Source organism: Ursus americanus, chromosome 37 (genome assembly GCF_024610735.1).
Source record: "Ursus americanus isolate L20-20 chromosome 37, mUrsAme1.1.p, whole genome shotgun sequence".
Taxonomy (NCBI): domain Eukaryota; kingdom Metazoa; phylum Chordata; class Mammalia; order Carnivora; family Ursidae; genus Ursus; species Ursus americanus.
This window is the reverse complement of record NC_142163.1, coordinates 10,681,670-10,825,848: the sequence shown is the minus strand read 5'-3', so window position 1 is coordinate 10,825,848 and position 144,179 is coordinate 10,681,670. Positions and strand designations below refer to the sequence as shown.

General features: G+C 37.7%; 3 protein-coding genes across 6 annotated transcripts; 1 reads left to right on the top strand and 2 right to left on the bottom strand.

Annotated features, from left to right (window-relative positions):
- Positions 1-8,407: 8,407 nt before the first annotated feature.
- LOC123788659 (thymosin beta-4) lies at positions 8,408-10,386 on the bottom strand. Its single transcript, XM_045792160.2, has 3 exons — positions 10,324-10,386; positions 9,041-9,154; positions 8,408-8,595 (listed from the first exon to the last, which is right to left on the bottom strand). The coding sequence occupies exons 2-3, from the start codon at positions 9,138-9,140 to the stop codon at positions 8,561-8,563; spliced, it is 135 nt and encodes a 44-aa protein (XP_045648116.1). The 5' UTR covers positions 9,141-9,154; positions 10,324-10,386; the 3' UTR covers positions 8,408-8,560.
- Positions 10,387-36,606: 26,220 nt separating this feature from the next.
- On the bottom strand, positions 36,607-130,480 carry LOC123788661 (eukaryotic translation initiation factor 1A, X-chromosomal). Of its 4 annotated transcripts, XM_087859332.1 has the most exons (8): positions 130,303-130,480; positions 128,463-128,546; positions 126,092-126,195; positions 124,995-125,045; positions 110,698-110,779; positions 109,409-109,500; positions 38,906-38,982; positions 36,607-37,324 (listed from the first exon to the last, which is right to left on the bottom strand). In XM_087859332.1, the coding sequence occupies exons 1-8, from the start codon at positions 130,316-130,318 to the stop codon at positions 37,225-37,227; spliced, it is 606 nt and encodes a 201-aa protein (XP_087715458.1). In that variant the 5' UTR covers positions 130,319-130,480; the 3' UTR covers positions 36,607-37,224. The 4 variants fall into 4 exon arrangements, with proteins under 4 accessions (XP_087715458.1, XP_087715460.1, XP_087715459.1 ...); XM_087859334.1 differs by lacking the exons at positions 36,607-37,324; positions 38,906-38,982 and adding an exon at positions 76,955-77,093 and having other exon boundaries at positions 130,303-130,476; XM_087859333.1 differs by lacking the exons at positions 36,607-37,324; positions 38,906-38,982 and adding an exon at positions 104,728-104,784 and having other exon boundaries at positions 130,303-130,476.
- Positions 76,795-77,640, top strand: LOC123788660 (ras-related protein Rab-9A-like). Its single transcript, XM_045792161.2, has one exon. The coding sequence runs from the start codon at positions 76,795-76,797 to the stop codon at positions 77,398-77,400; it is 606 nt and encodes a 201-aa protein (XP_045648117.2). The 3' UTR covers positions 77,401-77,640.
- Positions 130,481-144,179: the final 13,699 nt, after the last annotated feature.

Below are 144,179 nucleotides of genomic sequence, written 5' to 3'. Positions count from 1 at the left end.
ATGCTTTGTTCTTGTAAACTGCGAAGACATTTGCAAACTGAGGGAGACTTAAGTCTTGCAAGACTGTGGTATCTATAGGTCAACTGTTTCTTTGTCCTTTAGGGCAGCCAGGAGTGCCTGAGGAATGTTGCATACATCCCATGGGGGAGGGGGTTGCAGGGTGTCAGCCTCAGCTTGCCTTCCATTCCCTCTTCAGGCTGGCTGAAGACAAAGCATAAACTGACACCCTGCAACCTTCCCACCCCTCTCCACCTCTGGGTGGGACATGCTTCCAGGGATCTCCCAACTATCTGCATGTTAATGCCTTACTAGAGGGGGAAACAACCTTAACTTGACAATGGCAAGGCCTCTGGTGTCCTGTGAGTCTTCTTTAACAAATGAACGTACTCTCTTGAAACCTCCCTTTTTCTTTACTTCCCCCAACACCATAGTATATAATCAGCCACCCCTCACAACCTGGGGCAGCAGCTCTTTCTGCCCACGGGTCCTGTCCCCTGCTTTAATAAGCCATTTTGCACCAAGGCGTCTTAAGAATTCTTTCTTGGTCGTGGGCTCTGGACTCCACCCCACGGAACCTCACCTTTATTTCCAAACCACATCAGTATGATAGTTGTGACAACTTTGTCTGGATGTAGGGTGTTATAGTGTCCTCTCTTGTGACAAGAGTCAGTCTTCCCTGGTTGATGAAACTCCCAGCCTTCAGCTGAAAAGTGCTACATTTTGACATGTTCTGCTACTCTTATTACTGAACAATGTACTGACGAGGTTGGGGAATATCGGTGAGGTTCAGTGGGATTCAGTCCAGAGCCGATGACCAAGAAAGAATTCTTGAGGCATCTTTGGTGCAAAATGGTGGTTTATTAAAGCACGGAGACAGGACCCATGGGCAGAAAGAGCTACTGCCTCAGGGTTGTGAGGAATGGTCCATTATATACCTTCAAGTTGGGAGGGGGTTAGGGATAGCATAAGTCTCTAAGGAATTTTGTAAGCAAGGTTTCCAGGACCTTTATGGTGGGGGCACGGAATACACAGAGGTTCAGTGGGGTGGAGTCCGCAGCCGATGACCTAGAAAGAATTCTTAAGGCGTCTTTGGTGCAAAATTGATGGTTATTAAAGCATGGGGACAGGACCCATGGGCAGAAAGAGATGCTGCACCAGGGTTGGGAGGGATGGCTGATTAGATACCATGAGGTTGGGGGAGGAAAGGAAAAAGGGAGATTGAGGAAATACTTTCATATGTTAAAGAAGACTCACAAGATACCAGAGGCCTTGCCATTGTCAAGTTAAGGTTGTTTACCCCTCTAGTAAGGTATTAACATGAAGATAGTTGGGAACTTCCTGGAGGCTGCAGATTATAAGGGCATTTAATTGTATCTACATTCCCTTCTGGAAGCTAGGTTATTGCTAGAAATGCTTCGTTCTTGTAAACTGCTAAAGACATTTGTAAAACTGAGGGAGACTTAAGTCTTGCAAGATTGTGGTATATAGGTTAACTATTTCTTTGTCCTTTAGGGCAGCCAGGAGTGCCTGAGGAATGTCACATACATCCCTTGGGGGGGGGGGCAGGATTGTGAGGTGTCAGTTTCTGCTCTGTCCTCAGCCAGCCTTCTGTTCCCTCATCATTTCCCCCCTGAACAATTTTGACCCTTAAATCTTTAAGGTTGTTAAAGGTGGAAGGTCTCATCTTCTGTAATGTCTTCCTGCTGGATAGGGGCGTAGAGATATCCCTACCTATGGGTCAGTATTGTTCCGTTGGAAATTTATAGGGGAGCCATCAAGGGGGAGGCAGCTGAATCCAATGAGGACAACATAGATGAACCTCCTTGAGTAGAAGGGATCATCTGTTAGCCGGAAGTTATGGCAGTGAAGGAGTCTTGGCACTAGGAAGGGAGACACTGGATATGACAAAACAAGGTTAACATTGAAGGAGAAAGAGAGATCTGAATAAAAGATCTTTAATAGTTGACCTCAATAATTTTCCTCCAGTTCAGGAGTTTAAAACAATCACTAAAGGAAAGAGATCATTTAAAGCACCAATTCAAGTACTGATTTGTCAGGTAGAAACCCAGAAGTATCTTGGTGGTAATCTGGACTGTATACACAGCATTGCTTTTATGCTAGCACAGTTTCACCTTGTGTAATTTAATGCCATTCCATTTTGTAAAACTGCTTCACGTATTTGTATTACTTCAGAATTTAATAGAGAAATGCTATTTTGAGTGTCATTTAGGGCTTTGACCATGTACTTAAGAGTTTCCATGTGCCAAACAATAATCTCCAGTCTCAAAGAGGTAACAAAGATAAATGTTAGGTGGTCATAGCAATGTAACACAGAACATGTCCACTATGGTTTTATATTTGGAAAGTTGGTAATGGTTTTAATAATGCATCCATGCATCCAGGCAAAACCCAAGAGTGCAGTGGCCTATCCAGCCTGGGGGAAGCAATGGCCACAGGTTAGAGCTGCATAGTCATTGGGTCCCAGCCAGGAGCCAGTCATATAATACTGGGTCTCCTTGGAACTGCAGTCAGGATTTCAAGGGCTACTTGGTTTTGGAGGGCCATACATACAATAATTTCAGGCCCATATTTGATTGCGGAGTTATGGCTTGATGATAATCTTCTTTTCTTCCAAATTGCACCATGAGCATGGAGGACCAGGAAAATATATTTCAGGTCAATATAAACATTTTTAAGGATTTTGCCAATTGCAAAGCACGGCTGGGCACTATTAATTCTGCTTCGGGAGCAGTCATGTTTGCTGACAGGGCTTTGACCTCAACAGTCTTGAGCTAGACTTGACTATACATACCCAGTTTTTCTTACCCCTCTTTTCCATGAAACTGTTACCATTGGCTAAGCAATTGTCCTCTGTGTTTTCATTAGGGACATCTTAAATCTGGCCAACTAAAATAGACAAGATCAATAACCTCCGAAAAGTTATGCTCTGTAGAAGTACAATGGTCAGGTACAGGCTTAAGTGTAGCTGCGTTTAAAGTCTGATAGGTTTCAAGTATTACTTCAGACATACCTATAAGCATAGCCTGGTATTTAATAAGCCAGCTTCCCATTATCCATTGGTTGCTTTTGGTCTTGGACCTGATGTGAAGTCACTACAGTCAGATACTGTCCCATAGTGAGGTTTGAGGCTCCTTTTTACCAGGAGGGCTGCTGTATGCTTGGCTAAAGCCTCTCCTTGTAATTGTACATCCATAGAAGTGGCTTCTAGAATTAAATGTAACTATGTGGGATGAAAGCATTAAGAAGCCTTCTTTGTTTGAGATCTAGCCTTAATATCTTAACAAGGAATCACTGGCTGGTGGGGGGAAGACTTGTCAAGAGATAAAGGCATCCCCAAGTCACATCCAATCCAATCACAAGGAAAGTGGGGTCATCCATTATCTCCACAAGCCCATAGTTAACCCTATGGAGTGGGGTATGCCCTGGCTTTTAAGGAATGATTTCATCATCCCAGCCCCAGAGAATTGGTCAAGGTGATATTTATACAATTGTTGGGGAATCTATCCCATTTCCCAGTTGTTCAAATAATTAAATATATGCCCATGGGGTCCTGTTATTAGCCCCATAGAATAAAAAGCATGAAGATTATCTATACATGAGCTATTGTATAGAAATAGAAAAAAAGCTATTTCTCAAGCTTATCTCAAGTTGTCTAGCTTAGGCAAACATTTAAGGACAATCAGATCTAGAATTTAATATCCACAAAGGTGGGTTATTTAAACATAATTTTTCTCTCTAAAATAACCCTCATTTCCAGAGATAGCCAAATCAGGACTAATTTGTTTGCAAAGCAAGTCCAGTTTTAACAAACTTGGCCTAATTATTTACGTAAGCTCAGCAAGAATAGTGACTGATTGCATAGATCTTTTAGAATCTGCTTTGCTGGAACTTTTATAAGGAATCTCCAGGTTGAACCTTTAGTAGCCTCTCCAGGCCAGAAGCCAAGCCAAGTACTTGCCATCAGACATGCCTGCGATACCTGTAGATTTGGGCAAATTCCTCTTCATGAGGTCCCCAATATATCCTGAGGTTCCTGCACCTGCCAGGAAGTGACATTCTTTACTCACCTGGTGAGACTGCTGGGAACTCTGTAGGCAAGGTATCAGGACATTTCCAGGGGGCTTTATGGCTCCAGGTTTCATAAAGTCAACCTTAGTTCCTGAAAGCTGTTTGGCTATATCTGAGTCAATGTATGTCTCTCAAATATGACATTCCAGTCAAAGCCTTGGTAAAATAACCAATGTTTCCAATGGTGTCCTGTTACAAGGAGAACAATACTTATTGAACTTATGCAAATGATTATGATTGCCATGGTAGAAAGAATACTTACTGAGACCTTTTTAATTTCAGAGGGTTCAGGTCGAGAGAAAAGTTAAATGCTTTAATTTGCTTTATTATTGTTTCTGTACATCACTGATGTCGTAAGAGAAAGTTTCCTCAATCTGGAAAAGCAAACATTAGAGAAACAGTAATGTTTTAAACAAGAGTCACAACACTATAATCTTTTAGTTAATTTAGTCCCATGTTACTAGTTCTTGTTTAGTTTGAACACAGCTTTAGTTAATTCTGGAAATTCTTACCCATTTCAGATTTAGGATTCTATAAAGATATCGAATACCTGTATCTGTCCTAAAGTGCTTCACATGAATTTCCTTGAAGATTAAACTCATTTTACAAGAGAGTAAGAACAATTGTAAATAACAAAAACACAGAATGGACATGGTTAGTAACTGATGAGTTTACAGTATAGCTGGCAAGGAAGTCAGGTTACTTCTGTGACACACAACACTTTGATAGCCAGAAAAGAGCGATGACGACCTTATATTAAAACATTAAAACTTTAGGAATTGCATATTATCTCTAGAATAGTTACACAATTTACCCAGATGCAACCTAAGGCTTATCATTTGTTTAAAAGTGCTTCCAGAGTAACTCAGCACACCAAAGAAAAAGGCCTAACGAGTTAAGAGACTTCATTTAAATTTAAATCTTGGTAAAGTTTGTTAAAACCTTAAAATTATACCACAAGCCTGAATAGCATTACAGATCATTACAAAACTACTTTTATTTAACCAAGGCGACAATAAGAGATTTGAAAGGCAAATATGTAGTGTTCTATAGTTGTTAGCAAAACTTAGCTCCTTTAATACTGAGAAGTTTTAGCTAAGTGATCAAAGACCTGTTAATGACAAACATAGAAACTTTGTTTTCTGGGCAAAGAGAAAACTGTTTACATTTTCTTATCCAGAGCCGATGAACAATTCGAGAAACCTTTAAACTTTTGAACAGAGATAAAGCAGACTTATGTATCATACCACTGTACTTTAAAAATCCATTCATTTCACTCTTAGTCTGTCTTGACCACACATAAAATTCTGTTCCAAAGTTATCCCATCATAAACCTTCTAAAACTTTCTTTTGCATTCAGATTTTATCCCATGCTATCTTTCCAAACAACCATCTTATTTAGGACAAAATTACCTTCTTTTACCTTCAACAAAAATGCATTCCGTATTCTCCTTAAATATCTCTTACTTTTCTACATACAGAGTTGCTTCCCTTATTTCCATCAGCCTTTATTACATTTAGTAGAATTTTGCATTCTTTAGAAACCTTAGTCTCCAGTTAAAACTAAATAGTAACCAATTGCACTGTTACGCCAGAATTCTTTAGATGGTAAATTTATGAATCAATTAAGCACAAAACATGTTTACTAACAGATGTAAATATCCTTAGCTTTTTGCAAGAAGTAGTCAAAAGCACAAACCTACATCCAGTAATCAATGCTTCAGCACTGTAGCCTATTTGGAAAAAGAGCTATATCCAACGAATTCAATCCCATTTACCAACCAAGCGATAAAGATTCAGGTTACTGAAGACTTTGAAAACTATTACAATTACCCATGAAAACTTTGAGACAACTAACCATCATTTTAGTCTTTTTACTAACAACTCACAACAGAGCTAACACAAGTTTGTTTGACCTTTAGTAAACCTCGATAGAATAAATTTCACATTTAGTGCTGATAACTTGATGACATGTCTATCTTAATTAAACCAACAAGCTTAACTCAAATACTGAATTATGTTCCACCTGGATCCTCCCCATTGTCAATTTTTACCTGAGACACTGGTGGGGAAACCTGGAGTGCATGGTATTAAGTCCAGGGGGTGCTCTTCTTTCTCCTTGATGGTGTGGGTAGGAGGAGCCAGGGTGCCTGAGGCACCGAGGGTGGTACAGAAGCCAGTCATGGAGGCTGCAACCCAGGTGGTGCAGAGAAGGGGGGGTAGGGGAACAGAGGAGACAAAGTTCTGCCAGAAGGCAGAGAAAGGGTTCCTGGTTTTCAACCTTATTGGCTCCAACAGGAGCAGACGCCATGTTTTCCTGCCAACAAGGGGGAAGAGGCAGTCTATGCTGGGCCAGAGAAGACAGGGAATTTCCCCGAAACAAAGGGAGTTTCGTCAGCTGCTTGGGAATATTCCTTGAAGTCCCCATCCCGAGGTTGATTAACCACAGTTAAGTTGTAAATGTTTCTTCCATCCACTCCCATCCATGGTGTTTAAAGTGAATCTAATTCATCCACTCAGGAAAAAAAAAGTGCAGGATTGGAGGCCCTGTCTTCATCATGAGAAGTCTCAGAATTTTGTGCTTATCAATTGCCTATTCTCTATCAAGCAAGCTTAGGAACTTCCTGTTTTACAGCCACAGGCACATATCCCCTTGCAGTGCAGATAGGAGGTTTGATGGTCTGGTTGGTTGTCTAAACCACAGGCAAATCATTTCCTGTGTATTTCTCAGAATAAGTGTTCAGAAAAGGAAATGAAATAAACTGGTTAAGAGTCATGAACAATTTGCACCTTCCTTTGCTCCCATCACCATTCCCCACCTGTACATTAAAAAAGTATTTTCAAGAGTCTTTATCTGTGGAAAATTTTCTTAGACATGTACACTGCACAGATGAGATAGTAAACTACCATCTTTAAATTCTTTTTTTTTTTTTTTAAGATTTTATTTATTTGACATAGATAGAGACAGCCAGTGAGAGAGGGAACACAAGCAGGGGGAGTGGGAGAGGAAGAAGCAGGCTCATAGCAGAGGAGCCTGATGTGGGGCTCGATCCCATAACGCCGGGATCACGCCCTGAGCCGAAGGCAGACGCTTAACCGCTGTGCCACCCAGGCGCCCCTAAATTCTATCCCTTTTGTTAATATGTACACTCTTTCCTCAGAAAACCTAGGAATCTAGGACATCTGGTGGCTCAGCTGGTTAAGCATCTGCCTTCAGCTCAGGTCATGAGGTCCTGGAATGGAGTGCTGCTTCAGCTCCTTGCTCAGGGGGGAGCCTGCTTCTCCCTCTGCCTGTCACTCCCCTGCCTGTCCTGACAAATAATCTTAAAAAAGATTCAAGATCTCTTCAGGATTGTGTTGACAATTATTTAATTTATATTTATTTATAAATTGCATATTAACTATCTTCCCACTTTTTCTTAAAATGACCAAAAACAAAGGCTTTCCTTTTACCTACCACTAAAAGCATTTGAAATTGAGATGTATTAAAATCCGGATATTAGCCAAGTAACTCATATTGACTTAAACGTAGCCAAAATGTAGTATATACCAAATTGCTATTCAAAATCCAAGGATTTTTAATTACTCAAATTAATGAACTCAATTGCACCAAAATATTCATTCATGCAATGTGTATTTACCATTTTATAAAAACTGAAATCAAACTGTTGCTGAATCACAAATGCCAAATTCCTTCATAAAGCAATTGTTTATGCAATTTTCACTGATTTTTCGTTTGACAAGATTGCTTGAATTCTATTTTTGCCAATGCCAGTAACTGATAAAGTAACCAAGTTCCATTTGGTACCAGAAATATGCTATAAAAGTTGCCACTTTTTCTTGATTACACAGCAGGTGTATTCTTGATGAAACTTTTGATACTGCTCATGGGAATTCAATCAGCCTAAGAAAACGATCTATTAACTAGTCTGTAAGATGTATTTTGTGTAACTGAGTGAAACCCATTTTTCTCCTGTAACAGGATGTACCCAAATCACCAGATGTTTGTCACCTATTTTTCCACAATGAGACCAAGAGGTAGGCTCTCTTGCATGGATTTCAGTGAGAACAAACCAGTCTTTCCAAACACACCACATTTTAAACTTTTTATTTGCATATTAAAAATTGTGCATTCCAATAATTAAAATCATACCAAGAAAAAACAATGGCACTGTCATTAAACTGCATTTTACGGCCTGCAAGACACCCTGCACCAACTTAAGTTTTTACTGCTCTTCCCACCCAGTTTCTTCCTTCACCAGCACACAAGTTCTTTTCCCTCCCTGCCAGCCTGGCAGGAGGATTGACTTCCTAGTCAGTAGTTCAGATTCTTTGATAAGAACAGGCACAGCACAGTCATTTAAACTTGATCCAACCTCTTTGCATCTGACGAAGTTAAACAGCTAAAAGAAGTAAAATAAGAAGGCAATGCTTGTGGAATGTACAGTGCATATTGGCGGCGCACGCCTCATTACGATTCGCCTGCTTGCTTCTCCTGTTCAATCGCTGTGACAGGAAAGAGAAAACAGAAAAAAGATGGAGGGAGCTCATTAGGCAGACTCAGTGCAGCCTAGTGTAAGATTATCGTACTTTTCGTTTACAGTATCTTCCCATATCATAGAAATCCACTAAGTATCAAGTCGGCCCATCGTGAAAATATGAACACTAAAAAACATTTTAACAGAAAAGATGGTATAATACTGCATATTAATATGTATACCAAACATCTCATCATCGTTAAATTGTTAAAGCTCTGTTTGTTAGCTGCAAAAACAACTTTTAATTAACCTTTCCAGGACACATTCATCATAAAAATTGTCAGCTCCTCCCCCGCACTCCCTCGCCCCCCCCCGACCCCCCGACCCCTCCCCCTCCCCAGTCCCGGTACTTCTCCTAGCCCCTCCCATCCTCCCTCCCGCCCAGCCTTTTTTCAAGGGCGGGGGGGGCTTACTTTCTTTCGAAGGCAGCGGATTTTTCTCTTGCGTTTCTGTCTTCTTCAATTTCGATTTATCGAATTTCTCAATCTCAGCCATATCGGGCTTGTCAGACATGGTTGCAGAGGAAGCTGCACACACAAAGCCAAGGAGGAGGGTGAGATCGAGCGAGCGACCCACCCTTGCCTCTCCCCGCTCAGAAATGCGCTTCTGCCCTCGCATCTCCAGCCTGAAACCCCACCTCTGCCTCCTTCCGCTTTCATTCAAGGCTAAAGCTCTTCCTCTTTCTACACACAAAAAAGAACCCCCCCTTCATTATTTCCAAATGCGGGGGGCCGAACTGGGAAAATCGCCCTCCCATTAGGGGGCGAATCTTTCAGAATAATGAAACTAACCACTCTGGGTTATCAGTTCACAATCTTTGAAAATTAAAATCTGGCTACAAGTAAATAGTGAAGCCATTTCAACTCTGGGGGAGGGCGGGTGGTGGGTATGAGTAAAAATTCTTAAAACGAAGCGGAGGCTGCACAGTGCTGGCATTTTACATGAGTCTCCCCCCAAAGATGCGGGCCCGTGCTGCTTTTCTTCCCTGCTCACAAAGGCGGCAGCTGCAGCCGGCGTCCCCGACCACCGCCCTACTGCTTCTTCGCTCGCGCTCAACAATGCAGCCGGCCGCGCATAAAGCTGCCCCACACCCCATAAACCAGTCCTGATCTGCATTTAGGGGCAATTCGGCAACCCCCGCACACATTCCCCTGCAAGAAAGTTGCTATATTTCATTATAGCCCAGCCACCTTAAATATAGACAAACCTCAAGAAGCATCAGAGAATACAGGAAAAAATATAACTGTTCAAGCCCCGGGATTGGGTGGGTGTAAATTGGAACAAAGGCTCTTTCTGTTCCAGATTAATCACCGCCTAAAAGGCAGTGCAGAATGCCCGGGGAGAGGGAGTGAGAAGGGGTGTAGGGGGGGAGGGCGGAGTGTGTAAGGGAGGAGGGAGGAATGGTGTGGGGGAGAGGGAGGAGGCGTGGGGGGGTGGGGCAGGGGAATGTTCCCTCGGAACTGCATGGCCAAAAGCCCGGCTTGGGGGGTTTGTCTTTAAACCACCAATTTCCCGACCCTGTTCCCCAGCGTCTGGAAGGGTTTGGCATCCCCAGGACCCCAAGAAAGGCTTCCGGAGGAGGACCCCTTGGGCTAGGCTATAGGGATGCCTCTATAGGGAGAAGGGCGCCGAAGCGCGAGCGCGGGCGCCGGGCGGAAAGGGACCGAGGGCAGGAAGCAGGGGCCCCGGGGCTCACCGGAGCGAGGCGCGCGTGGGAGCTAAGCCGGACGTGCTCAGTGACCGCCTCCGAATGCCGGGCGGGGCGCGCCGCGCGCCGTTATATGCGCGCTCATATGTAAATGAGGTGACGTCACCCGCGGGCCCGCTTAACTCCTTCGCGCCCCGTCTCCGCCCCGGCGTCCGGGGGCCTGCCTGGCGTTTGGGGGACCCCCGCCTCGCATGCACCACTGCACCCTTACTGCAACGAGCGCGGAAAATTAAAGGGAGCCAAAGCCCCCTCCCCCCGGCACTTCCTGCATCATGCGTTTCCCCTCCTTATGTCTATTTTACCATAATGGATTTTTGCAACAGCCGCGCAAACCCGCTCTTGGGGACCGGGGGGCATGATAACGAAGGGTCTGGGTGGTACCTAGGGGGACAGGCATTCCTTTACTGCGAAGCTGTCCTTGTCTGGTGCGGACATCCGCGAGCGAGGGTGCGGTGGCCGCGCTGGAGGGCCTCGCCCGCTGCAGGGGTGCGATTCCTGTAACTCAGCTTTAGGGCCAACCGAGGCCCTTCGCCCCACCCCGGCCCTCTTTGTCTCTCACCCGGCTTCTCGTGAAATTGGGTGGGAGGTAAAGCACCCTTAAGTGATTCTTTTCAAAAAAGTTTCCTCACCGTAACATGCATATTTTTTTCATCGCTATGATTTTTGTGAGCACCCGAATCAAATGTCAAGTTGTTGTATTGACTTGACTCTGACAACGAGGAAGTTCTTTTTCTGTCCAGGTCCTTATTTTCGTAAATATGAAAGTGATTACTAACAAGCCACTGTTGAATGCCATCTTTAAAAGATGACAGTTTAATTTAAAAATCAAACTCTACGTTTTAAAGGGAGCATTTTCTGCACGATGTTTTTGAATTTTGCTTCAAATTACATCTTTCAGATGGAGATGAGCAGTTTTCAAAATGGCACTTGACTGAATACTACTGACTCCTTTGCTCTTTGAACTGTTGTAAATACCAGACTTTGCACAAATAAATGGCAAGAAAGGAAAAACAAAGATAGAAAATCTCCTACTTGAGATTATTTTGAGACACAAAGTAGTATACATAACACTCTTTATCCCTTTCTGCATCATGAGGAAATGTTTCCAGAAACCCTTTCCCTAATCATGTTATGGGAGAAGAGTTGTCTCACTGGGAACCAAAGTCAAGTGTTAGATAGAACCTTAAAAGGCACTGCAGAAGCAGCTCCAACTTCCCTATTTATTTATCCACTTGACTTCCTTCTGAGGGCAGGGGGGTTTGGTAACTGTCTGGCTCCCCAGTTCATGCTCTGATGGGAGGCTGTAGTTCTACTCTCTGAATGGGGGCACTGGACCTTTCTTTTTTTTCAGACACAGAACGTCAATGGTTAAAGGTTCCCATAACCCTATGCTACTTGACTGGCTTGAAAGTCCATTTCAATAATGGACACTCAGGAAAGATCAAGCAAGATGAATTTTTGGCCCATTTCATCTGGCAGCTACATCATAGCATTTCTGTAGGCTCTGTGATTCCACTTTGCCTCATTCAGCTACTGTCAAAACTCACTTCTTCCCTCCCTGGTGTCTCTGGCTACAAATGAGTATCACCCAAGGCATTTTTCTTAGAAAGGGTTAGACCTTGCAGAGAAGTATCTACAAAAAAACAGAGGAGTTGAAACTTGTAAACACCTGGAGAATTGGTAACAGGCATCTTTCTGAGATATATAGATATAGACAGAGTGGAAGAGAAAGAGGAGGCAATTCTCTGAAAGGAAGAAAGTCTAACATACTGGGCTTGCCTTCCCACCTTGTCAGGGATTTAGAGAGAGTAGAAAGAGAGGAAGACAGATACAGTGAAACACAAACTAAAGGAATATTCTTAACAGTTGTGTGACCCTGGCCATGTGAATTACTTTTTGTGTGCTTGAGTTTTCTCCTCCGTAAAATGGCATAATTGCAATACCTACTTCACAGAGTTATAGGGAGGTCTAAATGCTTAGGACAGTGCATGATGGTAAGCACTTTGTCTTATTACAATGATGATGATGACAAAAACATGAGAAAAATAAATACTGTACTGTTTCATATTAACAAAAATTTTAAGATATTTTATATTATTTATCATAAAGTCCTTGTGAAAATGCCATAGATCTTTTGTATTTTTCAGCAAATATAAAACTGATTCCCATTGGTTGATGCATTGTAATAGGGGTTTTACATTTGTTTCCCCCTTTCCTGGCTGCTGCCCTTCCATGACAATAGGTTTAGAGATAGGGATACTGGCACTCAGAGATCTATCATTGTAAAATTCAGCCAGTAGCCACTGTCTGTTATTTGCGCTAAGGAGTACATAAGTCCTCACCGCAGTCCCCAAGTCTGTGCCTGAGAATCATCAGAAAGCGTGTGAGGGGGCAGGGTGCTTTGTCTCCCATAGCACCTTGGAGAGAGTAGTTGCTTAACAAACAATTACAGACTTGCATTGAACTGACTTGCTGGCTCTAAGCATCTTTCTTTTTTCCCCAGATAATTCCAACTTTTCAATATTAATGTTTCAGATGTCAGAGATAATTCCTTTTCACTAAAGCTACCATTGTAAGTGGGTTAGTATGCTCTGGGCACAGTTACCATAGAGGTGAGGTTTTCAATCCCAATTGAAAAGACAGAGGCTGAGAACAGCAACAGCACTGCAGGGTGCACTCCCAGCTAGGGGCTTTCTGGGATAAGATGGGTGAAGCACCCACCTGCTGCTGGCCCGGCCTTCCTGAGCTCATGTGCCCTGGCACCCAGTCATGGCAATGGACAGTCGTCTCCTCCGAACCAAGCCCATGCCCAGTGGAACCAGGAAGAAGTGTCAGTATACATTGCATTTTATTTTCCTTTCTAGGGTAGGCCTGGGACAGATTTGCAGCTATTTTCAAAGCTGGAGAAGCAGTCATGGAAGTCTGGGTTCTTAAAATTTGTCCATTATTTTTAACCCTTCAAACTTTGTACAGAGCGCTGGCCATTAGAAGAGAAGAAACAGAAGAAAGTGACCACAGCAAAACTGCTAACCCTTTGCTTTCTCAAGCCCAGGCCCCTTTGTCTCAGTTTCAGGGCCTCCTACCATCTGCCCTACCTGCCTGCACCCCACTATGCCCGTGACCCCTCAAACTCTATGCATTCATGTAAATCCCCTTAGAGAAACAGCCCAAGTCCCCCTCCCCCCCCCAACGACAGGGAAGGGATATTGAGTGGGCTGTCTGTATACAATATCTAATTCAATTTTCACCCTCTGCAGTGGGCACTAATACCCACATTTTACTGCTGAAAACCCTGACACTCAGAGAATCTAAGCAAGCTTGCTTGAGAACAAACACACAGTTCTGTCTCCCGAGCCTATGCGGGCCCATCGGGGCCAGCTCTCCCCGACCTGAGTGTGTCTCCAGGACTCCCACCTGCGGCAGCTCCACCTCGCGCTCAGTGGGATGGAACAGAAGGCTCCCTCGGCTAGTGTGCTAAGAATGAGTGCCGGAGACGGTGAAGCAGAGAGGAGTCCACGAACGCTCTCGAGAATGTGAAACGTGTCGCTAACTTTCCTGTTCACTTTGTCGGTCTGATGGAATCTTAGAGCCAAGAGCAACTTTGAGGGGGATCTCATTCAACCCAGTTCCCTCCTGTGGCTTGAATTCTGCTCTACAACATCCCCTCCAAGTGGTTGCTCAGTCTATGCACAGCAAGGGCAACAAGAAGACTATCTTCAAGTATATGCAGGAGGCCAAGAGTTTGGCTGGAGCTTGCCTAGGGTGAGAGGTGATAGGAAATAATGTTGAGAGGCAGGCACATGTGACACTGTTTAATAATAATAACACAATAACAGCAAGCATGACCATAATAATGGTCATATAATTACTGTTATAGCACACATCTTTTTTTAAAAGATTTTATTCATTTGTTTGACAGAGAGAGACAGCCAGTGAGAGAGGGAACACAAGCAGGGGGAGAAGGAGAGGAAGAAGTAGGCTCGTAGTGGAGAAGCCTGATGTGGGGCTCAATCCCAGAATGCTGGGATCACGCCCTGAGCCGAAGTCAGACGCTTAACAATGCTGTGCCACCCAGGCGCCCCTGTAGCAAACATTTTTTGAATGCATGTTATAGTCCAAGGAATTTCACATGTAGTTGTCTCCTTAAATCTTCACAGAATACTACGAGACAGGTACTGTTATTTTTCTGCATTACAGATGTGGGAATCCTAGAGATATTAAATAAATTGTTCAAGATCACACATACCTGCCCACACAGTTATAACCAGAGGCAATTTGAACTCTAACTAGTTGGCTCACAAGCCACATCATTTAAGCACTGCACACCTCTCTAATCCCAAACTAAGGTCTTTAAATTTTTTCTGTGGGCCAGTATAAGAGTAAAATTACAATCTGTCTCATTAAACCACTCATATTTTTCATCATTACAACTGTAATATATAGACATTATGATAATATTCATGTAAATTAAAAATTTGCTTGTCCCAATTTTCAAATTATTATAGAAACTCAGTCTATTCTTTTTTTTTTTTTTTTGCCTGATTCTACAAGTACCAATGCATTTGCAATAAAAGGAATTTTTTTATCTTGAAAATTGGTAGTTTTGCAAGCTTTTCACATCTTTAATATTTTCCCAGGAGTCTTTCATATTACAACTGTTAAAAAAATAGAAGGTCCCATAACATATTGAAAGAGGAAGCATTACTAGTACCCAACAGCCTTTATGTTAAAAATGATAAACTTATTCCAATGTGAAGCAAAATTATCATTTGCAAGTTGTACATGCTTACATATTTTAATGTGCTGCTTTTGTGGACATCAAAGCTGTTTCATAGAATATAGCTCCCATGTTACCAGGAGGTAGTAACTGACTTTATAAGAAGAGTATCTATTATATTAGCATAGTTACCTGACCAAAATTAAATCCAAAGGATTCCAAGAACAACCAAGGCTCTGTGTGTGGCTTAATACTCTGCTTCCACTGTCTTAAAATTCTTAATAATTTTGAACAAAGACTCCTGTCCTTTCATTTCACAGCGTGTCCCCATGTTATGAAGTCAGTCCTGCCCCTCTCACTTTCATTCGCTGTATATCTCCAATGCCCCCTGGTTTTCCCTAGGATCTAGGAATGGGACTGTCTTCTCACATGCACCTTCCTCTGCCTACAATGCCTCTCTGATCATTCTCATCTATGCTGCCCAAGTGTGGAAATATTCTGTCCTTGGTTCAGTCGAGAAGGTGGTAGCAATCTGCAAAGGGACTTTTTTTTATCAAGAAACAGAGGGAAAACAATGTTAAAGAATTTAAAAAATAGAAAAAGCAACAACATAGAAACAAACAAATGGTGGGCTTAATTGCAGTAGAGTGTAAACATAGATTGAGTTGACTGGCATAGCTTAGAGGCTACAGGGTTCTGGTTCCTTTAATCACTGTCAGGGCACATGGGAGGAGGTGCTGATACTAGATGAATGTTCTCAGATGGCTGGCTCCAGTACAGCATTAGTGGAATTCTTCATTCCTCCCTTGATTTTCTCTCTACTTGAGGATCATTCTCTTTGACCAGGACTGAGCTATGCTTGTGGACAGAAGTCACCTCAAGGCAATCATGGTCTTCGTCCTGTGTGAGAAAGAAACTTCCTATTATGACCTCCAATTGTTTCTTTACACAATTGTTGGACTGCTTGTTTTGATCTTGCAAGTAAGATTATCAACTGTCTTAGAAGTTTTCCAGGTTCCCCAAATTCAACCCATTTCTTGTGCTGGTACATTAATCTGAGTGTACATAGGGATGGTTTGCCCTCTTCCCCCTCAGCTAAGCTTCAATCTGAGCCTGGTTGCTCTTGGAACTGGTGACCTGTGATAATCACCATGTTTTTCTAGGGCCTGTGCCAGGTGCATTCTTCCTCTCCTTTCTGCCTCTAGATGGTAAATCTTCAGCTCCCAGCTTACTTATGAATGAAAATTGACTGGCCTCTACCACAGCTAATGAAGAAGATCCTTTACGATAATCTCCTCTCACTTCTCCAGTTGTCTCTGATGCCTGCAATCACAGGAGCTCTCTCTGAGAAAGAATTCCATAGACATAATTTTCACCAAAGTAAGAAGAGGAAGATTCAAGCCTCTCACACATAAGTAAAATATGAGGTCAATGAAAGCATGAGGAGAAGGATACCTCAGTTTCAAGTTTATGCTGTGCAACTCGACAAGGTCACCAATACATATTCTTTTCTTTTCTGTGTGTTTTTTTTTTTAAGATTTTATTTATTTATTTGACAGACAGAGAGACAGTGAGAGAGAGGGAACACAAGCAGGGGGAGTGGGAGAGGGAGAAGCAGGCTTCCCACTGAGCAGGGAGCCCTACATCGGACTTGATTCCAGGACCCTTGGATCATGACCTGACAGATGCTTAACAACTGAGCCACCCAGGTGCCCCTATCAATACATTTTCTGACAGATAATTGAAGAGATGGTATGGCTATGAATGAATGGGATAAACCACTGAATAATTTAAATTTTGCAGTTTTTTTACCATTTACTTCTGCATGTTCTCTCTGTGGCCTTAATTCTGCAGTGTGTAATAGCAAGTTACCTAAATGCTCATAGGAACCAACAAATTGGATGTCAGTTGGAGGAAACAAAATACTAGCTTACAGGTGTCAGCTTACATGTTAGGATTTAATAATTTCTTATATGATTCATACTTATCTGGTGTTTATAAATTATTCAGTGTATTTTCTCATCTTTGGTGGCATTTTATCCTTGAAGTACCCTTATGTAGATAAAGGGGATAGGTATTGGTATGACTATTTCATATAGGACAAAGCAGCACAATGAACTTATATAACAGAGTGAAGGCCACAAAAGAAGACTTGTTTTCAGATATGGGCCCCAGGTGCTAGAGCTCAGATAATCCATACTTTAAGAGGAAAACTATATATGTAGGAAAAGAAGGAGCCAAATCCAGTCTTAATGAAATTCAGTCATCTAAGAGCCATATTTTCTTAGTTTTAAGACTTTGTGTTGATACTTGAATTGTTCCCAATGCTAACAAATAATAGCAAACCTGGTTTTGTTGTAATAGTGGTAGTGGTGATGGTGCATTTTATTTGTTAGTCATTGTCTCCTACACATCCATTTCTTACATTTGAAACTGCTTGGCTTCCAAAGACCTAATTTTACTCTTTTCTTTTTTATTTGTTTGACAGAGAGAGAGAGGACACAAGCAGGGGGAGCAGCAGGCAGAGTGAGAGAGAGAAGCAGACTCCCCACTGAGCAGGAAGCCTGATGCAGGACTTGATCCCAGGACCCCGAGATCATGACCTGATCCTAAGGAGGATGCTTAACTGACTGAACCACCCAGGTGCTCCCAAATTTACTCATTTCTGAAAATGGATTCCCCAAGATATTTCTATTTCCTTAATAGTTGTAGTCCTGGACACAGAGAGTGAGCATACTTTTGGATTTAAACATGTATGTCTATTTTTCTATGTACATATATATAGGAAGATAGGTTAATAATTTCAGTTTGGGTAAACAGAAGGTATTTTAATGTCTAAATTTTATATTTTGGACTTTATGTCTAAGTTTGAATAAATGTCTTACTTTTTGTTAGAATATTATATTTAATTTACTCAATTTTTTTAAAAGTAGAAGAAGATGCCTACCTATTAAGCCAGTATTTTATTATATTAAACCAATATGAGATACATTATCTCATTTAATCCTTCATCAAAATACTTAAAAGTAAATACTATATTCCTCAGGTTCACCTGGAAGAAAAGTAGGGCTCAGGATACAAAGTTAAGCTGGTATTTGAATACAGACTCCCAAACCCAGAGAAGCACTTTTATTGAAAGATCTATATAGTCAAAACTTTTTGTTAAATTTCAGTCCTTTCAATCCTAGTTATGTTTTAGAGCATGACTCCTTAAAAAAAAAAAATCAATATGATTACCTACACTTAATTTAAAAAATAATTTTCCCCATTCAACAAATATTTATTGATTTACTACCTTATAACGTAGTGTTCTGGTAACCAAGGATATATCAGTAAACAAAATGTCTACTCTTGAGGAATTTGCTTTATAGTGGGAGAAGTATATAAAATTAATAAATATAAAATATGACTAATATTTAGTATACTAGAAGTTGTACAAGAAAAACAGTAAAGGAATGAGTTGAGAGTCTACACAGAAATAGTAGCTTCAGGGGCGCCTGGGTGGCACAGCAGTTAAGCATCTGCCTTCGGCTCAGGGCGTAATCCCGGTGTTATGGGATCGAGCCTCACATCGGGCTCCTCCGCTATGAGCCTGCTTCTTCCTCTCCCATTCCCCCTGCTTGTGTTCCCTCTCTCGCTGGCTGTCTCTATCTCTGTCAAATAAATAAATAAAATCTTAAAAAAAAAAAAAAAAGAAATAGTAGCTTCATTAGATAAGTGTCATCCAAAGCAACACTTCAAGAGAACAAAGTGAGTCTTGCAAATGTCTGAAGGAGGGTGTTTAGGGAAAAGTCACAGCCAGTTTCAAGGCCTTAGAAGGACTCATGTCTACACATGAAGGTCAACATGGCAAAAGCAGACAGTGATCCAGAGATGTGTAAGGTGTGAAATCAGGCAGGGAAGTTTATGGGATCATGAGTTTATGGGAAGTGATGCAAATCATGAAGGATTTTCTAGGTCACTTTAAGAATTTCAATCTTCTCTATTTGAATAAGTTACAAAGTCCCTGGTCATTTATAAGACATAAACGCCATGATTTGCTTTAGGTTGAAAAGGGATAATACTGGTTGCAGATTTGAGAATAGAGTAGAAGCAGGCAGACCACGTCAGAGGTCATTGAAATGATTCAACTGTTGGTGATGAGTACTTGCATATTGGATGCAGTTTGAAAGCAGAGTCAGTAGAATTTGATAATTGATAGGATCTAGGTTCAGAGAATATGAGATGTCAAGTAACACCGAGGATTTTGTTCTTGACAATTGGAAAGATGGAGTTGCAATTCACTACCCTTGGGAAAGCTGTGAAGCCATTTTAATGAAGATTTTTCTCTGTGTTCTTTTATTCTGCATATTTCCCCACAGAGAGGATATCCTGGCTATCATTTCCAGTAGGAATGCAAGACACTGGAATTGAATTGACACTGTGTGATTCGTTGGCGGCTACTGGGTACTTTGTACATGTCAGTTAGTCAAGAGAGACTTAAAAATTTGTACTACTTTTTGTGCTAAGAAGAGTTTGGGAAAAAAGAATATACATTATTATTATGTTATGTACAAGAATATTAAATATCCAGAAGAGGGAGATAGGCATGAAAGTGGATAAGAAGGAGTGGAAGAAAGGAAGCTCTCTGCACTGCAGTCTAAAGACAGAATGCAGGCAGAGTTCCCCCTTCCTCAAAGGACCTCATTCTTTTAATTTTTTTTTCTTAAACTTTCTCCAGCTGATTGAATGAGAATTGTGTCCCTAGTTAAAAAAAAAGTAACCTTCTTTATTCAAAGTCTACTGATTAAATGTTAATTATATCTTAAAAATACCTTTATAGTAACATCTAGACTACTATTTGAACAAACGAATGGGCACAATACACATACAACACATACATAAAATTATTTACCAAACCATAGGGGAGGAAACACAGTTTTTCTTCTAATTTTTTGTTCTGCCTGAGACTCCTGAAATAAAAACAGATTAATAAGAGAAAAACACGGGGCACCTGGGTGGCTCAGTCATTAAGCGTCTGCCTTTGGCTCAGGGCGTGATCCCGGTGTTCTGGGATCAAGCCCTACATCAGGCTCCTCCGCTGGGAGCCTGCTTCTTCCTCTCCCACTCCCCCTGCTTGTGTTCCCTCTCTCACTGGCTGTCTCTCTCTCTGTTGAATAAATAAATAAAATCTTTAACAAAAAGAAGAGAGAAAAACACACAGAAATTTATTTACAAGATAACTCCTGTGTACATGGGGGATACCCAGGAAAAATGAGTAAACCAAAGAAGTGGTTTAAAATATAGGATTACAGGGGTGCCTGGGTGGCACAGCGGTTAAGCATCTGCCTTCAGCTCAGGGCGTGATCCTGGTGATCTGGGATCGAGCCCCACATCAGGCTCCTCCGCTGTGAGCCTGCTTCTTCCTCTCGCACTCCCCCTGCTTGTGTTCCCTCTCTCGCTGGCTGTCTCTCTCTCTCTGTCAAATAAATAAATAAATAAATAAATAAATAAATAAATAAATAAATAAATAAATAAATAAAAAATATTTAAAATATATATGTATAGGATTATATACTTACTTAACAGGGAAAGAGTAAAGACTTTTAGGAAGGGTGACTGGTCCTTCAAAAAATAGAAGATGAGTATGACAGTATGATAGTTTGTGACAACTTTGGATGTGGTGTCTTGTAGTATCCTCCCTTGTGACAAGAGTCAGTCCTCCCTGGTTGATAAAACTCCCAGAAAGGGGATTATTGACAGTTGAATCCTTTTTAGAGGATCTGCATTTAGTCAGAATGGGGACTTTAGAGAAAGCCTCTCTCTGTACTTGCTGTTTTTCAAATGCCTTCAACTCAAAATAGTCTATATAGCAAAGTGGTACATTTTGGGGTGGCATAGTGTGCTATTTTTGAAAAACTGTTTTTTGAAACTAATCAAGAATAAGTTGTAAACATGACACCCCTTTACACCTAACATTTTAATGTTCATACATCAAGAAAATCATAGTCTGTAACACAGCTACAGCACAATTATGAGTACTAGGAAAATTCCTATTACAATACTGTTTTGTAATCCACAGACCTTATAGAAAATTTGACTGTTAGCCTAATATCAACCTTATAACATTTTCTTTTCCTTATCCAGATCACAAATCACATTTAATTGTCATATTCCATCATATTTCATAATAATCACATCCATTATTGGCATGTTTACTTTGATCACTTGAATAGGTGTTATTTGCCTGGTTTATGCACTGTAAAATTTTTTTTGAGCTATTCTCTTTAAAGTACCTGTATTCTCTACATTGTGTGAGTTTTTTGGGTGTCTTCAGGGAAAGCTACTGGCTCCATTATGATAGACTTAATTGCTGCCTCAGTGGAGTTGAATTACTTTCCTCACCATGCAAAAATCCAAGCGAGATTCTGTGTAGGATTGAAGGATACAAAAAGACCATATAAGTGCCATATCCCATTTGGATGTAAGTTAGCTGTCTTTTGAGCAACACTATAGTATTCAGTGCATTTGCTGCTTCCAAAGAGAAAATTTAAAAGGGGAAAATATGCCAAAAATCATTCACAGAATGGTGTATTTCAAAAAATATATATAACCGTGACAAAACCCTCCAAATGACTTTACTCTTGTTATGTGCCTCTGAGTAGACAAAGTGAGTCTTGAGCCTAAGAACATGAAAGATTTCCAGACAGTTTTTTCTTATGTTCCACCAGTAACCTATTGCAGTAGTTATATATCTAGAAGGTTTTAATAAACATTCATTAGTTGAAGAGCCTCTACTGTTCATGAATTCTGCTGGAGGATGTTGATGGGCAGTTTGGGGAAATCCATGGCTAAAAATAACATCATCTATATAGTACTTGTCATAGTCAGGCACTGTTCTATGTGTTTTATATTTACCCCAACATCCCTCTTGTGAAGATAAACATCTTTATTTTTAATGTTTTTTATTATATTATGTTAGTCACCATACAGTACAACCCTGGTTTCTGATGTAAAGTTTGATGATTCATTAGTTGCGTATAACTCCCAGTGGACCATGCAGTATGTGCCCTCCTTACTACCCATCAGCAATCTATCCCATTCCCCCACCCTCCTCCCCTCTGAAGCCCTCAGTTTGTTTCTCATAGTCCATAGTCTCTCCTGGTTCACTCCCCCTTCTATTACCCCCGTTTCTTTATCCCTTTCTTCCCCTAGTGATCATCCTACTTCTTATGTTCCATAGATGAGAGACCATATGATAATTGTCTTTCTCTGCTTGACTTATTTCACTTAGCATTATCTCCTCCAGTGCCGTCCACGTTGCAGCAAATGTTGAGAAATTGTTCTTTTTGATAGCTGAGTAATATTTCATTGTATATATGGACCACAACTTCTTATTCCAGTCATCTGTTGAAGGGCATCTCGGTTCCTTCCACAATTTGACTATTGTGGACAATTCTGCTATGAACATTGGGGTGCATATGGCCCTTCTCTGCACTATGTCTGTATCTTTGGGGTAAACACCCAGTAGTGCAATGGCTGGGTCATAGGGTAGCTCAATTTTTAACTTTTTAAGGGACCTCCACACTGTTTTCCAGAGTGGCTATACCAACTTGCACTCCCACCAACAATGTAGGAGGGATCTCCTTTCTCCACATCCTCTCCAGCAATTGTTGTTTCCTGCCTTGTCCATTTTTGCCATTCTAACTGGTGTAAGGTGGTATCTTAGTGTGGTTTTGATTTGAATGTCCCTGATGGCTAATGATTTTGAACATTTTTTCATGTGTCTGTTAGCCATTTGTATGTCATCGTTGGAAAAGTGTCTGTTCATATCTTCTGCCCATTTTATGATTTATTTGTTTCTCGCGTATTGAGTTTGAGAAGTTCTTTGTAGATCTTGGATACCAGTCTGTTACCTGTAGCATCATTTGCAAATATATTCTCCCATTCGGTGGGCTGCCTCTTAGTTTTTTTGACTGTTTCCTTGGCTGTGAAGAAGCTTTTTATCTTGATGAAGTCCCACAAGTTCATTTTACCTTTTGTTTCTCTTGCCTTTGGGGATGTGTCATGAAAAAGGTTACTTTGGCCGATGTCGTAGAGGTTGCTGCCTATGTTCTCCTCTAGGATTTTGATGGATTCCTGTCTCACATCAAGGTCATTCATTCACTTGGAGTTTATCTTTGTGTATGGTGTGAGAGAGTGGTCAAGTTTCATTCTTTTGCATGTAGCTGTCCAATTTTCCCAGCACCATTTATTGAAGAGACTATCTTTTTTCCACCAGATGTTTTTTCCTGCTTTATCAAAGATTAGTTGCCCAAAGAGCCAAGGGTCCATTTCTGGGCTCTCTATTCTGTTCCATTGGTCTATGTGTCTGTTTTTGTGCCAGTACCATGCTGTCTTTGTGATCACAGCTTTGTAGTACAGCTCGAAATCTGGCATTGTGATGCTCCCAGCTTTGTTTTTCCTTTTCAACAGTTCCTTGGCGATTCAGGAACTTTTCTGGTTCCATACAAATTTAAGGACTATTTGTTCCAGTTCTTTGAAAAATGTCATCGGTATTTTGATTGGGATAGCATTGAAAGTGTAGATTGGTCTGGGTAGCATGGACATTTTAACTATGTTAATTCTTCCAATCCATGAGCATGGAATATTTTTCCATCTTTTTGTGTCTTCCTCAATGTCTTTCAAGAGTGATTTGTAGTTTCTAGAATATAGATCCTTTACGACTCTGGTTAAGTTAATTCCAAGGTAACGTATGGTTTTTGGTGCTATTGTAAATGGGATCGATTCCCTAATTTCTCTTTCTTCAGTCTCATTATTCATGTATAGAAATGTAACTGATTTCTGAGCATTGATTTTGTATCCCGCCACATTACTGAGTTGCTCTATAACTTCTAATAGTTTGGACGTCGATTCTTTTGGGTTTTCCATATACAGTATCATGTCATCTGCGAAGAGAGACATTTTGACTTCTTCTTTGCTGATTTGGATACCTTTTATCCCTTTTTGTTGTCTGATAGCTGTTGCAAGGACTTCTAGTTCTATGTTGAATAATATTGGCGAGAGTGGGCATTCTTGTCGTGTTCCTGATCTTAAGGGAAAGGCTTCCAGCTTTTCCCCATTGAGAATGATATTTGCTGTAGGCTTTTCAGAGATGGTTTTTATGAGATTGAGGAATATACCCTCTTTCCCTACACTCTGAAGGGTTTTAATCAGGAAAGGATGCTGTATTTTGTCAAATGCTTTTTCTGCATCTATTGAGAGAATCATATGATTTTTCACTTTTTCCTTCTGGATAAAATCTAAGACACTGATTGATTTGCGAATGTTGAACCACCCTTGCATCCCAGGTATGAATCCCACTTGGTCATGACGGATAATCCTTTTAATGTCCTGTTGGATTCTATTAGCCAGGATCTTGTTGAGGATTTTGGCGTCCATATTCATTAGGGAAATCGGTCTGTAATTCTCCTTTTTGATGGGGTCTTTGCCTGGTTTGGGGATCAAGGTAATATTGGCCTCATAGAATGAGTTTGGTAGCTTTCCTTCTGTTTCTATTCTGAAATAGGTATAAGAGAAGAGGTTTTATTTCTTCTTTGAATGTTTGGTAGAATTCCCCAGGAAAACCGTCCGGGCCTGGAGTTTTGTTATTTGGAAGGTTGTTTATCACTGACTCAATCTCTTCATAATTAATTGGCCTGTTTAAAAAATCAATTTCTTCCTGTTTCAGTCTTGGTAGTTTATAGGTTTCCAGGAAGGCCTCCATCTCTTCCAGATTGCTTAGTTTATTGGCATATAGCTGTTGATAAAAGTTTCTAATAATCCTTCCAATTTCATTTTTGTTGGTCATGACCTCTCCTTTTCATTCATAATTTGTTTAATTTGGGTCCTTTCTATATTCTTTTGGATAAGTCTTGCCAGCGGTTTGTCAATTTTATTGATTCTCGGAAAGAACCAACTCTAGTCATGTTGATCTGCTCTACTGTACTTCTGGTTTCTAATTCATTGATTTCTGCTCTAATCTTGGTCAATTGCTTCCTCGTGCGTGGATTAGGCCGGTCCCTCTTCCAGCTTCTTGAGGTGAGAATATAAAAACTGCATTTTAGATTTTTCTATTCTTTTGAGTGAGGCTTGGATGGCTATGTATTTTCTCCTTAGGACTGCCTTTGTAGTATCCCATAGGTTTTGGACCGTTGTGTTATCATTCTCGTTGGTCTCCATAAATTGTTTAAATTGATTTTTTATTTCCTGGTTTATCGAGTCATTCCTGAGCAGGATGGTTCTTAGTCTACAAGTGTTTGAGTTTCTTCCAAATTATTCCTTGTGGTTGAGTTCCAATTTCAGAGCATTGTGGTCTGAGAATATGCAGGGAATAATTTCAATCTTTTGGTATCAGTTGAGACCTGTTTTGTGACCCAGAACATGGTATATTCTTGAGAATGTTCCATGGGCATTAGAATAGAATGAGTATTCTTTCGTTCTGGGGTATAGTGTTCTATATATATCTATGAGGTCCAACTCGTCGAGTATGGCATTCAAAGCGCTTGTTTCTTTGTTGATTTCTTGCCTCATATATTCTAGCAGTTTGAGTCTCCATTTTTTATTGCATCTCATTAATAAACTTTTCGATTTCTAATTGATTAGATTTTAGTTCTTTTATTTCTCCAGAAAGGGATTCCCTAGTGTCTTTTATACTCTTTTCTAGCCCGGCTAGTATGTTTATAATCATTATTCTAAGCTCTAGTTTTGACATCTTGCGTATAACCATACTGCTTCAGTCCCTGGCAGTCAGTATTGCCTTTTGTTCTCTTCTTTGAGGTGAGTTTTTCTGTCTTGTCGTTCTGTCTGGAGAATAGATGAAGAAGAGAACAAAAATACTAAATAACAACAAGACTCAGAAAAATATACACTAAACAAATCAGAAGAGACCTGAATCCTAAGAAAAAATAATTAAAAAACAAAGAGAATGTAATCAGGCAGGTGAATAGAACAGAGCAATACACTGGTTCCTGTGTGTATTTTGGTCTGTTTGTTAGAAAAGTAGATCCCAAAATTGTAAATAAATAAAAACTTATATATTACAAAATAAAATTAAATATAATGAATGCATAGAATGTAACTCTGAAAATGAAAATTAAAAGACCAAAAAAAAAAAATTAAGACTCTAAATAGACATGTGAACAAAACAGAGCAATATACTAGATTCTGAGTGTAATTTGGTTGTTTTTTTTTTTAGAAAAAACTACATCCCAAAATTGTAAAGAAAGGAAAACTGTATATAAAAATAAAATTTGAAGGATAGCATCTAAGTGTAATGATGAAAATTTAAAATGGCTTTAACAACAAAAAAAAAGAGAATATGATCAGACAGTTGAAGAAAATAGCCATACACTGCATTCTCGCTGTATTTTGGTCTCCTTTTTTAGAAGAAACTTGATCTCGAAATTGTAAAAAAGAAGGAAAACCTTATGCATATATACATATGTGTGTATACACACACACAATGAAAGGATACAATGTAAGTGTAAAAATGAAAATTTAAAAAAGAGTTGATAAAGGAGAAGATTGGTTGAGACAGGAAAGAGGATAAAAAATTGAAATTGAAAGACTGAAGCATTTTGAGGAAAAAAAACATGAATTCTATATAGCATTTTCCCCTAGCACTGGAGCTTTGCAGTTCTGTGTGATCAGCAGCCAACTTGGTCTTTGCTGGATGTTCTTGCAGCTCTTCTGCGGGAGGGGCCTGTTGCTTTGATTCTCAAGTGTCCTTGCCCCAGGGTGGAATTGCACCCCCCTTGCCAGGTAGCCAGGCTAAGTGTAAGCAGCTCCAGATCGCTCTATGTGGCTTTTGTTCCTTAGGGCTTTCAGTGCCCTTTAGAGGATGAGAATGAAAATGGCATCTTCCTCCAGCCCTAGAGCTGAAAGCTCAGGCCCCACTCCTCAGTGCGCCCTCCAAGAGAAGGAGTCAGTCTCTCCTGTCTGCCTGGTCTCTGTCTGCACTCCATGCTCACCCAGCCTGCGACCGAGCGTTTCTCTCTCGGGCACACGACCCCGTTTCAAGTCTCCAAACCCTGCAGACTCCTGCAGCATACACTCAGGCACGCTCATTGTTCCTGAGACCCCAGGGATCCCGAGACGACACTGCCCCACCAGGAATGATGCCCTGTTTGGCCGCCTGAGCACCTTTCAGGCAGGGACATCCCTCACCGGACAGCCTCTAAAGGTTTAAATTTTGGGCTCAGATGCTTCATCACTTTCCCGTAGCCAGCTGGTGGAGCCTCACTGGCTGCCGCGGTCTGTCTTTCCTTATATGACTTTGGATTCAGTTCTCTCCACCTCCTGCCTTGCAGAAAGTGATCGAGTTGCAGCTATTCTTTTCTTTGATCTCTGGTTGAGTTCATGCATGTTCAGAATGACTTGATAGCTATCCAGCTGAATTCCTGGGACCAGACGAAATGAGGTTTTCTACTCCTCTGCCATATTGGGCTCCTTCCTTGCATATAAATTTTGAAATCAGAAACTGGAGCTCTCCAGCTGTGTTCTTTTTCAAGATTGCTGTGACTACTTAGGGTGCCTTGAGTTTATTTTATGATTTCATTTTCTACTTCTGCAAAAAATGCCACTGCGATTTTGACAAGTGTATTGAATCTGTAGATTGCTTTGTGTAGTATACACATTTTAATAATATTGTCTTCTAGTCCATGAACATAAGCATCATGTCATCCTGTTGATTGTGTCATCTTTAATTTGTTAATGTTTTACATTTTTCAGTAAATGTCTTTAATCTACCTAGTTGATTCCTAAGTATTTTATTGTTTTTGATATTATTATAAATGGAATTGTTTTCATACTTTACTTCTTAGATTGTTCAACTTTAGATATGTAGTAAGGTATACATTATAGTACAGTTCCGCACAAGTGCAACTGGTTTTCATGTTTTGATTTTGTTTCCTACAACTTGCTAAATTTGTTTGTCAGTTCCAACAATTTTTCGTTGAATCTATAGGTTTTCTACATGGAATCATATCATCTGCAAACAGAGATAATTTTACTTCTTCCTTTCTATTTTGGATAACTTTTATTTCTTTTGTTCTTGCCTAATTACTGAATATCAGTGACAAAAGTAAGAATACTTGTCATGTATCACATCGTAGAAAAATTTCAGTCTTTCTTCTTCATGTATGACGTTACTTGTGGGTTTTTTGTAGTTGGCATTTATTATATTGAGGTAGTTTCTTTCCAGTTCTTGCTTATTGAATGTTTTTATAATGAAAGAATGTTGAATTTTGTCAAATACTTTTACTGCATCATTTAAAATGATTTTCTTTTCCCAGTTCATTCCCTAAAAAGGCTGTATGATGTGAATTTATTTTTCTATGTTGCATTCTAGAAATAAATCTCACTTGTTTATTAATGTCTCTGAAAACTCGAAGAGAATTTGGTAAATGAAAACTGAAGCTGAGTGATGAGTGAAATTACAGCCAATAGTAAAACTATGTTTTTTATAGAAACAAGACAATTTTTCCCCAAAGAGTTTCTGCTTTCTGAAGAAAGGCATTCTCTTTACTATTTACTCAAAGACAAAATTTGTGATGCAATGACACCACATGAAAGGTCTCCTGTCCCTCAAAACCAAAGGGCAGGCAATCAAGCATCAGAAACTTTTCCTTCCCCATGACATCCCCTATATCCAGCTTGTAACCCCAACTTATAATTTCCACTTACCCCTAAGTTGTCTGCTTCTCCCCATTTCCCCTGCCTATTCTCCAGGAGCCCCTCCTCATGGTACCCTGGGAGTGTTGCTGTAAGAGCCTCGTCTAGGGGTTTGCTCTCGTCACCCTGCCCCCTAGGCTAAGGCCCCTGACCTGTGTCCACATGGCCTCCAGCTTCTAAACCTTCCGGCACTCCCCACCACCAGAGCTTCAAGTGCAAGGGCCTTCAGAGTGCCACAGCTTGGAAGCAGTACTATCCGCCAGCACATTTCTCTTTCCTCCAAGTAACCACAGCGGCAGCCACAAGGGCTTATCATTCTTTATGCATATTCCTCTCCTTGCATCCACTTCTGGACCATTATTCATGCTGTTCCCTCTGCCAGGAATGCATTAGTCTCACCTCCAACCTCACAACCACCTTGGGAGATGGACCATTATAGCATAGATACTACGATAGAAGGCTCTGGAGTCAGACTGCCCAGGGCCGGCTTCTTGGCTGTGCAACTTGCAGAGTCACCTTGTGTGAGCCCCAGGCTTGGTCTACTGTTCTGCTGCTGCCATCAGGAGGTTCAGTCAGGCTGGAAGAGGGTTGCTGGGCTCGCAAATTATGTAGCCAGTCTGGGTTCTAACACTGATAAGCTGTATGACTGGATAATAAGGATAATGGCAAAGGGCTTGAATGGGAATGGGTGGATGAATGGGAAGTGTTCAATAAATGGGACCTATCATGACCCATCTCACCCCTGAGGAAACAGGGGCTCAGTGACTTGATCAGCAGCACACAGCTGTCACATGACAGAAAGTGACGCAATTAACTTTCACTTCCCGTGTGAATGTGAACTTTCCTACGTAGCCCTGACTCTTCTTAGCACGTGGTCACACGGGCTCCTAGGGTACTAACTATGTGACAGACTCAAGGCCTGCCCAGACTTCTTTTATTCCTTTTTTCATAAGCCTTGGAAGCAAGCAGAGCACAAAGCTGGTCTTTTTCACATTTCATAAATGAGGACAGAGTAAACAAGCGACTAGCCCAAAGGCCCGAATCCAGTCCGAGCTTTGCTGAGACAAAGATGGCAGCAGCAAGTCTGGGGCTCCATGAACCCATTCATCACGCCTTCAGTTGGGAGCCAGAACCCTCCTTCCGATGCAAAAGGCGCTGACAAACACTGGGCTGGGGGAAAGGCTTTTTCTGCGGGCCAATGGGGACTCAGTTAGTCTTGATCTTTGCTGCAGCTTGCAGATTGCACTGCAAGGAGTGGAGGAGATAGCTCCTAATGCTACCAAGACCTGCTTTTAATTATCCTGTAGTATTGACAGCTCAGCACCATGATTTCTAGTAGTGATGAGGGACAGTAATATTACTAACATCAAAGTCAAGAATTCATTTAGTCACGCATTCACACATGCTGAACCTAGTATTATGTTCTTCCTGGGGAAGAAACTATGTTGGTGGAAAGTTCTGTAAAAGTGAAAGAGTGCTATCACTCCTATCCTTAAGGATTAGGCTGACAGCGATACCAAGCATTACCACCACATGGTAAGTACTAAAAGCCAGATAATATGGCAGTTTAAGGGAGAAAGCCCAGGCCTACAAAGGGGTAGAAAAAGAAGGGTTCACAGGAGCTGGAATATGCACTTTGTTTTGAAGGAGGAGGAAGCCAAATTGCCATCTTCACTGTGTCACTTTCCTATGCTACATATTTAGCAGGTTAAGCAACACAAATGTATTCTTATGGTTCTTGAAGTTAGAGGTCCCACACATTGTCTCATGGGGACAAAAATCAATTGGCTTCCATTTCAAAGCTAGTAACATTGTAACTTGGCCACCATTTTCCCATAATCGTATTTCCCTTTGTCTCTTCTTTTCTGCCCCTTTTCTGCTTTTAAGGACCTCATTATTATATTGGGCCTATTCCAATAAGACCAGCTGATTGATAACTTAATACAACCTAAATTCCCTTTTGCTATGTAACATAACATAGCCATAGGTTCTGAAGATTAGGATGCAGAAATCTTTGGGGGGGGGGTGTCATTCTGTAAGGCACACCCATTTATAGATTACCGACTTTGTGGGCAATTTGTTCAAACCTCTCTAAGCCTAACTATTCTTATCTGCAAAATAGAGAAATAATAGCTACGCTATTCATTTCACAATGTTTTTCCAAGAATTTAATGAGACAGTGCATTTGAAAATGGCAAACATCGTATATCAATGTAAATATTCTTATTAGGAGTACGGGAAGGGATGTAAGTTTTTGAATGTTTGCTATATTTTAGGCATGTTTGGATTAGATATCTTAACCTAACCTGATATGGTTTATCTCAGAGCTTCTCAACTTCATATTCAATGATATCACATAGGTATGTTGAAATCAGCTACAGTAAGAGTATTTGCAATATGGAAATTAGTAAATTCTCCAAAAATTTTCCCCTTAGGAATCAGTTCTTGAATTTATCAGAGAAGCATAGTTTTATTCCATTTACTTAAGAATATCTCCTATCATGTTTATTATTGGTTCATATTAGAAAGAAACAAAGTAAAGCTTAAAGACAGTGATGAAACTTCCTAAATTCACATACCTGGTGAATAAGGAGTTGGATCAGTTTGTATCATTCCAAAGCGTTGGTCCTTTCCATTACACCTTTCCAACTGCTTAACCTTACGAGGTATAGATACTTGAAATGTCCAGGAGCATTAGGTTAAAAAAAAAAATTGCAAAAATGTAATCATCATGCCTAAATTGGTGGGGTTTCATATTCTGGCTGTGGAAATGAGGTTTCATGAAGTTCACCCAGGTCCCTGATTACATTGATGGCCCCTACATTAAACTTTAAAAAGACTTTATCTAAACTGTTTTTAAAGCCATGTGCTTTCATGTTTAGTCAGCATGTAAAAACACTGAGTAGCTCTAATCCACTGTAGAGATTGAAAGAGATTTGATGCAAACAAATTGCCAGGTCAGTCAGAAATTGAAATGCCATATGTCTTCATTTAAGCAAACTGCACGTGTTTGCAGGTCACCAGTCTGCTTCATTTAGCAACAGATACAGTATATAACAGGTTGGTATTATAAACCTTTGTGAAGCTTGGTAATGGTGGCAGAAAGAAACAATTGAGTTGCTTCATGCTTGATTTTAATTAGGTTTCTATTAAGTTTGAAAGTTATTTTAAATATGTAAGTTATTTTAAAGATGTATTCACTAGTTGGTAGGTGTGAGGATTTCCTTAACACATGTAACAATGATTAAACTCCCAGGTGGTTTCCAGGTGCAGCCAAGGTGTGAGCCACCAGGACAGCTTATTTTCCTTCGTCCCACTTTGCACTGCTGTTTCTTGGGTTTTCTGCTGTTTATAAAGATTGGTGGATGTATAAAGATGTGATATATACAATGGAATATTAGTCATCCATCAATAAAAATGAAATATTTCCATTTGCAATGACACATATGGACCTAGAAAGTATTATAATTAAGTGAAGTAAGTCAGTCAGAAAAAAGACGATATCATATGGTTTCCTGTGTGGAATTTAAGAAACACAACAAACAGACGTGAATGGAACTATGCTATGCGAAATAAGTTAGAGAAAGACAAATGCCATACAATCTCATTCATATGTGGAATCTAAGACACAAAACAAAAGAGAAAAAAGAGAGAGAGACAAACCAAGAAAGAGACTGCTAACTTCAGGAGACACAGTAATGGTCACCACAGGGGAGGGGGTGGGAGGAAGGGTTAAACAGGTGATGGGGATTAAGTAGTGCACTTGTGATGAGCACTGGATGTTCTACAGAAGTGTTGAATCACTATATTATACACCTGAGACTAATGTAGCACTGTATGTTAACTAACTGGAATTGAAAATTTTTTAAAAAGCACTTGGGGAAAGCTTAATATCTACTTTAAATGGAAGCCCTGCAGTTGAAAGAGCTCAAGAGATTTTTTTTCTAGATATTTCAGGGGATAAAAAGCCCACACCTAAAAAGACAGTTCTCCCAGCCTCGTGTGACATCACCAAGAGCCAATTAGAAACTTCCACTTGAGTTTACCAGTTGATGTTTAAATTGATTAAGCCAAGACATTGCTGGACAAATATTGTAGGATTAGGGCCCCCCAAAACGTGTTTTTGTTTGTTTTTAATGAGAGCGAGCCCATTCTCCGATTTGCAGTAGAACCAGCCTTTCCTGAGCTCTCTTAATTCCAACACGTTTGCTTCCAGCTGTCGTAGCGCTGCTTGGAGGAAAATGTGAGTCCACAAGGAGGTGAGAAGCCCTGTTTGAGAGTCAACAATGAGCCTTCCACGCCCTGAACGCTCCGAGAAGCGAATCCCAAAGCTGTAGGCAGAGTGTTGCTGCCACCTATTGGCTGCAGCGAGTGATTGACGTGGACACCCCCCCCCCCCCGCCCCCCGCCCCGGGAAAGAGGCGCAAGCCCCTTGGCGGCGGTGAATCCCAGCCAGACCGTCCCCGGCGGTGGCGGCGACCTCCTGCCAGCAGGGCCAGGGGCAGAAAGGGCTCGGCCCTCAGATGTAGCAGGTGGGGGTGATGAGCGCGGGAGACGCGCTCACCTAGTAGCGTACGGGATCCTTGGGGCCGTGTGCATGTGAGTCTTGAAAGAACCTTCTTTTTGTAATGTTTCCTATTCTGTGATGAGAAAATGATGATTGTGTGCTCGTGGCAGGCTGGGAAGGTATGCAAAGCCGTTCTGAGGAGTTGGAGGAGCGGGGAAACCAGAAGAAGCCTACTGGTTGCAGTTTAAGAGTTCTTCAGCAGATGTTTGCACAAACTATAGCTCCCTTCTTCGGTTGTGTAATAGACCACATAAAACCTCCGACGTGGATTACCGCAAATGATACTGGTAAAAATTTAGTTATTTGCCATCCCTAAAGAAACCATGGAAATTTATGAAAACTTTTCTATAGATTTAATTTATGTAATAAACATAATAAGATCATTCTCCACAATTTTATTCCACATTTTGAAGGAACTGCAAGCTAAGATTTACTGTGCTTTGCACTGTGGGGGATACGATTGTGATTAAATTGTGATTCCTGCCCTCAAAAAAATTTACGATTTTTTGGGGGGGAATGAGATGAAGTTATTAACTGCAACAAACAGAAAAGAACTGCCATGAAAAAAGAACGAACTACTCTGAAATAGGGACGTGAAAATAATTGATTGTAAGTGTGGTACTTGAGTGATGCCTATGAATGGTTCTCAAAGTGTGGTCCCCAACCAGCAGCAGCTGCAACACCTGGGAACTTGTTACAGATGTAGATTCTCAGGCTTGCTGCAGAGCTGCTTGTTTAAAAAGTCCACCAGCTCGTGGTGTCTGGGTGGCGCAGTCATTAAGCGTCTGCCTTTGGCTCAGGGCGTGATCCCAGCGTTGTGGGATCGAGCCCCACATCAGACTCCTTCACTGGGAGCCTGCTTCTTCCTCTCCCACTCCCCCTGCTTGTGTTCCCTTTCTCGCTGACTGTCTCTCTCTGTCAAATAAATAAATAAAATCTTAAAAAAAAAAAAAAAAGTCCACCCTCTGATACATGCTGAAGTTGAATTGTGATTTACAACCCATTATCTGATTTGACCTTTACAATAACAGGACAAGAGACGGAGAAGGAAGCAGGAAAATTTAGTTTTCAAGGCAAAAAAAAGTTGGGTACAAATCATCACAGTGTGTGATTCGGAAACAATTCCTTACTGTTTTAGAAACTTTCCCATCTACAAATACAAAGAGTGATATTCAACATGATGGTTTTGGGTGAGGATTAGAGTAATAAATATAATATAAAGAGTTATTGGTAACTAAATGGCTATTATTTGTATGCATTATTTTTATAATCCCCTATGGCCCGTGAGAAAATAACCTTAATTGTGGATGTTAGGGTACCAATTGGGTTCTTGGGGACTCTCAGTCCTGGGCTGCTTTCCTTACCCCACAGTTTTCACTACAGATGGGTCCTCTACACATGCCTTCTTTCTGTTCATAGATTTGTCAAGTATTTTGAAGTTTAGTATATGTAGAGCAATACAGAGCTCCACTGGTTTGTTATGAAAATGGCACCACCTGTAGCGGTGGAACAAAAGTAATTGAATTTTGAGAAGTATTGATAAGGCTGAGTTGTATACAACATGTCACTTTCTCCTCCAGTCAAAGTAGCCATGTTGGAGAAACAGATATACATAGCCCTCTGTTGTGTCTTCCAAATTTAAGGACGAAAACAGGCAGCATTTTACTGTCTGGATAGAGATTTGTACTCCAAGAATTCCATAACTTTTTTTTTATATGTATACAGCATATAAAGTTGGTGGGGGGGTGCATTGTATGGTTGTAGGCTTCTGTGATTTGTCTTGCATAACCAATCCCCGTGACATGCATGTATGCAGGTAGGTCAAGAAACATTGTTTGCGAGACTCGTGCTAGATGAGTGATCTCGGGAGCCTGGTTAGTTGACATTAGCTGGCCTCCAGGTTAGAACTGGCCCTTCTGGTCTGGATGCCAAAACCTGTAAATCTTGCCTTATATCCCCTCCTGCTCCAGGCTGGGCTAGTGCCCTGTAATGGACCCAGGAGGGGAGGTAAGCACACTTAGCCAAAGCTCCTTGAATATGTAAAGATACGATAACATAGGAATGCAGCTGGCTCCAAACTGCACATAGGCAAACAAATGTTTAACTTCAGACCTCGTCATTTGCCCTATAACTATGGCCCTTAGAGGGATGGTCAATTAGAACTCTGAGGAGAGTTCTAATTAACAGTAAAGTATCTCACTATCACTTCGAAATCAACATGTCAAAATCAACATGTCAAATTTCCCCAAATTCCAATTATTGGGCCAGTTTAGGCCCAGTTTTGGAAAGGGAAGGAAAGACAGGTCACCATTGGTCCACTGACTGCCTGTGAGTGCACTTTGATGTATCACATTATATACACAACTGGTGTATATAGTAAGTGCTCATTCAATTTTTGTAGCATGAACAGTGCAGAATATCTAAGTAGGAATGACATGAATCACAATAATCTAATGTTCCTCTGATAATGTGTACTAAGTAGGACAATATTCTGGGTGTGTGCAGAAGGGTCAGTCTGGTTCTGACCCCATACCCTTGTCCCATTGCTGATAAAACTCTATCCTGACGGAGTCCTCCCCCATGAGCAATATCGTTGTCCTTTTCCTCTAATTTTCCTTCTATCCTAACTTTCTTCTACTTTTCTTCTAACGTATATGTTCTTTGCTGAGGACAGTGGGGTATGCTTGCTTCTGCTAGAAGTTCTAAAATTGAGATAAATTAAGACGCAAAGAAAGTCTACCATTTTCCTGAGAAGATGTTAGATTTCTGACAGCATCACGGTGGCCTATTTCTTGAGTTTTATGGAACAAGGTATTGAATCCATTCTTATTCCAGTCCAGAGATCATAAGGTAAAAAGCAAATCCATGAATAAAGAATGAAGTGAATATTGTGTTGGGTCACATGTCAGATCTTTGTTTCCTTAGGCTCCTCCACTCCTGCCACCATGTAATACTTCCTGTTCCTGTCATTACTCAGTTGAATAGTCACATCAAGCTGAGTAAAGTTATCTCTGTGATCCTCAACCAATGCTCTCCCACAGGATTCCTCACTATTTATACCATGGATTACCATTAGTCAATAACATTGTATGAAATTTTGCACACTGCAGTTTGTATTATAAAAGGAGAACACATCCTAAATACGCTTTCCTCACAGCCCCTCCTCTAGCCAACCCCACACTGCCAGGAGGGCTCTACACTTTTACATCACACCTGTGTTTATAGCATGTTTCATTGGTGGGCAAAATCCTCTCCAAAATAATCACTTCTACTCATTTCTCAGGATGGAAGCTCAACATGGGCACTGAGCACAGCTTTTTATTTTGAGAAATGTCAACCATCAACTTTTCTTTCAGTCTGTAATTCTACAACTCTTTTTGTCAAGACTTTTGGTGGAAGTGCACATCTGAGCAAATGCTTTGCAGAATTAGGTAGTATCTATAAACATTTAAGATTCATAAGCCCATTGACTCAGTAATTCCACTCCTAGACCAGTAGTCTTCAAACCATTTGTGGCAAAAGAACATGTTGTTTTAACATTTCCAATGTGTATTAATCTCTAAACATGTATGTCATTCATTTTAAATTGATACAAAATTCTCAATTTCTGTCATCAAGAACTAGTAACTAGTTCAGAAGCCAGCATCAGTCTGCAGACTACTCTTTTAGTACCATTGTTCTAAAGGAACTAATTTTATAAATACATTTTCATGTGAGTTATAGACAAGCATTATAGAATTGTTTATAGTACCAAATAATTGGAAACAATCTACCTGTTCACCAATATAGGATTGGGAAAGTACCTTATGGTACATTCATATAAAGCAGTATAATGCAGTCACTGAAAAGGAAAATATACCAGTGTGCCTGGGTGACTCAGTTGGTTGGGCATCAGATTCCATTTTGGCTCAGGTCATAATCTCAGGGTCATGTGATAGAGGCTCACATCAGGCTCCTCACCCAGCAGGAAGTCGAATTGAAAGATTCTGTTTCTCTGCCCCTTCTCCCTTACCCTGTTAAATAAATAAATATATTAAAAAGAAAAAAGAAAAATATACCTTCTAGGAAATATTGAGTGCTAACAGTAAAATGGACAAACCATTATAAAGTCTGTTCCTTTGTAGTAAGAGAGTAATTACAGACTTAGATGTACAAACTGAAAACTAGAAGTTATGGCAGAGACCGCAAGCTGTCCATCAAATCTCTTCTCCCTTTCTCCCCCAGTTATAGACTTTCTGCTGAGCATGTTGCCCAGCATACCTTGCAGTTAGGACAGACCAGAGAGGTCCTCACTAATGGAAGGTAAGCAGATGATGAATGCCACTGTTGAGTCTAGGCCTTAAGACACGGGTCTGAGTATTCTTCCTTGTTATTTTTCCCCTTGCCTTAGTTGGAATCCAGCTGCAATGGTGCCCCAGCCTGGCCCATGCTGGTGATGCCAATTCCCTATAGGACAGCAGAGCAACAAGAGAAAGGAGTGTGGGATCTTCAATGGCCATGTTGAACACAGCTACCTTGCCAACCTCAGCTATTATCATTGGAATTGCTATGGGTGTCTTAGTCCATGCAGGCTTCTATCACAAAATACCAGAGACTGGGTGGCTTATAAACAGCAAACATCCATTTCTCACAGTTCTGGAGGTGGCAAGTCCAAAATCATGGCTCTGGCGGGTTCAGGATCTTGTGAGAGTCCATTTTCTAAACAGTTCTTTTTGCTGTAATATCACATGGTAGAAAAGGCAAGGGACATTTCTTGGGCTGTGTTTATAAGGACAACAGTCCCATTCACAAGGTCTCTGCTCTCATGGCCAAATCACCTCCCAAAGGCCCTACCACCTAATACCATCACAGTGGGGTTAGATTTCAACATATGGATTTTGAAAGGACACAAACATTCAGGCTATATCGCACATGGGATAGAGAAAAAACTTCTGTATTGTTGGGTCTTTTGGTTATAGTAGCTGAGACTTTACAGTTACAATACAAAAGAATACACAAGAATATTTAAGAATGATTGTCTCTAGGAAGTGAACTTGTGCTAGGAGGAAGATATGTTCCACTGTTTATTTTTTAATAAGACTTGAATAATTTAAAAAATTGTCTGTAGGCATTGGCATTAATTCATTATTTAAATAATAATAAAAAATAGAACAATGATGTTTTCCTTGACAATTCACAGTTCAAAGGATAGAAGACCTAGAAGAAATGGATAAATTCCTGAAAACATACAACCTACCAAGTTGAATTAATAAGAAATAGAAAATCTGAACAGACCAATATTAAGTAAAGAGATTAAAACAGTAATCAAAAACCTTCTAATGCAGAAAACTTTGGACTAGATGGCTTCACTGAACACTTTACAACGTATTTAAAGAAGAATTAATGACAAGTCTCAAACTTTCCAAGATATTTCAGAAGAGAAAATACTTCCAAATTCATTTTATAAGGCCAGTGTTACATATATACTAAAACCAGACAAAGATACCACAGGAAAACAAAATTACAGGCCAATATTTCTAATGAATACAGATGAAAAAATTCTCAACAGAGTACTAGCAAACTGAATTCAGCAGTACATCAAGCATTTCACTTACCATGAGAAAGTGGGATTCAGCCCTGTGAAGCAAAAATGATTCAACATATGGAACCGTAAATGTGATACATCACATAACTAGAATGAAACAAAAATATCACATTATCAGCTCAGTAGAAAGAAAAAGCATTTGACAGAATTCAACACTCATTCATGATAAAACTCCCAATAAATATAGAAGAAATGTACCTCAACAATAAAGGCCAAATATGATAAGCCGACAACTGAAATCACAATGGTGAAATGTTGAAAGCTTTTTGTCTAAGATCAGGAAGAAGACAAAGATCCCGTTCTCATACTCCTATTTAACATAGTACTGAAAGTCGTAAGCAGAGTAATTAGGCAAGAAAAGGAAGTAAAAGGAAAGGAAGAAGTACAATTGTAAATATTTGCATATGAAATGATTTATATATAGAAAATCTCAAGACTCCTCCAAAATATGGTTAGATCTAATAAAGACATTCAGCAAAGTTGCAGGATATTATATCAACTTGCCAGTGTTTTTATATACTAAGAACAAATTATCTGAGGGGCTTCTAGTGGCTCAGTTGATTAAGTGACTAATCTTGATTTCAGCTCAGGTCATGATCTCAGGGTCATGAGATCAAGCCCATGTCAGGCTCTGTGCAGGGTGTGGAGCCTGCTTAATATTCTCTCTTTCCAGCTTGCCTCTGTGGCTCAGTCAATTAGGGGTCTGCCTTCCACTCAGATCCTGATCTTGGGTCCAGGGATCTAGCCTCGTGTTGGGCTGCCTGTTTTGTGGGGAGTCCATTTCTCCCTCTGCCTTCCACTCCCCCTGCTTTTGCATGCTCTCTCTCTGTCAAAGAAATAAATTTTAAAAAATCTTAAAAAAAAATTCTCTCTCTTCCTCTCTCTCTATCCTTCCCTCTCTAAAAAAAGAACAAATTACCTGAAAAAGGAATTTTGGAAATTCCATTTATAATAATATCAAAGATAATAAGATATTTATGAACAAATTTAACCAAAGAGATGAAAGATCTCTACATTAAAAGCTATAAGATGTTAATGAAAGAAATCAAAGATATAAAAAACTGGAAAGATATCTCATGTTAATGGATTCAAAGAATTAATATTGTTACAATGTCCACAATACCCAAAGCCATTTGTAGATTTAATACAATCCTTATGAAGATTCCAACAGCATTTTTTTTTTCAGAACTAGAGAAAATAATTGGAAAATATGAATGGAGGTCAATGTCAAGGAGACATAAAATTTCAGGTGCAAGATGATGGTAGTTTGAGTTAGGTTGTGGCAATGGAGACATCAAGGAGGTAAAATTGAGAGTCATAGTAATGGATAGATCACAGGACTAGGAGGTGTTCATAGTCACTTTCAATTTTCTTGGCTGTGCAACAGAGATGAACATGAATGGATGAAAATTCCATTCACTATGAAAACATTTGTTTGTTGGTTCATGTATCTGTTTTCATGGGAAGGAGGTAGTGGATATTATAAATTAAATTTTATTTGTTGAACTTGATGAGTTTGTAATATTCAAGTGGAGAGTTCCAGTAGTCAGTGGCTTATGTGCATCTAAAGTTCAGAAGAGACTTCTGATGAAGACAAATGATTGGGGGAATTATAGTAGTTAAAGCCAAAGGTATGAATGAAATCATTTTGGGGGGGGGAGTAAAAGATTGATGACCCACTGTTGATAATATCTAAATGTAATAGCTAGGATGATGAAAGACTGAAATAGAGGCAGAGATTGGCCAGACAGATAGATTAGAAATGAAGAGTACTGCTTAAAAAGCATTAAAAGCACTTTTTTCCCCAAGGACTGTGAAGCTGAGATTCTTGGGGCTGAAGACATCAGATCTCATTGTCCCCCTATCCCTATCCTTTGACCTTTCTCTGAATGTCCTCAATAAGTGGTTTGCTCTTCCCGACCCCAAAAGCATTAAAAACAGAAAGCATAGCATAATATATAATGAGAAATGAGACATAATATATTTGGAATATTTTTAAAGATAAATTATTAACTTATATTAGAAAAACAATTTTATAACAGTAGCAAAACCAAAATATATGCTCTACATATTGAAGAAAGGCTGTCTTAGAAATGTTATAAATAAAGGAAATGTAAGGACCAGAAAAATATAAGCAAAAAGAAAGAAGTATTAAAATCTATATATCATAAAAGGTTACGTTTAGGACAAAAGATCATTAATTGATATAAAGAACATATTATAATCATAAAGGGCACAATCTGCACAACTAAATAGCAGTTATAAATATTTATGCACCAAGAAAATATAATATAGACATTCCAAAAACAAACAAGCAAAATGATAAAATATAAAACATAAAAAAGTATCCAGAAACATGAGATGTAGGGGATTTTAATTCCACAAGCCAAATGAGATATTTTTATAATAATATAAAATACTGAAATATAAAATGTGCATTATAAAGAGAGAGGATGCATGTACACAGAGAAATTCTTTTCATATGCACAGAAAAATTTAGCAACATTATGTATCAGTGCATGAAAGAAACAACAACATATTCTAAAAAGTAAAAAGTACAAACAATGTTTTCTGAGAACAATTCTAAAAACTTACATACAAAAATACCTCACCTTATAGAATCGGCTATTTGTTTGCTAAGCACCGTTTTGGATAAAAGGGAAACAGAAAGCATAATTGTAGCATATGAAGAAAACAATAATAAAGAACATATATATACATATTATTTGTATGCTGTTCTCAGAAGAACACTCTTGGATTTAAATAAGTACAATAATAAGGAATTAAGAATTAATAACAAAACTAATTTAAGTACATGTTAAGCATGTACTTTGAACATCCCAATAAAATAAACCTTACCTAAGGATATAAAGAAAAAGGGAAAGACAGAGAGGCAAATATCCCTAATTAGAAATGATAAGTAGGAATATTCATACAGAGAAGTTTGAAGAATTATGAGATCTCTTTTTCTATTATATGCAAATAAATTTGAGAAAGTCAATGAGATCAAAAACTAGATAAGAATTCATTGTGGAAAACATAGAAAATTTAAACAGTCCAATTATCAGAGAAACAAAAAAGAGAAAATCATCAAAAGCACTAGATCCAGATGATTCAGAGGCAAATTCTACCAACTGCAATTCTTGTTGCTATTTAAGCTGTTGATAACATAAGAAAAGAAACTAGCAAAATGGCATTGCTACCAGGAAAAAAAAAGAGCGCAAGATAATTATAAATTAGACTTATAAATACAATTGCAAAAATATCTATACAAATATCCAGAAACATAATAACAATAAACATGACCAAGAAGGAGGTATGAATATGATGGGAGAAAGGCACAAAATTAATGCAAGTTTAATATCAACGGATCTATTAATATAATTTTAAAATTCTGCAAAAAGGAGAAATCATATAATCATCTCCATATATGCTAAACCAGTATCTGATAATACCAAACACAGTTCTTGACAAAAATACATACTAATATGGGAATATATGGGTATTTCCTTGACACGTAAAAGAAGACATTTTAGTACTTTGATTGAAAGGAAACCTCTAAAAGCACTCCTGGAAGATGAAAAGCAAACTCTTACTACTTTACTTACTTTTTCCCTGTTCTGGACAAACTAGGCAATGCAATTAGGTAATAAAAATAAATTAGACCGCATAAAGATAATATAAAATGCAGTGGGTTGAATTCATGTACCTACAACCACAAGATGTGGCCTTATCTGCAAATAGAGTCTTAGCAGATGTAATTACTAAATTAATAAGAAGTCAGTATGAATTAAAGTGGGCCCTAAATTCAATATTTGCTATCTTTAAGAAAGAGGAGGGGACACACAGGGAGAAGACCTTGTGAAGAGACAGAAACAGCTTTGAAAGATGTAACTCTAACTGAGAGAAGACTAAGAATTACAAGCGCCCATCAGAGGGATTATGTCTCTACTCACACCTTGATTTGTGACTTCTAATCTCCACAGAGGTAAGAGAATACATTTGTTGTTTAAAGCAAATTTGTGGTAATTTGATATGGTATCCCTAAGAAAGTGAAAAATAAAGATCATTATTTACAAATAGTTTAATTCCTAACCCATGAAAATAATGTGGAAAAACAACTATTGTAAATAATCAAAGAATGTAGCATAGCATGCTGATTATATATAAAATTAATAAATAAAAATCAGTCAATCTTCTTATGGGAACTTGGTTGGCTCAGTTAGATGAGCATCTCACTCTTAATTTTGGCTCAAGTCATGATCTCAGGGTGATAGGACTGAGCCCCACATCAGGCTCCACACTCTTCTGTTCCTCTTTCTCTACCTCTGCCCCTGCCCCCACATGCATGCATGCCTGTGTGATCTCTCTCTCTCTAAAATAAATAAATCTTAAAAAAAAAAAAAAAGAATCCTCTTAGTGTACACCAGCAAGGACCTGGTAGAATAGAAGATGTAAGTAACCCATTCACAAAAGAATAATGAGCAGGGGGGCACCTGGGTGGCTCAGTTGGTTGAATATCCAAGTATTGATTTCCACTCAGGTCATGGTATCGGGGTCATGAAATGGAGACCTTCTTGGTGCTCCTGACTCAGCATGGAGTCTTCTTCAGATTTTTTCTCTCTCCCTCTTCTTCTCACCTGCCCACTAACTGGTGCTCTCTCTCTCTCACTCTCTCTCTCTCTCTCTCAGAATAAATAAAATCTCTCAGAAGAAAAGAAAATGAGCTGGATTTCCCTTTCAGATAACAGCTCACCCAAAAGTGTGATTTTTAAAACATGAGGTTCCAGCATATGAATGATGAATAAATTGATGAAGCAGAACAGAGAGTATAGATATACAAGCAAAGAGTTAAGATGGCGGAGGAGTAGGGGACCCCTTTTTTAGCCGGTCTCCTGAGTCGGGTTGGATAGGTACCAGACCATCCTGAACATCCACAGAATCAGCATGAGATGCAGGAAAATACACCTGGATCTCTACAAATGAACATCTCCAGCATTGAGTATTGAGGTACGAAGCGGGGAGCCGTGAAGCCGTGAACGGATATCAGAAGATAAATGGAAGGGGGAGGGAGCCGCAGCGTTTGGACACCGGGAAGCAGTAGCCACCTGCACGGGGGACTGGGAGGAATCACAGACCAGCACTCCTGAGAGAGCAGACTGAGACCGTGAGCCAGAACATATGCGAACAGACTGAAACAGAGCTCCGGAGCTCCAGTGCACTCACTGGAACCAGACTGAGACTGGGAGCTCCGGAACACATGGGGGTGGCTGGTGGCTGGTGGCGTTAGAAACACAAAGGACAGAGACGCGACGGCCCTAGAAGTGAGGCCTGGGAAGCAGGGTGTGGGGTGCACATCCCAGGAAGCTGCAAGGTTGAGCAGCACCAACAGAAACAGAGTTAAAGTGGCCACATCATCAGTGGAGAACGGTCCGCGATCCCTCTGTTCTGAGACAGACACTGAGATTCGGCCACTGCTGCCCTGACTCTCAGAAGAGGCACAGCAAACTGCCAGGGAACGCCACCAGAGAACAAAGGCCTCTTTGTTTGAAATACCGGCTCACAGCATGCCCTTCCCATCCCCTCTCGCAGGGGACACGGAGAATCTACCCAAACAGGGTTGCCTGAGTATCGGTGCGGCAGGCCCGTACCCCAGAAGGCAGGCTGAAAAATCAAGAAGCCCATATCCCTAAGATCCCTATAAAACAGTGTGCACTGCCTGGGTCCCAGTCAAGAATTTGGGCTCTGGACAGCTCCTGAAACTCTCCTCATCAGAATGATGACAAGGAGAAATCCCCCCCAACAAAGAAAAGACAATGAGTCTGTGGCCTCTGCCACAGAACTAATGGATACAGAAATGGAATTATCAGAAATGGAATTCAGAGTAACAATGGTCAAGATGATGTGTAGACTTGGAAAAAGTATTAACGAAAATGTTAATGAGAATATAGAATCTCTAAGGGCGGAAATGAGAGCAAATCTGGCAGAAATTAAAAATTCTATGAGCCAAATGCAGTCAAAACTAGAGGCTATCATGGCCAGGGTGAATGAGCAGAAGAACATATTGGCAAATTGGAGGATGGGTTAGTGGAAGAGAAAGCTAAAATAAAATCTGGGTTCAAAAAAATCCATTCTCAAGACTGTAGGTTACGGGAGATTACTGACTCAATGAAACATTCCAATGTCAGAATCATCCACATCCCCGAGAGGGTGGAGAAAAACAGAGCTCTAGAAGAGATATTTGAACAAATTGTAGCTGAAAACTCCCCTAATCTAGCAAGGGAAACAAACATTCGTGTCCAAGAGGCAGAAAGGACCCCTCCCAAGCTCAACCGTGACAAACCTACGCCACGTCACGTCATAGTGCAATTCGCAAATATTAGATCCAAGGATACAGTATTGAAAGCGGCCAGGGCAAAGAAATTTCTCACGTACCAAGGCAAAGGTATCAGAATTACGTCAGACCTGTCCACACAGACCTGGAATGAGAGAAATGGCTGGGGGAGGGGGGGCATTTTCAAAGCTCTTTCAGAGAAAAACATGCAGCCAAAAACATGAATCCTCTATCCAGCAAGGCTGTCATTCAGAATGAATGGAGAAATAAAGACCTTCTAGATTCGCCAGTCATTGACCAATTTCGTAACCACGAAACGAGCCCTACAGGAGATATTAAGGGGGGTTCTATAAAGTAAAAAGTCCCCAAGGGTGATACAGAACAGAAAGTCACAATCGGTAGAAACAAAGACTTTACTGGCAACATGGCATCATTAAAATCATATCTCTCAATAATCACTCCCAATGTGAATGGCCTAAATGCTCCCATAAAGTGCCACAGGGTTGCAGATTGGATAAAAAGATATGACCCATCCATTTGCTGTCTACAAGAGACTCATTTTGAACCTAAAGATACATTCAGACTGAAAGTAAAGGGATGCAATACCATCTTTCACGCAAATGGACCTCAAAAGAAAGCTGGGGTAGCAATTCTCATATCAGACAGATTGGATTTTAAACTAAAGACTATAGTTAGAGACACAGAAGGACACTATATTATTCTTAAAGGACGTATCCAACAAGTGGATATGACAATTATAAATATATATGCCCCCAACAGGGGAGCAGCAAGATACACAAGCCAACTCTTAACCAGAATAAAGAGACATATAGATAAAAATACATTAATAGTAGGGGAACTCAACACTCCACTATCAGAAATAGACAGATCACATAAGCAAGAAATCAACAAAGAAACAAGCACTTTGAATGCCATACTTGACAAGTTGAACCTCATAGATATATATAGAACACTACGCCCCAGAACCAAAGAATACTCATTCTATTCTAATGCCCATGGAACATTCTCAAGAATAGACCATGTTCTGGGTCACAAAACAGGTCTCAACCGATACCAAAAGACTGAAATTATTCCCTGCATATTCTCAGACCACAACGCTCTGAAATTGGAACTCAACCACAAGGAAAAATTTGGAAGAAACTCAAACACTTAGAGACTAAGAAGCATCCTGCTCAGGAATGACTCGATAAACCAGGAAATAAAAAATCAACTTAAACAATTTATGGAGACCAACAAGAATGAAAATACAACGGTCCAAAACCTATGGGATACTGCAAAGGCAGTCCTAAGGGAAAAATACATAGTTATCCAAGCCTCACTCAAAAGAATAGAAAAATCTAAAACGCAGTTTTTATATTCTCACCTCAAGAAGCTGGAACAGCAACAGAGGGACAGGCCTAATCCACGCACGAGGAAGCAGTTGACCAAGATTAGAGCAGAAATCAATGAATTGGAAACCAGGAGTAGGGTAGAGCAGATCAACAGAACTAGAAGCTGGTTCTTTGAGAGAATTAATAAAATTGACAGACCACTGGCAAGACTTATCCAAAAGAATAGAGAAAGGAACCAAATTAAACAAATTATGAATGAAAGGGAGAGGTCACAACCAACACCAATGAAATTGGAAGGATTATTAGAAACTTTTATCAACAGCTATATGCCAATAAACTAAGCAATCTGGAAGAGATGGAGGCCTTCCTGGAAACCTATAAACTACCAAGACTGAAACAGGAAGAAATTGATTTTTTAAACAGGCCAATTAATTATGAAGAGATTGAGTCAGTGATAAACAACCTTCCAAATAACAAAACTCCAGGCCCGGACGGTTTTCCTGGGGAATTCTACCAAACATTCAAAGAAGAAATAATTCCTATTCTCCTAAAGCTATTTCAGAAAATAGAAACAGAAGGAAAGCTACCAAACTCATTCTATGAGGCCAATATTACCTTGATCCCCAAACCAGGCAAAGACCCCATCAAAAAGGAGAATTACAGACCGATTTCCCTAATGAATATGGACGCCAAAATCCTCAACAAGATCCTGGCTAATAGAATCCAACAGGACATTAAAAGGATTATCCGTCATGACCAAGTGGGATTCATACCTGGGATGCAAGGGTGGTTCAACATTCGCAAATCAATCAGTGTCTTAGATTTTATCCAGAAGGAAAAAGTGAAAAATCATATGATTCTCTCAATAGATGCAGAAAAAGCATTTGACAAAATACAGCATCCTTTCCTGATTAAAACCCTTCAGAGTGTAGGGAAAGAGGGTATATTCCTCAATCTCATAAAAACCATCTCTGAAAAGCCTACAGCAAATATCATTCTCAATGGGGAAAAGCTGGAAGCCTTTCCCTTAAGATCAGGAACACGACAAGAATGCCCACTCTCGCCAATATTATTCAACATAGAACTAGAAGTCCTTGCAACAGCTATCAGACAACAAAAAGGGATAAAAGGTATCCAAATCAGCAAAGAAGAAGTCAAAATGTCTCTCTTCGCAGATGACATGATACTGTATATGGAAAACCCAAAAGAATCGACGTCCAAACTATTAGAAGTTATAGAGCAACTCAGTAATGTGGCGGGATACAAAATCAATGCTCAGAAATCAGTTACATTTCTATACATGAATAATGAGACTGAAGAAAGAGAAATTAGGGAATCGATCCCATTTACAATAGCACCAAAAACCATACGTTACCTTGGAATTAACTTAACCAGAGTCGTAAAGGATCTATATTCTAGAAACTACAAATCACTCTTGAAAGACATTGAGGAAGACACAAAAAGATGGAAAAATATTCCATGCTCATGGATTGGAAGAATTAACATAGTTAAAATGTCCATGCTACCCAGACCAATCTACACTTTCAATGCTATCCCAATCAAAATACCGATGACATTTTTCAAAGAACTGGAACAAATAGTCCTTAAATTTGTATGGAACCAGAAAAGTTCCTGAATCGCCAAGGAACTGTTGAAAAGGAAAAACAAAGCTGGGAGCATCACAATGCCAGATTTCGAGCTGTACTACAAAGCTGTGATCACAAAGACAGCATGGTACTGGCACAAAAACAGACACATAGACCAATGGAACAGAATAGAGAGCCCAGAAATGGACCCTTGGCTCTTTGGGCAACTAATCTTTGATAAAGCAGGAAAAAACATCTGGTGGAAAAAAGATAGTCTCTTCAATAAATGGTGCTGGGAAAATTGGACAGCTACATGCAAAAGAATGAAACTTGACCACTCTCTCACACCATACACAAAGATAAACTCCAAGTGAATGAATGACCTTGATGTGAGACAGGAATCCATCAAAATCCTAGAGGAGAACATAGGCAGCAACCTCTACGACATCGGCCAAAGTAACCTTTTTCATGACACATCCCCAAAGGCAAGAGAAACAAAAGGTAAAATGAACTTGTGGGACTTCATCAAGATAAAAAGCTTCTTCACAGCCAAGGAAACAGTCAAAAAAACTAAGAGGCAGCCCACCGAATGGGAGAATATATTTGCAAATGATGCTACAGGTAACAGACTGGTATCCAAGATCTACAAAGAACTTCTCAAACTCAATACGCGAGAAACAAATAAATCATAAAATGGGCAGAAGATATGAACAGACACTTTTCCAACGATGACATACAAATGGCTAACAGACACATGAAAAAATGTTCAAAATCATTAGCCATCAGGGACATTCAAATCAAAACCACACTAAGATACCACCTTACACCAGTTAGAATGGCAAAAATGGACAAGGCAGGAAACAACAATTGCTGGAGAGGATGTGGAGAAAGGAGATCCCTCCTACATTGTTGGTGGGAGTGCAAGTTGGTACAGCCACTCTGGAAAACAGTGTGGAGGTCCCTTAAAAAGTTAAAAATTGAGCTACCCTATGATCCAGCCATTACACTACTGGGTGTTTACCCCAAAGATACAGACATAGTGCAGAGAAGGGCCATATGCACCCCAATGTTCATAGCAGAATTGTCCACAATAGTCAAATTGTGGAAGGAACCGAGATGCCCTTCAACAGATGACTGGAATAAGAAGTTGTGGTCCATATATACAATGGAATATTACTCAGCTATCAAAAAGAACAATTTCTCAACATTTGCTGCAATGTGGACGGCACTGGAGGAGATAATGCTAAGTGAAATAAGTCAAGCAGAGAGAGACAATTATATGGTTTCTCTCATCTATGGAACATAAGAACTAGGAAGATCAGTAGGGGAAGTAAAGGATAAAGAAAGGGGGGGTAATCAGAAGGGGAAATGAAGCATGAGAGACTATGGACTCTGGGAAACAACCTGAGGGCTTCAGAGGGGAGGGGGGTGGGGGAATGGGATAGGCTGGTGATGGGTAGTAAGGAGGGCACGTATTGCATGGTGCACTGGGTGTTATACACAACTAATGAATCATCGAACTTTACATCAAAAACCAGGGATGTACTCTATGGTGACTAACATAATATAATAAAAAAAATTTTTAAAAAGAAAAAGAAATACAAGCAAATACACAAGGAAGTTAGCATATTATAGAGTGAGCATATAAAATTGGTAAGCAAAAGTTACACAATAAATTATATTGAGGCAATTAGGTCTCTACTTGAAAAAATCTTATGGGTGTAGTCTATATGTTAAATATTATACAAAACCAATTCTGGTGGATAATATGTCAATGTAAGAAAATAAATTCACAAAATTACTAGAAAAGAGAATATAGTGACCTACAGAAATGAAGTGTGAAGGTCTTTTAGCATGACACGTACTCCAGAGGCCAGAAAGGAAAAAACCCAACAAAACACAAATAAAAACTCTGCTTAAGAAAACAAACACCATAAATACTGTTCAAGTGAAACAAGAAATTGGGATAAAATATTGCAGTTCATGCCACCAATAAAGGAGTAAATCATGTATTTTATATATTTAAAAAATACTTTAAAAATATTTTATTTATTTTGTGGTGGGGGGGGAGGAGTGGGAGAGGGAGAGAGAGCATCCACAAGCAGATTCCACACTGAGCGTGAGCCCAAGTTCAACTCCATCTCAAGACTCTGAGATTATGACCTGAATTGAAAAGAGTTAGATGCTTAACTCACTTAGCCACCCACGTGTCCCAATATAAAAAGACTTTTAATATATAAATGACAAAATAATTAAATAAACAGCAGGTCAAAGATATATGAACACACATACATTTTGTGTAAAGGCAGATTACTTTTTTTCCCTTCCATTTATAGGTAGACCCTTGATGGTAAAAATGCTTTTCACTATTTTCCTTGGAATCCAGGAGGAGACCCAATGGAAAAGACCAAGGGTTACGAAAGCAGCAACCACTTGTCTGTACCAGGAGGAACTACTTGATACTGAACCAATTGGCTGAGGACTTAAGTATTTGGGCTCTTATTTCACTAACACTGGATAATTTGATATACAGATAGATCCTAAATATTTATATTCCATTTCTAAACATACCAGTACTTCTTATGGTATAAGTGTAATTCTTCTCAATTTTGTGACTATACATATGTTTAATATCAAATTACAGAAGGAGAGTCCTATGTCCTCTACTTGCCACTCTTCTCCCAACAGCATTTTATATATGAGCAGAACAGAAAAACTGCAGGCAAATTAGAGGAACAAGAGAAGTAAGAAGGACTATTCAATGTATTACATATATCTTATCTAATTTTTTGTCATACATTGATGATTCCTTTCTGGTATGGGCAATCCTAGGTCTTGGAGAATTTACAAACACTCTTGTACAGACATGTGGGTGGCTTAGTTGGTTAAGTGTCTGCCTTTGGCTCAGGCCATGATCTCAGGGTCTTGGGATCCAGTCCCACACCAGCCTCCCTGCTCAGTGGGGAGTCTGCTTCACCCTCTCCCTCTGTTCCTCCCCCGTCCCATGCTTGTGCACTCTCTCTCTCAAATAAATAAATAGAAAATAGAAAATAGGGGGCGCCTGGGTGGCACAGTGGTTAAGCATCTGCCTTCGGCTCAGGGCGTGATCCCGGCGTTGTGGGATTGAGCCCCACATCAGGGTCTTCCGCTATGAGCCTGCTTCTTCCTCTCCCACTCCCCCTGCTTGTGTTCCCTCTGTCGCTGGCTGTCTCTATCTCTGTCGAATAAATAAATAAAATCTTAAAAAAAAAAAAAAAGAAAAGAAAATAGAAAATAGAAAAATAAAATATAAAAAAAAAATAAAAACACTGTTTTAGTGAAACATTTATGAAAATTACGAAAATCTTTGGTAGCCAAGCTTCTCCTTGGTAAATTAGTAGTCAGTTTTGCAAAGAAGAATTACATCATTTCCTTGAAGACATGTGTATAGGCATGTGATTCTCTGTAGCCTTGGCATTCTTCAGATACAGCCAGAAGTATGGATGAAGCTATGGATTTTTTGGCCACTGAAGGGAAAAAAATCCCACAGAGCATCCTCTGGGATAAAGGAGCTTCTCAAGGAAAAGCCGCTGTTCGAACAAGCAAAAAAGTATCTTACCGTTCTGTCTTGCTATGTTTATCTTACCGTTCTGTCTTGCTATATCCTAAGCTGCATGGTCTGGGGAAAGTTTTCCAGAACTGGCTACGCTGGTAAACAGTCCTTTTCCTTTATGCATAAATAAAAATATTTTTCTCTTGCGTGAGACCAAATTGGTATTGGCTCATCCAAACCCATTTGGTCACCACTGAGACTTCAGTATAACAATAATAAAAGCACTATAGCAAGAATGTGTTCATGTCAGTTGCTAAACGTCCTTATTTTGGCCTTACAAAACTGGTAACTACAATGTAAATCAAGAAATAGAGGTGGTATGCTCTCAGAAAGACAACCAATTGTATGCAAACTGAGTTAGTCAAATCAAACTCATAGAGGAACTTGGGAAGATGGCAGAGTAGGATGACCCTGAGCTCAGTCCATCCCATGTTTACAACTAGATATCATCCACATCCAAGTCCATCAACCAGAGAGTGATGTGAAAACAGGCAGAACAAACTCCACCACTAAATACAGAGAAGAAGCTGCATCCAAAAGGTTAGGGAGGTCATAAGAAGGGAGAGATATTGCCTGCAGGAGAGAGGGAACTGTAATTGGAGAGGGCAGAGCAATGGGCCCTTTCACAGCAGGATGCTCACACAAGGACTACTAATCCCATGATAGTTGGCTTTAAACACCAGAGGAGCTAAATTCCATTAGTTTATATAACAAGTGGGCCTTGGAGCCTGGAGCTTTGGAGGTCAGCTGAGTCAGCACTGGGCGAGCTGGGAGGGCAAGCTGGGAAGGGTCACTGCCCTTAAGGAGACAGACCCTGCGTGGAGAGACAGCATACAAATGGCAGTTTACACAATGTCATGGGCAAATGGGACAGATCTGTTCCACTGATTTTAGAACGTGTTGGGGACTTCTCTGAAAACAAGGAAGCTGGCAGGTGCCATTGTCCTCTCCCCTCAGCATAGGGACAGGAAAGACATGTGCAGGAGATGGGACTGCACACACATGCTACCTAACGTATTGGGAGTATGCTACACCCGTAAGCACATTTTTTAAAGCTGCATGTGCACCCTGACCAGCAATCAGGACACAGCCAGTGCATGCTCTGTATAGGTCTGCTGGAGTACACCTAATGTCTGCTCCATACCAATGTAGTATGCTGAGTTCAGCCTCACCCAGCCATCTTCACACACCACACCCAACCCTGTGGCCCTGGCAGCCCCAGCATGCAACCCACAGCTCCTGGAGCATTTTGGGAGATCTGTTATTATTGGGTAAAATGTTCTCTATGTCTTTTGGATCAAGTTATTTCATAGTGGCATTCAAGCCACCATATCTTCTATCTAGAATTTCTCTGAAAGTAGTATAATATCTCTATTTAAAAACTGCCTATTTCTTCCTTTAATTTTAGCAATTTTTACATCATGTATTTGGGGCTCTTTTCATAGTGCATTGTATTTATAGTTGTTACATCTTCTTGATGAGTTGACCATTGAATCAATATATCATGCCCTCATTTCTCTCTTGTGTGTGTGTGTTGTTTTTTTTTTTTAAGCTTTTATTTATTTATTTGAGAGACAGAGGTAGTGAGAAAGAAATGAACAGGGGGTAGGGAGAGAGAGAAGCCGACTCCCCACTGAACTGCGAGCTAGATACCACGCTCAATCCCAGGACCCTGGGTTCATGACCTGAGCCGAAGGCAGGCTCTTAACTGACTGAGCCACCCAGATACCCCCTCTTGTAACACCTTTTGGCTTAAAATTATTTTGTCTGATATTAGCATGGCCACTTATGGTGTTCTCTTCTTTGCTATTTGTATGGAACCCCTTTCTCTGTCCTTCCAATTTAACTTCTTAGCCACACACAGAGGAATCATTTTTAAAATATCCAATTGGCCTATTTGTGCCTTTTTAACTAGGAAAGTTTAATCCACTCATATTTAAATAAACTGTTGCTAAGGAAGGAAGCTATCTGCCAGAACGATTTTTTTTTTCTCCCTGCCTTGAAACTCACTCATTTAGTGAATTTTTCATTCCAGTTATGGTACTTTCCAGCTGCAAAATTTTTGCTTTATTGCTCTTGCACTCTCTATATCTTATTGATTTCTTCAGTTTATTTTTACACTGTTTTCCTGAATTCCTTTAGTTCCTTGCACAAATTTTCCTTAAGCTCAATAAGCATAGATAAGACAGTAAATTTAACAACTTTTACTGGTAATTTTTGTGTCTGGACTTTCTCAAATACTTCTTCCTGGATATGGGCCATGCTTTCCTCTTTCTTTGTATGTTGTAGTTTTTGATTGAAAACTGAACATTATGAATATTAAATTGTAGTACTTGGAAATCTATTCACGCACTATCTAGAGATTCCTGATTTTGTTTCTTGATGGTTTTAGCCACCCATTTGTGACTTTTCCAAACTATTTTTCCAGAGTGTATATACTCCTGGCTGTGTGTGGTCCTGAAGTTTCTGATCCATTATCTCAGTGGTCTACCGATGACCTGACAAACATTTTCTTAAATCTCTGGCTCAAAAAGTAGGGGGAAAAAAAGGATATATATATTTTTAGATCTCGTGGTAGAATCTAGCAGGGAAAGTCACTGCAGCGGGGAGACCCAAAACCAAGGCATACATTTGAGCCAGTCAACAGAGCACTGCAAAACAGACACAGAAACACATAACACAAAATGTTTAGAAACCAAGGTTCTACTACCCAATAGATCACCTGTGAACTACTCCAAGAACTTAGGCTGCTATGTCCATAATCACAGTAGGACTGAGGAATTGGGGATGGTGCAATCAGGTTTTAGAGTCTCAGGTTAGTTGACTGTCTTTTACCAGCATGATGGTTGCTTATAATGAAGGGAGTGACTCCTAGAGCTTCCTTCTCCACCACTTTGCATGACCTATTTTATATTATGTCCTTTAAAACTAATATTATGTAATTATCAGAGTCCCATTTTAAGATGAAACTGTGCCAAAGTGTCGTAATTCATTAAACTTTGTTTTAGTTGTCAATTAGAAACTAGTTAGAAATAAAATAAATAAAACCAAAATAGAAACAAAATAAATAGAAATAAATAAATAAAGCCAAAAATAAAAATTTGCAAATATGAAGTGCTAACTCAAGTGCAAGTAGAAGGCTAAAGAAAATGAAACAAATTGAAAACTCTAGCTTTTTCTGGGTTTCTTTACAGGTAAATTCTTACTAAAGCAATTACACAGAGTAAGAATTTGAGTGTATCATTAGTAGGCAAAGAGTCCTGATGGAATGAAAACAACAAAAAGAAACAGAAAGGGAGGACTGCCCAGAATTCTGCCTGTGCACATGGATTTTTCCTCTGGGCACATATGTCAAATGTGGGCATGCTTCCTCATCCATTCAAATAATATAAGATTTTAGCCTACTTACATGTAACAAAGAGGTGAAATTAAACTGTTTTCCCTGATCACTCTTAGCCACTTCATCATTTGTCCTTAAAAGCAAATAGTGGCTTTTTAAGTGCATACTAAATTCCTCTGTTACTCTCACCTAAACATAATTCTTGGTATCCAAAGCCACTTGATCTAAAAAGAGAAATAAATAGGAAAACCATTACCCATCTCAAAATACTAAGGCGTAGAAAAAATATCACCCATTTAAAAATATTAAGGCACATCTCAAATAATAAAATTAGTAATTCCCTTCTTTCTTTTTTTAGTATTCAAGAGCCGTGGCTTGTTCATTTGTTTGTTTATAAATTGTAGTTGACACACAGAGTTACATTAGTTTCAGGTGTACGACGTAGTGATTCAACAAGTTATGCTATGCTCACTACAAGAGTAATACCATCTCTCAACAATACAACACTATTGAAATCCCATTGTTTATATTCTCTATGGTGTACCTTTCATCCCTGTGACTTACTCATTCTGTAACTGAAAGTTTGTATCTCCCACTCCCCTCCACCCATTTTGCTCATTACCCCATCCCCTCTCCCGTCCGGCAATCATCAGTGCCTTCTCTGTATTTATAGGTCGGTTTCTGCTGTTTCTTTTTAGATCCCCCCATAAAACTGAAGTCATTGGTATTTATCTTTCCCTTTCTGAGTTATTTCACTTAGCCTTATACCCTCTAGGTCCATCCATGTTATTGCAAATGGCAGGATCTCATTCACTTTTAGGGCTGAATGATAGTCTATTGTACATGTATACCACTTCTTCTTTATCCATTCATCTATCTATAGACACTTGGGCTGTTTCCATACTTTGGATATTGTAAATCGTGCTTCATAAAGCATACTGGTGTGTAAATCTTTTCAAGTTATTGTTTTCCTTTTCTTTGGGTAAATACCAGTAATGGAATTAATGGATTATACACTATTCTATTTTTAATTTTTTGAGGAACCTCCATACTACCTTCTAGAGAGTGGCTGCACCAGTTTGCTCTCCCACCAACAGTTTATGAAGGTTCCTTCTCTCCACATCCTCGCCAACACGTATTGTTTCTTGAGTTTTTGATACTAGCCATTCAGACTGATGTGAAGGAATAATCCTTTGTGCTTTGATTTTCATTTCTGTGATGATTAGTGATGTTGAGCATCTTTTCATGTGTATGTTGGTCATACAAAATGTCTATTCGAGTCCTCCCTTTTTAATCAGATTTTTTTTTTGTATTTTCGTTTTGTATTTGGTGTATATAAGTTCCTTATATATTTTGCATATTCACTCCTTATCAGAGATCTTCAATGCAAATACCTTCTCCCATTCTGTAGGTTGCATTTTTCTTTGTTGATGGTTTCCCTCACTCTGCAGAAGCTTTTTATTTTGGCAAAGTACAAATTGTTTATTTTTGCTTTTGTTTCTTTGCCTGATGAACGTATCTAGAAAAATGTTGTAAAGGCGGTTGTCAAAGAAATCACTGCCTGTGTTTTCTTTTAGGAGTTTTATGGTATCATTTCTCATAGCTAGGTCTTTAATCCATGTTGAGTTCATTCTTCTGTACGGTGTTAGAAAGTGTCCAGTTTCCTTTTTTTTTTTTTTTTTTGCATGTGACTGTCCAGTTTTCCCAACACTGTTTGTTGAAGAGACTGTCTTTCCTCCAGTGCATACTCTTGCCTCCTTTGTTGAAGATTGATTGGCCGTATAGGTGTTTATTTCTGGGCTCTTTACTCTCTTCCATTGATCTATGTGTCTGTTGTTGTGCCAGTATTATAGTGTTTTGATTATTACAACTTTGTACTATATTTCAAAATCTGGAATTGTGATGCCTCCAGCTTTGTTCTTTTCTAAGACTGCTTTGACTATTCAAGTCTTTTGTGGTTCCACACAAATTGTGGTATTATTAACTCTATTAACTCAGAGAAAAATGCTTATTGGTATTTCGAGACAGATTGGATTAAATCTGTAGATTTACCTGGGCGGATGGACATTTTACCAATATTAATCCTTCCAATGTATGAGCATTGAATGTCTTTGCATTTGTTTGTGGTACCTACACTTTCTTTCATCAATGTTTTAGCATTTTCATAGTACAAGTTTTTCACCTTCTTAAATTTTTTCTTAGGTTTTTTAGTCTTTTGCGTGCATTTACAACTGGGATTGTTTTCCTTATTTCTCTTTCATGTACTTTGTTATTAGTGTACAGAAATGCAACAGATCTCTGTATACTAATTTTGTATCTCGATCCTATACTGAATTCATTTATTACTTCTAGTAGTTGTTTCATTTGGTTTTCTTTGGTAGGGTCCTAAGCGTTTTCTGCATATAGTATCATGTCATGTGCAAATTTTTAATCTTTGTCTTTAGGTGTGATACAAATCATCCCAACTGCCCATAGTGTCAGACATAATAGTGCCAAAGATATCTATGTGCTTTGCCTGCCTTCAACACCAATTCTGATAGGTGTACAAAAAGGGTGGTCGTACATCCCAACTTACCTGAAACAGTATGGGTAGACACATGTTTACTAGCATAATTGTTCATAAAACTTTCTTTCATTCTCAAATGTCCTAGTTCAGATGATAAATTATATAATAACCAAGGACACTATCTCAAAGCCTACACAGATTTTTTAGGCTTGCATATTAACAAATCAATGAGTTTTCTTAAGGACCCCTGTGATGGGTACAATGATATTAGGTCACAATCCTGGAATCTGTAAATGTTACCTTATGTGGAAAAAAGGGTCTTTGTTTACATGATTAAATTAAGGATCATGAGGGGCACCTGGGTGGCTCGTGATCCCGGCGTTCTGGGATCGAGCCCCACATCAGGCTCCTCTGCTGGGAGCCTGCTTCTTCCTCTCCCACTCCCCCTGCTTGTGTTCCCTCTCTCGCTGGCTGTCTCTATCTCTGTCAAATAAATAAATAAAATCTTTAAAAAAAAAAGTTAAGGATCATGAGATGAGAAGATTTTTCTGGATTATGTTGGAAAGCCCTTGATACCATTACAATTATCCTTATAAGATGGAGGTATGCTAGAGAAGGAGATGTGAAGATGGAAGCAGAGATTGGTGTGATGGTGAGTACAGGCAAGATATGCTTACAGTCAGCAGAATCTGGAAGAGGCAAGAAGATTCTTCCCTAGAGCTGCTGGAGGGAACACAATCCCACAGATATCTTACCCTGTGTTTGTGGTGTCTCAGCTAGTAGGGAATACATTTGTTGTTGTTGTTTTGTTGTTGTTGTTGTTGTTTTTAAAGATTTTTAAATTTATTTTAGAGAGAGAGAGAGCATGAGCAGGGGGAGGGGCAGAGGGAGAGAATTTCCAGCAGACTCTGCACTGAGTGTGGAGCCCCACATGGGGCTCGAACCCATAACCCTGAGATCATGACATGGGCCGAAATCAAGAGTCGGACACTCAACTAACAGCCAACCATGTGCCCCTTTTATTGCTTTGAAAAGGCAAACAAGTGCATGGTAAAGGATTAACACAGCTCCAGAACTAAGACAGCCCACTAAGACTCCTTTTCTATCAGTTTTCTCTAAGAATAAGCCATATATTTCCTAACTCAGGATTCTCTTTGCTCCTGACTATACTGTCTCTCAAATGTTATCACATTGTAACTTAGTGTTCCTGACAATGCAAGTTTTATTATCTTTTCCACCAGGTGATAAGTTTTGAAAATCCTGGAATTGACTGACATGGTTAAATATAAAAACAGGTACCATGTTGTTACCAAGAAGCACACTCAAAATAAAATGATTAAGAAAGGATGAAAAGGAGAGGATAAGGATAAAAAACAAAACAAATCAAAAACCCCAAAACACCACATAAAGTAGACATGGCTGAAAATAGAAAACACCACCTGAATGTTTCCCAATTGGAAAACAAGTAAATAGCTTCTCATGCAAATATGGTTTAGACTAGATGGGTTAGACTAGGTTTAGACTAGGTTAAAAATCTTAGAATGCCACCTAGTGCATTCTAAGAAATTTACAGAGCTCTTCTTGTTAGCACAGTGGCTGGAAAAATGGTGAGTAGGGGACAGAAGCCAGGAGTTCCTCAATCCCCTTCCAATGCATGACAGTAGACTACACAAAGGGGAGTGAACAGATAATTTCTTTATAGAGCTAAGACTTATTTATGAAGAAAAATAAGAAAGAAACAAAAGTTAATACAATCCTGCAAGAGGAAGTAAGTATAAATCATGTGTATGTGTGTGTGTGTGGTATTACATCCATTGAAAGGGAATTTAAGGTTAAAGTCACCAAAGAGTGGGAAAGCACTATGTAATTATAAAAAAAAGAAGAAATAATAGTTAGTCATTTGTGTCCAATATCTTTGAGCCAAATACAAAAGACAAAACCTATTAGAAGTGAAAGGAGGACTTGATTATTTAAACAATTAAAATGCATTGATTTAACCTCTTGCCACAGGGAACATGAATTGTAACTGAATACTGGCTCCTTTACAACATGGATAATGGTGAGGATGCTAACTAATCTGATGGAAACACATAAATTGGAAAAATAGCTTAGACAACAACAAATAAGTTGAAATTATTTATTATTTTAGGAGCTAAAAATGCAAACCATTATAATTAAATAAAAATAAAATAGAATAAAATAAGCTGCGTAAGGAACAAGTGCTGGGATATGGTTTCGTAGCAGTATCTATCACCTAAGTTTTCAGTAGAAGATGACACATTAACATACAAAAAAAAAATAAACAAGACTCTTTTTTTTTTTTTTAATAATGATTTTTTATTGTATTATGTTAGTCACCATACAGTACATCCCCGGTTTTCGATGTAAGGCTCGATAATTCATTAGTTGTGTATAACACCCAGTGCACCATGCAATACGTGCCCTCCTTACTACCCATCACCGGTCTATCCCATTCCCCCACTCCCCTCCCCTCTGTAGCCCTCAGTTTTGTTTCTCATAGTCCATAGTCTCTCATATAAACAAGACTCTTATCCAAGGATTATCCAAATGTGGACAGCCACCATTGTATTTCTTTCTTTCTTTCTTTCTTTCTTTCTTTCTTTCTTTCTTTCTTTCTTTCTTTCTTTCTTTCTTTCTTTCTTTCTTTCTTTCTTTCTTTCTCTTTCTTTCTTTCTTTCTTTCTTTCTTTCTTTCTTTCTTTTTCTTTCTTTCTTTCTTTCTTTCTGCTAGTGCACTATTAATGTTTTATTCATGGCTGAAAAATAGGAACCTTATGTCATCCGGAAAAAGAAAAAAAAAAGCCATGCTATGAAAGTTATGCAATTCAAATTTCAATATCCAAAAATGAGGTTTATATTGGAAGCACCACAGCTATTCACTTACATGTTTTCAAAGACTACGTTCATGAATATCTGCAGCAGAAATCCTATAAGTCACAAACTCAAAAAAATTTACTGCATGGCTTTTTACAGAAAAAGTTTACTGGCCTCCTCAAATACATACATACATATATACATGTGCTAAATTGTATCCCAAGTGATGAATGCACTTCTGCAGATGAATTTTTAATGAGAAATTAAGTGAGTAGCTTATGTTCAGCACAAGGTGCGGAAACTATGCCTGGAAAAGCAGGAATTAAAAATTTTAAGAAATCTTTAATAAATTTTGTTCATATATGAAAGGATCTTGTGTGATGCTTCAGAAATTTATATTGTCTCAGAAAATGAATTCAGGAGATAAACGGAGGCACGCTAGGGAAAATCCTTCCAGGAATCAGTTTTTGTATCACAGTAGCAGGGCATATTGTAAGCTGGAAGGAATCGTGCAGAACCTGCCTCAACATCTACTCACAAACTGTGTAGCAGGGATAATGACCTCAGAACTCATCCCCTTTAAAGCTCTCCTCAAACTCCAATTTGTCTGATTTATCTTAAAGACAATGTCTTTGCTAAATTTTTCTAGATACTATTAGAACCTCCTCTCTAAAGCTATTTTTAATTATAACACTAATTCAATAATTACTTTTTTTGTAAAGTTAAAAAGACATGTTATCTTAAAACTACACTTCAAAAAATTGTAGATTCTGATAGATTTTTAAGACTGTATACAAAGATCTTTCACGCAGTTTTTACCCAGTTTACCCCAAAACTATGGTACATTATGGCAACAGGGGTACTAACATTTGTACAAACCATTGGCCTTATTGCAATTTTTCCAGCTCTGCTTGTACTCATGTGGACAATATGTATCCTTTTAATTCTTTGCAATTTCATCACATGCATGTTCAGGTATGTGCCACCCAGTGCATATAAACAACAGTTCTGTCACCACAGCTATGATAATTGCACTTTAACACCTGCAGAAATATATACTGTTTCATTCCTTTTTTTTTAAATTAAATTTTTAATTTAAATTTCAGCTGGTGAACATACACAGTAATGGTAGTTTCAGATGTGATTGAGAACACTTCCATACATCACCCAGTGTGATCAGAAGTGCACTCCTAAATCCCCATCACTTATTTTCCCCAATCCCACACTCCACTGCCCTCTGGTGACCATCAGTGTATTCTTTAGAGTCAAGAGTCTTTTTCTTGGTTTGCGTCTCTTCCTATTTTTTCCTTTGCTCCTTGTTTGTTTCTTTCTTAAATTCCACATATGAGTGAAACCATATGGCATTTGTCTGATTTTGACTTACTTCACGTACCATTATACTCTCTAGTTGCATCCATATTGTTGCAAATGGCAAGATTTCATTCTTTTTTTATGGCCAATGGTTCATTGTGTGCACATATATTCACACACACACACACACACACACACACACACACACACACACACACACCACATCTTTATCCATTCATCAGCTGATAGACACTTGGGCTGCTTCCACACTTTGGCTATTGTAGATAATGTACCCCTTTGAATTAAGGTTTTGTATTCTTTTGGGTAAGTACTCAGTAGGTGATTACTGGATCGAAGGGTACTTCTACTTTTTTTTTTAAGTTGTTATTTACATTGCAGTTAGTTAACATACAAAGTAGTATTTGTTACTGAAGTCCTGGCCTCAGCAATCAGACAATAAAAAAGAAACAAAGGTATCAGAATAGCATAGGACAAAGTAAAATTGTCTCTATTTGAACATGACATGATTCCACACAGGAAAACTGTAAACATCCACTTTTAGTAAGCTGTTAAGTCTAATCAGGCAATTCAATAAATTTGCAGGATACGTGGTGTTTCTAAACCCTAATAACTATCTAAAAAAGCAAACAAATTATCCATTTACAAGAGCATCAAACACAATACCATATTGACTTATAAATTTAGTTAATTTAATTTAACACAAATATTCTCCAACTTTTCCCAAAAAACTGCAGAGGTTAAGGCCTGCATCACCCTGACACCAAGGCCAGACAAGGATACAAGGAAAGAAAACTATTCACCAATTTCCCTGGTGAACACAGATGACATACAATAAGCAAGGACGTGAGAGATGACAACACTGAAAACTACAAGACACTGATGAAAAGACAGAAATAGAGGGAAAGATATTCAGTGTGTGTTGTTGGAAGAATTAATATTGTTGAAATATCCCTTTTGTCCAAAGACATGTACAGATTTTTGCAATCCCTATCAAGGTTTCAGTAAGTTGTTTTTGGTTTTTTGCTTTTGTTTGTTTTTTGTGTTTTTTTGCAGAAATAGGAAAAACAATGTAAGGTTTATATGAAACCAAGGATCCTGAGTACCCAAAACGAGGGTGAGAGAGAAGAAAATGAGAGGCATCACACTTCCTGGTTTCAAGCTGTATAATAAAGCTGTGGTAATCAAAACAGCGGCACTGGTATATAAAGTCACATATACACCAATGCAACAGATCTGAGAGCCCAGAAATAAACCCAGGTTAATTTACGATCTGACAAGAGAGCTAAGAAAACTCACTGGAGAAAACATGCTGTTCTAAAAAGAGTGCTTGATAATTGGACATTCCCTTCTAAAAGAATAAAACTAGACTGTGTTACAACACTCAGAAAAAGTAACTTGAAATGAAAGGCTTAAATATAAGAGCTGAAACCGTAACACTCAAGGAGAAGATATATTTAAAAAATCTCCGTGATGTTGGTCTTGGGAATTGTTTTTTGGATACTGTACCAAAAGCACAAGCAATAAAAGCAAAGATAATCAAGCAAGAGTACATCAAACTAAAAAACATCTGCACAGCAAAAGTTACAATCAGCAAAGTGACAAGGCAATCTACAAAATGAGGGGGAAATTGCAAACCAGGTATCTAATAAATGGCTACTATCGAAAATATGTGAGAATGTACAGGTAATAGCAAACAAAGAAAAACCAGCCAAATAAACAAAACCAAAACCCCAATTTAAAAATGGGCAAAGGACATAATTAAAAAGATGTTTACAAAGGTATGTCAATGACCAACAGGTACATAACAAGGTGCTAAACACAGTAATCATCAGGGAAATGCAAATCAGAATTACAATGAGGCACCACTTCACAGGTGTCAGAATGGCTAATACCAAAAGACAAGAGATAATAAATGCTGGAGAGGACTCGGTATTGATGGGGAGGAAGAAACGTCTGTTAGACCCCGTTCCCTCACCTACGGAGAAGCAGAGTCCAAGGAGCTCGATGGGGCGGGGTCTTGACGGGAGAGGCTTCATCAACAGTACAGCCAATGAGATACAGTCACAATTGAGGCAACGCTCCAGGACCCAGCCAGTCAGAGGCTGTCACAGCCCAGCCCATGAAAATGCACCATACTTTGAACTCCTAGTGTAGCCAATGTGTTTACAACAGCCTTCCCAAAGCCGTTTTGGTTTGGAACAGAGAGGTTCTCTGTGTTGTTGCCCCTGACGTGGTTTCGGAAAGCTTTCCTGTGCCAGGTTATAATTATCTGCTATACCTGAGTAAATCTATTTTTTCCTGGTACCATGACGTTTGCTTTTAAGGTAAACATAAGAGCTAATAGAGGGAGCATTTTAACAAGATTAAGGAAAAATTTTTAATTTTTAAAATTCGTGTTATTGTACAATATCAGAGCTGTTTTCGTTTTCATATAGGCACATGTTCTTTGCTTCCACATTTTGTCATTAGAATGAGAACAGCCTCTAATTGTTCTGAAGCAATTTGTAGTTTTATGTATACTTTTAAAGATAGCTAGTATTTCCTACTTGCTCTGACAGACTATACTCTAGGGCAGGACGAACAGTCCAACCCAAGAAAAACTGTGATTTTAGGTTCGAGAGGCGCACATAACAGAGGGAGTCAGGGCTGGTCACACTGGAGACTCAAGATTCCGCCTCCCTAGGCCAACCACGCCTGCCCATCCCTGCCCCGCCCTATCGCCTTCGGCCTTGTCCCTATCCCCCCCTGCTACCCAGCTCTGGCCACTGTCTCTTTGGCCCAGCCACCGGCCAACCACGCCCCGTCGCCATGTTGTTCCCTTGGTGCTGGAAAGGAGCCCTGCAGTAGGTAGTAGGAGCCTCACTGTCGGTTTTTTCCCTTTGGTACCGAGCCTGTCTTTTCGTCATTGCACCCTATGGGCATGTGCACAGCTACCGGGTTCTTGCGTGTCACAGTAAGGTGAGCTAGACGCGGATACCCCTCGAATTCGGTAGGGGCCCTGTATGCCGAGTTAGAGTCGGGAAGGAGCCGAGCGGCCTGCTGCAGCCTAGGCATAAGGTAGGCATATGCACGGGAAACAGATCATGAAATTCACCCACTGCTTTGGAAAGAAATACATAAACAACCACAACTATACATACCTTAAGACTACAGATCTCTGTAGGGAAATATACAGACACCCAAGAGACACAACCTCATACAGAGATAATGGAGAAAAATACACATTCAGGAAAAGAAACACAAAACCTTGGAGAGAAAAACTCTTACCAATGCACACTCCAGACACGCAGGTTTGCAAACACATTTCGTAAAACTGATATACAGACTCAGAGGAGCCAGACTCCCAACACAAACATACTGGAAAAGAGACATACAAATGCCTGGAGACAAATGCTGGTGGGGTCAGACACCTAAACACCTGGTGAAAGAGATACACAGTTTACCACATATCCTCTCATACACATTCCTATGAGTGAGACTCAACATTACACAGAAATCTATAAATATATAAGACAGGCATATGTACACACACACCTGGAACACATACAGACAACAAATACTTGAAGATACACATATGCATACATGAACACCCAGGGAAAGACATACACAAACATCCAGAACGAGGAACACAAACACACACACAGGCACACACATGCAGACACATAAAAAATGTCATCAAGGAGAAACGTATTCACTCAAACTATCAGAGAAGCACTTATGCAAGCCAAAAGTCCTTGGGAAACAGAAATACACATAAACATAATGCAGAAGTACACCAGATCACTACAGACAAATATAAACCAGCCTTTTCATCAAACCTAGCACACCTAAATCAAACCCTACATCTTAATTTTTAATATGTGCAAAGCAAATTCATTTATACTTATTTTATTTTAATGTCTTTTGACATTCTGTCTACTTCTGCATTTACTCACATGTTGTGAGTTTTGTGTGTCTCTCTCCAGAATATGTGTATCATATGATCACTCACATGAGGACTTTAGAATGTAAACTCAGTCCTACATTAGAAGAACTTTGGAGCATTATCTGCTTCACACTTTGGCTAACATTCTTAAAATTGGGTTCCTTTGTTTACTCCAATTGATCAAGTAAAAAAGCAAGAATTTTAAGGTCTTACTAAATACTTAGTGAAAGTATTATTTTTTTTTCTTTCTTTTTTTTGTGTGAAATGACAATGATAGTCATTTTGGGGATAACTTGCCTTCTCAATTTCAGATGGCTTTTGAACACAGTCTTTATGAATTCATTGTCCTCATAAAAATCAATGAACAATATTAGGCTTTAAGACACATACCTTTTTTTTCTGTTTCTGGCACCAATTTAATGGCAAATGTCTAACTTCCTGGTAATCTCAAAAGTCAGGGGCCAGATGATGTTAAAAAACAAAACAGCTGCACACCTGCCCATGGGTACCTGTATTTTAGTACTTACTATGGGTACATTTAGGTGAAATAGGGTAAAGTTGAAATGTTCTTTCTAGTTTTGTACAGTTGACCATGTTGTGGACATTTAAAAGAACCAAACTGAGAAGGCGTTCTTCTTAAGCATAAAATTCTTTCTTAAATTTGCCTTAGTAGATAAAAACCTACATAACTATGCATGCATTTTATCATTGAAATCAAGAGGTAAATGAAAACTTTTAAAATACAGTTTTACAACAAAAACTTTTTCTTGCTGATCTTTTTTGCTCTATTTTCACTATGCTGTGTACAACTTATATATTTCTTCAATATATACTACTTTCATTCTGGTATCAAATAAAATTTATTAGATAAATATGGGAACGATTAATTGAAAAGCAGAATCAAAAAGTTTGGATCTCTTTTTAGAAATCATTGTGAAAGTGTTAAAGTAAGTGGAGCATCTTTTTAACGATAGCTGTGGCTTTGATTCATGATAATGGATAGCATTTTTTTTTTTTTTTTGGCTAGTGAATAGATTTCTCTGCATCTTACTAGACATCATGTACTAAAATATATACCTAAAAATTTGCCTTCTCAGGATCTAACAAAAGGATGGAAATTCTTTTCTTACTGTGGTTTTACTCTCAGGAGACCCAAAACCAATCGTAGTGGAAAGGTTGCTGACCAGCTTCTGAAGAATCTTGCTCTTTCATAAATTGAAGTATTAGCTTGCTAGGGCTGCCATACACAATATCACAGATTAGTGGCTTAAACAATAGGAATTTATTTCTTACAGTTTCGGAGGTTGTAAGTCCCAGGTCAAGGTATCAGCAGGTTTGGTTACTTTGAAGGCCTCTTCTTGCAGATGACACCCCCCTTCTATCCTGCCATGACTTTTCTTCTGTGTCTGTACAAATTTCCTGTTTTTTGGGGGTGCCTGGGTGGCGCAGTCATTAAGTGTCTGCCTTCGGCTCAGGGCGTGATCCCAGTGTTATGGGATCGAGCCCCACATCAGGCTCCTCTGCTATGAGCCTGGTTCTTCCTCTCCCATTCCCCCTGCTTGTGTTCCCTCTCTCGCTGGCTGTCTCTATCTCTGTTAAATAAATAAATTACATCTTAAAAAAATTTTTTTTTCCTGTTTTTGGGAGAGCAGTCATATTGGATTAGGGCTGGATCTAATGCCTATTTTTAATTTAATCACACCTTAATAGCCCTATTTTCAACTGTAGTGGAATTCTGATGTATCAGGGTTACGGTGTCAACATAACCAAATTCCTGAATTTGGGAGAGGGGACACTGATTCTGCCCATAACAGCTTGCTATTCTGGTTAAGTTACCAAATTATGTTCATTATTATTATTATTATTTTTAAAGATTTTATTTATTTATCTGACGGAGAGAGAGGGAGAGAACACAAGCAGGGAGCTGTAGACAGAGGCAGAGGGAGAAGCAGACCCCCCCCCCCAGCAGGGAACCTGATACGGGGCTCGATCCCAGGAGACCCTGGGATCCTGACCTGAGCCTAACGCAGATGCTTAACAACTGAGCCACCTAGATACCCACCAAATTACCTATTTTTGTAATAGGAGACAGTTGTACTTTAAAGGTTCTAGGAGATTATATGATCAGAGACATTAAATTTCTAGCTTTTGAACTGTGTTGCTGTCTCTTAACAGTCATTTTTTTCTTCTTTTTCTATCATGAGTTTGCATACTTTTTAGTTATTTTCTATCATTTGGTGAGAGTGAAGATAATAAATTTGATCTGCCCTGTTAATTAAACTTGGAGAAGTTATTTAATGTTTCTGAACTTTTATTTATTGAGATATAAAATGTAAGTTATAGTTGTCAGCTTAACAGGAGATATTAAGGTGCTCTGTGCCACATAGATATTCATGAAATAATGGCTACTCATGTTATTATATTCACAGCATTTGTTATGTGAGGAAATAGGAAAATGCCAATAGGTGAAGGGGAAAGTGGAATGTTAGACAAACCATATTACACTATAAAGGTGTGGGGAATTCTTGTCTGCACTGTGCTTTTGGGGGCTGGAGGGTTGAGGTAGAAAGGAACAGATGGTCATAGAGCTTGAGATTCATTGGCTTTTATGCTCCAGAAAGACATGGTCTAGGAAGAAATAAGTGGCTTGACAAACAAATCTTGGCTTAAATGGTTATATGATAATGTGCAAGACACTTTATAGTTGGGCCACCTTTCCTTATTAATCAATCAATCAATCAATCAATCAATTAATTAATTTAAAGATTTGAGTACTTCCCCCATTCCAACAAGAATTCTCTGGTTCTCTAACACCAACTGGGTGTCTTCCAAAGCAGTTCAACTCTGACTCTGTGTACAGTTAGCAAGTTTAAGAGCTCAGTCCCATGATACTACATTACATTACAAAGTCACAGGCAATGCATGCTTCCTTTTTACTTGGCTCCCAAGTCCTCCTCCATGCAGTTCAGAAATTTGCTAGAATGAGTTAAGAAAGTCCTATAGTTATGGTTTTATAATTTTATTATAAGGATACAAGTCAAGAACAGTTAAATAAATAAGATACATAAGGTAAGTTGGCAAGAGTGTAGAGAACTGGCCTGCCACTCTGCACATCAAATGTGTCCAATAGTCAGGAAGCTCCTGTGTCTTCCTTGTTTCCAAGTTGTTGTTGTTCTTTTCTTTTGTTTTTTCATTTGAGATTGAGTGGGAGAGAGAAAAACAGTGAGTACGTGTGGTGGGAGGGACAGAAGGAGAAGGAGGGGAAAGAATCTCAAGCAGACTCCCCACTGAGCCCAGATCCTGACATGAGGTTTGGTCTCATCACGCTGAGATCATGACCTGAGCTGAAACCAAGAGTTGGACACTTAACCAACTGAGCCACCCAGGCTGCCCTCAAAGTTTTTATGAAAGTTCATAACATAGACACAGTTGACTAAATCACTGGTCATAGATGATTTAATTCAGCCCCTACCTCCTCTGTTCTGGAGGGAAACAAAGAATGTACAGGTGAAAATTCCAATTCTCTAACCATGTAGTTGTTTCATTTGGCATTTAGTCCCCATCCTGAAGCTGAAGGGCCTGTCAAGAGTCACTTCATCGTTAATGTGAATTCAGGTGTGGGCAAAAGGGGCTCCTTATTAATTAATAACAGACATTCCTATAACTAGGGACATTCCAGGGGTTTTAGGTGCTCTCTGTGACAAACCTGAGACACAGACCAAGTATATATACTTTTATACCACAGTACCCTTCTGAGACTTTATGTCACATATATTCAGACAAAGCAATACAGAATTAAGTGTCTGCTATTTGGGAATATCCTCAGATTCGGATGTTGATCAACTATGAGAATATACATTTTGGAAGTGTACACAGTGAAGTCCTAAATAAGTACTTTTCTCCCTGTTTGCTTTAGGGATGTGTGTCCCTTAGGGCATTTTGATGAGGACTGAGGAGAAGCCCCTGGACTGGCCTTTAGGAGCTCTCTGGTGACTTCTGCTGACTCTCAGGGGAATGGAGAAGTTGGGAGCCTGTGTGCAGTGAGCAGAATAGAAAGTTGATCAGGCATAGAGGTGAAATAGGAGTAATGGCAGAGTAAGTTTGGGCTTGGGAAGCATTTTGTAAGCAAAGTGGGCGTCAGTACCTCCATGGGTAAACTGAGCCTTCTTGATGAAGTGCAACGAAGTGAACTTTCTGGAAAGCTCTGTGGCACACTCTTAACATTTTTCATCATTTTGATCTGGTAACAACTTTCCTACACATGGGGACTAATCTATTTAGTCCTGTGTCCCAGACACATTACTCAAAGAGGAGTAATGAAATTAATTACTTTGGACTCCCCTTCAGAAGCCATTTCAGTGCGAGAGTACAGTGAGATATTTAAAGCATTTGAGGGGAAAAACAAAACAAAATTATCCTTCATAAAACAGGACAAATGAAGACATTGTCAGACAAGTAAAAATTGAGAAAATCTGTTGCCAGTAGACCTATTATGCAAGAAATGTTGTAAGTAGTTCTTCAGAAAGAAGGAATATGATGTAAGTCAGAAGTTTGGATCTAAAGAAAGGAGTGTTAGAGAAGGAATAAATGAAGGTAAAACAAAATCTTTTATCTTTCTTATACTTAGTGGTTCTAACAGATAGAGCTTTTTCAAAGTAATAAAGTAAAAAATAATTAGGTGGATTCTCTGTCATAAGGTATGTGCCTTACCTTTGAAGCAGTAAATTATGATGTTTTATAAAAATGGAGTTAGATTGCCTGTAAATGTATAGTGCAGACTCTAAGCTAATCAGTAAAAAAAAAAATTAAAATTCAAAAGAATGTAATGATATGAGAGAGGAAGACAAGTCATACAAAATTCCTAATAAGAGCAGAGAAGGCAGAAGGAGTGGGAGACAAAAAAGAACAATGCCAGTGAATACAAAACAGCTACAAATTTGGTAGATACTAATCTAGTTATTTCAGAAATCACTTTAAATGTAATACCTCTGAATATATCAATAAGAGACTGAGATTCTGAGTGAATACAAAAATAAGATCTAACTATGCGTTGTGTATAAGAGTCCCACTTTGAATATAGAGACAGATTAATGAAAGATAAAGAGAAGGAGAAATATATCATATGCTAAAACTAATCTAGGGATAGTGTGTGTGTAACTATGTTTTAGACAAAATAAACTTCACAAGAATAAATACCAGGCATAAAGAAAGGCATTATTACATCAAGATAAAGGGAGTTATTTTTCTAAGACATAATCGCCCTTAATAAATTTGTTACCTTACAAAGCCTTGAGATGCATGAGATAAAAAGGTGATAGAACTGAGTAAGAAATAGATTAATCCATTATTATAGTTGGACACTTTTTAGTCCTTTCCAGCAGTAATTGACAGATCTAGTTGCACAAGTTCGAACTGAATAGTCTTATTTGTCAACTTGATGTACCTGACCTTAAAGAATATCTTTTTTTAAAAAAAAAAGATTTTATTTATTTATTTGACAGAGATAGAGACAGCCAGCGAGAGAGGGAACACAAGCAGGGGGAGTGGGAGAGGAAGAAGCAGGCTCCCAGCAGAGGAGCCTGATGTGGGGCTCGATCCCGGAACGCTGGGATCATGCCCTGAGCCGAAGGCAGATGCCTAACGACTGAGCCACCCAGGCGCCCCTGACCTTAAAGAATATCTTATCCAACAGCAGCAGCAGAATACATATTATCAAGTTCACATACAATGTTTGCCAAAATAGATCAAATTATGGGCCTAAAATAGACTTTCACAAAAATTTTTAAAAGAATAGAAATCATACAGACCATATCCCAACAGCACAGTGTAACTAAACTGGAAATCAATAACAGAAGGATAGCTGGAAAATTCCAGTAAAGTTGGAGCTCAGATAACACAAGTCTAGATAACTGATGGGTCAAAGAAGTCTCATGAGAAGAAAAACATTTAGAACTAAGTGAAAATGAAAAGACAGCTTATAAATTTCTGTGGATGCAGTGAAAACAGTGCTTATGGGAAGATTTATAGCACTGAATATGTACATTAGAAACAAAGATGTGAAAACAGCAAAACAAACCTCCATTTGAAAAAGAAGAGAAAATTAAGTCAGAAGAAAAGATTTATAAAAACTGAAGTGGAAAATAACAGAACTGAAACCATGTCAGTAGAGAAAATCAATGATAACAAAAATAAGTGTTTTAAAAATATCAGTGAATTCAAATGAAATTGAAAACTCTAGCCTAGTGGATCATGGAAAAAAGAGAAAAGACACCAATTACTAATGTCAGTAATAAAAGAGGGCCATACTACTGATATCTGGATAGTAAAAGGATATTAAAGAAATACTCTGAACAATTCCATATAGATTTGATAATGTAGGTGAAATAGACCAATTCCTTGAAAGACACAGTCCATTAAATCTCACAGGAAAAATCTGAGTAGTTCTATATTTATTCAATAAATTTATCAATAATTTATAACCTTTTAAAACATAAAGCATCAGGCCCAGTTGAGTCCCCTGGTAGTGAATTCTACCAAACAGTTAATATAGAAATTATACCCATTCTGTACGAAATGTAGAAATTATGCCCATTCTCTTCAATCTCTTCCAGAAAACAGAATTAGAATTAGTATTTCTTGGGGCGCCTGGGTGGCACAGCGGTTGAGCATCTGCCTTCGGCTCAGGGCGTGATCCCAGCGTTCTGGGATCAAGCCCCACATCAGGCTCCTCCGCTATGAGCCTGCTTCTTCCTCTCCCACTCCCCCTGCTTGTGTTCCCTCTCTCGCTGGCTGTCTCTCTCTCTGTCAAATAAATAAAAATAAAAAAAATCTTAAAAAAAAAAAAAAAGAATTAGTATTTCTTAACTCATTCTCTAAGGCCAGCACTACTCTAAAAGCATTTGACAAAATCCAACATCCAACCATGATAAAAATGCTAGGTAAACTAGGAATAAAGGGAAACTTCCTCAATTGATAAAGACCATCTACAAAAATCCTACAGGTGAGATCAGGTATAGGGCAAACATGTTCTCACCATGTATGTTAAACAGTACACTGCTAGACATCCTACCATATGTAAATTAGCAAGAAAAGGGAAATAAAAATAAAGGTTGGGAAGGAGGAAATAAAACTGTCTTTTTAGTATATATCATGTGATTAAACATGTGTAAAATTTTAGAGCATCAACAAACACTTTTTTTATATTACATTAAAAAATGAAATCGGAAGGAGCCTGGGTGGCTAAGTTGTTTGAGAGTGTAATGCTTGATTTCGGCTCAGGTAATGAGGTCGGAGTTCTGGGGGTTTTAGCCCTCTGTTGGGCTCTGTGCTCAGCATGGAGTAGTCTTGGGATTCTCTCTCCGTTTCACTCTGTCCCTCCTCTCTCTCTTTCTACATAAATCTTTCAAAAATGAAATAGATACAAATATAGCAAAATATACAAAAGATGTCCTTTGGTAGGTGAATAGATAAGTTGGCACATTGACACATGGCAATGTTATAAAGTATAAAACATAGAGGAGATATTAATAACCCATGAAAAACATGGTGGAATGTTAAAACAAATATTGCCGAATGAAAGAAACCATTTTGAAAAGGCTTCAAGACATGGTATATGATTTTAACTATATGCAGTTCTTGAGATTACAAAACTTTAAAAACAGTAAAACGATCAGTGATTTCCACAGATTCAGGAAGAGAAGAATGATTAGATGGGGATTGTTTAGGACAGTAAAACTGTGTTTGATGCTTTGGTTATGCTTCTGTCAGATTATGCATCACTAAAACTCTTAAGAAAACAGAAAGAATGAAATCTAATGTAAGCTATGGGCTTTTAAAACAGTGTGTCAATATTACTGGCTCATTAATTGCAACAAATGGACCACACTGATGAAAAAATGTTAGTAATAGGGGAACTGTGTGGAAGTCTATCAACTTAAAAAATACTGGGATAAATACTAGACTCGAGTAACATACATATTTTGTACTTCCGTAACAAAACATTAAGGTTTTGTGATTATGTATTTTTAAAATTGTGTATAACAACACTGAGGAGTATAGAACGTTGAGGAGGAGGTCTGAGAAGTAATTAAAATAATGATGAATTCCAAAGTAATAACCATTTAATTAGGTGAAGTGGGCAAGGTATAACAAACTACAAGATTAGGGGCGCCTGGGTGGCATAGCAGTTAAGCGTCTGCCTTCAGCTCAGAGCGTGATCTCGGCATTATGGGATCGAGCCCCACATCAGGCTCCTCCGCTGGGAGCCTGCTTCTTCCTCTCCCACTCCCCCTGCTTGTGTTCCCTCTCTCGCTGGCTGTCTCTATCTCTGTCAAATAAATAAATAAAAATCTTAAAAAAAAAAAAAACAACTACAAGATTAGCATACACTAAAGCTGAAGCAAGGGAAATAATGGTTAGGCAATAGAACTGAATTTGCATTAGTTATTCTGAAATGCAGTTTCAAATGGAAGCAGCCAGAGTTAGGCTGGTAATGTCAGTGAGATCCAGATGTCTTCACTGAAAAGAAGGCTTGGTCCTCAATCTATGAAGGGTGAGTTTTAAAGGAGGGACAATAATAGTTTATGTTAAAATAGTTTCATTCTTTTGGTTTTGGTCTTCTATCTTTGAAAACTTGAAGTTCTATAATCAAGAATCAAAAGAATTAAACAAAATAAAATATGTCAGCAAATTAAGGAGTTGAACTTTTGACTTCCTTTCTCCCATTTATTATGTCCTGCCATTGAATGGAGCAATATATTTAAAATAGAGAAAGCTTTTTCTTATTTGTATCAGCAGGATTTGCATTTATGAGGAGATTGAGTGACAACACAGATGTCATTGTCATTGAAGAAAACCTTTACTGCTATATTTCATGAGAGGAAGGTGACCCATACGCTATAGGCCAGGAGACAAAAAGGAGTGAAACAAATCCTAGATCACAGCCTTAATTTGGGTTTCCATGGAGAGGCAAAGTACTTCACAGTAACAATTTAAGATTGAATAATTGAATAATTGAATAATTCTGGCAGGCTTTGAGTTAAAGTAGTGGTCCCTAGTTATAGGGTCCCTGAAGTGATCTAGGGCAGGAGAAAGTTTGGCTTAGTCTGTGAGAGGTAGATAAAGGAAGTGGTTGGATTGTGGGATTTGTTGATTTGGTCATGAAAGACTTGCTCTTCGCGGAGTTGTTTGCTATCTCAAGGAGTGAGGGTGGCTAGAAAGTCTTTTGCTGTTCAGAAATATTTTTAAGGTGCCAAGACATCATAAAAGACAGACAATGTAAAAAAACATTAATATGACCTTCTAGACGTATACACTTCAATTACTCTTGCACAACTTTAAGTGTATTAATCAGAGTACTAATTACTGTAGCAGTTATTTCAAAGAACTGATATAATGAGAGTTAAATAAAGGTCTAAGGTATGTTCCATTATTTTTAGTCATATTTTCTTGTTAAGTTGACTTCTATCTAATGAGAGGTTGCTACAAGTTTTTTCCACAATGGTATAGCACGTAGTTGGAATGAATAATTATTTTATATTATAGAAAATGCTCAGTTACATTACAGGGATTCACATACCCAGTATATAGTGGTTCGAACATCACATTTTAATGTAATCATATGTTTACCACAGGGAATATGCAAATTCATACTAGTCAGTATAATAATTATTATTAATATCCGTTTACCTTTTACCATTCCAATACTCAACATCTGCTCTCATTCATCATTAACTACTTTCATGTTAATTACAAGTTTCCTCCAGGACCATGCAGTCCAGTACAACTTTTGGCTCTTAGAATGTAGCAATTTAAACGTAGTTAAAATTAAATAAAATTTAAGGTTCATTCCTTCATCCCTATAGCCACATGTTAAGCACTCAATACCTACATGTGGCTAGTGCCAATTGAGTTTGATATTGCTGTGGTAGGGCATTTACTTCATTATACAAACTTCTAAAGCTCTGACAGGTCTTTTGTTTTATAAAATTTAATATACTTAAAACTTCTTACTGCTGAGATATTTGCAGATTAAGTAATATAATTTGAGTCCAAAAAACTGGAGAGGAGTAAAGGATTATGGAGGAAACAATTTGTCATAAATTTATAATTGCTTAATATGCTAGGATTAATTTTTTTGTTCATTCATTGTTAATTCTCTTTATTCAGAAAGTGTGAGTTTCTTTCAAAGTACCTTAAGAAACAGCCATAAGAAGCATCAAAGTTCTCACCAGCATTTAGAGCTGTTTGTATTAATGTGTAAGCAGATATAATCCCGTTTCACACAGCCTGGTTCCTGTAGTGTGGGAAGTTTTAATTTTGCCTTAGGACTAGCCTGCAAAACTATATATAGATTAAGTTTTCTTTTAAGGTTTATTCTGTTCTGCTTCAAAACATACAAATAATGGCAGAAGTTAATTTTTGCTAAAAGTAGGAGTTGCCATAATGGATTTTATGGATAGACTATCATAGACTGTACTGCTGCTGAGATTAATTTTAGGAAATTCAAATTAACATTTCTAATGAAGAGAATAAGGTTTGTTTACTCAGTGATTGGTGTTTTGTCCCGCTGTATCAATCCGCTTTTGTGTGTTGCTTTCTTGGTCCTTTTGGTGGCATCATTTTAACAGAGAAAGTGGGAAAGAGTAAAGAAAATCCTTGGTATGTTAGGCAAACAATGACAATAATAGATGGTCTGTTTGAAATTGGTGCAGAAAGTAATTCTTTCTCTTTAGTCCATTATAAATGGACTTATTTATAAGTAGGCAGGTGATTATCATTAGACGGTAATGGTTAAGAGCAAAGTCTCTGGGGCCAAACTTGGACTTAAAAATCAGCTTCACAGTAAACTGTGACCTAATGAAAGGGAAGAATAATCCCTCATTAGTTGTTTTAGGGAGTTATGGTAGGATTGTTTGTAGCACATAATTCAGTGATGAGTAAATGACAGCTTTTGTTACCAGGTATTCCCTATGCAGCAATAAATTGGGCTACGTATATTGATTTAAATTCTTATAGTCACGGGATAGTGTCTGTAGATGAACATAATGGTAACTTTTTATTTTGCAGGGTTCTATAGTCAAAGATCTTATGAATAACAATGGCAGGAAAACCATCACTTTTTAAAGTAATTCTCCTTGGAGATGGTGGAGTTGGGAAGAGCTCTCTAATGAACAGATATGCGACCAATAAGTTTGATACCCAGCTCTTCCATACAATAGGTGTGGAATTTTTAAATAAAGATTTGGAGGTGGATGGACATTTTGTTACCATGCAGATTTGGGACACAGCCGGTCAAGAGCGATTCAGAAGCCTGAGGACGCCGTTTTACAGAGGTTCTGACTGTTGCCTGCTCACTTTTAGTGTTGATGATTCTCAGACCTTCCAGAACTTGAGTAACTGGAAGAAAGAATTCATATATTACGCAGATGTGAAAGAGCCCGAAAGCTTTCCTTTCGTGATTTTGGGCAACAAGATTGACATAAGTGAACGTCAGGTGTCTACAGAAGAAGCCCAAGCCTGGTGCAGGGACAACGGCAACTATCCTTACTTTGAAACAAGTGCAAAAGATGCCACCAATGTCGCAGCGGCCTTTGAGGAAGCAGTTCGAAGAGTGCTTGCTACTGAGGATAGGTCAGATCACCTGATTCAGACAGACACAGTCAGTCTGCACCGAAAGCCCAAGCCTAGCTCATCTTGCTGTTGATCGTTAGAGAGGTTGCCTATGCGATCTAACCAACTTACACACATACACAAAAAAGACACAGGGTAGAGAAGAGAATTAGCATTTGCAGCAATGCATCATCTACTCATAAAATTAAACTAACCACATTGCTGCTTTGTTAGTGGGTGGGAGAAGGGACACATCCACTCGTGGAAGAATCAATTTACTCAGTAGTGGCACCTTACATTTATAAATTGTAATGGTTGTCTAATAACGTTTAATTTAAATGTGTACGTTACAGAGCTAATAAATCAGATGATCAATACTTTAATTATAGTTAAAGTGAAACACTGCATTATTCTTAAAGTTATAGCTGGGCTGCTTTTCTCTTTAGAAAATTGAAAACTATATATTTAAGTTTCTCCCGCTATCCAAAAGTAGAGTGTTCTTCTGAAAACTTTCATAAGGAAAATGGTACAGTACAAAGAAGCAATTATCAATTTATATGGAGAACTTTTTGAGTGTACTCAGACCAAAACAAATAACCTCTTAGGCTTTCCTGACACCTTAGGACATGTGTTGCTAACAGATGCCCAAAATAAATCAAGGTGAAGAACAGATGCTCATCAACATAGTTCAGAATTCAGGCATTTGGATGGTGAGATCTTGAATATAGTTCCTGGGAAAGGATCTTGACAGTGGCACTGTCACTGCTTGAAATGTGTGCTACCTCTATAAGGTCTCTCTACAAAATGTGCTGAATGCTGTTTTTGCTTTTTACCTGTTTTCATAAAAGCAAAAATCTGGTTTGGATTTGTTTTAGTAAGTGAACAACTACTAATGTAGGTCTTTTGTAAAACCAATTGGGAAAATGCAAACTTTTGAAAAGTAGAGGATACTTGTATTTGTATTTTTACGCATCTCATTCTTGGTTCAGGAAAAACATTTGCTAAAGCAATGTTAAATACAGTTGACCCTTGAACAACATAGGGTAGAGGGGCACTGAGCCACCACATAGTACAAAAATTCCATGTAACTTTTAACTTCCCTCAAACTTTACTACTGGTACTCTGCTGACCAGAAAACTGATCAATTACATAAACAGTTAATATATTTCGTATGTTACATATATTATATACTGTATTTTTATAATGAAATAAGCTAGACAAAAAATTGATTTAAAAAATCATAAAGAAGGGAAAATATAGTACTGTATTGTGTAGATGAAAAGGAATCTCTCTGTAAGTGGACCCACACAGTTCAACCCCTGTTGTTCAAGGATCAACTATAGTATAAGTTAAAATCAAATGAAATGTAGCCTGTTGTTTGTTTTTTGATTGAATTACTACTTCTATTTAAAATAATTTAATGACTCATATTTTAGTATTAAATATCAATAGAGTTAGTTTCACTGGTAATTGTCATTTGTGTACAACATGGCCAACCCATTTGCTAACTTTATTGCTCTTCAGAGGAAGTACAAAGAAGAACCATTCTTTCTGTGAGGGAAAATAAAGGCATCCTTATTTAGTTAGGTGTTTAGTGTCTTCTCTATCACCAAACATTTTTTAGTAACATATATTAAAGAAAATTTGTCATTTTTTAGAGAACTTGCTGCAAAGATCAAATGACACAAATTTTTTGTGGCTAAAGTTTGTGTAATGTGCTTGTGAGATGATCCTACAGAGATAAGGGCATACACTGAGCCTACACAGAGTCTAAAGTGTCTGTTAGTGTAGACAGGGATGTGTTAGTGTAGACGGGGCTCTTTAACTGTGGACTGTTAATGGTTATCAAAGGACATTATATGGGTATGAGAGCCATTCTTGCCATGCAAGAGTAGTTGAATACATGAAACTAGATTCATGTATTTCTCTACCTGACCCTATTATTTGGAACATCTGAAAGATTACCATTAGAGTAAACTAAGTATTTGAGAATCCAATTTCCTAATATAGTGAACAAATTTGCCATAATACCATAAATTTGTAAAAATTAAATTTCCTCATATTCTTACACTAGAAACAGCTTTAGTTTTTACTATTTATAACATAATAATTTGCCCTCCAAAATTGTAATCCCCATCACAAAAGAAAAACATAATGTAAACCTATTGTTAACAAACTGGTGTACATTCTATATTCCTTTTTTTTTTTTAAATTGGAGAACTTGCTTTAAGAACTTTTTAAAATTCATGTTGAGTGTAGTCATTGTTTTATGAGTTGTCCTTTTCTGTACACATGTGCATGCATTTTCAATATGACAAACTTCATTTTATTAGCTATGTGGATGTCTAACAATTTATTTACACAATTCTTTATCATAGACATTTGGATATAAAATATTAATTGATATTAGAAAATTTCAAATGATAAATATTACGTGACATTTGTACACTGCCACTTTCTACTAGTTGGTCAACAATTGGTATTGCAAGTATTTTTTTTTAATTTTGTGACTAGGTAATAATATAACCATACTCTTTAAAAGATTTTCTTTATTTACTTGACAGAGACAGCGAGAGAGGGAACACAAGCAGGGGGAGTGGGAGAGGAAGAAGCAGGCTCCCAGCGGAGCAGGGAGCCCTACTTGGGACTCGATTCCAGGACCCTGGGATCATATCCTGAGCCAAAGGCAAATGGTTAACAGTGAGCCACCTGGGCGCCCCTATAATCATACTCTTAATATAAAAAATTCAAGGAACTAATACATGTACTACAGTAGCTTGTTCTTACTCTTGGTGGCAACTATGTATTAGATTCTTGAAAGTCATTTAATATTTAAATACATTTTTTATCTGCATAAGGGAAGTATAGGTGTATGGGATATTACGTATAGTTTTTGTGGTTGCACAAATTTAATATCTTACTGATTATTTTTAAAACCTTTGTAATAGATGTGTTTAGTATTTAAATATTGAGGAATCAGATTATTTGGCTTAGAGTTGAGCAGCAAAAATAGGTCAAGGGAACAAATCTTTATGTTATGTTAAGAAGGGCTCAACAAAGCGGAAGTAATGCAGTTTTACGGCCAACCTTAAGTGGATGCCAACCTTAAGTGGATATCGTCACTATTGGCAAATTACTGACAGTGTCGGTGGAAGTAGCTGCAGAGCCCCCAGGAAGCCAGCCGAAGGGAGGAACGGTCTGCATGCCTCCCAGTCTGGGAAGGAGAGGCCCCAATATCCAGTGCCAATGCTCGCCACACGGCTTCAGGCCAGCTCTGTGACAATGTGTGCTTCTCTGGTCTACTAACATAAAGCCTTTGAAACAGTTCAGTGCTAAGAAAAAGGCAAATGACGGAACTTGGAGCATGGACAAATGAATGCAAGTATGTTTGACAACTGGAACAATTACAATATGCTGCATTGAATACAATAAAGTCCATAATTCATCGTAATTATTACCCATAACATTTTGTCATTTTTTTCATCCTTATGAAAAATCACCTACTCAAATATTAAATAGTCTTTGTCTTTAAAATAAATTTTTTCTTTTTACATCCTTACAAAAATGTAAGCAATCACTCTAAGATTTTGACACAAGTTCTTTCACAGTATCACTGTCTTATAAAGTACCAACTAGAAAGTGGATCAGTGATTTTATCCAGGGATAGTAGGTGTCTATTCAGTCAGAAAGACGGAAGAAATCATGAGAGTTTTAACTCTAGGAAACAAACTGAGTGTTGCTGGAGGGGTGGTGGTTTGGGCGGATGGGTAACTGGGGGATGGACGCAAAGAAGAGCACGTGATGTAATGAGTAATGAGTGTACAACTAATGAAACAAACTTAAATAAAAAATTGAAATTAAAACCAAAAAAACTTTCTGAGATGTTGACACTGGATTATCACTCAGGAACTATTGAAGTGACACAAAAGGTCACATGGTATAGCATGAGCAGAGCAGAAGTTGACTATGTAACTGTAATATGGGTGCCAGATGAAATTTTATGGAATATTTTCCAGGTAAAAAAAATGAGTGAGATCATATTTGTATATTTTATTTGGATCACTTTTTGAGAGCTACTGTGCATTACAGAATCACTGCCCACATATATTTGCTTAACAAAGGCAGTGTAAAAAGTCCCTGCTGATTTTTTAAAAATGGATTTCACTCCCATTGCTGTTTATTCAGAAATCTTCAGAAATACACCGAAACCAATACGTGCTTGATTTTTACAGCTCCTGAGCTTTCTCAATTAGTTGTCCCAGATTTTCTCCTTCAAACCAGTCCTGGCTCACTCCTATAAGCTGTCATTCATATCCTTGTATCATACTAATTCTTTTTTCCATGCCTGCATGCCTGGCATACTTACTCTATGCTTCCCGTCTCTGAAGTCCCAATAACCTCTATACTTCCTTTCTGACTGCCTTCAAATATTTAGTCATACATGAACTTTAGTACTCAATAACAATAACTCATACAATGCTTATGTTACTTGTTCTCATGTTACCCCCACAAACATACAGAAAAGGATTACTATTTGCAGGATACCACAATGGTGAAGGCAGGCCTACACACCATATATCCCGTCCTTACAGCTTTCTGCTGTTAACCCCAGTCTACTGTAACTCGCTGACCACCACATTAACATCCCTCTGGACTGTGAACCATTTATGGTGGGGCAAACTATATGCAATAAATATGTATTTAGATCTCTCCAATTAACCATTGAAATTAGCCCTAGATTCCTAGGTAAGTATCACTTTTTCTACTCCATAATATCTTGTCTAGTTGGAGGTAATCTGAGATATGTATCCCGGCTTAATAGATGCTATTTGCAAAGTGAATAGGGCAAGTAGAACTAAAATTGCAGTGAAGGGGGCACTAAGTATCGCAGTGTTCGACAGTCAATTTAAGAAATAAGATAAATGTGGAAATAATGGCATTATCATAACATGAATATTGGAACTTAATAGATAGAAGCTCAGAATTACTTGTACCAACATTACTGAAAATGGAATAAAACTTTTGAAATACTCAATTACAGTGAAGGATATCTGGGTGTGTTATTTACTTTTCACTGAACATTTATCATTTTACAGTAAGTTTCCGTAAACAGAAGAGATCACTCTTACTACCCTATTCAGTTTGCTAGTACTTTGTAGAGGATTTTAAAATTATTTTCATATGGGATTTTGATCTACAGTTTTATGGCTTTGGTGTCAGACAAATGATTATGCATTTTAGGAGTTAGAAAGTGTTCCCTCCTTTCTATTTTTTGAAGAGTTCCTGCACAACTGGAAGTGTTCTCTAGTGAAGGCCTGACCTCTGGTCCTGACCTCTTGGCATTTGTGTTTGGGTTGTTAAATCATCATAAAGCTGTCTGATTAAGAAACGCATAACTTATTCTCAATTTTTAAAATAAAAAACATTTCAAGGTAATAAAGAATTCTTTATAGGTAATACTCAAAAGGAAACACTAATGTGTGGGTAATTAACAAAAAAATCAACTCTGTCACTTGTAAATATAAAAGTGAATTTTATTGTATTCAAATAAACTGGTACTAAGTTAATAGAAATTTTTTGTTTTATCAAGTTCCTTACGTTGTACACGTTCCTGAGTATATCCCATTTTAGTGTCATTTTCATTGTTGATTTCAGAATAATTTTGCTTATAGTTTAAAGGTATTCCTAAAAAACAACTTTTCTGTTAATGATACATGATTGAATTGGAGAATTGGGCTCATAAACTATTTCAATACAAATTAACAAAAGGAAATAGTTTAAAGACAATAATAGGTCTTTAAAGTTTCAAATGAAATCATTAAGGGTATTTAAAACAAAGGGATGAACATGTTTAATTTTATACTCAATGTTTTAATGTACATTTTTTAAAATGCCCCACTGTTGGTATTAATGCCTCCTTTTTTTTTAAGATTTATTTATTTATTTATTTATTTATTTATTTGAGAGGAAGAGGGACATAGGAAGAGGGAAAATCTCCAAGAGATTCCCCACTGAGGAAGGAGGTTGCTGCAGGTCTTGATCCCAGGACCCTGAGATCATGACCTGAGCGGAAATAAATAGCAGGTGCTTAACTGAATGAGCCACCCAGGTGCCCCTACATTTGCCTCCTTTTTTTTTTTTTTTTAAGATTTTATTTATTTATTTGACAGAGAGATAGAGACAGCCAGCGAGAGAGGGAACACAAGCAGGGGGAGTGGGAGAGGAAGAAGCAGGCTCCCAGCCGAGGAGCCTAATGTGGGCCTCGAACCCAGAACACTGGGATCATGCCCTGAGCTGAAGGCAGACGCTTAACGACTGCGCTACCCAGGCGCCCCTACATTTGTCTCCTTAAATAAAATTTTATCTTAGTGTTTTAGCTTGAAAAGCACCTGCTGAGAAAAAACAGTGGTAGTATATAAGTGTTGCCTATGTAAATTAAATATCAGGACTCACTGTGTGTGAGTCAGATGGTATTTGCTGTGAATGTGTAATCTGCAAAGCTATGTAGATACATTAAAAGAAAGAAAAACAGAATGAAACAAAAATCTGCCATAATTTAGAGCAAAGATAAAGTTGCCACATACTGGTATCAAAAGTTAGTTTCTGCAGTTGTTTTAAAAATTTCTTTGAAGATTTTTTAAATTAATATTATTAACATGCCCCTTTAACCCAGGCCTAAGTAAATGGCCAGTTTCTCATATAAAGTTTTAAGTGTAAAGCATGTAGGAGAATATTACTAATATTATATGACATTACAAATGAAAAGTATTTTAGTGGTTTTAATATGTTATTCATTTGGTATTTTTAATCTTTGAAAAAGCAGGATATTCATATATGGTATTTCTAAAAATACTGTTTAATGTTAAATTTTATTATTATGCTGTCCAAGTAGAAAATATTTAAATTACTAAGAACATACCATTGTCATACTGTAACTTTTTTCCAGTTAATACGGAATTGCAATTGGAACAATACTCCTGAGTGACTACTTGATAATATATATATATATTGCATTTTTCCCAGCTTTATTGAAGTATATATTTGTATATTGAAGTTCACAAAATTATTCTCAACATGCATATACTTAATGAAATGATCACAATGAGGTTAATTAATACGTTTATTAACTTACATAGTTCCCTTCACTTTGAGCCTATATGTGTCCTTAAAGCTGAGTGAGTTTCTTGAAGGCAGCACATAGTTGGGCCTTGTGTGTGTGGGTGTGTGTGTTTAATGCATTCAGCACTCTGCAAAATTTAGTCTATTTAAAGTTGTTTTTGATATTTACCATCTTATTGTTTACCTGTTTTCTGAGTGTTTTATTCTCTTTATTCCTTCATTCCTCTCCTGAAGTGTTCCTTTGTGAATTCATGATTTTCTGTAGTGCTATGCTTTGTTTGCTTGCTTTTTTTTTTTTAAAAGATTTATTTATTTATTTGACAGAGAGAGACAGCCAGCGAGAGAGGGAACACAAGCAGGGGGAGTGGGAGAGGAAGAAGCAGGCTCACAGTGGAGGAGCCTGATGTGGGGCTCAATCCCGTAACACCGGGATCACGCCCTGAGCCGAAGGCAGACGCTTAACGACTGCGCCACCCAGGCGCCCCTGTAGTGCTATGCTTTGAATCCACCCTTTAAAAAAAAAAAAAAAAAATCTTTTGTGTATCTGTTGTAGATTTTTGCTTTGTGGGTACCATGATGTTTACCTAAAGTGTTTGTTATAATTGTATATTTTGAACTGACAACTTAGTTTTCATCACACACAAACCCTCTACCCTTTTGCTTGCCTTACTACATTTTTTAAAATTTAAATTCAATTTACGAACATATACTACATTAGTTTCAGATGTAGTGTTCAGAATTCATCAGTTGCATATAATACCTAGTGCTCATCCCATGACGTGCCCTTAATGCCTGTCACCCAATTATCGCATCCCCCCCCAGTCCTCCCCTTCCACAACCTTCAGTTTGTTTCCTAGAGTTAAGAGTCTCTCATGGTTTGTCTCCCTCTCTGATGACTTCCCATTTAGTTTTTCCTCCCTTTCCCTATGATCCTCTGTGCTGTTTCTTATATTCCACATATGAGTGAAACCATATGATAATTGTCTATGATTGACTTATTTCACTCAGCACAATTCCCTCCAGTTCCATCTATGTCTATGTAAATGATAGGCATTCATCTTTTCTGATGGCTGAGTAATATTCCATTGTGTATATGGTCCACATCTTCTCACTCATCTGTTGAAGGGCATCTCCACTCCTTCCACAATTTAGCTATTGTGGACTATGCTGGTATGAACATTGGGGTACATATGGCCCTTCTCTTCACTACCTCTGTATCTTTGCGGTAAATACCCAGTAGTACAATTGCTTTGTCATAGGGTAGCTCTATTTTTAACTTCTTGAGGAACTTCCATATTGTTTTCCAAATCTGTACCAGCTTGCATTCCCACCAACAGTGTAAGAGAATTCCCCTTTCCCCTCATCCTCACCAACATCTGTAGTTTCCTGCGTTGTTAATTTTAGCCACTCTGACCAGTATAAGGTGGTATCTCATTGTGGTTTTGATTTGTGTTTCCCTGATGCCCAGTGATTTTGAGCATTTTTTTCATGTGTCTGTTGGCCATTTGGATGTCTTCTTTGAAGAAATGTCTGTTTATGTCTTCTGCCCATTTGTTGATTGTATTATTTGTTTTTTGGGTGTTGAATTTGATAAGATCTTTATATATATTGGACACTAGCCCTTTATCTGTAGTGTTATTTGCAAATCTCTTCTCCCATTCTGTAGGTTGTCTTTTAGTTTTGTTAACTGTTTCCTTGTCTGTGCAGAAGATTTTTATCTTGATGAAGTTCCACAAGTTCATGTTTGCTTTTGTTTCTCTTGCTTTGGAGATGTGTCATGAAAGCAGTTGCTGTGGCCAATGTCAAAGAGGTTGCTGCCGTGTTCTCTTCTAGGATTTTGATTTGTATATTTTTGATATACAAAAAGACCTCACATTTAGGTCTTTCAGCCATTTTGAGTTTATCTTTGTGTACGGTGTAAGAAAATAGTCCAGTTTCATTCTTCCGCATGTGGCTGTCCAGTTTACCAGCACCTTTTATTGAAGAGACTGTCCTTTTTCCCTTGGAGATTCATTCCTGCTTTGTGGAAGTTAGTTAGCCATAGAGTTGTGGGCCCATTTCTGGGTTCTCTATTCATCTCTGTCTGTTTTTGTGCCAGTACAATACTGTCTTGATGATTACAGTGTTGTAATATAGCTTCAAGTCCAGCATTGTGATGCCCTCAGGTCTTTTGTTTTTTTCAAAATTCCTCTGGTCTTTTTTGGTTCCATACAAATTTTAAGATTATTTATTCCAGCTCTGTGAAAAATGCTGATGGTACATGGATGGAAATTGCGTAGAATGTGTAGATTGTTCTGTGTGGAATAAACATTTTAACAATATGTATTCTTCCAACCCATGAGCATGGAATGTTTTTCCATTTCTTTGTGTCTTTCTCAATTTCTTTCATAGTGTTCCATAGTTTTTAGAGTATAAATCCTTTACCTCTTAGGTTAGGTTTATTCCTAGGTATCTTGTGGTTTTTGGTGAAACTGTAAATGGGATAGATGCCTTAATTTCTGGGGCGACTTGGGCTCAGGGCGTGATCCCAGGTTCCTGGGATTGAGCCCCACATAGGGCTCCATGCTCTGTGCTGGGAGCCTGCTTCTTCCTCTCCCACTCCCCCTGCTTGTGTTCCTTCTCTCTCTGGCTGTCTCTCTCTCTGTCAAATAAATAAATAAAAAAATCCTAAAAAAAAAAAAAAAAAAGACTCCTTAATTTTTCTTTCTTCAGTTACATTGATAGTATATAAAAATGCAACTGATTTCTGTGCACTGATTTTATATCCTGTGACATTGCCAAATTCCTGTATGAGTTCTAGCAATTTTGGGGTGAAGTCTTTTGGGTTTTCTATATAAAGTATCATGTCATCTCTGAAGAGTGAGAGTTTGACTTCTTTGCCAATTTGAATCCCTTTTATTTCTTTTTGTTGTCTGATTGCTGAGGCTAGGACTTCTAGTACTATGCTGAATAAAGTAGTGAGAGTGGGCATCCGTGCCGTGACCCTGACCTTACGGGAAATTTCTCCGTTTTTCCCCATTGAGAATCATATTCACTGTGGGCTTTTTGTAGATGGCTTTTATTATAGTGATGTATGTTCTCTCTATCCCTACACTGTGGAGAGTTTTGATCAAGAAAGGATGCTGTATTTTGTCACATGCTTTTTCTGCATCTATTGAGAGGATCATATGGTTCTTGTCCTTTGTTTTATTAATGTGGTGTATCATATCAATTGATTTGCAAATGTTCAACCACCCTTGCATCCCAGGAATACATCCCACTTGGTCGTGGTGTATAATCCTATTAATGGACTGCTGGATCCTATTAGCTATTATCTTGGTGAGAATGTTTGCATCCATTTTCATCAGGTATATTGGTCTGTAATTCCCGGTTTTGGTGATGTCTTTGTCTGGTTTTGGGATCAAGGTAATCTGGCCTCATAGAAAGAGTTTGGAAATTTCCCTTCCATTTCTGTTTTTTGAAACAGCTTCAGAAGAATAGGTATTAGTTCTTCTTTAAATGTTTGGTAGAATTCCCCTGGGAATCCATCTGGCCCTACACTTTTGTTTGTTGGAACACTTTTGATTACTGCTTCAGTTTCCTTGCTGCTTATGATTCTTTCAGGTTGCCTATTTCTTCTTGTTTCAGTTTTGGTAAGTTTATAAGTTTCTAAGAATGCATCCATTTCTTCCAGATTATCTAATTTGTTGGCACATAGTTGCTCATAATATATTCTTAAAATTGTTTGTATTTCTTCAGTATTGGTTGTGATCTCTCCTCTTTCATTCATGATTTATTAATTTGAGTCCTTTCTCTTTTCTTTTGATAAGCCTGGCCATGGCTTATTGATCTTATTAATGAGAGGAAGGGTTGGCAGGGTATTTTCAAAGCTCTATCTGAAAAGAACATGCAACCAAGGATCCTTTATCCAGCAAGGCTGTCATTCAGAATTGATGGAGAGACAAGGACCTTCCAATACAGGCAGAAACTGAAGGAATTTGTAACCACCACCAAGCCAGTCCTACATGAGATACTAAGAGGAGGTTCTATAAAAGTGAAAAGGCCCCAAGAGTGATACAGAACAGAAATTTACAATCTATACAAACAACGATTTCACTGGCAACATGAAATCATTAAAATCATATCTCTCAATAATCACTCTCAATGTGAATTGGCCTAAAAGCTCCCATTAAACAGCACAGCGTTGCACATTGGATAAAAAGACATGACTCATCCATTTACTGTCTACAAGAAACTCATTTTGAACCTAAAGATACATCCAGACGGAAAGTAAAGGGATGGAATACCATTCTTCACGCCAATGGACCTCAAAAGAAAGCTGGGGTACCAATTCTCATATCAGACAGATTAGATTTTAAACTAAAAACTGTAGTGAGAGATACAGAAGGGCACTATATTATTCTTAAAGGATGTATCCAACAAGTGGATATGACAATTATAAATATCTATGCCCCCAACAGCGGAGCAGCTAGATATGCAAGCCAACTCTTAACTAGAATAAAGAGACATACAGATAAAAATACATTAACAGTAGGGGACCTCAACACTCTACTATCAGAAATAGACAGAGCACCCATGCAGAAAATCAACAAAGAAACAAGAGCTTTGAATGCCATACTGGACCAGATGTACCTCATGGATATATACAGAACACTACACCCCAGAACAACAGAATACTCATTCTTTTCGAATGCACATGGAACGTTCTCCAGAATGGACCATATACTGGGTCACAAAACAGGTCTCAACCGATACCATAAGACTGAAATTATTCCCTGCATATTCTCAGACCACAATGCTTTGAAACTGGAACTGAATCATAAGGAAAAATTGGGAAGAAACTCAAACACTTGGAAACTAAGATCCATCCTGCTCAAGAATAATTGGGTAAACCAGGAAATTAAAATCAGATTAAGCAATTTTCAGAGACCAATTAGAATGAACACAGAATGATCCAAAACTTAGGGACACTGTAAAGGCAGTCCTAAGGGAAAAATACATAGCCATCCAAGCCTTACTCAAAAGAACAGAAAAATCTAAAATGCAGTTTTTATATGCTCACCTCAAGAAGCTGGAGCTGGAATAGAAGAACAGGCCTAACCCATGCACAAGAAAGCAGTTGATCAAGATTAGAGCAGAGATCAATGAATTAGAAACCAGGAGCACAGTAGAGCAGATCAACAGAACTAGAAGCTGATATATTGAAAGAATAAATAAGATCGATAAGCCACTGGCAAGACTTATTCAAAAGAATAGGGAAAGGACCCAAATTAATAAAATAATGAAATAGAGGGGAGAGATCACAAAACAACACCAATGAAATAGGAAAGATCATTAGAAACTTTTATCAACAGCTTTATGCCAATAAATTAAACAACCTGGAAGAAATGCATGCCTTCCTGGAAATCTATAAACTACCAAGACTGAAACAGGAAGAAATTGATTATTTAAACAGACTAATTAATTATGAAGAGATTGAAGCAGTGATCAAAAACCTCCCCAAAATCAAGAGTCCAGGGCCTGACGTTATCCCTGGGGAATTCTACCAAACATTCAAAGAAGAACTAATACCTATTCTCCTGAAGATGTTTCAAAACATAGAAACAGAAGGAAAACTACCAAACTCATTCTATGAGGCCAGTATTACCTTGATCCCCAAACCAGGCAAAGACCCCATCAAAAAGGAGAATTACAGACTGATAACCCTGATGAATATGGATGCCAAAATTCTCAACGAGATCCTAGCTAAAAGGATCCAACAGTACATTAAAAGGATTATCCACCATGACCAAGTGGGATTCACCCCTGGGATACAAGAGTGGTTGAACATTCACAAATCCATTAGTGTGATAGATCATGTAAACAAGAAAAGAGTCAAGAACGATATGATCCTCTCAATTGATGCAGAAAAGCATTTGACAAAACACAGCATCCTTTCCTAATTAAATCCCTTCAGATTGTAGGGAGACAGGACACATTCCTCAACTTCATAAAAACCATCTAATAAAAGCCTACGGTGAATATCACTCTCAGTGGGGAAAAGCTGAGAGCCTTTCCCTTACGATCGGGAACGCAACAAGGATGTCCACTCTCACCATATTATTCAACATAGTACTAGAAGTCCTTGCAACAGCAATCAGACAACAGAAAGGGATAAAAAGTATCCAAATCGGCAAAGAAAAAGTCTAATTGTCTCTCTTTACAGATGACATGATACTCTGTATGGAAAACCCAAAAGACTCCATCCACAAATTACTAGAACTTATAGAGCAATTCAGTAATGTGGTGGGATACAAAATCAATGCTCAGAAATCAGTTGCATTTCTATACACAAACAATGAGACTGAAGAAAGAGAAATTAGGGAATCCATTCCATTTACAATAGAACCAAAAATCATAAGTTATCTCAGAACTAACTTAACCAGAGGCGTAAAGGATCTATATTCTAGAAACTAAAAATCACTCTTGAAAGACATTGAAGAAGACACAAAAAGATGGAAAAATATTCCATGCTCATGGATCAGAAGAATAAACAGTTAAAATGTCTATGCTACCCAGAGCAATCTACACTTTCAATGCCATCCCAATATAAATATCAATTACATTTTTCAAAGAACTGGAACAAACACCCCTTAAATTTGATGGAACCAGAAAAGGCCCCGAATCGTCAAGGCATTGTTGAAAAAGAAAAAGCTGGGGACATCACGTTGCCAGATTTCAAGCTATACTACAAAGCTGTGATCATAAAGACAGCATGGTACTGGCACAAAACCAGACACATAGACCAATGGAACAGAATAGAGAACCCAGAAATGGACCCTTGGCTCTTTGGGCAACTAATCTTTGACAAAGCAGGAAAAAACATCCAGTGGAAAAAAGACAGTCTCTTCAATAAATGGTGCTGGGAAAACTGGACAGCTACATTCAAAAGAATGAAACTTGACCACTCTCACACCAGACACAAAGATAAACTCCAAATGGATGAAAGACCTCGATGTGACACAGGAATCCATCAAAATCCTAGAGGAGAACACAGGCTGTAACCTCTTTAACATCGGCCACAGCAACTTTTTTCATGACACATCTCCACAGGCAAGAGAAACAGAAGAAAATATGAACTTGTGGGACTTCATCAAGATAAAAAGCTTCTGCACAGCCAAGGAAACAGTCAAAAAAACTAAGAGGCAGCCCACGGAATGGGAGAAGATATTTGCAAATGACACTACAGATAAAAGACTGGTATCCAAGATCTACAAAGAACTTCTCAAACTCAATACGCGAGAAACAAATAAACAAATCATAAAATGGGCAGAAGATATGAACAGACACTTTTCCAATGAAGACATACAAATGGCCTATGGACACATGAAAAAATGTTCAAAATCATTAGCCATCAGGGAAATTCAAATCAAAACCACACTAAGATACCACCTCACGCCAGTTAGAATGGCAAAAAATTGACAAGGCAAGAAACAACAATTGTTGGAGAGGATGTGGAGAAAAGGGATCCCTACTACATTGTTGGTGGGAATGCAAGTTGGTACAGCCACTCTGGAAAACAGTGTTGAGGTCCCTTAAAAAGGTAAAAATTGAGCTACCCTATGACCCAGCCATTGCACTACTGGGTATTTATCCCAAAGATACAGACGTAGTGAAGAGAAGGGCATATGCACCCCAATGTTCATAGCAGCATTATCCACAATAGCTATATCATGAAAGGAACTGAGATGCCCTTCAACAGATGACTGGATTAAGAAGTTGTGGTCCATATATACGATGGAATATTACTCAGCTATCAAAAAGAAAGAATTCTCAACATTTGCAGCAACATCGATGGGACTGGAGGAGATTATGCTAAGTGAAATACTTCAAGCAGAGAAGGACAATTATCATATGGTTTCACTCATTTACAGAACATAAGAAATAGCAGGGAGATCGGTAGGAGAAAGAAGGGAAGAATGAAGGGGGAGTAAACAGTAGGGGGAATGAACCGTCAGAGACTATGGACCCTGGGAAGCAAACTGAGGGCTTCAGAGGGGAGGAGGTGGGGGATTGGGATAGGCCAGTGATGGATATTAAGTAGGGCACGTATTACATGGAACACTGTGTGTTATATGCAAATAATGAATCATGGAACATTACACAAAAACCAAGGCTACTGTATGGTGACTAGAATAAAAAATTTTATAGTAAATAAAATAAAATACATATGCATGTCTAAAAAAAACCCCAAAAATTAAAAATAAAAGATAAGTTCTTTGATCCTATGAAAACCAGAGCCAACTTTATACTGAATAATGTAGGACTAAAGAATTTTTTCTAACATGAATGTTCATTTTTACCACATATATTAAAAATACTATATAGTTTGTATCCAAAGAAATTAGGCAAGAAAAGGGGAAAGAATATATAGAAAGGGAAAGGAGAAATTTAAAATATATTCACAGATGACATTATCATTTATGAAAAGTATACTTGAATATTTTTCAAGTTTATTGAGGTAGAATTGACAAAAATTGTACGTGTTTAGGGTGTAAAACTTGATGTTTTGAAATACATATTAATAACCTACAGTAAGGCTAAATAATAAATGGAATGCCTCAGTTACCCTTTTCTTTCTTATGTCTCTCTCTCACAAGATTTATCCTTGTACTGTACACAGTATTATTAACTAAGGTAATATTGTTACATATTAGATCTCAAAAATTCATCTTGCATTATAAGAAGGTCATGCCCATTGACAAACATGTCCCCCAAGTTCCTGGCAACCACCATTTTACTAGCTGTGTGTATAAGTTTGAATTTTTAGATCCCACATATACGTGAAATAGGATAGTATTTTGTCTTTCCACGTCTAATTTATGTCACTAATGTCCCTCAAGTTTATCCATGAGGTTGCCGACGTGCAATTTTCTTCTTTATAATGGCTGAAAAATATTCTCTCTCAATATATGTTATATGTATGTGTGCATATGTATGTATATGCCTGAGAGAAGATTCACGATTTTTCTCGTATGTTTTCATAGGAATATTACAGTTTTAACTGTTACACTTTTTAATTCATTTTGAGTGGATCTTTGTTTATGGTGTAAGAGAAGAATCCGAGTTCATTCTTTTGCATGTGGTTATCGAATTTGCCCAACACTATTTTTCATCCTTTCCTTACTGTGAATTCCTGGAACCCTTGTCAAAGATAAGTGAATCATAGAAGTGTGGATTTACTTCTGGGCTCTAATCTGTTCCAATGGCCTACATATTGGTTTTTATGTCAATACCATACTCTTCTTTAGTTTTGTAATCTATTTTGAAATGAGGAAGTATGAAGCCTCCGGCTTTGTTCTTGTCAAGATTGATTTAACTATTGGGAGATTTTTGTGGTTCCATACAAATTTTACAAATTATTTTTGCTATTTCTGTGGTAAATTCCTTAGAATTTTAAGATTTGCTGAATCTATAGATCACCTTGCATAGTATAGAAATTTTTAAAAATCTTCCTACTCATGATCATGGAATATCCTTTAACTGATTGCGTGGTCTTCAATTTATTTCTTCTTTTCTTTTTCTTTTTTCTTTCTTTCTTTCTTTCTTTCTTTTTCTTTCTTTCTTTCTTTCTTTTTTTTTTTTTGTCTAATGGGTAGGAGTTTCAATACTATGTTGAATAAAAGTTGTAGGAGTCAGTACACTTACTTTATACTTAATCATAAAGGAAAAGCTTTCATTGTTTCTCCATTGACTATGTTAGCTTAGGGTTTTTCCACATATTACCTTTATTGGGTTAAGAAACCTTCAAGTATTTTATTTAGAGTTTTAATGAAAAATGTTCGATTTTTCAGAATGCTTTTATATATCAATTGAAATAATTATGTATTGCTCTTTCTTTTGTACTGTTAATATATCGTAGCACACTGATTTATTTGTGTGTGTTAAGTCTCTTGGGGTTGACCTTGTTGGAGCCTTTTGAGCTTCAATAATTTGGTTGTCAGAATTCCTCCAAGAATTGATAAGTTTTCAGTTGTTATTTCTTTTTCTAAATTAATTACTTGAGAGGAGGCAAGATGGCAGAAGAGTAAGGGACCTCATTTCATCTGGTCCCCTGAATTTAGCTGAGTAACTATCAAATCATTTGGAGCGCCCATCAATTCAACCTGAGATGTGAGAAAAGAATATCTGAAACTCTACAAGTAGAAAAGCGACCCTTTCTGCAAGGTAGGACGTGTGAAGCGAATTTTAGGGGAGATAAAGATAAATGGCGGGGGGAGGGAGCCTCTGTAAGCCAGCTACTAGAAACTGATATAGCCCTGCAGCACAAAATCAGAACCCTTAGAAAGCTGCTGACTGAAAGGTGCTCCAGTGGTGAAAACGGGCAGAATTCTAGATAAGTGAGTGTGGTCTCAGGATCCCAAGTCACAGAACTAATCTGGGTTCCTGAGCTGGTGGAGTTCCCATGTATTGGAGCAGGGAAACTGGTTACAGTCCAGCAAGCCTGGGAGGGGGCTCTTAGCTCAGATAGCCATTAACCGTGAGCTGCAATTAGGTCAGGTGACTGTTCTCCACTCAGGGAGACAGGAATGCTGGTCCCCTCTGCCTCCCCAGGGAGGGTTGGAGCAGGTGCATCCAACCACGCAACAGCTCTCAGGGTAGGGGCCCTGAAAGGACAGTAATGGGAGGCCCTCCACCTTCTCCCGGAAAGGGCAAAGCAGGTGCACATATGATTTGGTGACCACTGTGCAAGCCAGGGCCCTACAAAGTGCAGTAACACCGGACCCTCCACCTGCCCCTGGGAGGATTGCTGTGGGCACACACCATGGAGTCTGCAGAGCTTGTCACACACAAAAGTGAAGACAGTTTATCCCAGAGGATAAACTGAGAAACTGAGATAAACTGAGGATAAAGAGAGGAACCTGCAGTCTTTTGACTCTGAGGCTGGAGATCACGGGTGTGGCCATTTTATTTTGACCCTCTAAAGAGGTGCAGAAAACCTTCGGGGAACAAAAGCCACACAGAGGACCAGCTTACACTGAGCCCAGGCCCTGACAGGGCTGGTGCAACTCCACCCAGGAAAAGACACCTGAGAAGCAGACAGCAGGCCTGTCCCCCAGAAGACCAACTGAAAGAACAGGTGACAGTAAGACTGGAAAACTCCAGCGCTAGGGGAAAATAGTATATAGAATAGGAGGTTTCTTCCTCATGATTTGATTTATCTTTCAGTTTAAATTTTTCCGTTTTTTTTCTTTTTTCTCTTTTCAACTAGTTCCTCCTTTCCTTTCCTTTTTCCTTTCCTCCACTCCCCTCCCCTCCCTCTCTCTCTTTTTCGTTTTCTTTCTTTTTTTCTTTTGCTTTTCTTTTTTGGTTTGTGATCTCTCTAGATTTGTCCAGTGTGTATTCTGCTTGGGTCATGGTTGGTATTTTTGCTTTGGATCATGGTCCTGGTACATGGTACTGCTCACTTGTTCATCCATTTTTCTCTGGACAGAATGAATAGATGGAGGAATTCACAACAGAAGAAAGAAACAGATGTAACACTCTCTGCCACAGATCTAATGGAAATGGACATTAGTAAAATGTCAGAGATGGAAATCAGGATAGCAATTATAAATTTAATAGTTGGACTTGAAAAAGGCATAACAGACACTAGAGAATCCCTTAATGCAGAAATGAGATCTAATCAGGCCAAAATTTAAAAACGCTCTAATGCAGATGCAATAAAAATTGGATGCTCTAACAGCTAGGGTAAATGAGGCAGAAAAGAGAGAGTAAATGACATAGAAGACAAGATGATAAAAAGAAAGGAAGCTGAGGGAAAGAGAGGAAAACAACTTAAAAACCTTGAGGAGAGGATTCGAAAAGCAGTGATGCCATAAAACAAACCAACATCAGAATTATTTGGGTGCCTGAGGGTGAAGGAAGACAGAGAGGGTCAGAAAATGTATTTGAGCAAATTATGTCTGAGAACTTCCCTAATGTGTGGAAAACAAGCATTCATGTCCAAGAGGTGGGGAGGACCCCTCCCAGAATCAATAAAAGTAGATCTACACCCCGATATATAATAGTGAAGCTCGCTAATTTCAGAGATAAAGTAAAACCCTGAAAGCAGCTCAAGAAGTTCCTAACCTACAGAGGTAGGAACATAACACTGACATCAGACCTATCCAGAGACCTGGCAAGCCAGAAAGGGCTGGCATGACATATTCAGGGTACTAAATGAGAAAAAGACACAGACAAGAATACTTTATCCAATAAGGCTGTCATTCTGAATGGAACAAGAGATAAAGAGCTTCCAGGACAAACAGAAACTGAAAGAATATGTGACCACCAAGCCAGCCTTGCAAAAAATATTAAGGGGGATTCTGTAAGTGAAGAAAGACCCTAACAGTCACACAGACCTGAAAGAAACAGAGACAACCTACAGAAACAGTGAATTCACAGGCAATACAAGGGCAATAAATTCATATCTTTCGATACTTATTCTGAATGTAAATGGACTGAACACTCTCATGAAAAAACACAGGGTTTCAGATTGGCTAAAAAGCAGGACCCATCCATATGCTGTCTACAAGAGACTCATTTTAGACCTAAAGACACCCCCAGACTGAATGTGAGAGGGTGGAGAACATTTTACCACACTAATGGACCTCAGGTGAAAGCTGGGGTAGCAACCCTCATTTCAGACAACTTAGATTTAAACCAAAGACTGTAGTAAGAGATGTAGAGGGTCACTATAACATACTTAAAGGGTGTACCTAACAAGAAGATCTAACAATTACCTACGCCCGCAACAAGGGAGCATAAATTATATAAACCAATTAACTATATAAACCAATTAATAACCAAAATAAAGGAACATATGGATAATAATACTTTAATAGTAGGAGACCTCAACACTCCACTCACAACAATGGACAGACCATCTAAACAGAAGATCAACAAAGGAACAAGAGCTTTGAATGACACATGGGACCAGTGGACTTCATAGATATATACAGAACATTCCATCCTAAAACAACAGAATACTCATTCTTCTGGACTGCACATGGAACTTTCTCCAGAATAGACCACATCTAGGTCACAAATCAGATCTCAACCAGTACCAAAATACTGAGATTCTCCCCTGCATATTTTCAGACCACAACACTGCGAAACTGGAACTGAACCAAAAGAGGAAGTTTAGAAGGAACTCAAACACTTGGAAGTTAAAGAGCATCCTGCTAAAGACTGAATGGGTCAACCAGGAAATAGAGAAGAACTTAAACCATTCAAGGAAACTAATGAGAATGAAAACATATTGGTACCAAACCTATGGGATACTGCAAAGGCTGTCCTAAGAGGGAAGTACATTACAGTACAAGCCTTTCTCAAAATATTAGAAAAATCTCAAATACACAAGCTAAACTTACACCTAAAGGACCTGGAGGAAGAACAGCAAATAAGGCCTAAACCAAGCAGGAGAAGAGAAATAATAAAGATGAAAACAGAAATCAATGAAACAGAAACCAGAAAAATAGTACAACAGATCAATGAAACTAGAAACTGGTTCTTTAAAAGAATTAATAAGATTGACAAGCCTCTGGACAGACTTATCCAAAAGAAAAGGGAAAGGACCCAAAGTATTAAAATCATGAATGAAAGGAGAGAGATCATGAACAACACCAAGGAAATAGGAACAATTTTAAGAACATATTGTGAGCAACTATACACCAACAAATTAGGCAATTAGGAAGAAATGGATGCATTCCTGGAAACTTATAAACTACCAAAACTGAAACACGAAGAAATAGAAAATCTGAACAGACCTATAACAAGCAAGGAAATTGACAGTGTAATCGAAAACCTCCCAAAAACAGAGTCCAGGCCCAGATGGCTTCCCGGGGGAACTGCACCAAACACTGACTTATTTTTTCTTTTAAAGATTTTATTTTTATTTATTTGACAGAGAGAGAGAGACAGTCAGTGAGAGAGGGAACAAAAGCATGGGGAGTGGGAGAGGAAGAAGCAGGCTCCCTCCCAGTGGAGCAGGGGATCCCAAGACCCTGGGATCACTCCCTGGGCCGAAGGCAGATGCTTAATGACTGAGCCACCCAGGCGCCCACCACCAAACATTTAAAGAACAAATAATACCTATTCTACTGAAGCTGTTTCAAAAAAATAGAAATAGAAGAAAAACTTCCAAACTCGTCCTATGAGGCCAGCATTAGTCTGATCCCAAAGCCAAACAAAGTCCCCACAGAAAAGGAGAATCACAGACCAATATCCCTGATGAATATGGAGGCCAAAATACTCAACAAGATCATAGCCAACAGGATCCACAGTACATTAAAAGGATTACTCACCATGAACAGGTGGAATTTATTCCTGGGATGCAAGCGTGGTTCAAAATTTGGAAATCAATCAACATGATAGAACACATTAATAAAAGAAAAGACAAGAACCATGGGATCCTCTCAATTGATGCAGAAAAAGCATTTAACAAAGTACAGCATCCTTTCCTGATTAAAACTCTTCAGAGTATGGCATAGAGAGAATATTCCTCAATATCATAACAGCCATCTATGAAAAGCTCACAGTGGTATCATTCTCAATGGGGAAAAGCTGACAGCTTTCCCTTAAGGTCAGGAACATGACAGGGATGCCCACTCTCACCATGATTGTTTAAAATAGTACTAGAAGTCCCAGACTCAGCAATCAGACAACAAAAAGAAATAAAAGGCATCCAAATTGGCAAAGAAGTCGTCAAACTCTCCCTCTTCGCAGATGACATGATATTTTATGTGGAAAATCCAAAAGACTCCACACCCAAGTTGCTAGAACTTATACAGCAATTCAGCAACATAGCAGGATACAAAATCAATGCACCAAGAGTCAGCTGCATTTCTACACACTAACAATGAGACTGAAGAAAGAGAAATTAGGGAATCGATTCCATTTACAATAGCACCAAAAACCATAAGATACTTAGGAATAAACCTAACCAACGGGGTAAAGGATCTATACTCTAGAAACTATAGAACACTTATGAAAGAAGATGAGGAAGACACAAAGAGATAGAAAAACATTCCATGCTCATGGATTGGAAAAATAAACATTGTGAGAATGTCTATGATGCCCAGAGCAATCTACACTTTCAACATCTTCCCTATCAAAACACCAATGGCATTTTTCAGAGCTGGAACAATCCTAAAATTTGTACAGAACCAGAAAAGACTCTGAATTGCCAAGGGAATGTTAAAAAAGAAAACCAGAGCTGGGGGCATCACAATGCCTGGCTTCAAGCTATATTACAAAGCTGTGATCACCAAGACAGCATAGTACTGACACAAAAACAGACACATAGACCAATGGAACAGAATAGAGACCCCAGAAATGGACCCTTGACTCTATGGTCAACTAATCTCTGACAAAGCAGGAAAGAACATGCATGGGGAGGGGCGCCTGGGTGGCTCAGTTGTTAAGTATCTGCCTTCGGCTCAGGGCGTGATCCTGGCGTTCTGGGATCGAGCCCCACATCAGCTCCTCCGCTGGAAGCCTGCTTCTTCCTCCCCCACTCCCCCTGCTTGTGTTCCCTCTCTCGCTGGCTGTCTCTATCTCTGTCAAATGGATAAATAAAATCTTAAAAAAAAAAAAAAAAAAAAGAACATGCATGGGGAAAAAAACAGTCTCTTCAATAAATGGTGCTGGGAAAATTGGACAGCCACATGTTGAAGAATGAAACTGGACCACTGTCTTACACCATACACAAAGACAAACTCAAAATGAAAGAAAGACCTCAATGTGAGATGGGAAGTCCTAGAGGAGAACATAGGTAGTAACCTCTTCGACATTGGCCACAGCAACTTCTTTCATGACATGTCTCCAAACACAAGGGAAACAAAAGCGAAAATGAACTTTTGGGACTTCATCAAGATAAAAAGCTTCTGCACAGCAAAGGAAACAGTCAACAAAATTAAGAGGCAACCCTCGGCATGGGAGAAGATATTTGCAAATGACATTATAGATCAAGGGCTGGTATCCAAGATCTATAAAAACTTCTCAACACCCAAAACCCCAATTAATCCTGTCAAGAAATAAGCAGAAGACACAGTTCACAAAAGAAGACAAATGGCTGACACATGAAAAAACATTATCACTAGTTATCAAGGTAAAGAAATCGTAACTGCAACGAGATCTCACCTTACACCAGTTAGAATGGCAAAAATTAACAAAACAGAAAACAAGTGTTGGGGAGGATGTGGAGTAGGGGGAACCCTCTTACACTGTTGGTGGGAATGCAAGCTGGTACAGCTACTCTGAGAAACAGTATGGAGGTTCCTCAAAAAGTTAAAAATAGAGCTACCCTATGACCCAGCAATTGCACTACTAGGGATTTATCCCAAAAATACAGGTGCAGGGAAAAGAAGGGCACATGAATCCCAGTGTTCAAAGCAGCAATGTCCGTAACAGCCAAACTGTGAAAGGAGCCGAGATATCCTTCAACAGACTAATGGATAAAGAAGATGTGGTTTATATATACAATGGAATATTACACAGCCATCAGTAACAATGAATACTCATTTGCAGCAACATGGATGCAGCAACTGGAGGGAATTATGCTAAGTGAAATAAGCCAAGTAGAGAAAGACAATTATCATATGCTTTCACTCATATGTGGAAAATAAGGAATAGTGTGGAGGACCACCTGGGGAGGGAGAGAAAACCGAATGGGAAGAAATCAGAGAGGGAGAAAAACCATGCAAGATTCTTGACTCCGGGAAACAAATTCAGGGTTACAGAAGGGGGGTAGGGATGGGGTAACCGGTTGATGGGTATTAAGGAGGGCACGCGTCGTGATGAGCGCTGGGTGTTATACGTAACTAATGAATCGCTGAAAACAAAAAAAACTAAAAAACTAAAAGGATCAAAAAATAAATAAATAAAATACCTTAGTTTGTTGCAATTAAAACAGGTAAGAAATTAAAAACATTTATAATATTTTAATAGAAACAATATATTAGAATAATAAAACATTATACTATATTATGTATGTCCTATTATAAGAACCTAAGATGCAAACAAGTATAGAATATGAAATCTGATTATTTTATATTACAAAGTCCTGCATATCAAAATGTGGAAATTAAATAATATACTTTTTTTTTAAAGATTTTATTTATTTATTCGACAGAGATAGAGACAGCCAGCGAGAGAGGGAACACAAGCAGGGGGAGTGGGAGAGGAAGAAGCAGGCTCCCAGTGGAGGAGCCTGATGTGGGGCTCGATCCCAGAACGCTGGGATCACGCCCTGAGCCGAAGGCAGACGCTTAACCGCTGTGCCACCCAGGCGCCCCTAAATAATATACTTTTAAACCAACAAATGTCGATGATCAAAGAAGGAATACAAGAAAACTAGAAATTAGTTAGAAACAAATAAAAATGAAAACACAACATACAATCTACAAGAAAACCAGTGAAAGGGGGGAAATTTACAGTTATAGGGCTTACATTAAAAAAAAGAAAGATCTCAAATAATAGCGTAATTTTATAAATTAATTAACTAGAGATAAAAGAAATCCAATGCTAGACAGGAATAATAAAGATTAGAGCAGAAATAAATGAAATAGAGAAATAAAGAGAGAATCACTGACATGAAGAGTTGGTTTTTCACAAGATCAATAAAAACTGAATAACATTTAAGTATATGAACTAAAAAGAGGTAAGACTCAAATTCCTAAAATCAGAAATGAAAATGGGGTATACTACTGATTCTACAAAAAGTATTATGAGAGTCCTGTAGTTGGATGTCAACAAGTTGGATGACCTAGATGAAGCAGATTCACAGAAACACAGAACCTACCAAGAATGAATCACAAAAACAGAAAACCTTAACAGACCTGTAATTAAGGAGGTGATTGATTCAATAACAAAAAGTCTTCCAAAGAAAAGTCTGTACTTGAATATGCCAAATGTTAAAAGATGAGCTAACATCAAACCTTCTCAAACTTTTCCCCCAAAATGAATAGGAAATGCTTCTTAATCCATTCTATGAAACCATCATTATCTTGCTACCAAAGCCAGTCAAAGGCAAAAGAAGACAACTACAGAACATTAATCCTCTATGACAAAATCCTCAATGACATAAAAGCAAACCAAATTCAGTAGCATAATAAAAGGATTATAAACCCAGAACAAGGAATTTAGACATGGAATGCAAAGATGGTTCAACAGACACCACCCCCCAAATCAATGAACTGCACATTAACAAAATGAAGGAAAAAAGTCAATCACCTCTATGCAGAAAAAGCTGACAAAATACCCTTTCATGATAAAAACACACAACAAAGGAGGAATAAAGGAACACTGACTCAACATTGTAACAGCCACATTTTAAAAACCACAGCAAACACACTCAATAGTGAAGAATCAAAAATCTTTCTTCTATGATTAGGAACATCGGAAGGTGCCTGCTTTCACCACTCCTGTTCAACACAGCACTGGAAGTTCTAGCCAGAGCAATTAAGAAACAAAAAGACATAAAAGGCATCCAAACTGGAAAGGAAGAAAAAAATTACCCGTCTTGTAGACGATGCAATATTTTATGTAGAAAATCCAAAAGATTCCAATCACACACAAAAAATTAGAATAGGTGAATTCATCAAGATAGCAAGGTACAATCAACACATAGGAAGCAGCTGCATTTCTATACACAATGACCAATCTGAAAAGGAAATTACAAAAGCAATTTTACTTACAACAGCATCAAAAAAGAGCAAGATACTAATTACCTTAATGAAGGAGACAAGAGACCTGTATAGTGAAACTATAAAATATTCCTGAAGGAAATTACATAACACATAAATTAAAATACACCTTATGTTTGTGGACAATATTTTTAAGTATGAGTTTTAATACTGAAAGTTATCTACAGATTCAATCCCATCTCTATCAAAGTCCTAATAATTTTTGTTGTTGTTGCAGAAATAGAAAAACCCACCTTAAAATTTATATGGGATCTCAAATTTATATGGGATCGCTAAAACAATTTTGAAAAATACAGAACTGGAGGATTCCTACTTCCTGACTTTGAGCTTATAATACAGCAAGTGTAATAAAAAAACAGTGGGACTGGTATAAAGACATACAGACCAATGGATTAGAGAGCACAGAATAAACCCTCACATATAAAGTCAAATGATTTCTGACAAGGGTGCGAAGGCCATTCAAAGGAAAAAGAACTGGCTTTTAAACATAAAAGGTTAATATCTCTAACACATTAAGAACTCATACAACTCAACTAAAATACAAACAGCCCTGTTCAAAATGGGTAAAGGACCCGAATAGACATTTCTATAAGATATATAAATGGTAAATAAACATATGCAAAGAGCTTACCATAACTAATAATTAGATAAATGCAAATCAAAATGAGATACTACTTCACATCCAGGATGGCTAAAACAAACAAAACAACATAGCAAAAGTTGGAGAGGTTGTAGAGAAACTACAATCCTTGTGCACTGTTGACGTGAATGTAAAATTGTGTGGCTGCTCTGGAAAAGTTATGGAGGTTCCTCAAAAAAAAGAAAAGAAAAAAAAAAAGAAGTGTGGTATATTCCAGCGATTTGTTTTGATTATATATCCAAAGAAACTGAACAGGCTCAAAGACCCCACCTATATACCAATGTTCATAGTAGCATTATTCACAATAGCTAAAACATGGACACAATGCAAGTATCCTCTGACAGATAAATGGATAAGGAAAATGTAATATACACATTCAGTGGAGCATTTATGCAGCCTATAAATGGGAGGAAACTGACATAAACTGCATCATGGATTAACCTTGAGGACATTATTGGAAGCAAAATATACTAGGTACACAGTACAAATACTGTATATTCTACTTGTACAAGGCATTTAGAATAGTCAAAATCATAAGGATAGTAAGTATAATGATGTTTGCCACTAGGACAATGTTTGCCACTGGATGAGAATGGTCAATTATCATTTAATGGGTAAAATGTTTGTTTTACAAGATGAAAAGAGTTATTTGGACATGGATGGTGGTTAACGGTTGTTCGACAATGTGACTCTATTTAATACCACTGAACTGTAGATTTAAAAATGGCTATGATGGTAAATTTTGTTAATGTATATCTATTACAATTAAAAAGGAGAAAAAATCTTTGGCATTTTGTTAGGTCAACCAAGATTAAAAGTCATTAAAATCTGTATAAAATACAGATAAAGGTATGAACAATAAATCTAGATGTTTCATTCAAGACATGTTTATCTATTTGTGAATACTGTCAACATAAAGAGTACTTACTCAAAACAGGTGGAATTAAACCAGTAATTACATTTTGTAAGCAATTGTATTTTTAGCTTGATCCTAAGAAAACCAATGGTCATTCGTTAATAAAGTAGAAAACTGTCCATTATAATCCACAGTTTACAGAAAACTTACAATAACTTCTTTATAGTTTGAATGTTTAAAAAAAAGGTCAACAGTCAACCGTTACCAGTCTTCCTACACAAATGATTACTAGCCACCCTAAACATACAACATACTTATACTCTCACTACAAGTGGAATGAACAGTACATGATGCAGCCCTACCAAAATCACTGTGCATCCTCTCTCAGCAAAAGTTAATCAAGTTAATCAGTACCATATCACTATAAATGTTGTTTTTCTTGGCTTTCAATATTTTTATTTTCTTTCCAGAGCTTATACCATAGTGTTGTGGAAATCAAAGAATGTAATAGATTTTCATTTATTTTTGACTACTTTCATTCCTCATTTGAAATATAATCATACACCTACAAAATTTCTACATGAAATTTATTGAAATAACTCTTCCAAGCAATGCTATACCTGAGCTACAACTTTAATCCAACTAATAATTTAATTCTGATTTTGTATCTTCCAAGATGAAACACTATGCTGAACTGTTCCTAAATAGCAAGGAAAAAAAAATGTATCCATGTCTTAGTCTATTCAGGCTATAACAAAATACTACAGACTGTGTGGCTTATAAACAAGAGAAGTTTATTTCTCACAGCTGTATACCGGAAGTCCATGACAAGCATGCCGGTATGGTTTGGGTTCTGCTGAAGGCACGCACTTGAGTCTCTTTTATAGCACTGACCCTAAAACTTCCTAAAGGCCACTCTTCTAATACCAACATTCATCATTACAGGTTAGGGTTTCAACAGATGAATTTTAGGGAAGGCACAATCAGACCATAACAACTAGCAAACACGAAATGTCAGTGTAATTGTTCTTAAAGAAATTCTTTAGATAAACTATGTTTGTTAGAAGTATACAGGAAAAAGTATGTTTTGAGTGGCCCTATACCTAACATGAACTGTGCCATATATTGAGGTTCTGATATTCTTGGCGAAATGTTGAAGAATATGTAAATTCAATATACTTTTATTTACAAGAAGCTACATATTTCACCAAGTTTTGATTATCCAGGAGGATAAATCCTGAATCAATTCTTCAAAGCCAGTTTCTTAGACGTATTATAAAATAGTCCTCAGTCTCAGACACATTCCACCTAGATAAATGTTCACAAACTTCACATAAGAACAACCATGAATTACATCTGTGCACTTTCATTTCTTATTTTTAAGTGTAATTATGTATGTATTCTGGCATTGGAACTGGCTCGAGATGTCAAACTTAGGAAGTAAACTTATGGCAAAGTGAGATGAAACCATGTGAAACCTCTTTTATATTTCTCATATTTATCATTTTGTAACCACGTGAAAATATATTTTCTTTACGTGAATCCTCACTGCTGAAAAATCCTCACAGGAAAAGAGCTCTGCTTTACAAACAACCTGATGAATCTTTTCCATTGAAGTTGTGTTAAGGTTTAACTGTAGTAGTAATTAACTAGCTTCACTCTTAGTTTTACTTTATTAATTGATAACTTTGAAATAAACAAAGTGTCAAACAGAAAGGTTATAATCTAAATTCCTAGTAAATTATACACAAAAGTTCAACATGCAATAAGATACATCAATAACACAAAGCAAGGACAAAATATACTCAACAATACATTTTATTATATTTCTCAGTGGTGATTCCTCTCTTCCCTTTTGATAAAACCCAGCTAGGCTAAGGCTTTAAGAAAGGCTTAGTTTAATAGAACTTACTATAATATTAGTTTCATTTATACATTGTACTTTAATTGTTCATAAAGCCCAAAAATATAGATTACAATGCATATGAGCATTGACAATAAATGACATATTTAACACAACCTATTCCATATAATTAAAAATACTGTACTTATTTTGCCATCAAAAGCTGTCTTGAGAAATTTCCTATACACAGTAAGTAAAAATACTATCAACTAATACGTTAATACTTCCAACGTAAAAATAACTGGGTTATCTACCACTGAATTTTTGCAACTACTAATCATACAAATTGAAAATTGCTCTTCAAACCCATGTTCTAAAAACTGCATTTTGGAAATGCTTTATTTCTTTATGATGGTGGCAACATAAAATGATGAAAAGAAATGTTTAAGTTATCAAACTTAGTATAAAAATACATATGGCTACATAAATATGAAAATAGCTCCATTTCTTGACTTGAAGTGTAGACTTCTCTTTCTTAAATTATATCAAAAATCTTAGAAAACACCTAGGTAACTAGAATATACAGAAAAACTGTAAACAAACTAGCTGGAACAAGGCTTTACCAAAACCAATAATGATAAGGCAATTTATTCAAAACACCTATTAACTAGAATAAAGTAGTCACAATGGGAATGACTTGTTTCTATTGTTTAACAGCAGGTACTGTAATCTTTTATTCCTAAAGTCAATTACATCAAAAGAATAAGTGTTAAAATTTCACTTAAAGTAATTGTTTCATCAGTTATAGAGAAATGTAATACTTTAAAACAATGAAAATAAATGAGTGTGTCTTAACAAACTAAATTGATACTAAATGAAGTTTTAGTCTTCTTAAAAGGTGTTGGTCAAAATCAAAATTGTAGAATAATCCTCACAAACTCTGAGTTCAATTTAGATCTGTAAGTGAAAAGAACATGAAATCCATGGAAAAAATAATTCTTATAATACAATAAATAGTCTATTACATAATAAGGACCTCTTTACACTATCTGGGAAATACTTACATTCTTTTGAATGAAATATTCTCTATACTATTTTTCTCAATTCCTGTTTGTTTCCATTAAGCGTTTATGAACCCTTTAAGAATGTTTTATGTTATACAGCTGTTCTTAATAAAGTTTAAAATCACCTTTCTTTTCATGGTAGTGATTACAGGTGTTATACTGTGCAAGTAGGAACAGACATTTGGCAGTATAAATTACCTTAAAAATGGGAAACTGCGGTACTAAACCAAAGTCTCCTCTTCATATTCACATACACACTGTAGTTCAGCTCCTACCTAGCCTTCAATCCCATCTCAGGTGTCAAAATATGCAAATGTCCTTAATGGACAACCAACTGTTATGTTAAATTTTGGCACAGAAAATAATCGTTCTACTGTCAAAAATTAACTTAGTTGTAAGAATCCTCTGGGGCTCAGGGTCCCCAAAGGAGGTACATGAAGAAAATATCAGAACAATGTTTTCTTGCCATCCTTTTTCATTTCCTACTTCTGGGTATGCTTTAAAATATACACAACTTTTATAAAGCAGTTTAAAAATGCATATAAATGGGGCGACTGGGTGGTGCAGTCGTTAAGTGTCTGCTTTGGCTCAGGGTGTAATCCCAGTGTCCCGGGATCAAGCCCCACATCGCGCTTCTCCTCTATGAGCCTGCTGCCTCCTCTCCCACTCCCCTGCTTGTGTTCCCTCTCCCGCTGGCTGTCTCTCTCTAAATAAATAAATAAAATCTTTTAAAAAAAATAAAAAATAAAATCTAAAAATGCATATAAATGAATGGTAAAAAAATCTGGTAAAAATCTACTTTGGAGGCATGTACTCAATATTTCTTTAACTCATTGAGTAATCTAAATGATTTGAAAACACATTAAAGAATAACATGGATCTATAAATGAATAAAAGGACTGATGTTATAGATCAAGTATAGAAAAATGTAAATTGTCTAATCTTGGTGGTACATATTTAAGTGTTCACTTCACTTTAGAAACTCTCAACTTCTCCGAATGTCTGAAAATGCCCTTAATAAAGGTGTTTGTTGGTGATTAAAAGATTTGGAAATCTCTACTCTAGATCAGTGACTACCAATGTGGCATGATTTCACTTGTGCTCAACTTAAATTTCCCACAGACTGGTTTCACTTTTTTGAACAACTTTGCTATTGTGCTGCACAGTATTTGTCAGAAACAAATACTCTACATATTCTTAACGTCTAAGTATCAAATCAAATCCTCATTTGTGGTTTCTGAATTACCTTTTTTTTACAGAGATATTGAAAAACAACAAACAAGAAAGCCTAAGCCTGATAGAAATGTAGGACATACCACCATCCCATTTCACATATACATTCCAAGAAAATCAAGATGGATTTTATTTAAATACAGTAACAACCTAACAGTGAGACATTTATTACTTTTGTACACAGTATACTGCTTTATTATGAAAAAGTATATTGCAATTTCAATCCTTGAGCAAGCTGGTTCAAACAAGATTCTTCTTTTAACCTACTAATATTTCATTAAGAAGAAGGCACATTCTCAAAACTGCTACATTTCTTAATAGCTGTCTCTATAGACACTCACTTAAGCAAGTTTTCATTATGGAGTACCCATTGTTAGAGTGAATAATATTGCTCTTTTCAAAAAGAAATGTTTCAAAGGATTATAAGGTTTCTCAAAGCATAAACCATCTGACTAGCTGGACTCTAAACATTAATGAATACTCAAATTCATGCACTGGTCTTAACATACTTAGCTTAATGTTTAACATTCCTAGATTAAACAAATCTGGGAAAGACCTTGTTTCTCTATAGATAATTTATAAACAAAACAAAATATACAAGGTTTTGTCCACTACTTACATCATCAATGTCTTCATCATCATCTCCAATATCATCAAACTGGATTTCATCATCATCTCCAGGACCAAATGTATCTGTTTCATTGATTTTGGCTAAAGACAAAATAAATATACTCATATGTATAGTCAAGATAATATTAGATAAATTAGACTACAAAAACAAGTCTGGTATAAAATAACTGAACTATACAAAACACTCTTAGAAGTGACATTTCAGTTCAACCAATGTTTCATTACAAGAAAAATGTTACTAACTTCTATATAAAAATGCATCACACAAAGCAAGTTCATAATGAAATACCAAGTTCACTGCTAAGTCATTAAAATGAAGAGTATATATATATATATTTATTATATTTCTATTTTGTTTAAAAATGTAGTGTAAAAAGTGTAGTGTAAATAAAGCAGGCAGGCTCTAATTACACTAACTTAGGTATACATTTCCCAAGTATGCTTCAAACGGTTTAAAAATATGCTAACAACTTATCAGCATACATAGTGTTCTAACAGAACAGCTAGCTTACGAACTATTACACTTACCAAATCAGTCAAAAAGAATTGGTCAAATCATGTTTATCCTCAACCAATAAAAATGAAATATGGAAGTACTGGTCTCTCATATATTTTAACGCTTCCTTAAATGTCAATAATTTCATTAGAAATTTCATGGCTTGTGTAAAAATCTCGTATTTTCATAAGAAAATGTAATGCAGTAAAAAACATATTTAAAAAAGTAGCTGCCAAGTGAATAGTGTGACCTTAGGAAATAGTACATTCCTCCTTTATGTTATGAAGGACTTATGTTAATATCTTCAAGTTTACTACAATGAAAATACAATACTTTTGCCATTAGAAAGAAATGTCTATTAAAATATACACAACTCTACAGGAGACCATTAAGCTAAGAAAAATTGACCATTGTTTTCTATAAAAATCAAATCCAGTATCATAATAGTTCTCCTTGCTTAGCTGAAAACCAACAATTTCTTGAAAATCATTAAAAACACTATACAATACATTCTTTAACACATACTACATAGAAGGGACTATAAGGTGTTAAACTTCCCACCAAAAGAACATTTTTTAGGAACAGAATTCTATTTATTATTAAAGTATCAATAGTATAAGATATCATAAAATATTGACATTTGGTATGACCAGCATACTAAAATCTAATTTTATAAGTACATACACAATATGTAAATGAGACAAAATTCCATCAAAATGGCTTCATCTAAACACCTACAAATAATATCCTAAGACAAGGAAATAAGAAAACTTCAACATTACCATGCTCTGGAAGCTCGCCATATGCCTTCAGACTTCTAGCTTCATCAGCATTGTACTTTAAAATTACATCAGCTTTGTTATCCTTAGAAATAAACAAGTAACTGTCAAACTGATAGGTCAAAATATCAGTTGTCCCACAAATTACTTTCAAATTAACACATTAAGAAAAAGCTCACTTACTGTTCTGTTACAAATTCTCCTGTTTTTCTTCACCTACTCTCTACTTTCTTTAAGAAAAAAATTCTTGGGTTTAAACAAGTAGGAAGTTTACATGCACGACTAAATAATGATTTAGCCTAGAAAAATTACTTATATTATTCACTTTAATAAGAGAAATAAAAGAAAAAACTAAGAAAAAAGTAAAAAACAAAACAGAAAAAGGAAGGTGTAATGGATTCCTTTTAGGTTAAACACTGTCAACTCAAAGCCAAAAATGGTATGATGACATAAGAAAATTAACATACCTTTCTATATTCAGCGGTTCTTAGGATAGTTTACCTATAAGAATCACTTGTAGAGCTTTCAAAAGATACCTATGACTCCTAAAGATTGACAAACCTGAGGTGATATCCAGAATTCTGTATTTAAAAAATTCTTTTGGTTGCTTCTGATGCAAATATCCCCGATAACTGTAGTGCATTTTTTAAATCATACTTCACCATTCTAAACAATCTGAAGCATTTAGAGTTTGGAGGCTTGTAATTAACCTAAAAAAAGCGCCTAAGAAAGGCGATTAAAATGATCACAGTGCTGCAACTGCAGTATGCTATAAACCAACACTTCACAAACTGCAAAGGGCATACAAAACACATAGGAATTTTCTTAAAATTACAATCTGGAGTCAGCAGATAGAAGACTGGGCTAATAATCTGCATTTCTAACACGCTTTGCACATGGTGGTGGTGATACTGTAATATGGACAACTGAATAGCAACATTACAAAATTACTCACAAAAGATTAAGATCAGAATAGCCAGCTACCCCAGACCTTGGCTATTACTTTCTTATTAGGATATTAATCCTTTAAGAATTCTGGTTTCATTGTCCATAAAGGAAATTTAGTAACTATTCTTTCACCACTTTTGGAGTTCATATGAAGTTAAAATAAGATAATGGGCATAAAAATGATATATTTTTAACAAGCGATCACAAGTTTTTATTAGACAATATTAAAAAAAGAATCAATGCATGATCAGATTCAGTCTATAAAAGTTGATACAAAAAATGAATTCAGTAAGTATCAGGATACAAAATCAAAATATGAAAATCTGTGTCTCTACAAACTAGCAATAAACTATCTGAAAAAGTATACAGGAAAACAATCCCATTTACAATAGCATCAAAACCAAAATACTTAAGATTATTTTTTTTTAAAGATTTTATTTGTAAACTACTCTCAACACCCAACATCAGGCTTGAGCTCACAATGCTGACATCAAGAGTCAGACACTCTACCAATCGAGCCACTCAAGTCACTCCTAAGAATACAGTTAGCCAAGGGTTCAATATCTGCAAATTAATCAATGTGATACACCACATTAATAAAAGAAAGGATAAGAGCCATACTATCATTTCAATAGATGCAGAAAAAGCATATGGCAAAGTACAGCATCCATTTTTGATAAAAACCCTCAAAAAAACAGATTTGGAGAGAACATACATCAGCATCATAAAAGCCACCTATGAAAGACCCACAGCCAATATCTTTTTCAATGGGGAAAAAACTGAGAGCTTTTCCCCTACAACCAGGAAGAAGACAAGGATGTCCACTCTCACCATTCCTATTTAACACAACAGTGGAAGTCCTAGCCTCAGCAATCAGACAACAAAAAGAAATAAAAGGCAACCAAATGAGCAAGGAAGAAGTCAAACTTTCACTATCTGCAGATGACATGGTACTCTATGTACAAAACCCAAAAGCCACTACCAAAAACCTGCCAGAACTGAGTCTCAAATTCAGTGAAGTCAGAGAATACAAAATCAATACAGAGAAGTCTGTTGCATTTCTATACACCAATAGTAAGGCAGCAGAAAGAGAAATCAAGAAATCGATCCTATTTATAATTGCACCAATACTCAAGATACCTAGGAATAAACCTAATAAAAAAGGTAAAAAATATGTACTCTGAAAACTATAAAACACTGATCAAAGGAAATGAAGAGGACACAAAGAAATGGAAAGGCATTCCATGATCATGGAATGTAAGAACAAATATGGGCCAAATATCTTTATCCTACCAAAAAACATCTACACATATAATGCAATCCACATCAAAATACGAACAGCATTTTTCACCGAACTAGAACAAATGATCCTAAAATCTATGTGGAACCACAAAAAACTCCAAATACCAAAGCCACCTTGAAACAGAAGAGCAAAACCAAAGCTGGGGGCATCACAAATAGCACCAGACTTCAAGCTCTATTACAAAGCTGTAGTCATCAAGACAGTATGGTACTAGCACAAAAACAGACAGATCAATGGACGAGAAGAGAGAACCCAGAAAAAGACCCTCAACTCTATGGTCAGCTAATCATCGACAAAGGAGGAAAGACGATCCAATAGAAAAAAAGACAGTCTCTTCAACAAATGGTGTTAGGAAAACTGGACAGCCACATGCAGAAGAATGAAACTTGACCCTTCTCTTACACCATACACAAAGATACATTCAAAATGGATAAAAGACTTAACTATGAGACCTGAAACCATAAAAATCCTTAAAAAAAAGCATAGGCAGTAACTTTTTTGATATGAGCCACAGCAACTTCTTACTAGCTATGTCTCTTGATTCAAGGGAAACAAAAAGCAAAAATAAACTATCAGGACTACATGAAAATAGAAAGCTTCTGAAGATCAAAGGAAACAATCAACAAAACCAAAAGGCAACGTTTGTAGTGGGAGAAAATATCTATAAAGGACATTTCTGATAAAGGGTTAGTACCCAAAATACATAAAGAACTTACAAATTATAAAACATGCAAAAACAATCCATTTAAAAAATGGGCAGAAGATGGAGTGCCTTGGTGGCTCAGTTGATTAAGCATTTGACATCGGCTCAGGTCCATGATCTCAGGGTCATGGGACTGAGCCTGGTGTGGGGTTCCCAGCTCAGCACGGAGTCTGCTTCTCCCTCTCCCATTCCCCCTGCTTGTGCTCCCTGTCAAATAAATAAAAATAATAATAAAAAAAATGGGCACAAGATACAAATAGTTATTTCTCCACAGAAGATATGCAGATGACTAACACACACATGCAAAGATGCTCAACATCATTCAACATCAGGGAGGTGTAATCAAAACTCCACTGAAATAAATTAACAAAACAGGAAACAACAGATGTTGGTGAGGATGCAGAGAAAGGGAAAACCTCCTGCACTGCTGGTGGGAATGCAAACTGGTGCAGCCACCTTGGAAAACAGTATGGAGGTTCCTCAAAAAGTGAAAAATAGAGCTACCCTACAGCCCAGCAATTGCACCAGTATTTTACCCAAAAATACGAATTCAAGGGGATACATGTACCCCAAAGTTTAAAGCAGCATTATCTAAAATAGCCAAACTATGGAAAGAGCCCAAGTGTGTACCAACTGATGAATGGATAAAGAAGATGTGGTATATACACACAATGGAATATTATTTAGCCATCAAAAAGAATGAAATCTTGCCATTTGCAACAATGTGGATGGAACTAGAGGGTATTATGCTAAGTGAAATAAGTCTATCACAAAAGACAAATACCATATGATTTCACTAATAAGTGGAATTTAAAAAACTAAATGAATGAGCAAAGGGAAACAAAAGAGAGAGAGACAAAGAAAGGGACCCATAATTAGAGAACAAACTGATGGTTACCAAGAGGATACAGGTGGAGGGATGGGTTAAGTAGGTGATAGTGATTAGAAGTGCACTTGTGATGAGTACGGTGTGATATATGGAAATGCTGAATCACTACATTGTATACGCGAAACTAATATTATACTGTACTAAATTAACTGGAATTTAAATAAAATTAAAAATATTCAAAAAAAATTTTTAAAAAGAGCAAATTTAAAGCAATGATGTACAAGAGCATACACTGGAAACTATAAGGTATTAATTAAGAAAAACTGAAGACACAAATAAATGGAAATATATCACATGTTCCTGAACTAGGATATTAATATTGTTTATACTATCGAAAGCAATCTACAGATTCAATGTAATTACTATCAAAATTCTAATGAATTATTTACACAAAGAGAAAAACTCTAAAATTTATATAGAATCACAAAGACTACAAACAGCCAGAGCAATCTCAATAGCAAAGCTAGAGGCATCATACATCCTGATTTCAAACTGTACTACAAAGCTATACTAATAAAGAGTATGGTAAGCATTAAAACAGACGCAGAGATCAACAGAACAGAATTGACAGCCCAGAAATAAGTCTTCACATATCAAGTCAACCAGTATTTGGCAAGAGAACCAAGGACACTCAAATGGGAAAGGATAGGTTCCTTGATAAATGGCATTAGGAGATTCTTACACCGCTAACAAAAAATAACTCAAAATGGATCAAAGAAAAGACTAAAACATGCCTGGAACTGTAAAACTAATGGATGAAAACATAGGGAAAAGCTCCTTGACACTGGCGTCGGCAATTTTTTTTTTTTTAGTGACAGCAAAGACACAAACAACAAAAGTAAAAATAAACTAGTGGGACTACATCAAACTAAAAAGCTTCTGCACTGCAAAGGAAATAGTCAACAAACATGAAGAGGTAATCTACAGAATGAGAGAAAATATATTGCAAACCATTTATCTGATAAGCAGACAAAATAAAGACCTCTCAAGAGCAGAAAAAATGATTAACTTCTACTAGAAAGTAGGCAAAGGACTTGAAGACAGTTTTTCAAAGATATCCAAATGGTAACAAGTAAATAAAAAGGTAGTCAACATCATGAAGATGCAAATCAAAACCACAGTGAAATGTCACCTTGTACTTCTTAAAATCGCTTTCACCAAAAAGATAAGGTAACAGATGCAGGCCAAAAAAGAGAAAAGAAAACCGTTGTGCACTGCTGATGGGAATGTAAATTGGTAGAGCTACCACTGAACACAGTATGAAATTCCTCAAAAAATTTAAAACAGAACTTCCATATGATCCAGCAATCCCACTTCCAGGCATATATATCCAAAAGAAACAATAAATAAAAAGATCTCAAAGAGTTATATGCACCCATGTATACCACAGCCAAGACACAAAGCAATCTAAGTGTCCATCAACAGATGAATGGATAAAGACATCACATACACACGAACAGAAGAAAATTATTTAGCCATGAAAAAGAAGGAAATCTTTGTTATTTCTTACAACACAGATGAACCCTCAGGACATTAGGCTAAGTGAACTACATCAGATAGAGAAATACCGTATGACCTTACTTAAATGTAGAATGCAAAAAAGCAAAAAGCACCGACACATAGCATAAAGTGGTAGTTGCCAGGTGAAATCAGGAGATACTGGTCAAAGGCTACAAACTTCCAGTTACAAAATGACTCAGTTCTGGACATCAAATGTATAGCATGTTAACTAACTGAACTAAATATAGTAACATATTTAAATATTTTTAGAAAACAGAACTTAAATTTTCTAACCACAAAAAAAAAATAATTATATCGCAGAACAGTGATGTTAATGCTAAAGTGGGAATCATTTTGCAATATATAAAAGTATCAAGTTGTCACACTGTATAATATTATATGTCAATTATATTCCAGTAAAGCTTGGGGGAGACAGATACAAAGAACAATGACACTGGCAGGAATGGTGGATTAAGAACTTCCTAAATCTGCTCTTCATAATACCAGGGAATACTAGCAAAAAGTGTCAAAATCCATTTTATCAGAATACAGAAATTATCCAATGCTTGCAATAATCTGAGAGTTAACTGCAAGCAAGTGCAAATGAACTTTAGTTTACCTTGCTCCATTCCCATCCCTTCACCCAAGTTCTCGTAACGATGAAAACCAGTATGTGAGCAGCCCCTGGAAAGGCAGAACCTGTCTGAAGAGCCTTAAAAACAACATTTGTTAGAGAACTAGTAGTTCCCAGAAATTCCCACTTATAGACCTTTTCTTAATTTTATTATCAAGAGCTTAGTCACTATTATTATTTTACTCTGGGGACTTTTACTGAGAAGGAATCAGTGGCAATTTTATAATAGTGCAATGGCTTTAAGTGGTTACAGTAAAGGCAAACAAAACCAAGAGACCAATAAACTTAAGGGGAAAAGCTTTGGAAGGCACGTCTGAAAGAGCTGGCAAGTCCAACATATTCCTGAGAAACCACATCAAGCACATGCCCAGGGCTGTGTACGTGCTTAAGAAAGACCTAGAGAGGTCCCAATCTCCCAGATTTGACTGACCTTGAAATTCTGTACAAGTATCAATATAAAAATTAAGGCAGAGTTGTCAATAGCCTGAATGTTAAATACAGTCTATACACAAAGCCTGGGAAGATTATTGGTTTCAAGTAAATCTCATCCCAAACACAAGCTGTCCACTAAGCTAACAATTCAACAGCCACACATTAGGAAAAAACATGTTCAGGAAAGTCACTAAATGAACAACAGCAAGAACAAACTGCTGGGAGAGGGAATCTGATTTCCAGTCTTGCCACATTGCGTTTGCAATTGCTAGTTTTCAACAAAACAATTATGACATCCACAAAAAAACAAAACGAACCAAAACAAAAAAACAGTAAAGTATGGCCCATGCACAAGAAAAGAAGCATTCAACAAAAACAGTTTTGAGAAAATCCAGAAATTGAACTTGAAGATTTTACCTCAGCTTTTGTAAGTATATTTAAAGAAACTATGTCTAAAAATATTAAAGATATCAGAAGAATGTCTCACTAAACCAAAAAAAGTCAATAGCAATTGATCATTTTTTAACAGAAATTCTAGACATGAAACTAGAAGAACTGCCTTCAGTATGTCTCTTTCCATAATGAACAGACTTATTCAAAAGAGCAACAACAAAATACAAGACTGAAACGTTATAAACAACTGGACCTAAAAGGTATCTACACAAAGTTCGACAAAATAACAGCATAAAAAAATACAGCAAACTTTTGCTCACAATTTGATTGAATATGTGGTTATGAGTTCCAATAGGTAGAAAGCTCATGGATTAGTCAGTTTGTGTAAGATCTGAAGGATGATATTATATAGGGTAAATATTATGAATTTTCTAAGTGCTCATATCAAATTTATAACATATATACACAAATTTGCAATTTAACTACTGAGTTCATGTCTATTCCTTCCACAGTCATATTGTAAACCTTTTGGAGATTAAAGGTTTAACTTATTCAGCTGCTCCCCAAAACAGGATTTCTCAGACATGGATTTCAAGAACTTTAAATTTAAAAACAAAAAACACTAATTGAGGGGGGAGGAGTTAAGATGGCGGAGGAGTAGGGGTCCCCTTTTTCAGCTGGTCCCCTGAGTCTAGCTAGATAGGTACCAGACCATTCTGAACAACCATGGAATCAGCCTGAAACGCAGGAAAATACATCTGGATCTCTACAAATAAACATCTCCAGCACTGAGTATTGAGGTACGAAACGGGGGGCCGTGAAACCACGCACAGATATCGGAAGCTAAATGGAAGGGGGAAGGAGCTGCCGCGTTCAGGCACCGGGAAGCGGTAGCCACCTGCACGGGGGAGCGGGTGGACTTGTGGACCTGCATGCGCGAGAGAGCAGACTGAGACTGTGAGCCAGGGAATGCGCGCGACCAGTCTGAAAACCGGAGCTCCGGAGTGTGTGCAAACCACACTGAAACAGAGCTCCGGAGCGCGCGGGCGTGGCTGGAGGCTGGCGGTGTTAGAAACACAAAGGACAGAGAGGTGCCGGCCCTGGAAGTGAGGGCTGGGACGCCAGCTGTGGAGTGCACATCCCTGGACGCTGTAGGCTGTAGCAGCACCAACAGAAACAGAGTTAAAATGGCCAGAAGAGCTCAATGGAGAGCAGACTGTGATCCCTCTGTTCTGAGACAGAGGCTGGGATTTGGCCACTGCTGCTCTGACTCTCAGAAGAGACACAGCAAACCACCAGAGGAAAATGCCAGAGAACAAAAGCCTGGAAATACCGGCTCACAGTGTGCCCATTCTCATCCTCCCTCGCAGGGGACAGGGAGACTCTACCCAAACAGAGTTGCCTGAGTATCGGTGTGGCAGGGCCCTCCCCCAGAAGGCAGGCTGAAAAATCAAGAAGCCCACATCCCTAAGATCCCTATAAAACAAGGGCGCAAGGCCTGGGTCCTGGTCAATAATTTCGGCTTTGGACAACCCCGCAACCTCTCCTCATCAGAATGACAAGAAGGAGAAATCCCCCCTAACAAAGAAAAGATAGTGAGTCTGTGGACTCTGCCACAGAACTAATGGATATGGATATAACAAATTATCAGAAATGGAATTCAGAGTAACAATGGTCAAGATGATGTGTAGACTTGAAAAAAGTATTAACGAAAATGTTAATGAGAATATAGAATCTCTAAGGGTGGAAATGAGAGTGAATCTGGCAGAAACTAAAAATTCTATGTGCCAAATGCAGTCAAAACTAGAGGCTCTGACGGCCAGGGTGAATGAGGCAGAAGAACGTATCAGCGAATTGGAGGATGAGTTAGTAGAAGAGAAAGCGAAAATAGAAGCTGGACTTAAAAAAATCCACGCCCACGAATGTAGGTTACGGGAGATTACTGAGTCAATGAAACGATCCAATGTCAGAATCATCGGCATCCCCAAGGGGGTGGAAAAAAACAGAGGTCTAAAAGAGATATTTGAACACATTGTAGCTGAAAACTTCCCTGATTTAGCAAAGCAAACAAGCGTTCGTGTTCAAGAGGCAGAGAGGACCCCTCCTAAGCTCAACCACGACAAACCTACACCACATCACGTCATAGTGCATTTCGCAAATATTGGATCCAAGAATACAGTATTGAAAGCGGCCAGGGCAAAGAAGTTTCTCACGTACAAAGGCAAAGGTATCACGATGACGTCAGACCTGTCCACACAGACCTGGAATGAGAGAAAGGGTTGGGGGGGGGGCATTTTCAAAGCTCTTTCAGAGAAAAACATGCAGCCAAGGATCCTTTATCCAGCAAGGCTGTCATTCAGAATTGATGGAGAGATAAAGACCTTCCAGAATCGCCAGTCATTGACCAATTTCGTAACCACGAAATCAGCCCTACAGGAGATATTATGGGGGGTCCTATAAAAGGAAAAAGGCCCCAAGAGGGATACAGAACAGAAAGTTACAAGCTATAGAAACAAAGACTTTACTGGCAACATGACATCATTAAAATCATATCTCTCAATAATCACTCTCAATATAAATGGCCTAAATGCTCCCATAAAGTGCCACAGGGTTGCAGATTGGATAAAAAGACATGATCCATCCATTTACTGTCTACATGAGACTCATTTTGAACCTAAAGATAGATTCAGACTGAAAGTGAAGGGATGGAATACCATCTTTCACGCCAATGGACCTCAAAAGAAAGCTGGGGTAGCAATTCTCATATCAGACAGATTAGATTTTAAACTAAAGAATGTAGTTACAGATACAGAAAGACACTATATTATTCTTAAAGGATGTATCCAACAAGTGGATATGACAATTATAAATATCTAAGCTCCCAACAGGGAAGCAGCAAGATATACAAGCCAACTCTTAACCAGAATAAAGAGACATATAGATAAAAATACGTTAATAGTAGGGGACCTCAACACTCCACTATCAGCAACAGACAGATCACCTAAGCAGAAAATCAACAAAGAAACAAGAGCTTTGAATGCCATACTAGACGAATTGGACCTCATAGATACATACAGAACACTACACCCCAGAACCAAAGAATACTCATTCTATTCTAATGTCCATGGAACATTCTCCAGAATAGACCATCTTCTGGGTCACAAAACAGGTCTCAACCGATACCAAAAGACTGAAATTATCCCATGCATATTCTCAGACCACGATGATTTGAAATTGGAACTCAACCACAAGGAAAAATTTGGAAGAAACTCAAACACTTGGAGACTAAGAACCATCCTGCTCAAATAATTCAATAAACCAGGAAATCAAAAATCAATTTAAACAATTTATGGAGACCAAAGAGAATGAAAACACAATGGTCCAAAACCTATGGGACACTGCAAAGGCAGGCCTAAGGGGAAAATACATAGCCATCCAAGCCTCACTCAAAAGAATAGAAAAATCTAAAATGCAGTTTTTATATTCTTACCTCAAGAAGCTAGATCAGTAACAGAAGGACAGGCCTAATCCACGCACGAGAAAGCAGCTGATCAAGATTAGAGCAGAAATCAATGAATTAGAAACCAGAAGTACAGTAGAGCAGATCAACAGGACTAAAAGCTGGTTCTTGGAGGGGCGCCTGGGTGGCACAGCGGTTAAGCGTCTGCCTTCGGCTCAGGGCGTGATCCTGGCGTTATGGGATTGAGCCCCACGTAAGGCTCCTCCGCTGTGAGCCTGCTTCTTCCTCTCCCATTCCCCCTGCTTGTGTTCCCTCTCTCGCTGGCTGTCTCTATCTCTGTCAAGTAAATAAATAAATAAATCTTTAAAAAAAAAAAAAAAAAGCTGGTTCTTGGAGAAAATCAATAAAATTGACAGACCACTGGCAAGACTTATCCAAAAGAAAAGAGAAAGGAACCAAATTATTAAAATTATGAATGAAAAAGGAGAGGACATGACCAACACCAATGGAATTGGAAGGATTATTATTTTTATGGGAGAATTTAGGCCATTTACATTGAGAGTGATTATTGAGAGATATGAAGATCCAACAGTACATTAAAAGGATTATCCATCATGACCAAGAGGGATTCATCCGTCGGATGCAAGGGTGGTTCAACATTCGCAAATCAATCAGTGTCTTAGATTTTATCCAGAAACAAAAATTCACAAATCATATGATTCAATAGATGCACAAAAAGCATCTGACAAAATACAGCATCCTTTCCTGATTAAAACCCTTCAGAGTGTAGGGATAGAGGGTACATTCCTCAATCTCATAAAAACCATCTATGAAAAGCCTACAGAGAATATCGTTCTCAATGGGGAAAAGCTGGAAGCCTTTCCCTTAAGATCAGGAACACAACAAGGATGCCCACTCTCACCATAATTATTCAACATAGTACTAGAAGTCCTTGCAACAGCAATTAGACAACAAAAAGCGATAAAAAGTATCCAAATCGGCAAAGAAGTCGTCAAACTGTCTCTCTTAGCGAACGACATGATATGGAAAACCCAAAAGTATCCACCCCCAAACTACTAGAAGTTATAGAACTATTGAGTAATGTGGCGGGATACAAAATCAATGTTAAGAAATCAGTTGCATTTTTATACACGAATAATGAGACCGAAGAAAGAGAAATTAGGGAATCCACTCCATTTACAATAGCACCAAAAATCATACAACATCTCGGAGTTAACTTAACTTGAGACATAAAGGATCTATATTCTAGAAACTACAAATCACTCTTGAAAGACATTAAAGAAGACACAAAAAGATGGAAAAACATTCCATGCTCATGGATCGGAAGAATTAACATAGCAAAACGTCCATGCTACCCAAAGCAATCTACACTTTCAATGCCATCCCAATCAAAATACCGATGACATTTTTCAAAGAACTGGAACAAACAGCTCTTAAATTTGATGGAACCAGAAAAGGGCCCGAATTGCCAAGGAATTGTTGAAAAGGAAAAACAAAGCTGGGGGCATCACAATGCTGGATTTCAAGCTATACTACAAAGCTGTGATCACAAAGACAGCATGGTACTGGCACAAAACCAGACACGTAGACCACAGGAACAGAAGAGAGAACCCAGAAATGGACCCTCGGCTCTTTGGGCAACTAATATTTGACAAAGCAGGAAAAAACATCCAGGGGAAAAAAGATAGTCTCTTCAATAAATGGTGCTGGGAAAATTGGACAGCTACATGCAAAAGAATGAAACTTGACCACTCTCTCACACCATAATCAAAGATGAACTCCAAATGGATGAAAGACCTCAATGTGAGACAGGAATCCATCCAAATCCTAGAGGAGAGCATAGGCTGCAACCTCTTTGACATCGGCCACAGCAACTTTTTTCATGACACATCTCCAAAGGCAAGAGAAACAGAAGAAAATATGAACTTGTGGGACTTCGCCAAGGTAAAAAGCTTCTGCACAGCCAAGGATACAGTCAAAAAAACTAAGAGGCAGCCCACGGAATGGGAGAAGATATTTGAAAATGACACTACAGATAAAAGACTGGTATCCGAGATCGACAAATAACTTCTCAAACTCAATATACAAGAAACAAATCATAAAATGGGCAGAAGATATGAACAGACACTTTCCAATGAAGACATACAAATGGTTAACAGACACATGAAAAAAGGTTCAAAATCATTAACCATCAGGGAAATTCAAATCAAAACCACACTGAGATACCACCTTACGCCAGTTAGAACGGCAAAAATTGACAAGGCAAGAAACAAGAATTGCTGGAGAGGATGTGGAGAAAGGGGATCCCTCCTACATTGTTGGTGGGAATGCAAGCTGGTACAGCCACTCTGGAAAACAGTGTGGAGGTCCCCTAAAAAGTTAAAAATTGAGCTACCCTATGATCCAGCAATTGCACACTGGGTATTTACCCCAAAGATACAGACATAGTGAAGAGAAGGGCCATATGCACCCCAATGTTCATAGCAGCAATGTCCACAATAGCTAAATCGTGGAAGAATCGAGATGCCCTTCAACAGGTGACTGGATTAAGAAGTTGTGGTCCATATATACCATGGAATGTTACTCAGCTATCAAAAAGAACGATTTCTCAACATTTGCTGCAACATGGACGGCACTGGATGAGATAATGCTAAGTGAAATAAGTCAAGCAGAGAAGGACAATTATCATATGGTTTCTCTCATCTATGGAACATAAGAACTAGCAAGATCGGCAGGAGAAGAAAGGGATAAAGAAAGGGGGGTAGGGGCGCCTGGGTGGCTCAGTTGTTAAACGTCTGCCTTTGACTCAGGGCGTGATCCCAGCATTCTGGGATCGAGCACCACATTAGGCTCCTCTGCTGGGAGCCTGCTTCTTCCTCTCCCACTCCCCCTGCTTGTGTTCTCGGTCTCACTGGCTGTCTCTCTCTTTGTAAAATAAATAAATAAAATCTTTAAAAAAAGAGGGGGGAATCAGAAGGGGGAATGAAGTATGAGAGCTATGGACTCTGAGAAACAAACTGAGGGCTCCGGCGGGGGGAATGGGATAGGCTGGTGATGGGTAGTAAGGAGGGCACATATTGCATGGTGCATTGGGTGTTATACACAACTAATGAATCATCGAACTTTACATCATAAACCAGGGATGTACTGTATGGTGACTAACATAATATAATAAAAAAAATTATTATAAAAAAATTTCTAATTGATGATGAGATCCTACCATGACATTATTAAATTTTTGTTACGACAAGAACCCTAATAAAAATCACCATCATATAGACTATCACTTCATTTCAGAAAAAGTAACTTAAAAAATATTTTTAAAAAAGAAAACACAATTTAGCTTCATGAGAAAAACCATATAACCACATATCTTCTCATTGCACCACGGAACAGTGAAGATATTAGTCCACATCAATATTGTACAGACTGAGGGGACCCTGGCTGGCTCAGTCAGTTAAGTGTCTGCTTCGGCTCAGATCATGATCCCAAGGTCCTGGGATTGAACCCTGCTCAGTAGGGAGGCTGCTTCTCTCTCTCCCTGCTTGTGCTCTCTCTTGCTATCTCGCTCTATAAATAAATAAAGAAAACTTAAAAAAAAAATATTTCACAGACAGGCATTTTTGGGAACCATAATCCCTGGAATACCCAGCATAATGCCTAAAATTTAACTGGCCTTTAAACGAATATGAACAGACTAATCTTTGGTATCTATCCAAACTTTGTAAGAGAGTATGTACTGCATACTATAGTTAAAGAAAAATTATACATAAAGAACAATATTGAATCAGCCAGTCTTCTCATAACATACATGTATCATTAATCTCTGTGGGAATTATTCTGAATTAGGAAAGTACTACAGTCTTGAACACCACTGGCCCTTAATATATTTTGAAAATAGAATGGTGAGGATTCATAAATGCCTAGAACTAATCAAACATATCCATATTGTCTCTTCTAAGCATTAATGACTTATTAAACACAAGGACACAATATAACTTTAAGTGTATTTGTTACCTGATAGTCTCGAAGACCAACCAATATAATGTCTGAGGTATTTATCCAAACCTATAAAAGAAAATTTACTGCATACCACATTTAATCAAAAACAAGTAAGAAAAAAGAATGTTAAACCATTCTCCCAACAAAAAAAAATTCACCCAGTGTGGAAAAAAGTTCCTATAAAGAATTAAGGAAAAACAGCAGCATATATATACCACACTTCATGTGTGTATTTATACATAAACATGTATATAGAAGCAAAATTCGTCTAGTTTATGTAGTTTTAGCATACCAGGAAAAAAACTGTACTATACACTTGAGTTAGTTTCAAATTTTCTAATTTAGGATGTTAAAATATTAATAATTTTAAGTAGTTTAAAAATCACAAAAGAAGCATCATTTGTGACATGGACATCAGAGGTTTTTAATCACAATCCACTCAAATGATAATCAATTATTCAAAATATATGAAAATCAGCCACCAACATTAACAGCCACTCTGTTACGAGTCTACAAATATATAGGCTCTAAACCCATCATTTATTTAGAAAACAACATGTTAACAGAACAAAATTTTAATTATAAAATCAGAGATGAAGGAACTTTTAACCAACATGAGTAATAAATCTGTCTGAGCTACTATGACAACGAGTTAAATACTATTACTTAACATAATCCAATTTAATTTTTTCCTAAAACATTTTTCCCAAACCAAAATCTAGTCAAGGAACATGCACTATAATTAGCAGTCTCTTTAGTCTTCTTTGATGTTAATTCTTAGCTTTTTTCTTTCTTTTCTGACAAATTTTTAAAAGTGTTTTGTAGATTGGATTTGTCTGACTGTTTCCTCAATATTATAATCAGAGTAAACATTTGTGGCAGAACTACAATATTGATGAAACTGGTAAATCTTTGTAAAACACAAACTTCTATTATATAAGTTATCATCAAAGATTTTATTTTTCTTAATTACAACGTCCTCTAAAAAACTACTCTTTGAAATCTTCGGGAACTTACAAAAATAAGTTGCTTGGCCTATATACAGCTAAAGCAGAGCCATTTTTTTAAAAAAGCAAATTTTGTATTAAACTGAAACAAATCTCCATACCTACCTTTTTTCTCAATTTTCCTCTGATATGACATAATCTCTTTACACCATCAAAACACATAGCTTCTAATCTTCCATTTCCCAACATTTTAATTACCTGAGCATACTCTGAGGGGTTGAGGGGGAAGAATATAGAATACTGTTCAATATTTGTTAAAAGGTCGTAATTGAAATTAGCATACAATTAACAGCCTCATTTTTAATGGTAAACATAGATCAAACCATAATTTTTTTTAAAAAGGGATAAGCCTTCATCAACAAAAAAGCTTAAATATTCTACCGAGAAAGGGTTCTTCCAAGGTGATATATATACATATATATCTCTCTAATATAGTTAACATATATTACTCTAAAATAGGTGATATATTCTAATTATACTCAAGCAAACCACAGAACTCCCTGTTGAACAATTTCTACAGCCTCTTCCAGCTACACTTACATACTTTACCACCTTATTTTTAGAGTAAGTAAAAGCCGACAGAAGAATTTGTCTACGATTACAAATGCCATTTCCATGACATGCTATCTCTGTTAATACAAACATTTTAATTTTAAGTAAATCAGTTCACTTTTATCTTCATGACTGAGTGCTCTACTTTAGATATCAAATTTGCTCACTCTAAAATGTAAACTGTAATCCTGGCTTATCAATTTCTCACATTTGGCTAGAAGTCAAATCTTGACTCTTCTTTCCTCCAGAAACTTTAGTAGTAAAAAACCCGTAAGTTAATTAATAATAAGCTTTTATTTACTTTAGAATAACTTGGTGATTATCCTAAAGTTATTTAATAAGAATAATGTTCCAAGATAAAATGCCAAATGTTTAAAATATTTCCAAAAGCAATATTCTTTAGGAAGCCACCTTATTCTATTGCCACTAGAAAATACTGGTAAGATAAGAGCATTAGTCACATGAAGCAGTGTCTTCTAGACTTAAACACCAAAGGCAGAAGTGCAAGTGAGGAGAAGGAAACATAATTACTACAAAACCCACTCACTACTAAAGTTTATATTAAGAACTAACCCCAAGGAGAGCCTGCACTAATTTATAATTACACTGACAGATAAATTAGAATACACTGTTAGGGATTACATGATGAGCTTCCACTTCTTCAACGTGGGAAAAATAAAACAACAAAGAAGAAAACATGAAAAAAATTAGAAAATTGGCCTGAAAACAAACTTCTAATGGAAGTGAGAAATACAAAGGTTAAATAACTGTCTTTTCACAGACAACACATTTTATATATACAATAAAAATGCCAACTTTCTAGTGGCTTGCATGCATACCATGACTACAAGGTTTTGTTATAAGGTGCTGGAAATTACTGACAACTGAAGAAATGTGAATATATATTATAACAGTAAATCAGAACCATCCAATAGAACTTTTCTCTGTTGATGGTAACATATAAATGAACTGAATAATACGGTAATTCAAAATTTGAATTTCACTTCATTTAAATAGCCATATACAGTCAGTGGCTAATATAGTAGATACCACTACACAATACTATGTAACACAATTTTGTTTTGTTTTGTTTCTGTTGATTATAATCCCTGTTGTACTCTTCATCTTCATGACTTATTTTAAAGGTGCAAGTTTGTTTTATAATTATAACAGCGTGTTAAAGTTAAATTTCTTGTAATAATTCTGTAATTATGAAAGAAAAAGCCCTTGTCTTACGAGATAATGTTGAGGTGTTACAGGGCTGAAGTCTCTAACTATGGAATAAGGTGTCTGTAAGAAAGTTTAAAAATTTAGGGAAAAAAATGTAAACACCTATTGAAAGTATAAAAAGAAAATGTTAAAAACTAAAGAACGTAGGTAAAGAGATGAGAGTCTGTTATACCCATATACGATTTTTCTGAAGAGTTTAAATTTGTTTTTAACATGGAAAAAATAACTTCCAGTCTTTTTTTAAAAACTCATTTTCTGTATCTTTGGCCTTCCTTAATCCAATAGGGTTAATCAATAATTCATTTTTATTACATTTTATGATTATGTGTTAGCATCACTGGAGAATGGAGGGCCCAAAGTCAGGATATACTCCTCAAAAATATCAGAGTATGATATTTTTAATGATGCCATTCTGGGCTTAATTTGCTCTAAATCATATAATTCTTTCAGTTATAACCTGTTCTTTACAAAACAATGAGAACTGTATTTACAAAAATGCCAGCAATTAATCCTCTTTCGTTATTTATAGTAGTATAAACTCGTTATTTAGTAGACAAATTCTGGGGAATTGGGTTAGGGGATTATAAATGAGGAACAGCAAAATGCTCAGGATTATGCATAAGATTCTTTTTCAGGTTAAACGCTGAAATTCACATTAATTAGAAAAAGATGTTAGTAAGTTAAAAAATTTTACCTTGTCCATCCTCTTTGAACACCAATTCTCTTTTTTCAGATTCATTTTCATTCTTACCCCTGCGCCGGTTTTTACCTCCTTTACCTGGTTGATTTAAAAGTAAATAAAAAAATTAAGTGTAATAGTCTGTACTTTATATAGTAAATTATGAAACAAGCTAAAATAAGGCTTACAAAATTTTTAAAATCACTTAGAGAAAAATATTATCATTTAAATAGTACTACAACACTAACAGAATTCTAAGATTTTTAAAAATTTATATAATTTGGTTACCTAACTGGTTACACGTATAATTTTTCAATGGTTCCTCTCTAGTTGTGTACTAGGTTAACATATAATAAAACTGCACCCTTCCTGGACATTTGTTTTTGAATTTTTCTGACATAAAAGTACACAGAAGAAAAATTTCATTAGTTGAGCTATTAGTATTTTATTGTCTTTGCTTTCCAAATAAAAATAGGATTCCAAACATTCTTTTCTATAACCTATTTTAATTACAGTCAATAAATAATCCCTTTCATATCAATAGAGACTTAGAGAACATTTTCATGTGTGGTTAATTCCTTATTTTGATAACCTGTGTTTCAATTATTAAATTATGTTATATTGAAGATTATTCTACAAATTCCACAGTATAAATGTATTTCCTTAGACTATTATGAACTGTACTAACCGCTATTTGCATTAGTGAAACAGGAGTATTATGTAGTTCCTTGCAATAACCATACCATGTTAAAAATTTAAAACCACAGTTAACTTCCATTTTTCAATTTTTGCTTTAACTAAAGTTGAATATTTGAATATAGTATTAACTTTCTTTCTTTCAGGCTTTTTATTAAATAATGAAGGTGTACTTTATGGGGTTTTATTTCCATTTCTGAATGTAAACCACAAGAGCAGTCGTTTTCAAAGGTTGGAGAAAGGCTGTAAGCAGTAGTAATAAGGCACCGACGGGAATAATGTTAAACAAAAGTTCACTTTCGAAATAGAATTTAAAAATGTCTGTCTGAGCACTGTGCAAATATCAATCTTCTTCAATGTACTCTTGCCCTGTTAGGGCAGTTTGCCACTGTTGTGTTATAGTAAAAGGTAGGTGAGCCTGAAAAATTTTTAATCCATTTGGTTTCACTACGTTATGCATTGTTATACGGCATCAAAAGTAATTTCCCAGATAAAGAAAGATGTTGAATACCTCAAACGTGGTTTATGTAGGTTAGTACTCCCACTTGGAGTTCAAAGTACACTTATTAAATCTGATCATTTGTGAAGTGTATGTAGGAGAATAGGGCAGATAGAAACCTTTACTTTCAGTACACGTTATAGGAAACGAAGCCTGAAAACTTTGGTAAATATGTAAAATGCCTTCTGGAAAAGATTTTTAAAATGTGAAGGGCCAGAGGAAAAGTCAACCACCACATATGAAGCTATATGGGAATTAGGGTTTCACCTACAGTTTACAAGAAAAGATAGTACGTTCAACAATACTGAAGTGTCCTTAAAGAAACACCACATCTGGTAGTCGTAAAAGCAGGAAACACAACTGTTCTTGAACAGTGCCAGGATGGACAAAAATGCTACACTTGGGAAACCCTGGCCACCTCGGCGAGGTCTTCCCCACAGGTCCATAAAGCGTCGCGGTCAGTCTGACGCCAATCGGGAGCAAAGCCTACATTCTCCCGCAGGAGGCCCTACAAAAATGGCGTCGGCTCCATTGCAATGTGACCAAACTGGGAGGGAAGTAACGTCTCAGCTCCTACCCTGAGCGAGGTCTACTGGAAAGGAAGAATGGTCACTGGGCCTGGTCTCAGGTCTGCGCCGAGAGCAGTGGGCCGCACGTTACCTTTATTCTTTGGCATGGTGGTAACTGATACGTCCCGGCGCTTGCGACTTCTTTCCTGGGGAGGCGGCGCAACAGCTATTTCTCCAAGGGATGTAACGGAGGAAGTAATCGCAGCCTGAGCGTGACTGACAATAATTTGCGCCGAGCTCCACAAAGTCGCCCAGGAAGTGCGATTGCACGCAAAGCAAACGGCGTTGGGGCCGCTTGCGTCACTTTTCCGTGCCTCCAGCACCGGAATAGATTTACACCCCTGTCCTATTGCTTCTACTGCGCATGTGTAGCTACTGACTGATGGTTCTTGGAAGAAAAGAGAAGGACTCTGAAATAGCAAATCAAGAGGTGAAAGTCCTTTGAAGGCAAGTACACTTGAGCTGAAAAGAAACGGAATCAAGGATGGAGTATGCCGAACCATGTGTCCTAATGAAAGAATCTTTAAAGGAAACCGCACTGCCAGTTTAAACCAGAAGTCGGCTGCCTTCTTGTGTCTCCCGGTTTCACAAGTTATGGACACATTATTCTTGCCTCTTACCTAGATTTTAATAAGTCATGTTCCCATGCTAAGGTATTTCGTAGTACTTACGAGAGCCAAGACACCCTTTGTGCAATATACTTGTTACTACTTTTTCTTTTTTTCTTTTTAAAATTGAGATATAAGTCTACTGTAAAATTGTGTAACTTTAAATTTAACATTCTGTAATGTGTTAACTAGATATTCATGTATTGAAATATAATTACCACCGTAACTTTACCTAAAACTTTATATTACTTCACATAAGTATCATAGCTGGCTATAACGCTTAACATCTACACCATTAGTAACTTGAACTATGTAACACAGTACTGTTACCATAAACACTATGCTATGCATTACACAACTTCTTCAAAATTTGTCTTCCTTACCTCACTGTAAACCTTAACAGGACAGACACTTTAGCTATTCCTCACCTTTACCAACACTCACCAGAATATCTAAGAAGCACTAAATGTAGATAAAACAGAAAAGAAGTGAGAATAAACAGAGGAAAACTTAAACTCAGCCTCTTAATTTTACAATAAATACCATTTAACCAATTGCCGAAGATGTCTAGCCCACAAATTATCCTATGAGAAATTCCACTTCATTATGATACATAATCATTTAATATGTTGCTACTGTTTTGTTGAGAATATCTGCATCTGTGTTAATAACAGACATTACCCTATACTTCTTGTAATGTCTTTATCTGGCTTTGGAATAAGAAAAATATGACTTCATTGAATAATGTCATGTTTCCTCTTCCACTGTTTTATAAGTTCTTTTTTCAGTGATGGGTAGAATTCACCAATCTGACAAAGCTAGATTCACTAGTCACCAACTAGAGCTATTTGGTCCCGGCCTTAACTTTTGTGGAAGCTTTTCATTACTGATCAGTTTTACATTATACATTTGGTTAGGTTTTCTATTTCTTTTGACACATTTTTGGTAGTTTGTATTTTTCAGAAATTAATTTATCTATGTTTTCTAATGTGTACGTATACAATTATGTATTCTTTCATAATCCTTTTTATTTTATTTTAAAATAAAAATAAAATAATTCCATTTAACTTATGAAGGGCAGTAGTAACACCCCAGTTTTTGTTGCTGACTATAATTTTAGTCTTCTTTCTTTATTTCTCTCAATCTAGTGTTGGGAAATTGCAATTCAAAATAAAATCTTATCCCAACCCAGATATCCTCTCCAGTGTGAAAATAAACGGAAACCCCAGTAATATGGATTTGGGAAGCCAGAAAGGGAGCTCCCATGTTCTATGATTCATCATCAATTGCAACAGGGACCATGCAAGTAAATAACTACTTTAGCTACTAAAATAAACAAACAAACGACCCTGAAGCAAGATGCAAGGGCATTGATAACTTTATACAGAGGATGAACCTAGCCTAATCCATCCTGCTGTGAGCTTTCGCATTGTCAATTCTCTCTAGGATCTTCAAGCATCAGTGATCATTGTTACCTTTTATCCTAATCATATCTATATGTGTAAGATAGTTACATATAATCACTCAGCGCTCTGATTAAAATAAATAAATAAGGTGAGTCTTTAAAGAACTTTATTTCTTCATTCAGGTTATGAGTGATCATCCCCTATCTTGTCTTTTCACCCACTAGGATTCCCTCAAACACTTCCAACAGGGCAGGTTAGTGCTAACAAAGTCCTTCAACTGTGTTTAGATGGGAGTCCTAGTATCTTTTTCACTTTTATTTTGCTAATATAGAGTGATTGTTTAACAGATTTTTAGTTAGGTAGGTACCTAGGTAGGTTGTTTGTTTATGTATTTATTTATTTATTAGTACATTGAATTTATCAGTGCCCTGGCTTCTGGCTTTCAAAGTTTCTGATGAAAAATCTGTTGATAATTTTATTGAGGATCACTTGTATGGGATGAGTCCCTTCTACGTGGTTTCATGATTTTCTCTTTCCTTTTTGCTTCAAACATTTGATTTTAAAATTTTAATGTGAGTCTCTGAGTTAATTTCATTTGCAGTTAATTGAGCTCCTTGGTGGTTTATATATGTCTTTTCTTAAATTTGAGAAGTTTTCAATCATTATATCTTCATATACTCTCTTTGCCTGACCTTTGTCTTCCTTCTGGAATTCCCTCAATGCCTTGTCAATCAAGTTGATGGTCCTTTAAGTTTGCTTCACTTTTCTTCAAACTTTTCTTTCCTTCTCTTTCTCATATTCGGTAATATCCATTGTCCTATCATCTAGTTTGCTGATTCGATCTTCTTTCTGTTCAAATCTATTTTTGTTTTTTCTTTTGTTTTGTTTCTTTATAATTTTTATTTTGTTATATTAGTCACCATATAGTACACCCCCAGTTTTTGATGCAATGTTCCATGATTCATTATTTGCATATAACACCCAGTGCACCATTAAATACGTGCCCTCCTTAATACTCATCACTGGCCTATCCCAATCCCACACCCTTCTCCCCTCTGAAGCCCTCAGTTTGTTTCCCAGAGACCACAGTCTCTCATGGTTCATTCCCCCTTCTGTTTACCCCCCTTCATTCTTCCCTTCCTTCTCCTACCGATTTTCCTATTTCTTATGTTCCATAAATGAGTGAAACCATATAATAATTGTCTTTCTCTGCTTGACGTATTTCACTTAGCATAATCTCCTCCAGTCCCATCCATGTTGCTGCAAATGTTGGGTAATCGTTCTTTCTGATGTCTGAGTAATATTCCATTGTATATATGGACCACATCTTCTTAATCCAGTCATCTATTGAAGGGCATCTCGGCTCCTAACACTATTTAGCTATTGTGGACAATGCTGCTATGAACATTTGGGTGCATATGACCCTTCTCTTCACTATGTCTGTATCTTTGGGGTAAATACCTAGTACTGCAATTGCTGGATCATAGGGTAGCTCAATTTTTGAACTTTTTAAGGGACCTCCACACTGTTTTCCAGAGTGTCTATATCAACTTGCATTCCCACCAACATTGTAAGAGGGATCCCCTTTTTCCACATCCTCTCCAACCTTTGTTTTTTCTTGCCTTGTCAATTTTTGCCATTCTAACTGGCGTAAGGTGGTATCTCAGTGTGCGTTTGATTTGAATTTCCCTGATGGCTAATGATTTTGAACCTTTTTTCATGTGTCTGTTAGCCATTTGTATGTCTTCATTGGAAAAGTCATTTTTTGATTTATTTGTTTCTCGTGTATTGAGTTTGAGAAGTTCCCTGTAGATCTCAGATACCAGTCTTTTATCTGTAGTGTCATTTTCAAATATCTTCTCCCATTCTATGAGCTGCCTCTTAGTTTTTTGGACTGTTTCCTTGGCTGTGCAGAAGCATTTTATCTTGATGAAGTCCCACAAGTTCATTTTTTCTTTTGTTTCTCTTGCCTTTGGAGACGTGTCGTGAAAAAAGTTGCTGTGGCCGATGTCAAAGAGGTTGCTGCATATGTTCTCTTCTAGGATTTTAATGGATTCCTGTCTCACATCGGGGTCTTTCATCCATTTAGAGTTTATCTTTGTGTGTGGTGTGAGAGAGTGGTCAAGTTTCATTCCTTTGCATATAGCTGTCCAATTTTCCCGGCACCATTCATTGAAGAGACTCTTTTCCACTGGATGTTTTTTCCTGCTTTGTCAAAGAGTAGTTGCCCAAAGAGCCAAGATTCATTTCTGGGTTCTCTAATCTGTTCCCCTGGTCTATGTGTCTGTTTTTGTGCCAGTACCATGCTGTCTTTGTGATCACAGCTTTGTAGTACAGCTCGAAATCCAGCATTGTGATGCCCCCAGCTTTGTTTTTCCTTTCAACAATTCGGGCCCTTTTCTGGTTCCACATAAATTTAAGGGCTGTTTGTTCCAGTTCTTTGAAAAATGTCATTGGTATTTTGATTGGGATGGCATTGAAAGTGTAGATTGCTTTGGGTAGCATAGATGTTTTACTATGTTAATTCTTCTGATCCATGAGCATGGAATATTTTTCCATCTTTTTGTATCTTCTTCAATGTCTTTCAAGAGTGATTTGTAGTTTCTAGAATATAGATCCTTTACGTCTCTGGTTAAGTTAATTCTGAGATAACATATGATTTTTGGTGCTATTGTAAATGGAGTGGATTCCCTAATTTCTCTTTCTTCAGTCTCATTGTTAGTGTATAGAAATGCAACTGATTTCTGAACATTGATTTTGTATCCCGCCACATTACTGAATTGCTCTATAAGTTCTAGTAATTTGGGGGTGGAGTCTTTTGGGTTTTCCATATAGAGTATCATGTCATCTGCAAAGAGAGACAGTTTGACTTCTTCTTTGCTGATTTGGATACCTTTTATCCCTGTTTGTTGTCTGATTGCTGTTGCAAGGACTTCTAGTACTATGTTGAATAATAATGGTGAGAGTGGGCATCCTTGTCGTGTTCCTGATCTTAGGGGAAAGGCTTCCAGCTTTTCCCCATTGAGAATGATATTCTCTGTAGGCTTTTCATAGATGGTTTTTATGAGACTGAGAAATTTACCCTCTATCCCTACACTCTGAAGGGTTTTAATCAGGAAAGGATGCTGTATTTTGTCCAATGCTTTTTCTGCATCTATTGAGAGGATCATATGGTTCTTGACTCTTTTCTTGTTTATATAATCTATCACACTGACAGATTTGCGATTGTTGAGCCACCCTTGCATCCCAGGGATGAATCCCACTTGGTCATGATGAATAATCCTTTTAATGTACTGTTGGATCCTATTAGCTAGGATCTTGTTAAGAATTTTGGTATCCATATTCATCAGGGATATCAGTTGATAATTCTCCTTTTTGATGGGGTCCTTGCCTGGTTTGGGGATCAAGGTAATACTGGCCTCATAGAATGAGTTTGGTAGTTTTCCTTCTGTTTCTATTTTTTGAAACATCTTCAGGAGAATAGTTATTATTTCTAATTTGAATGCTTGGTAGACTTTCCCAGGGAATCCCTCAGGCCCTAGACTCTTGATTTTCAGAAGGTTTTTGATCATTGCTTCAATCTCCTCATAATTAATCAGTATCTTTAAATAATCAATTTCTTCCTATTTCAGACTTGGTAGTTTATAGGTCCAGGAAGGCATCCATTTCTTCCAGGTTGTTCAATTTATTGGCGTAAACCTGTTGATAAAGATTCTAATGATCCTTCCTATTTCATTGGTGTTGGTTGTGACATTTCCCCTTTCATTCATAATTTTATTAATTTGGGTCCTTTCTCTATTCTTTTGAATAAATCTTGCCAGTGGCTTATCGATCTTATTTATTCTTTCAAAGAACCAGCTTCCAGTTCTGTTGATCTGCTCTACTGTACTCCTGGTTTCTAATTCATTGATCTCTGCTCTAATCTTGATCAGCTGCCTTCTCGTGCATGGATTAGGCCTGTTCTTCTGTTCCAGCTTCTTTAGGTGAGAATATAAAAACTGCATTTTAGATTTTTCTGTTCTTTTGAGTGAGGCTTGGATGGCTATGTATTTTCCCCTAGGACTGCCTTTGCAGTATCCCATAAGTTTTGGACCAATGTGTTTTCATTCTCGTTGGTCTCCATAAATTCTATAAACATATTTAATTTCCTGGTTTACTGAATCATTCTTGAGCAGGATGGATCTTAGTCTCCAAGTGTTTGAGTTTCTTCCCAATTTTTCCTTGTGATTGACTTCCAGTTTCAAAGCATTGTGGTCTGAGAATATGCAAGGAATAATCTCAGATTTTGGTATCAGTTGAGACCTGTTTTGTGACCCAGCATATGGTCTATTCTGGAGAAAGTTCCATGTGCATTCGAGAAGAATGAGTATTCTGTTGTTCTGGGGTGTAGTGTTATATATATATATATATATATATATATATATATATATATATATATATATATATATATGGTCCATCTGTTCCAGTATGGTCATTCAAAGCTCTTGTTTCTTTGTTGATTTCCTGCTTAGGTGATCTATTTATTGCTGATAGTAGAGTGTTGAGGTCCCTTGCTATTAACGTATTATTATCTATATGTCTCTTTATTCTGGTTAAGAGTTGGCTTGTGTATCTAGCTGTTCCCCTGTTCGGGGCATAGATATTTATAATTATCATATCCACTTGTTGGATACATCCTTTAAGAATAATATAGTGTCCTTCTGTATCTCTAACTACAGTCTTTAGTTTAAAATGTAATCTGTCTGATATGAGAATTGCCTCCCCAGCTTTCTTTTGAGGTCCATTGGCATGAAGAATGGTTTTCCATTACTTCACTTTCAGTCTGGATGTATCTTAGGTTCAAAATGAGTCTCATGTAGACAGCACATGAATGGGTCATGTCTTTTTATCCCTGCAACCCTGTGGCGTTTTTGGGAGCATTTAGGCCATTCACATTGAGAGTGATTATTGAGAGATATGATTTTAATGAAGTCATATTGCCTGTAAAGTCTTTGTTTCTATCGATTGTAAATTTCTGTTCTGTATCACTCTTGGGGCCTTTTTACTTTTATAGAACCCCCTTAATATCTCCTTTAGGGCTGGTTTCATGGTTAAGAATTCAGTCAGTTTCTGCCGATTCTGGAAGGTCTTCATCTCTCCATCAATTCTGAATGACAGCCTTGCTGGATAAAGGATCCTTGGCTGCATGTTCTTTTGAGCTTTGAAAATACCCTGCCAACCCTTCCTGCCTGCCAGGTCTCTGTAGACAGGTCTGATGTTATTCTGATATTTTTCCCTCTGTACATAAGGATTTTCTTCACCCTGGCTGCTTTCAATACTGTATCCTTGGATCCAATATTTGCAAAATGCACTATGACGTGACATGGTGTAGGTCTGCTCCCAGTGACTTTGGGAGGGGTCCTCTCTGCCTCTTGGACATGAATGCTTGTTTCCTTTGCCAGATTAGGGAAGTTCTCAGCTACAATTTGTTCAAATATCTCTTCTAGACCTCTCTCTTTCTCCACCCCCTCAGGGATGCCGATGATTCTGACATTGGAATGTTTCATTGAGTCAGTAATCTCCCGTAATCTACTTTCTTGAGATTGGATTATTTTGAGCCAAGTTTCTGTTTTAACTTTCTCTTCTACTAGCCCATCCTCCAATTCACTAATTCGTTCTTCTGTCTCATTTACCCTGGTTGTCAGAGTGTGTAGTTTAGACTGCGTTTGATTCATAGCATTTTTAATTTCTGCCAGGTTTGCTCTCATTTCTGCCCTTAGAGATTCTATATTCTTGTTAATATTTTCGTTAATATTTTTTTAAAGTCTACACATCATCTTGACCATTGTTACTCTGAACTCCATTTCGGATAATTTGGTTATATCCATATCCATCAGTTCTGTGGCAGAGGCCACAGACTCATTGTCTTTTCTTTGTTAGGGGGGACTTCTCCTCCTCATCATTCTGATGAGGAGAGGTTGTGGGGTTGTCCAGAGCCCAAATTATTGACCAGGACCCAGGCCTTGAGCACTTGTTTTGTTTTGTTTTGTTTTATGATTTTTTATTATATTATGTTAGTCACCATACAGTACATCCCCGGTTTCCGTTGTAAGGCTCGATGATTCATTAGTTGAGTATAACACCTAGTGCACCATGCAATACGTGCTGTCCTTACTACCCATCACTGGTCTATCCCATTCCCCCTCTGAGGCCCTCAGTTTTTTTCTCAGAGTCCATAGTCTCTCATGTTTCATTCCCCCTTCTGATTACCCCCCTTTCTTTATCCCTTTCTTCCCCTACTGATCATCCTAGTTCTTATGTTCCATAGATGAGAGAAATCATATGATAGTTGTCTTTCTCTGCTTGACTTATTTCACTTAGCATTATCTCCTCCAGGCGCACTTGTTTTATAGGGATCTTCGGGATATGGGCTTCTTGATTTTTCAGCCTGCCTTCTGGGGGAGGGACCTGACGTTTTGATACTCAGGCAACCCTGTTTGGGTGGAGTTGCCCTGTCCCCTGTGAGGGGAATGGGGATGGGCACAATGTGAGCTGGTATTTCCGGGCTTTTGTTCTCTGGCAGCTTTCCCTGGCAGTTTTCTGTGCCTCTTCTGAGCGTCAGAGCAGCAGTAGCAGAATCCCAGCCTCTGTCTCAGAACAGAGTTATCACAATCCGCTCTCCACTGTGCTCTCTTGGCCACTTTAACTCTGTTTCTGTTGGTGCTGCTAAAAACCCTGCAGTGTCCCAGGTTGTGTGCCTTACAGCTGCTCTCCCAACCCTCACTTCCAGGGCCTGCATATCTCTGTACTTTGTGCTTTTAATACTGCCAGCCACCCCTGGTTCCTGCGCATGCTCCTGAGAAACCTGTTTCAGTGTGGTTTGCTCCTGCTCTGAAGCTCCAGTTTTCAGTCTGCTCACGCACGTGATCCCAAGCTCCAAGTACCAGTCCGGTCCAGTGAGCACTCCGGGGCTCCAGTTTTCAGTCTGATCATGTGTGCACTCCCTAGTTCTCGGTTTCAGTCTAGTTCAGATGTGCGCTCTGGAACTCTGGTTTTCAGGGGTTTTTTTTAAGGTTTTATTTATTTATTTGACAGGGATAGACACAGCCAGTGAGAGAGGGAACACAAGCAGGGGGAGTGGGAGAGGAAGAAGTAGACTCCCAGCAGAAGAGCCTGACGTGGGGCTCGATCCCAGAACTCCGGGATCGCACCCTGAGCCGAAGGCAGACACTTAACGACTGAGCCACCCAGGCGCCCCTGGTTTTCAGTTTTGACATGTGAGCACTCCCCAGCTCCTTGCTTTAGTCTGGTTCCAGTGTGTGCTCCGGAGCTCTGGTTTTCAGTCTGGTCACACGCGTGTTCCCAGGCTCATGGTCTCCATCTGCTCTTTTGCGGGTGCCAGTCTTGAGTCTGGCTCTCTCCCCAGTGCAAGTGGCTACTGCTTCCTGGCACCCGAGCACAGCGGTTCCCTCCCCCTTCCATTTATCTTCCGATATCTGTGCACGGTTTCACGGCTCCCCGCTTCGTACCTCAATACTCAGCGCTGGAGATGTTCATTTGTAGAGATCCAGTTGCATCTTCCTGCGTCTCAGGCTGGTTCCGTGGTTGTTGACGCTGGTCTGATACCTATCCAGCTAGACTCGGGGGACCGGCTGAAAAAGGTGTCTCCTACTCCTTCGCCATCTTAACTCCTCCCTGTAATTAACTTCTATAGTAATTTTTTTCATTTGATTTTATTTCATTTTTCATTTTTACTTTTCAACTCCAGCATTTCTATTTGGCTCTTTTTATAAAAATGTACATAATTGAATTTCTTCCTGGGTATTCTCTATGGTGGTGAAGTATTTTTCCTCTGATTTCTATTAATTCATTGATTATGGTTTCTTTTTATCTTTGAGCATATTTAAGACAGTTGATTTAAAGCCTGTGTCTAAATAAAAATAATATATTATGCCAAAACTTAAAGTATGCAGGAAAAGCAGTAGTAGGAAGGAATTTTGTAGTGATAAAATTCTACATCTAAAAAAGGGAGACCTACATTAAAAAAATAAATAAGTTTATACTTCTCATAACTAAAAAAGGGGGGAAAACTAAGCCCATATACAGAAGGATGAAATAAATGAAATATAGAATCAGAAAAACAATAAAACAGATAATTTATTGAAAAGATAAAATTGATAAAGCCATAGCTAGACTACATAAGAAAGCAAGAAAGAAAACAAAACTAAATACTAGATCTCATTTATATGTAGAATCTAAAATAGTAAAACTCAGAAATAGAGTGTGGAATTGTGATTGTCAGGGGCTTGGGGCAGAGAAAATTGGGATGATGATGGTCAAAGGTACGAAGTTCCAATTGTGCAAGATGAATAACTTCTGGAGATCTAATGTGTAGCATGGTGACTGTAGTTAACAGTATGATATCATATACTTGAAATTTGCTAAGCAGGAAGATATTTAGGTGTTCTCATGAAACACACTAAAAGAAAATAGTAACCATGTGCAATGATAGATATGTGAATTTTCTTGATTGTGGTGATGATTGCACAACAAGACCAAGTTGTACATCTAAATATATAAAATATATTTGTTTGTGTCATTTATATATTTATTTAAATAAGTTTATATAAATAAGTTATTTTTAATTCCTTAGTAAAACCCAATAAATAGGAAAGTATTTGTCTAATTACTCCAGTATTTCGTTTCCTCAGGGACAGTCTGGTAATTTCTTCTTTTTCAGTGAAGTTGTTTCTTTGCATACCTAATTTTTTGTTAATAAATGGATATCTTGAGTATTATAGTAACACTGGAAATAAGTCTTTTCCTCTCAGAAATTATTGTTGCTTGCTATCGAATAGACTGTTTCATTTAATGACTTTTTGGTGCTGCTTTTACCAACTATTTTCCTTGCCATGTGTAGTCAAGGAAATTCTTTGCTTTTATAGTTTAGTAGTCTGACAGTGGTTTCCTTAAACACCGGGATTTAAAAAAAGAGAGAGAGAGAGACAAACAATCTTCCAGTCTTCACAGACCTATATCTGCAGGTGGGATGTTCTTTCAACATAGAAGCCTTTTAAACTCTGCCTCAGGCTTCATTTATTTGTGCTGAGCTCAAAGGTCACTCAGAGGTCAAATCTGTGTCTTCAAACATCTTTTTTTTTTTTTTAAAGCATGCTTCCTGCCTCCGCTATGTGCATGGCTTTGTAGGTTCTTTGAAATATATAGACATTTTCAAAGCTCTTACTCATCACTCACTGTTTTTCCTCCCACATTTCAGTATGTTTATTGATTGACTTAACTTTTTCTCTATTTTTTTAGCCCAAGCAGTAGCAGCTTCTTCATTTTCAATTCAGTATTTTGGGGGAACAACCTCTGTAATAACTTCCGGTCCTGACATAATTAAAGTTAGGTGGAATAGGGGAAAGCCTCATTTAGGAGCTCTTCAGGGAGCCACCAGAGCATTTCTTGGGAATGAGGTTTGCTCTGCTTTTTCCAGAACCTAGTACCTATACTAGGGATACATACTGTCATATTGAAGACTATTGGAGACCATGGAATGGAAGAAGGGAGAAGGGAATGCAAGTGGTCAGATTAACTGCCACAAGAATTTTCTACCATTTTTGTCTTGATAATATATCTAGTTGGTTGCATGTTTCTCCTGGTTAAAACTTTTGGTTGTCTTAACTCTTCTAGAGTCCATTTAAAGTTGATTCTGACAAATTTTTCCACTTTTAAGTGTTTTTAAGTTTTCAAACATTTAAATCGTGTATACAGTGAGAAAATAACATCGTGATGCAAAAGAGATGAGACACAATTGCTAGAGTGAACTACTTCAGTAGATAAAATGAAATTGATCTTGTACTTGAGCTGAAATGTTGACCTAGAATAGAGCAAGAAGATTTTATCTTTGTAAAAATGAAGAAGTCAGAATATATGATGATAGATGCTAGGAGTAGATAGATATGGTGAAAATACATGGGAAATTCTCTGGTTAGTACTTTCTTTTTATAATAAAATTGGAAGCAAGATTATCATCTGTGTATTAGAAGAAGGAGGAAATGTTGGCAGTTGGGGAAAATAAAACAAAATACAAAATACCCTTCTAAATTTTTTGAAAGAAAGAACCTACAGAGAAGGAAAGAGAAGAGAGTGTTTGTGAATATGGAAAAAATATTGAATATTTTAATAAGTCAAGAAGAAAAAATAACTCCTATCCCAGAATAAAATTACATAGCTGTCAAGATCAACAAATGATGGCAGAGGAAGAAACCAAAAATCACCTGTTAAGTTGTTTATGAAATAATGAAATAGGAATAATATCATCATTTTTATGATCTCATTAAAATTACTCTAAGTAAATAATAAAGAAACACATTTAAAAAAATAAATAAACCCAAGTGAGGATGTAATAGACAGCAGAAGTAAGGGAGATGTTAAAAACAAATGAGTTTATTGAAAGTTTCTCTACAGAAAAAGCACATCTGATTCTCACTCTCTATATCCCCTCTCATAATTGCCTTGGGAGCAGAAAACAAAATCTGTTTTGGTTAATGTTAATTAACATGATTTTTAAAAAGATATTTATAGGTAGTTCACAAAATTGATTAAGTCAGAAAAACCAGACAAGCAGTCTTGGAGTCTGGGAAGCAGGAAATGGAGCTACTATCTTGTAGTAAGAGTAAGTTATTGAGGAGATTGCAGTAAGAATAAGTGCAATCCAGCCATTGATTTTGTATTTCTATCCCTTTCTCAATATTGAAAATCCTAGAAGGGAATACCTGATTACCTGAGGTACTTCACAGGAGACTTTATCATTTTCTCAAATTGTGCATGGCAGAAAGAGAAAAGATCAAAATTATCAGTTTCCAGTTTAGGAAGCATGCACTTAGATATTTGCATCCTGCCATAATTCCCAAATTTTGACATCTTCCAGTACCTTCCATGTAATTTCTTAAGTACACCTCCTCGAGTGGAGTTCATTTTGGTCTGAAAACAAGTCCACTAAAGGGACAAGCTTTCTGCCACTCCAAAACTCCAAGATATTATAATGGGACTCATATATGGTCACCTCTGTAGACATTTGTTCAAAAATGACAAAACAGGGGTTCTGTAAATATGGTACATAATCTTGAGTTCATTTCATGCCATAAGCACACTGATACACAAGCTACCTATATACAACTAATTCTGAAAATGACTTGAAGACTGGCAATATATACCTCCCACAAATAATCATAGAGAGGAAATGTTACTGACATGGGGAGGAGCAGCAGAGATGCAGCTGGGAACCAAATTTCCAGCAAGACTAACTACAAACAGGAGGAACACCGTAAGGACAGAAAACTGATCAAACCACTTGGGGCTTGGACTAGGAAGGAAAGTTCTCATAATATCTAGCTGTGAAAACCAGAGGGATTTAACGTCAGGAGCCCTGAATTTTTACTCCCTCTTCCATGTTTATTTATACACACACACACATATATAAAAATATACGCATATGAGAATGTATGACATATGTATTTAAATATATATAATATTTATGTACTTATATAATTTCCCATATAAGGTACTATATTTTAAATGTTTTATTTTGTGCATCCCCCAGTGTAACTGATTTTATTACTTTTCTTTTTTAACTTCCACACTGGCTTTATATGTGATTAATTTACTACCTTTTCTGTATGTTCACTTTTACTTGTGGAATTATTTACTTTCATAATTTTCTTATTCATGAGTATGACCTTTTTTTCCAGTTAAAGAATTCCATTTTTAATGTTCTTTTAAGGCTAGTTTAGAATGATGAATTCCATAACTTTTGTTTGCCCAGGAAACTCTTAATCCCTCCTTCTATTTTGAATAATAGTCTTGCTGGATAGAGTATTCTTGGCTGCAATATTTTCCTTTCAAAACTTGAATATATTATGACACTCTCTTCTGGCTTGGAAAGTTTTCACTGAATAATCAGGTGGTAGCCT

Excerpts from the sequence above, each read along its gene's own strand:
- LOC123788660 (XM_045792161.2), top strand. The coding sequence starts at position 76,795 with ATGGCAGGAAAACCATCACTTTTTAAAGTAATTCTCCTTGGAGATGGT.
- LOC123788659 (XM_045792160.2), bottom strand. The coding sequence starts at position 9,140 with ATGTCTGACAAGCCCGATATGGCTGAGATTGAGAAATTCGATAAATCG. Across the intron at positions 8,596-9,040 it reads TCCGCTGCCTTCGAAAGAAA|CGATTGAACAGGAGAAGCAA; the intron begins GTAAGCCCCCCC and ends TTCCTGTCACAG.
- LOC123788661 (XM_087859332.1), bottom strand. Across the intron at positions 110,780-124,994 it reads TTGGTCTTCGAGACTATCAG|GATAACAAAGCTGATGTAAT; the intron begins GTAACAAATACA and ends TTTATTTCTAAG. Across the intron at positions 109,501-110,697 it reads TGGCGAGCTTCCAGAGCATG|CCAAAATCAATGAAACAGAT; the intron begins GTAATGTTGAAG and ends TTTTGTCTTTAG.